Source organism: Balaenoptera borealis (genome assembly GCF_965194805.1).
Source record: "Balaenoptera borealis genome assembly, chromosome: 10".
Taxonomy (NCBI): Eukaryota; Metazoa; Chordata; class Mammalia; order Artiodactyla; family Balaenopteridae; genus Balaenoptera; species Balaenoptera borealis.
Genome location: NC_138874.1, coordinates 79,363,130 through 79,485,025, shown reverse-complemented (window position 1 = coordinate 79,485,025; position 121,896 = coordinate 79,363,130). Strand labels below are relative to the sequence as shown.

At 37.7% G+C, this 121,896-nt stretch overlaps 1 protein-coding gene across 5 annotated transcripts; it reads right to left on the bottom strand.

The window, feature by feature from the left end:
- Nucleotides 1-3,495: 3,495 nt before the first annotated feature.
- Nucleotides 3,496-104,142, bottom strand: A1CF (APOBEC1 complementation factor). 5 transcript variants are annotated; one of them, XM_082408716.1, is made up of 12 exons: nt 99,181-104,142; nt 73,534-73,677; nt 56,389-56,523; nt 54,454-54,584; nt 49,224-49,462; nt 42,714-42,878; nt 36,388-36,485; nt 31,663-31,936; nt 29,499-29,704; nt 26,320-26,456; nt 25,451-25,602; nt 3,496-22,415 (listed from the first exon to the last, which is right to left on the bottom strand). In XM_082408716.1, the coding sequence occupies exons 2-12, from the start codon at nt 73,630-73,632 to the stop codon at nt 22,264-22,266; spliced, it is 1,788 nt and encodes a 595-aa protein (XP_082264842.1). In that variant the 5' UTR covers nt 73,633-73,677; nt 99,181-104,142; the 3' UTR covers nt 3,496-22,263. The 5 variants fall into 5 exon arrangements, with proteins under 5 accessions (XP_082264842.1, XP_082264843.1, XP_082264845.1 ...); XM_082408717.1 differs by having other exon boundaries at nt 29,499-29,680; XM_082408719.1 differs by lacking the exon at nt 73,534-73,677 and adding an exon at nt 58,598-58,733.
- Nucleotides 104,143-121,896: the final 17,754 nt, after the last annotated feature.

Genomic DNA, 121,896 nt, shown 5'->3' with positions numbered 1-121,896 from the left:
CCTGGAGAGAAAGTGGGAGCATCTCCTTAGGGAGTGATCTGTTGCCTCATGAAGGAGAAGCTTCCGCAGTGTCTCCCCACACAGGAGAAATGCTAGTTCTTATTGTGAAGGCAACCTCTGGAAGCTCTTGGGGGAAGGTCTGCAGAGTAAAATCCCTGAGGGAATCCACCCAAATATCTCCATCCCATATTCTAGGGTCCCATGTTTTCCCAACCAGAGTCCAGGCTTCAGCTTAACTGACATATTTTGGCTGTGTATTTAAATGTGAGTAACTGTATAAATCCAAGGATAGCACTACAAGAGTCAGCAAAGTTATATACTGTGCATAGTAGACACAATATTAATGAAATAAAGAGATATAGAGTGAACAGCCTACAATACTTCCAAGTGTAATATGTAGACATGAAGAAAAGATGAGAACAGGTTCTAGAGCCACCAATGCTGTTTTGTTTATTAGTGAAATGTCTCTGGAATTCTGCAACTCTATTAACTTCTGAACGTGCTTCTCAGCTGTGTTTGCTTTTCCACACTGCAAGAGATAAGCTACCAAAGAGGCCCTCTGCTTCTCTCTCAGCCAGTAGCTGCCAAGCCTGTTTCACACTTTTCCTCTGTGGAGCATTAAAACAACTTGGTAATGACTAACTCTCTTGCCTTTGTAGGAATTTTTCCCCAATAGCTTTCAAATATCTGAGTCATTGTACCGTTAAGAGCATTTCCTTCCAACAGGGCATTTCCCAGGTCAGCACCAGTGAAATCTTCAGCAACTGGGCTGCCACCTGTGCCAGGGACTATCTATGCCCTGTGCAGGATGGAGTCATTCCTGCCTTTTGAGTAGTGAATGAGCCAGTCCTGAAACCTCATAATACTACCTGTTTTCTTGGACCACTTCTGGTAACACCTGTGTCATCCAAGAAGCAGATACCCAGATGAGATTAGACATGCAAGAGATTTTATTGGGGAATATACCTGTTTAGGATTTAGGGGAAGGGAACAGAAGCAGGTTAGAGAACCTTCAGACTGTGGTGCAGATCTGGCATTTGTGAAAAGAGGGAGGGAAGGAAGGAATGATTGCATTGGAAAATCCTCAGACCACGGTGCAGTCCTGAGAAGGTCTGGGTTAGGCTGACAGGGAATCTCTGAGGAAAGGTTGCTTGACAGAGGGGTCCTGTGCTGGGCAGTGGTGGCCCAGTTCTAATGCCTCTGCTTTGCTCATTGTCTGGGAGAACCCTGGGGGAAGTGTGGCCTTGTCACACCTCACGTGCTTGCTGTACTTAAAGGAGGTCTGAGTGGCAGCCCTCCGTGGCCATGACAGTGGTTAATAACCTCAGCTCTGGAGCCAGGGGGCCAGGGTTTGAAACCTGACTGTGCCACTTATTTGCTATACGGTTATTCATTTCTCTAAGGTAGTTCATTTCTCTAAGCCCTAGTTATCACATCTTAACTCATGAGGTTTAGAGTAACTATCTCACAGGCAAACTGTGAGGCTTAAAGTGGTTAATACATGTGAAATGCATAGAACACAAGACTGGCACACAGAATAATAAATGGTAGGTAAACAAACAAAACAGATCGGTGGCTCTAGAACCTGTGCTCATCTTTTCTTTGAGTCTATGTATTGCTCTTGCAAATATCATAGGGTGTCCACTCTATTCCTCTTTAGTTATTTTATAAATATTTACTAAGAGTCTCCTAGGCATGGCATATAAACTTGCTGACTCTTGTAGTGCTATTTTAGGATTCATGCAGCTCAGGAGTGAGTTCTCTGAAATCCTCATAAACTTGAACTGTGTGGCTACCACACAGGGTCACTTTCTAGTTCTTTCCTAGATTCTTTCCTTCTGTGGTCTTCATGAAGTAGAGAAAAATCTCATTTGTGCACATCGACATCTCAAGTAGTTCTTTCTAGGAGTCTGAAATTTAAAGCTATTCCTGTCTCCTGATGCTACGCAAAGCCAATTAATTCACATGTACTTTATTTCATTCCTCAAATGTTTATTGAGCGCCTAATTAGTCGTCAGGCAAATAAGGATAAAATATTAGCAAGATGATGGTTGAAACACTCAGAAGCTCTAGTCTCCGGGGGAAGATAGATAAGGGACCTACTCAGAATTTAATGTGAAAAGCACAATTAAAGGAACAGCCATGAACAAAGACAAAAGGATACAGTGAGAAGTTTCCCAGGCGACTTCAGGGAAAAGATGGCAGCAGGGACAACTCCAAAATCACATTTAGAGAATGTCAGGAGATTCTGCCCGACTGCAGTTCAAGCGTCTCGGAAGGCTTCATAGCAACAGCACGTTCCTCTTAATGTATTTCTTCCAAAGCCCCTTTGCAAATAGTTGTCTTGGGAACGGTGCTGGGCATGCTGTAGCTTACAAAGAGTATGAAAAGTGGCTCTGATAAGAGTTTGGGGTCGTATGTATACATGTGTGTAATGTGACTTAGCAATACAAGTAATACGTGCTTCCCATGTTTGTTGGTGATATCTATAGTGCTGCCTTGAGCACTGTTTGAGCTCTAAATGATTAACCAGTCAACCTGCTATCACTTTTGCAGAGGTGGAGTAAAGAATTCCTGGTTAGAATTAACAGGAAATGAATAAGAGCAGTCTTACATCCAAAGCCAGAATGGAGTAGCACTTGTGAAATTTATACTCCAATAGATTAATAATAAAATCCCTGGAAAGCACTAAGTTTTGTGCTAGAAATAGGCTTTTGACTTTTCCTAACTGGCCCAACACAGTGCAGTTCTCCAATTAAACAAGTTAAAGGGGCCTGGGTGGGACGTTTCTTCCCAGCAGAGGAAATTCTAGACAGAGTTGTTTTCTTTTCTTTTTTTTTTTCTTCCGTTTTTGGCCAAGCTGTGTGGCTTGTGGGATCCTAGTTCCCTGACCAGGGATTGAACCCGTGCCCTCGGCAGTGGAAGCATGGAGTCCTAACCACTGGACCGCCAGGGAATTCCCCAGGTAGACATTTCTTAGGAGAGAGGAACACATAAGGACAGGACCCTGAGCAAAACTACCGGATTTACATGGGGTTATTTTTATTCTTTTAGATGGCCAGGGTTTTCTTGACTTAAGTTAGAGGCGTGAAAAGCATATTGAAGCATATCAAAAATTGCTTGAAGCAATTTTAAAATTGAAGCATATTAAAAATGTTAAGAGTTTATTTGAGCTGAAATCAACTGGAATTGGGCAGCACCAGACTGGAAGTGGGCTCTCTGCACACAGGAACCAGAAGAAAGACTCATATAGAAAAAGTGTCAAAGCAAATTACCTGATTGACTACAGCTTAAGCTTAATGGGCTGTTTGTGATTGGTTTTCTGTAGCTTTCTACTTCAAATCTAGGCATTTACGGGCTTAGATTTTGGTTTACTTACATAGGCCACCACAGCATTAGAGCCACCTCTGTCCAATGGCCTCCTTGTTTAATTTTTTTTTTTAATTTTGAAAAAAATGACAGCCTTTATTCTTTTTTATGTTTTTGTTTTATTTATTTATTTATTTATTTATTTATTTATTTATTTATTTTTTAACATCTTTATTGGAGTATAATTGCTTTACAATGGTGTGTTAGTTTCTGCTTTATAACAAAGTGAATCAGTTATACATATACATATGTTCCCATATCTCTTCCCTCTTGCATCTCCCTCCCACCCTCCCTATCCCACCCCTCTAGGTGGTCACAAAGCACCGAGCTGATCTCCCTCTGCTATGCGGCTGCTTCCCACTAGCTATCTATTTTACATTTGGTAGTGTATATATATATGTCCATGCCACTCTTTCACATTGTCACATCTTACCCTTCCCCCTCCCCGTATCCTCAAGTCCATTCTCTAGTAGGTCTGTGTCTTTATTCCCATCTTGCCCCTAGGCTCCTCATGACCCTTTTTTTTTTTTTTTTTTTAGATTCCATATATATGTGTTAGTCCTTGTTTAATTTAACAGGGGAAAATTTTACTTCCAAAGATTTTCCTGTTGGCGGTTTTGAGTTTGAGAGGCAGCAGTCTTCAGGAAAGAATCACTTTTACGCTAATCATGGTCTGGGTCTCCTGTGGAACCTACCAGGTGTGTGTCTTTGAACAGTTTTCTTTTTTTTCTTAACATCTTTGTTGCAGTATAATTGCTTTACAATGGTGTGTTAGTTTCTGCTTTATAACAAAGTGAATCAGCTACACATATACATATATCCCCATATCGCCTCCCTCTTGCGTCTCCCTCCCACCCTCCCTATCCCACCCCTCCAGGGTCACAAAGCACGGAGCTGATCTCCCTGTGCTATGCGGCTGCTATCTATCTATCTGTCTATGCTATCTATCCACTAGCTATCTATTTTACATTTGGTAGTGTATATATGTCCATGCCACTCTCTCACTTCATCCCAGCTTATCCTTCCCTGCCCCTTGTCTTCAAGTCCATTCTCTACGTCTGGGTCTTTATTCCTGTCCTGCCCCTACGTTCTTCAGAACCTTTTTTTTTTTTTTTAGATTCCATATATATGTGTTAGCATACAGTATTTGTTTTTCTCTTTCTGACTTACTTCACTCTGTATGACAGACTCTAGGTCCACCCACCTCACCACAAATTACTCAATTTCGTTTCTTTCTATGGCTGAGTAATATTCCATTGTATATATGTGCCACATCTTCTTTATGCATTCATCTGTCAGTGGACACTTAGGTTGCTTCCATGTCCTGGCTATTGTAAATAGTGCTGCAATGAACCTTGTGGTACATGCCTCTTTTTGAATTATGCTTTTCTCAGGGTATATGCCCAGTAGTGGGATTGCTGGGTCGTATGGTAGTTCTATTTTTAGTTTTTTAAGGAAACGCCATACTTGAACTGTTTTCTTAACTTCAACTAAGATCAGCTTAATTATCTGCAAAATGGAAATAGCGAGTATCTCATAGAGTGGTTGTAATATATAAATGAAATAATTTAAAACAATTTAGCAAATAATCTAAGTAAAGGAGATGCTCCAGAAATGCTAGTTCCACTACATTTGATAACAAATGTGGCAAAATCTTGGCTAACTGAAATCTAACTTTCCAGAAATCTCCTTTAACCACATCCTTTCATCTGCATTTCATAGAAGAAAAGCTGGTATATGTTGTAAATATTAGTTTATAAACTTCAAGCCCAACTGTATACATTCTAAGCTTGTGTAATCATCAAGAGAAAGAGGAGAGAGAGAGAGAGAGAGAATTTTTGTTTACCATGGAATCTTTAGCACTTAGAACCTTCTGGCACATGGTAGGTACTCAATAAATGTTTGTTGAATGAATAAGGACCCAGAAATCCTCAAAGAGCATTATTTGTTAGGAGTTCAATGATGCCATAAGTCAGCAAAGCAGGCAAACTCATTTTACAGTCTTCAATGAAAATTGTTGCAAGTAAAACACTTACTGGAGATTTCTCTGAGTTTCTCTGAAATGCTTAGTTTAATTCAGCAACTTATAAGTATTCAAAAATTCATCAGTATTTCTTGTTTGATTACTACGTGCAAAACAGAGCAAGATATATAGTCCCTTTACTCAAGGAACTCCGATTCTAATGGGGAGATAGAGCATGGGAAGAACAATTGAAATGTCAGGCATAATTGAGAGAACGAACGAGTTTGAACTAAAATTGCAGCTGTGATGCAGTAGAAGAAGGAATTCATTCTCAATGAGAGGCACAGGGAGTTCTTTGAAGGGGAGATTTTATTGTATTTGAGTCAAACCCTAAAGTGGGAGTTAACTTGTGACAAGTGGGCATGACTAAAATGGTAAAGAAGACTAGAAGGGACATGAATATGGGGGAGAAATTCCAGGCAGAAGACAAGGCATGGCTGGTAAAGAAGCAGAGAAAACTTTTCCTGAGGATTTTGAAGAGGTAGGTCCCAGAGAAGATGCAGTGTGTGAGAAAAATAAATAGAGACGATAGGTGATACCTCTTACCAAGATTACTGTAGACTTTATATTTTAATGCCCTTGAAAGTTACTTGGGAAATATAAAGAATGAGATTCCTTATAACCTGCTTCTTGAATGTGACTCTGCTCTGAGACTGAACTGAAAGAGACTAGATTTTATCAGGGCAAAACAGGCAAAGGGTATTAAAAATAGTTCTTATCTGGGAATGGTGCCCCCATATTTGTAGCCTAAACCAAAGACTAATGGTAGAAGAATTTCTGGCCAGACGGAAGATGTCATCTAACTACTCCTGTAGACTGCTCTCAAGGGTTTAGAAAGTGGCAAACCAAAGCCAGTCTTCAAGATACGCTATTTAACTGCAGAGAAAATGTTCACTCTCATTATTTTGGATGTTAAATCTTTCTAAATTAGATTACATATTTTCTTACTTGATTAAACATAAGGCTCTAAGAATAATTTAATTGCTTTAATGACTCAGGGTCATCATTATGGACATCAATTATTATGCCAGTTTGTATAGAGTGAGACCTTGGGAGCTTAAAATGTGTCCGACTGTTTGCCCCTGTATTAATGGTAGTACCTACACATTCAAGTTTTAAAAAATTATTATTAGTGTTCTTTTCTCTCCTTTCTGCTGCCAACTCTTGGTATGAAGCAGTTTGTAAGTTCATTTCTAATCTTCCAGTGGTCAGAGTGGGGGCTTTTCTCTGAAGTAAAGCAAAGGGTCTTTGTATTTCAGAGGCCCTGGTGGAGGTAAAAGATGTTTCTGTTATGGGCAATTTATAATGGAAAAATTAATTGGTGGATCTTCTGCGAGACTTGGGTTTCAGCCTCAGCCCTTTCCCTAGTTGCTAGTTAACTTTTTGGCATCACTTAACCTTCCCCAGGCTAACTTCCACATTAAAAATAGAAATTTGGAAACATGTTCTCTACAGTCCCAGAATGATGGATGCAGCATGGATTCAGGAGTCAGACTGTATTTACAATTTCTTACTTGCAAGCTTGGCAAGTTGCTTGGGCAAGTTAGTTCTCTATGCCTCCTTCTGTTTTCCATTTTGGTGGATAATAATACTGGTGTCACTGTGGCGTGTGGGTAGGATAAACGGGGAAAGTTCCTCTCACAGTGCCTACAACCCAGGGGAGAATACTTGTTAGTTCTAGTTCCCTTTCTTCAATTGAAATCTTTTTCAGCAAGATTAAGTGCCTAAGAGGTCAGAATTCCCCAGGCTATTGGAAGTCTCTAAGTGTCATTAGCCAAATAAGCCACTGGATGTCACACTTGATCTAAGCTACCACATGTACCTTGTCCAGTGCACTTTGGCTTGGGCAGTCTTGTGCTTTTAGAGCTGGAGTGGACCTTAGGGATCGTTGAATCAGAGTTTGAGCCAGAGTTTGAAAACTGCAGGCCACAGCCAAATTTGTTTTGCACATGTTTTATTTTTTCAGTTTTAATGGAACTTGAACGCACTCAGGTAGACGGTACCCTGTCCTATCCTGTAGAGCCCGACCTGGGCCCTTCACTCATTGGGGTTACTCACCTGGTTCCTCAAGGCAATGGAGTGGGGAGCACCTGATCTCATTTTATAGAAGAGGAGACTGACCACCCAGACACCTTACATGGTTTGACCAACGACATAGTTTAAGTTGGTGGTAAATCTGGGACAAGAACTCAGGCCGCTTGACTCCCCCGTTGGTGCCTGGCATTGAGCCAGGTACCCTAGAGTTACATCAACATTATGTACCTTTAGGAAATTTCTACTATGCAGAAGCAAATGAGAGGGTTCATTATCTGACTCTAGCTCTCTCCTAAGCTCTGTTCAATCACAAGCCTCAGAATATTTTGACTTTCACAGTAGCACTAGATTGGGTGTTTTATCTCATGAATGTTTTATCTTGTGAACTTGGTTGGGGGGTGGGACTGTGTTTGGACATTGGAACGTGTTTCCCAAAGCACTTAGCAGAGACACATTAGGCTAACAATAAAGTCCACAACCTCTAACAGGAAATCAGTAAGACAAGCCAAGGGTCATGATTTATCCCAGCTCTTATCAGAAAAAACAAGCCAAGAGAGCTCACCCTGAGTACTAATAAGTTATAATGTAACCGTACACAACCACCTAGGAGTTTAAGTTTTCATAACTACCAGAAGGAGGATACAGGCTAATATTGCTCACACTCTACCCACCACCTTTGGAAAAACCGGGTCAGAGAGGGTAATTATCTCTCAAATTTAGATTTTCCAGGTTGTGTTCTCATTAGAACAGCAGAAAGTTATTTCTGGGTCTGTGTCAGCAGAATGGCAGGCCTGTAGGAGCTACCAAGATAAGAGTAAATCAGGTTTCCACTGAAAACATTTTATTGCCTAGGGCACTTGATCTGAGATCCTGCACAGTTTGGGGAGGGTGTGGTCCCTTCCCAGGGGACCGGAAGTGTGGAGAGTGAAGCATGCCTATCTCTTTAGTTGATAAGGATTTTGAAGCTTCTTAAGGAAGCTCGCTGCCGTCTCTTTAAAGTCTATTTTGAAGAACCCTGATGTCAATGGTCAAAAATGGTAGCACAGCCTGTTATAAATGGAACATATGTTAAAGAGCATCAAGTCCAACCATTTTCACATCACAAAATCAGAAATGGGGGCCCGGAAGTGATAGAGTACCTATTGACGGTTACACAGCCATTTAGCTGCGCCAATACTTTTGTCCTTTCTTTTTTCTTCTGTCAACACTTTCTTGTACCCAGATCCTCAGAATCCTCATCCCTTGATTTCTCTAATTACCCTGCTGCTTTTACTATTTCATACCCATTTTTCAATACTGAGGTTTTGTCGACATATAGTAAACTACACATAATAAAATTATACAATTTGATACATGTTGACATATATGTACTCACAAAGCCATCATTGCAGTCTAGGTGATAAACATATCCATCACACTCCCAAGTGTCCAACTGCTGCTTGGTAATCCATCCCTCCTTCTCCACTCCACGCCAGCATGCCCCACTCCATCCCCCAGGCAACCACTGATCTGCTTTCTCTCACTCTAGAAGAGTTTGCATATTCTGGAATTTTATATAAATGAATCTCTTTTGTCTGAGTTCTTTCACTTAGCATACTTACTTTGAGCTTCAATCATGTTGTAGCATGTCTCAATTGTTCATTCTGTTTATCGCTGAGCAAGATTCCTTATATGAGTGTACCACAATTTGTTTATCCATTCGTTCATCTGTTGATGGACGTTTGGGCTTTTTCCAGTTGTTGACTGTTACAAATAAAGCTTCTATGAACATTCATGAACAAGTCTTTGTGTACATATATACTTTTGTTTCTCTTGGATCAAGACTTAGGAAAAGAATGGCTAGATCATATAATAGGTATGTGTTTAACTTTTTAAAATGCAGCTTTACTGAGTTACATTTGATATATAATACACAGTACATATTTAAATTACACAATTTGATAAGTTTTGACACATTTATATGCCTGTGAAAACATCACCATATTCAAAATAGTAAACATATTCATCACCCAGAAATGTTTCCTCAGAATCATTTGCCATCACCCTGCCCTTCTCAGCCTCAAGCCCAGGCAACCACTGTTTTTTCTCACTATAGTTCGTGTTTTCTAGAATTTTAGAAAATGGAGTAATACAGTATGTGCTATTTGATGTTTGTTTTCTTTCACCCAGCATATTTTAAAATTCATCCATGTAGCAATGTATCAATACTTCATTCCCTTTTCTTAATGAGTAGTATTCCATTATGTGGATGGATTTTTGGTTATTACAGATAAAGCTGGTAGAAACAGTCATGTATAAGTTTCTGTATACAAATATGCTTTCATTTATCTTGGGCTAGATCATATAGTACCTGTACATTTAACTTTCTAAGGCACTACCAAACTGTTTTCCAGAGTGATTGTATCATTTTACCTTCCCAACAACAGTGTATAAGAGTTCTAGTTCTTCCACATCCTTGCCAACACTTGGTATGGTCTGTCTCTTGAAGTTTTGGCTACTCTAATACATGTATAGAGACATTTTCTAGGGTGTTAATTTTCATTTCCCTTAGGACTAATGATGTTGAACATCTTTTTATGTACTTATTTGCCACTTCACCAAAGTGTCCATTCATATCTTTTGCCCATTTTTTATTGGGTTGTTTTGTTTTCTTAGTGTTAAGTTTTGAGAGTTCTTTACATAGTCTGGATATGTGTCTTTATAAAATACATGCTTTGCAAAGATTTTCTCCTAGTCTGTGGCTTGTTTCATTCTCTATTGAATGCCAGAAGTTTAAAATTTTGATGAAGTTCAATTTATCAGTTTGTTCTCATACAAACTATGCTTTTGGTATTATATCTAAATAATCTTTGCCTATCTTACGGTCACAAAATTTTTCTCTTATTTTTTTCTTCTAGAAGTTTTATTGTTTTAGGTTTTACATTTTATTCTATGATCAATATAGAGTTAGTTGTTATGTAGAGTATCAGGTATGGATCAAAATTTATTGTTTTACATATAAATATCCAATTGTTCCATCACCATTTGCTGAAAAGATTGTCCTTTTTCACCGACTTTGAACTGCTGTCAAAAATCAGTTATATATATGTGTGTATACACACACCCCCACACATATATATGTATATATGGCTCTATTTTTGGACTCTATTTTGCTCCATTGATCTATTTCTCTATTCTGACACCAGTACCACAGTGTCTGGAGTACTTTAGCTTTATAATAAATCTAGAACTCAGGTAGTATAAAACCTCAAACTTTGTTCTTTTCAAAGTTGTGTTACCATATTCTATATGCATTTCTATATAGATTTTTGAATCATCTTGTCAGTGCCTAAATAAGTCTGCTAGTCTGCTGGGTTTGAGATTTTGATTGGGATTGCATTGAAACTATAGATCAATTTAGGGAGAATTGACATTTTTAACAGTATTGAATCTTCTGACCCATGAACATGGTGTATCTATCCGTTTATTTAGACTTTCTTTAATTTATCTTTAATTACTTTCTCTAATCTCAGAGGGGTTTTGTAGTTTTCATTGTGTAGGCGTCACATCTTTTGTCAAATATAAATCTGTGCATTTCACATATTTTGATGGTGTTGCAAATTGTATTGCTTTTTAAATTTCAGCTTTGGATTGTTTGTTGCTAGTGCATAGGAATATAATTGATTTTCGTATATTGATCTTATATCCTGCAAGCTTGCTAAACTCAATTATTAGTTCTAGTAGGTTTTTTGTAGAGCCCTTCACATTTTCTATATAGGCTACCATGTTGTCTCTGAATAAAGACAGTGTTACTTCTTTCTTTCCAATCTAGATTTTAAAAATTTCTTTCTCTTATTTTATTGTACTGGCAAGAACCTCCAGCACAGTGCTGAATAGAAGTGGTAGAATTGGACACCCAGGTCTTGTACATTATCTCAGGGAGAAAGCCTAGAGTTTTTCACCATTACTATAATTTTAGATATAGATTTTTTTGTAGATGCTCTTCATCAATTAAAGGAAGTTCCCTTTAATTCTTAGTGGGCTGAGAATTGTTTTGATTATAAGGTTTTCTTTTAAACTTTCTTTGCCTTATTTATTGGGGTAAAGCTGGCCTCATAGAATAAGCATGGAAATATCCCCTCCTTTTCAATTTTCTGGAATAATTTGTATAAATTATTGTAAATTAAAATATTGTAAATAGAACTGTTATTATTTCTTCCTTTATGTCTGGTAGAATTCTACAGTGAAGCCATCTGGACATGCAGTTTTCTTTGTGTGCAAGTTTTTATCTACAAGTTCAATTCTTTAAAGCTGTTGGACTATTCCAGTTATCTGTTTCTTCTTGATTAAGCTTTGGTAGATTTTTTGATTCTTACCATGTCAGGCATAATGATGAGTACTCCTATGTACATGATCTCAATTCTCATAGCAACAGAGATGTTACAATTTCTCCCTAATGAATGAGGAAACAGAATCAGGTAGGTTAAGTTATTTTCTCAAATTCCCAACCATAGGTAGTGGCAGGGCAGTCTTCGTTCTGACTGGTTACAAAGCTTGTGCTTTTAGCCACTCTGCAAGGCAGCATGGGGTTAAAACGAACAATTGGAACTATGCTGAGGTTGACCTTGAATGATGGAGTAGCAGGTCTCAGTCAACAAACACAGGCACTAAAGAAAAAAAAAAATCACTTTATTTCTCTATAACTCAACTTGATTTTTGACTGACTCCCATTTTGTAGGGTAGGTTAAAACAAAAACTTGCCAAGGCTCATCCTCCCATTCCTGAGATTGTGTTACAATCTTTGGTGTCCTTTGTAATAGTAGGAATGGAGGATCTAGTCCTCATTACTGGGGCACAGAGATAACTTCTGAGAAGGCCAATGTCTCTGTTGCTTTAGCCCCTTTGATTTCCTTTGAGAAGTCCCTGCTTTGTTTGGGGCATGCGTGTGTATTCAAGCCTGCCTGAACTTGTTCTGCAGCCATTCTTTTCTAAGATCTTATTACCTTCTGGTGGGTGCTGCCTGGATGCAGAATCCAAATTCCCTATATTCTTGGCTTTTCAGGTCTCACTATTCTCTCTCTCCCCATCCCCATTCTGTTTTGGAGATGAGGGCACACATCATTCCTCTTCCTTCTCTATGATACCCTCTCTATACTATGAATCACTATCTCCTACTCTTTCACTTCCTGTAAATTCTTTGAGTTGATAAATCTTTCGGAAAACCACAGTCAGAAAGCTTTGCATGGAATCTCTGGTTGATGTTTGGCCAGATACCTTTATTGAAGCAATGATGGACAGATGGATCTTCTGAGAAAGGGGGATAAAGTGAGAGTAGAATTAAGTTAATGTCTTCCTTTTCTTTCTCTTTCCCTTCCTCTCTTTCTCTACCCTTCCCTTCCCTTCTTCCTTTCTTCCTTCCTCCGTCCTTCACCCTCTCCCTTCATCCATCCCTCCCTCCCTTCTTTCCACTCAGCCAACATTTTTGAGCATTTCCAATCAGGTATCTCCAATCTCCTTAGCTTTAATCCTCCCTAGTATTGGACATATGCTCCACATACGGACAACGGCAAAGTTATTCATAAATTAAAAAATTGAGTTGATTTCTCTGATTTTGCATAACAGCTTCAATGACTCTCAAATAAGCACATTTGCATTCACTATAACTTTATAACTTTTCACTGTTTCATTAATTATCTACTGTTTCACAACAAATTATCCTAGAACTTAGCAACTTAACACATTTTACCTCCTGTGGAACAGGAATCGCGATGCAGTTTAGATGGGTTCTCTGCTTCGGAATCTCTCATAATCTGCCATTAACTCTGTTAGCCTGGACTGCAGTTCTGTCAAGGCTCTATTGAGGAGGAATCTGCTTCTGAGTCCAGTCATGTGGCTCTTGGCCCGACTCAGTTACTCACAGGCTGTTCCTTGCCATATGGCCCTCTCCATAGCACAGCTCACAACATGGCAGCTGGCTTCATGAGAGTGAGCAAGCAAGATGAGCTAGCAAGATCCCAGCAAGACGGAAATCCTAATCTTTTACAACCTTATCTCAGAAGTGATATCCCGTATTCTGTCCATTAGAAGTGAGCCACTTGGTCCACACTGAACTCAAGGAGAAGGGATTATTTAATGGTGGGAATACCAGAAGGTTTCAGTGGAACCATCCCTACCACAACTATACTTTCAATGGGTGACAACACTTTAAGAAATTCTGAGGTAAATTGACAGTTTCTTTTATTTGGTGAAGGGGAGAGAGCCAAGGGTCCTAGGCATCTAGCATGTGCCAAGCCCAGTGCTGAATGATCTCAAGTGCCTTGCTTATTTAACTCTCACATATTTCGTGTGATGTAGGTATTTGTGGCAGACTCCGCTAGCTTTCCCTCAATATTCATTCTTCCATTCTTTCACAGTAAAATAATTTTTGATGGTTGCCCAGGTGAAGACTACATTTCCCATTCTTTTTTTTGCAGCTAGGCCTAAGTTCTGGCCAATGGGATGGAAGCCATAGTGTTGTGTGGCAGCTTCCAGTAAATTCCCTTTAGGGAAAGCTAGTAGGTGTCTTTTCCTCTTCTTCTTTGTCATACCTCTATCCTCCTATGTAGAATGTAGGTGCCATCATTTTAGATCATGAGATTGAGGCCATGCAGGTAAAGCAGCAGAAGAGACTTTCTGTTCATGATATTGTGAAACACAATAGCAGCATTGTACTGCATTTTGGGACTTTGGGTGAGGAGCAATAAATTGCTATATTATTTAAACCACTGCCATTTTGGACTGTTCCTGGCAGCCAAACCTAATCCTAGCTGATTCAGAATTTGGTACCTAGAAGTGGGATGCTACCTGTAACAGAAGGTATTCTGTTAATACTATCAAAATGTGTGGTATTGGCTTAGTGCAGGGTTGGCAAACTTTTTGTAAAGGGCCAGATGGTAAAGTCTTTAGTCTTTATATGCCATCTATGGGCATTGTCACAAATTCTTCCTTTTTTTCAAAACAACTTTATAAAATGTAAAAAACATTTTAGCTCGGTCCTATAAAAATACTACCACCATCCTTAGTTCAAGGGCCAACAAAACACAGGCAGCTGGATTTGGTCCTCCAGGGATGGTTTACTGACCTCCGCTCCCGTCCATTAAGGGATCAGCAGATACCCCCAGGGTAAATGTTGACTTCAGAGCCCACTTACCTTTCTGGAGTCATGTTTTCTCATTGTTTTTTTGTTTCTTAGTATTCCTCTTGTTTTCTTTATTGATTGGAAAATAATGCACTCAATCATTAAAAGTTAGATTTATTCTTAGAAGATGCACCAGAGGGAAATTTTATAAAAGATGTGAATGTAAAGAAGTCACCAAAGGGACACTGCAATTAGGGATCATTAATATTTAGGTATTTACTCAAAAAGAGCAAAACTTTAGTTTTCAGGAAAGAAAAAATGAATCGGCAACACATGTTGATACTTTTAAAAACTTTATAATGGTGCTTGAAAATTCAATTAAAATCATTTTACCATCTTGGAATTACACTACTCATCACAATATTGCGTTATTTCTCATTTCATGTGATTTATGATTCTACAGTGCCCATTATCTTCCAAACCAATGATTATTTTCCCAATGAAAGAATGTTGTAATTTTACTCAGTATATAGAGATAGATCACAGAGTTTTATAAAACATTGTACTGAAAGTACAAAAATAAGTGCCTTATGCATACTCTTTAATACTGTTTTTGTTTCTTGGTACCTCAGCTAACTAACTTCACATAAATAATGTCAATAATAACAAAAAAGGAAAAGAAGAGATTGTTTAACATCTAGAAACTAGACATACATTTTGCTGACAGCATGCTTTTCATTAAGAGAAGAGATAATAATATCTGGCTATATTGCAGTCAGAAAAGTAGAAAAAAGAACTCATGAAGAAATAGGTATAAAAATGCCAATAATTACATTACATATTTGAACCAGTGATAATGACAGATTGATTTAATAGACTTATCTGCAGCCTGTGAACCCAAAGATCCCTTATAAATTATTGTAGAAAATGCCAAGTTTCAAAATAAAATTTACATTTGAAAATAGGTATACTTCACTGTAAATCATTTATTGCAAAAAATATAGGTATAGATAAGGCTTTTTACGCAGAGTTTTTAATTTTATAAACACAAGTATATTTAGAAAAAAAAGTTGTTAATAACCAAACTGTTTTCAAGTAAATAAAAAGCATGCGTCCCTGCTCATTAACATCATAAATCAGTATGTGAATTTGTCAACTCCATGTTTTAAAGCTCCTTCTGGGTCTCTAACTGAAATTTTTTCTTCTTTTTAAATTTTTGCATAGTCTGTTATATTTCTCCTGGGGAAAATATTTGAAAACTCATTTTACTTAAGTAGCAATAATGATAGATCAAGAGTTAAATTCGTCTTTAAAAAGGCTTACTATACGAACCTAGTGTTTGGCAGTGATAGTGGAAACAAGGTTTAGAACAGAGTCGATTTATTTTGGGGATTCTGACTAAGTGACAAAACCTACCAGACGACACACTTAAATACGTGCAATTATATTCAGTTTTAGAAACTGCAGAATGGATCACTAGACTGTGTACCCCACTGAGGGAAGAAATTTTTAAAAATAGATTTGTATTCACAGTTTCTGGCATAAGAGTAGGTGCATAGTAAACACAGACTGATCATACATTCTATGAAGAATAGTTTTGTGGGTTAATAGCAATAGAGACTGTAAAATTTGTTTAATTCTCAATATTAGTAAAGAGAATAAAGGAAGAGTGAAAAGGAATTCCTGTTAAAAAGGAAACTATCTGTTAACATTATTTTCCATTAAAAATAATAAATTCTTTATATGGGATTATATGATGATTTGGGGTGAAGGATAGTTGATGAGCAAACATAATGGTGAAGTTAAATAGAAGGGAGTCAGTGTTTGAGCAAATCTGGAAAACACAGAAGGAGGGAAAAAGACATCGTGCCTCTTAATATGAAGATTTACATAGGAAGTCCTTTCTGGTTTGAGGTGTAGGTAGCTTGGTTCAAGGAAGAAAGAACCCAGCAAATGCTCTAAGACCCTACTAATGCCCTCTTGACCTTGACAGGCTAAGCACATGCCCCCAAGAGCTATCTTTCATCTTTTCTTCTGCATCACGTGGCCAAGTGGCTGCTAGCTCTGTCAACAAAAGGCAGAACTCAGGACCCAGAGCCCAGGGGCAGTGGGAAGAAAATTAGGACCAGCAAGGGACAGTAGAGGGTCAGCTAGATGGGGAGTAGACTGAAGAGTGGAGAAGATGATGTCTTCCTCTGTGTTCACCATGATCCTACCCCAGTCAGAAAGAAGTGGCGAGGCCTTTTAGTTTAAGCTGTATGTGCTCTAGAGAGGATAAAGCCAATTCTACAACAATAAAAAAACAAAAAGAGCCATAAAGATGGGGTCACTGTATAATCTGTTGTCTAAACTGAGACAAATTTGAGAGTAAGGGGGACAATTGTTCATTTTAATTGTCGATTGTTAATATTTATAGTGGGACAACAGACATAAGCCTGCACTGTCCTGGCAAACCAGGATGTATTGTCACTCCAGAGAGATGGTGTTAAACCATGAGTGGGGTGGATACCCTTCTGTCTTCAAGAAATTCCTGCTGGCAGCTAACTTTCTTTAAAGACCTGTTTCTTGGTATCTCTCCTCCCCTTAGACAAAGTACCATATGTGAAGAGAGAATGGGGTATATTTTTTTTCTTGATTTCCCTCTCAAAATAGGAGAAAAGTCCACAAGGGAGAGGTGATGCAGAAGTGTTCTATATTTTATTCCAGGCACTTTTGAATGAATGAAGGCTTCTGGTTTTCTAATTACTTTTTACTTCTAGATTGGTTATGAACTTCTCTTCACTATTAGCTAAAGTATAAGGTGTTCTTTTCTCTTTCCTACAAAACTGAGGGTAGCTGGGGATGCATAAAGTCTGCCATTTCCCATAAATGAGTCTGTGTTCAAGGTATACATTGCTGTTCCTATTAAATTTGTTCATTCTATATTCTGTATCAACATTGTAAGAAAAAGCTGGCTTTTAAAATGTTGGACACTGGGGGGGCAATAGAATATTCTGTACCCATTTTTTATTGAGTAAAAAAAAATTTTTTTAATGTTTTACTCCATAAGTAAAGAGATAGGTATGGAGGTCAGAAAACAAATCTTATTTTCCTAATAGTTTCACTAATTATAGCAGGACTTGCTTTGCTTTGTTCTAATGTTGGCAAACACAAACATACAGTTTGTGAATACTTTACACTTTCTATGAATATGTTCTCATTAAACTGAGAGCATTTTCAAGATGTCACTAGAATGAAGTGAAATTTCAACATCAGATTTGACAATCAATTTAACAAAACCCAGTAGATAACCGTTGCCTGTCAGGTAGGAATGTCTGTTGCCTAGTTTCTCTTTCAGTAAGTATGTTAAAATTCCTAAATTATGCTATTAGTATTTTCTCTTAAAAGTGTTTATCATAAAGTTCACTTATGGTGTCATATTTGAAACTTAGTTTTGTCTTTAGCAGATGTCTCTACAATATATAAAAATATATCTACAACATATAAAAAGTACCAATTCTCTAGGTTAAGTTGTAGCTATGTTTTCACCCCCTGGAGACTTCTATATGAGTGCAAGGGGGGAATACATGATCGTGGCCTTGTGTGAATATTGGGCACATTGTTCCCTTTTAGTTTTAAGTTACTTTCAGGAAACCTGGGACAGGGCTGGAGCTGCACAACAATAATAAACTTTATCAAACTTTGTAGCTTTGAATACAAGACAGTTTACTGAAAATCCTAACTTTCTTTATTGACCCTTATTCTGCCAAGGCACCCTAGAAAGTTTCCCTATCCCCATGAATTCAAATTGTGACCCAGTTGCCCAAGAAAGAACGATAAAATAGTCATTTAAAAATATAGTGAAAATTAACATAAATTAAAAATTATATTGAAGCAGTATTTCTGAAAAGCTAATCTATGTGATTGGAAGAATGTTTTTTTAAAAAAACTTTTATGTAAGACTAAAATTTCCTGCATAGCTATTAGCAATACATAGCTATAATTTAATTTCCATCCATCATTAGAAAGTTAAACACCTGTGGTTTGGAAATACGTTCTCATTAGTTAGATATTTTTTGAAATACGTTCTCATTTGTTAGATATTTTTTGAAGTCAGTGTTTTCTTAACACGAGGTAGCTTTCTAGCAGCATTTTGGGTGCTGTCACCCGAATACCGTGTGGTTTGGCATGATATCAGGTTTGGGCGGGGGTGGATGGGTGTGAATAGTCATCTAGGAAAATTATATTTTGTGGCAGTTAAAGGCAGTTCTAGCTAAATTAATGGGGTGGGAGAGAAGTATAGCAATTTAAGAAGAGGAAGCATTTTTAGATAAGAAATTGATATCTAATCTCACTGCTGTTTCATTTCCTCCTAAGTAACAGAGGGCTGATTTTAATTCTCATTAAGCTATTAATTACTCACATTTAGAAACCCAATCCTAATTTACTAGATGTTTCTAAATTATTGGTTTGGGTATTTTGTTGTTGTCACTTAGTGGGTTGACTCATTTTAATTTTGTTTCTATGAAGATTTTTTTCTATTAAGCAATAAAGTAAGAAATAGAAAAAGAGATATTGATACACAAGGTATGGTAGGTATTAAATAAGTGCTAATTTCTGAAGTTCAAAGATATAAACATAATGCAAAATAAACCTTTGGTTCTATACTTGATTTTTAAAAAAATCCCAATTTTTAAAGTTTCAAACTCATCATAACAGGAGTTGCTCTACATTACTTAATTTGGGCAAAGGCAATGCAAACATATGGCATGGCGAACACGTTGATACTTTCTATGATTTATGTTCTAAATGGAATTCTCTAGATTTTACTAGAATAAAGTAAGATTTCAGCAAAAAATAAAACCACATCTACTCACTTGAATAAAACTAGTTCTCAGGAAGTAAATGTTATGAATACTTGTGACTTTTTTTTCCTTGAGCAAGTAATGAGATGATATTCCAGTGGTAATTTTCTTGATACTTTGCTATTATTGTATATTTATGTCTCTGCTCTTAACCTTTTAAAAAAATGATTATGATTTAATCTGGAATAATGATTTTTTTCTCATAAGATGATTCCTGTATTAACTAATTGTTCATTTTGATTAAATTTAAAACTCCTCTGTATCATAACTTCTTTTTTGCATATACTAGATATGCAGAGTGCCTGTTTATGTTTATTTTCAAAGATTTTAAACAACATTAAAACTTTTGTTCTTGGAATTTGGAATGCTTCTTTGGACTGATTAGCAATTTGCCTGCCTCCACTGTAATTATTCTCCTTGAGTATGAAAGCAGGTCTGTGGAGGAGTGTAAATTTGGACCTAAGAATTGCTTAAGGAGGAATGTTTCACTTTCTCATACTTAGAATTAGTTTGGCCCAAGAGTTAGTTTGAAGCCAGTATGAATTATATTCACATTCATACTTTTCATGAGATGAATATATGTAAAACTATGATCTGGCTATTTATTTTAACTTAGACAATTTTTTCTTGCATTTTTCTATTTAATAAAAGTGAAATAAAAAAGTATTAAAATACCAGCTTACCCTTCCCCCTCCCCGTATCCTCAAGTTCATTCTCTAGTAGGAGAGAGTGTCATGGACATATATACACTACCAAATGTAAAATAGATAGCTAGTGGGAAGCAGCCGCATAGCACAGGGAGATCAGCTCAGAGCTTTCTGACCACCTAGAGAGGTGGGAGGGAGGGAGACGCAAGAGGGAAGAGATATGGGGATATATGTATATGTATAACTGATTCACTTTGTTATAAAGCAGAAACTAACACACCATTGTAAATATACTCCAATAAAGATGTTAAAAAAAAAAGTATTAAAATAGAGTGGAAATACAAAGAGTACAGCAGTTCCCAAACTTAGTTGTACACTTGAATCAGCTAAGATCTTTAAAAACAAACAAACAAACAAACAAACAAACTGATGTCCGGCTCTCCGATCCCAAGACATTCTGATGTAGTTGGTATGAGGTGTGACCTTGGCATCGGCAGTTTGAAAAGCTCTCCAGGTATTTCTAATGTGCAGTCAAGTCTGGGAAACACTGTCCTCGGAAATATGAAAAGCAAAACAAAGCTGAAAGTATGAGGTCTTTCAGAGTTTCAGCTGTAACCTTGAGGCCTTTGATATCAGATTGGAGTTAATAGAACTGAAAGGTTACAAGGACTCTTAATTGTTGGAATTTACCTGATTTTCATTGGAATCTGGCCTGATTTGGGGTCACAGAATTCCATTCAAGAGTTGACAAAGTTTTCTATGCTTTGGTGTTTATGTCTTCCCTTTAGTCTTGCAGAATTTTACAAAAGCCAAGGGAAATGGAAATCTAGTACTGTATGTCTTAAACCACTAATGAGACTGGAGTGGTAGTAATGGGTATTTTGTGTTTGGACTTTGATTATTTCTGTTTTGAACAAAAAGCCATCATTTATAAGTATGGAAAGAAAGCAGTGCCTTCTACTCCCCAGTTTTTGTAGCCCCCTCACCTCAGATGTTCTAGAGGAGAGACCCAAAACTCTAGGAGATTTTGATAAATAACACCCTTGCTGAATATCTGAAAAATTGGCTTCTAATAATAATCAGTGATGGATATAAAGTTCTCCTGTGATAACTTCAAAACCAAAGGACTCAGATATGGTAAAGGTGTCTGATACTTATTGAAAGTAAAAGGAAGAGAAGGCAGTGGATTTCTTGGCAGATTTAGTATAAGTGGGTTAGATAGTCCAAGGCTGAACCCAGGTTAATAACTGTCTCTGAATGCTGGATGGTGGGCTGGGTGCTACAAAAACGTCATAGAAATGAGAGTAAATCTTCACTCCTCCCTCTGAAATGACTTTTCAGCCAATTTGCTGAATAGCAAAAAGTATCATAAATGATATGCTGTAGATTAGATTTATTTTTTATGATATCGGAGATGAGCAAAATGAGATTGAGATGAAAATAAATCAATATGGACAAGTCAAAATGTTTAAAATGAGAAAAAGTCATTTCAAGTTGGCATGACTATTATGTTGTGGGCATCTTTAGGAAGCATAGGAGTTCTAGGGAAAAAGAGGTGTGAGCTAATGAGTTTAATAAACGATGGGCCTGGATTTGTTTTAACAATAGCTGTAACATATCACATCAATTTCCTAGTCCCCAGGGGCTGCAGGGGATGAGAAGATCCTGACCTATGACAAATTGACTGGATGGAATTTTCAGACTGAAATGATGCTGACGCCATTAAACCTTGGATAGTCTCTCACGAGGTCCAGGCTGTGAACATGCCGCATGCAGTGGGCAACGAGAAACGTGCTTGGAAAAGCATCTCCTACTGTCCCTCTGCCTTTTGTGACTTTGTGTATTACAAAAGCAGCTGTGAGCCAGGGGTTAAGACTCTGGAATTCCTTGGCCCCCTTGGTTGTTACTGGTCTGCTTAGCCCCTGAACTCTTGCTGGCTAAAAGATCTCTCTCCACTCTGTCAGGGTTTGTAAACATACTCCCAAGACATTCAGGAACCTTGGAAGAACAACTTTTGGGGGCAATGGCTCTTTAGCTTCCTGTTAGATAAATGGCTCCTTAACATTGGATTTCATTAGAAATAAAGTTCTCATATCATGGTTCTGCCATTAGTATCAATGTAAGCTGTACAGTCTCAGGAAAGGCATCACTCTGGGACAAGTGTTACTTGTGATCATTAGGGGACTGAGTTAGAGGTGTATTTCTTCTAGATTGAGTTTTGTGTGTTTTATTCTTAAAAGCAAGATGTCTTCAGAAGGTTCCATATCCATCCCCTTGGGCAGTCACTGCAAAAGTGGGGTAGACCTCATACGTTGCATATGCTGCTAAGTCTTGTCCCAGGGTCACCGCTTGCTTGAGCTGCGCTGCAGACACAGATGCAGTTGCATTAGGGACAGCGTAGCCTGGAGGAGAAGGCAGAGGAAACTTCATGAAAGGGATTCGGATTTGCTTCCTTTTGGCTTATTGTCTTTATGAAAGATGAAAATTTAACGTATTGCTTAAAGCCAAAAGTTAACGTGTACGTTTTAAAAGGTGCCCTCAGGGGACGTAATATCTGGACTCATTGATTAGGGAAGAGTGTTCCTCCAAGTGGGGTCAACCATTTATAACAGAATCGTTTCACTCTTAGAAAACTGGCAACATGGGGGATAGAGCCCAAGAAACAGAAACTTGACAGGATGCCGAGCTGATTAAAGTTTGACGTTCAGAACTTTTTCAGAGGGTCTCAGAACTTGTAAAGGAGGGGAGGCAGTTGATGGTTGGCAAGGAGATCGGGGTGGGCCCTGTGGGTCTGGTTCTGCTGCATCCCCACCCTCACCTAAATAGAATATTAAAAACCATTGCCTTTACCCAGGGAGGGTTGTAGGGACTGGGTAGACCAATAGGAGAAATAGTTAAAGTTTTAGCATATTTCTATATAGCACCGTAAAAGCAAATACCTAGGGTGTCCACATTTTGGTCTAAATGGATAGGACAAAAAAATGCCTCACCCCACCATCAGGCTGTCTTTGGTGTATGCAGAGGTCTTAGTGCTTGTCCTCGCTGTCAGAGAACTAAGGGGTTTGAGTGATAAGGAAATACTCATGTGCTTTCATATTACTATCATGTCTAGCTGATTAATACTTTTGAAGAAAAGAGCGTAATAGCTATTATCTAAAAGTGGTATTTCCCTGTTAATGTTTTAGACCCAAACCTGGTTATTTCTGAGATGATCCCCAAATCGTGAAAGATGATGAGAAAAAGGGAAAAAGTATACTTAAGCAGCAAATGGGGACCTGATTTTAAAAAAAGAAAGAAAACAAGCCCATTTGGTTTATGTGTTGTGGAAGTCTGCCCAAACCCAGGCACATCGATTTCTTTCTGGTGGCTTCTCAGGAAGTGGTGATGGGAAGCTGGCTGGACTATTTGTGAAAAAATTGAATCCACTCCTTGGCTCGTGCACTTTGGGCAGTAATGCTGACTAATGTGCTAGTGAAGTTTGGTACATTTTCCAAGGATATGAGAAATATGTTAACAATTACTTTCATAATTTTGGAAGCAGTATTTCTAAAGTAAGTAAGTAAAATATACGTGTATGTGCGTGTGTAGCACAGGTTTTATCTTTAGGGATTTTGAAAAGAAAATTGAATTTTCTTTTTCAATTTGGCTAATTTCTAAAGTACAAGAGCATTTGTGTTTTCAATAGATTCTTCCCTTGGAGCCTATTATTCTTTGCTTGACTCCACAGCAAGTGATAAAAGATCTTCTCAAATTCTTAGGCATCCCCAAGGCAATTCTCATGCTCTAAATAATTTTTTATTTCTTGTAGGAGCAAATAAAACTGAGGATAAGATAAAACATTTTTGGGCAAAAAGCAAATCCTTTCCAGTGTGAAAGCAAACTTTAAAATTCTCCTGGCAGTGGCTCATTTATTTTTATAGTACATTAATTTGGTGTCTTTGGGGTACAGCTTTCTGCAAGACAGGGCCTTAACTTTCTGCAAGAACTGAGAAGCCTGGCACAAGTCCCCAGAATATGGATGTGTCAACACCCTGTTGTATGGGAAGCAAGCACGGCGCTGATGGCCGCAGCACAACCCAGGAGGGACCTGGCCCTCGGCAGTGGCAGCTGTTGCCTTGATAACCTCGAAGAGGTGCATCACACATCTTCTCCACGTTCTAAGAACAAAGCTGGAATTGAGGTCACATTTGTGCGGGAAGCATGATTAGTTTCGGCTTCACTTGCCAGAATGGAGGCCACATTTGCTAGTTTTGAGAAATAAAAGGAAATGAGAGCCAGCTCAGGTGTTATGGATGTGAGGTATATAGCAGTTCTCATACCTACACAGGACCAATATATGAATTAATCAATTGATAGGAATGTCTTATTTCTAAGTCTAGTCAGAACTCTCTGATTTGGGCTTATGGGAGGAGGTATGCCAACACAATGACAAGTCAGAATGACAGATTTCTTCGAAAGACCTAAACTTTTATTACTAAGAAAGAGCGGAGCTGCTCAAACTAACTACTGAGGGAAAATTTCCAAAAGAAATTTCTTGTCTGGTCCTCTTTAATCTCTAGAGGATTCATTTTTAACTATTAGCATTTGTTGTGGGTACATAATAAATGGGGGAAAGTCTTTTAATTGTGACCCTCAAGGCATGTTGATCTACAAATAGGCTTTACTTTAAGTAATCAGCATATGCCCCAGACCTAAATTATAGAACAGATAAAATGAGCCTCATTAGCCACTTAATTGAAATGGTCTCTCTCTTTTTCTTTTTCTCCATCTCTCTCTCTCTCTCTCACACACACACACACACACACACACACACACACACAGAGTTTTTGTCTTAAAATAATTTTAAAAAATCTGATCTACACATTTCTTTCAGAAAGCAAAGCAATACCAGTAGAACTGAAGATTAGAATTGGGGAGGGAGTCCATGGATTGCTTAAAAGCTGATTGGCCTCGGCCAAATGACTTAATCTTTCTGTTGGGGATACTTGGTTTCTTCATCTGTACAATGTGCATGATGATAGAACCTGTCTCTTGTGATGTCACGAGCGTTGCTGAGATAAGTCAGTGCCTGGCACATAGTAAGAGTTCAAATAAACATCATCCATGAATATAGTAGTAGTAGAATGTAGTAGTTCTAAACTCTCTTACTAAAAGTAAAAACCCAAACAAACCAGACGCAGAGGGATTGATTCATTCAAGGTCACACAGCTGCTTATAGCTGAGCTGAGACTAGACCCCCCCCTCGGCTGCCCAGCTCAATTCTCTTGCCTTGTACTTTAATGGCTCACTCATCGGGCAAATTCTTTTTGGTCACAGGTGGTGTAAATCAGATTGATTGTAGTTGGGGTTCACAGATAACTCTGTGAGTCCATGGTCCCAAAGAGGGTCTCCCAAACACTCTCTGCAGAGTGCCATTTCTGGCATTATTTTTCCATACCTGGAAATGCGGTAGCAGAAGCGGCAGCAGCAGCTGCGGTCTGGGCATCAGCTCCATCGGTGGGGATGCCCAGGGTCTGCAGGGTGTACTCGGCTGCATATGTCTTTGCTTCATCCACATAGGCACTTAGCTTCGGGGGTGTGAAAGGGTGGCTGGAAAGCAAAGTCAGTCAGGGTGTGCATTTTAAACTTATGTAGCTGAGACAGGTGAAAACCTAAGGCGCTGTTCACTTTTTTGATCGGATAATGGAATTTCGCGTGGGGACTTATCACTCTCTTTGCTTTTAAAGCTTCCAGATATACATGCATGTTGGAACATTTGTGAATGGACCTAGAACATCGGTGGGCGATGACATTCCTGGAGCGTACTTGCAACTCATTATAAGTTCTTTCTAATGTACGTGTGAAACACGATGGTTCCTAAAACGTGTAGAAATGCAGGCTCAAGGTAAAATTGAGAAGGTGATAACCACTAATAGAGAGGTTATAGCTTTGGTTCAAAACTTAAACGGCAGGGCATGGTGTTGTTAGGTATAAAAGGGCAGTTTCGTATGGTTCAACCCAAATACTACACGGATAAAAGGATGGGCTGTAGTTTTCACTTCTATTACACTTAACATCTGCAGTTTTCCATTGGTTGATGAGAGTACACAGTCTTCATTGTCTATATGAAATTTAGGGGCTTTGAGATGCTAGTCTCATAGCTGTCACATATATCCCAAATACACATCTCAACATTTGCACTGAATGAAAAATGAGTAGGTTGTAGACTTGAATATTTATCTTATTCAGATAGTGATAAAATACACTTAATTTACAAGACTCTTATTCTAAAATCGAAATGATTAGGAATTTGGAGAAGTTACACACATGACAGGATTCTGGCTGGACAGGGCAGGAATAGTTATTTTGTATAAGAAGAGCTGTCTTTGATCTTGTCCAATGGCAGAGTGCAGCTGATACACAGGTTGTCCCCAGTTATTTTTCTGACAAACTTCTTCTAATATCTACAAAAGCAAAAAAAAAAAAAAAAAAAAAGTGACTTCCCTTCCAAATATCACATTTGCATTATTTCTCTAACTTTCAAGTTTTTAAACTTGAATCTTCAGAGTTTAAGCAAATATAAGAAGATATAAAATGCCACATGGTTTAATGACTCATAAAATTTAAGATGAACTCAAGTTGAACTCCATTTAAAATGTTATGTCTATTAATTCATGAAAATCATTTTCACACCATTTATTCTAATACGCTTTTAGTTTAGTCCATTAGCTCTAACGTTTTACCAATAGTTTAATTTACGATTTGTTTGGTATATTTATTCCATTTTTTAAAAAATTGATATTCCAGCACTGTGTAGCTGGATTTACTCATTACTACCCTGAATCCTTCTGTTTATAATGGTTTAGAGAAAATAACCTAAGGATTTATTCCTATTTCATGTCATTTGTCATAGGGTTTTAACTTTACATTTTCATAAAAATAGAGTTAAAAAGTGTAATGGGTTAGTATTTATTGATGAACATGAATAGATGGGTGCTGATAGTTGCAATGTCTTTGTTTGGCAAAACACCACTTCTGGCTATTTTTATAATGATCTGATTTTTGGAACCTTCCTTCATGTTTTTCTCTTCTGTCATTACTCCAAACCAAATCTTGCCTAAAGGCACGTATTTTCTTCATGCCGAAGTCATTTTTGGTGGCCCACAAGCCCTGATGTTCCCATTGGTCAGCAGATTCAGTAAACTGTGCGAAACAGGGCGTAAGTCCTAAAAAATAACTCTTGGGACAGAACAATTCCCAGGTTGAGTCTGTGGAATTTCTTATCTCATTTGCTCTAACGCTTATCCAGCTGCAATAGCATGACATTTTCCAGTTCACTGAATTTATAGATTGCTCCTATCTCCTCTATTAACTGTTGCTTCTTAATACTCTTAGTTTTGTAGCATCTCTTGTCATCTACAAACTGTTCTCTATGGTTCCTGGGCAATAGTCAGTTACTTGAGCTGGCAGACATTCTGCCTGCTTGTTTACGCCCATTGTGCAAACACATGTAAAGGATTCCAGCTCTAACTCCTGACTCTGCAGGGCCGTCTGCTCTTCTTGTTGGAAGTTCATAACTCCACCGTGGAGCTGTGTAAGCTCCATCTATGCTGGTTGGGGGTCGCATGGCCCTTAATTTCTAAGCCGCAGTGGCAGAAATTCAGAGACAAATTAATTAAGAAAAACTTTCATTAGTTGATAGAGATAGTTACTCATATGTTACTATATAATTTTTTTTTTGTAAATTTATTTATTTAATTTATTTATTTTTGGCCACGTTGGGTCTTCGTTGCTGCGCGCGGGCTTTCTCTAGTTGCGGCGAGCGGGGGCTACTCTTTGAGGTGCGCAGGCTTCTCATCGCGGTGGCTTCTCTTGTTGTGGAGCACGGGCTCTAGGCACGTGGGCTTCAGTAGTTGTGGCACGCAGGCTCTAGGGCGCAGGCTCAGTAGTTGTGGCGCACGGGCTTAGTGGCTCCGCGGCATGTGGGATCTTCCCGGACCAGGGCTTGAACCCGTGTCCCCTGCATTGGCAGGCGGATTCTTAACCACTGTGCCACCAGGGAAGCCCCCATATATTACTATAGAGCATGACCAATTTCTAACCTGGATTTAATATAAAACCAGAGATCATTACTCATGCTATGGCAGTTCTTAGAACTATTACCCAGAATTTATGACAATGATTATTTTTTATTTTCTAAAAATACTTCTGGGTATCCTAGTACTTTAATTAGGTTGCTTATTTTAGGTTTTAACCCAAGATAGATTGGATTGATTAGCTTTTGTGTTTTCTGAGCAAAGCTCCATCATGGCACTAACTAGATTTTATTGTAATTATTATGTGTCAGGATCCTCTCACTAGATTGCCATATGATTTTTGATGGCAAGGGTTGTGTTATATTCACTTTTCCATCTCCAGCACCTAGCACAATACTTGGTGCATAATGCGTGCCCCCCAAATGGTTTTTGAACAGACACATGATTACTATTTACCACTCTGATAGGCATCCTTTAAAAAAAAATTGTATGGGGAGGGCTAGCAGAAACTGTAGATGAGCTAATTTATATGTATAAGAAAGCCATTAATACACCAAAAACAAACAAAAAACCCACTGAAGATGAGATTTTTAGAAAATCAAATTTTCTACTTGATTGCAATCATAAGGCTACTCCCATAAATTTGGGGCTAATACCTTTGGGGTGGGAGTTGGGAATTTTCCTTTAGGATATACAAACTGTCACTCTGAACAACTGGATATTGATTATTCAGCCAAAGTGTCTCTGCAGAGTCCAGCATGGACTGCACTTCCAGAGGGGACAGTGTAAGGTTAACACAGATCCTGTTTTGTTTTATTTTTAACCCTGTTGTTCAGTTTCCATACTGGAACAACTTTTATAACTTTTAATTTTCCGATAATAAAATCATAGCCTCATGCAGAAACGTGGAAAGTTAGAATTGTGAAATGGAAGCAAAAAATTTACCTTAATGTTACTGCCCAAATACAGTCATTGTAGATGACTTGATTTGATGCGGCTGATGGCATCTTATAGTTAATATGAGTAATGATACACCAGAGATAGCACAGTGTTTTCTCTTAGACACAGTGCTTCCAAGAAAAGATGTTCTAAATGATCTATTCATTCCCTGTCATGAGTGCTCTTCATTTGCCAACCAGCCTTGCTTCATTTTATTCTCATTTAAGGTATTGGTTGATAATTCTTGGTGGTGCTCAGGATCCTTGCATTTCAGTGGAAGATTACTTAAGATGTCAAATTTCATAATTTAAAATAAAAAGAGTCTAAAAATGAAACAATTGTACTCAACACCCACTTTTCTCTCACAGTACATTATGTTGATTGGCCACTATATCTATTTAATAAAACAAAACAAAACAAGACAACAGCTGAAGTAGGGATCAAGTCAAATCCTTTGATGAATGGTGAATGATGGTCTTTGGCCCAACGGATACAAACTATCCAAGCTATCTCTGGAATAACATTACCTACCTGTGGAGCAAGTTTAATTCCTTGGGGTTTTAAAGTGACAGGATTCATTGGGGTGAGCTCCATCCCAGGCAAAAGATCATAGAGTTTGTCTTCTCTCTTGTCTCCTTTGACCTGGTATCCTCGACCCAGGCCTGTGTAAGCCAAATAGCCGCGGCCGCCCAGTCCTCTCACTCCCGCAGCCCCTACAGGTACATTCATGTAAATTTCTAGGAATGTAAGAAGGCATTAAACCGAATCAAACCACCAGAAAATCACCCTGAATCTTACTGTAATGGAAAAGTTAGCCCAAGTCACATTGATTATTTCCCTGAAGACGGATAGAAAACTCCAGGATTCTAATGTAATGAAACTCAACATAAGATAGGGTTCACCACAGGTGTCTTTTTTTTTTTTTTTAACTGTCTGTGGAAGAAAGCAATACTATCAAAGCTATGGATAAGTACACGCGCAACTTTAAAACTTTGGTACAGAGAAATTTTGCAATTTCTCTCTTCAGTTAACCTTTCGTTGACGTTTTTCTGTAGACTAATAAATGTTGGGAAGGTATTTATTAAAACATCCCAGCATAATATGACCACATGTATTAAAATAAGTCTTGCCTTTTTGTCTTTGATCAGTAACTTAGAAATGAATTCTAGTTTCCCTAATATTCCATTTGTGATGGCCTGCTGGAAAACCAACATTTAGAAAATGTGTTTTAAAACTCACCATTTTCTCTCTTATATTCTATCAATGTGAGGCTTAAATTTCCATTGAGTTTCATTAATAGATTCCTTTTGATTTTTTGTTTTGCCACATTGCTACTTTGATTTCCTATTGGTGGCATAAAGAGATAAAAAATTAAATTGATTACCCTTCATCCATGAATATCATTCATTGATTCCTTTCTTGTTATAAGACAGGTATTTTTTCCCTTGGAGTGAAGTTTGTTTTTTTCCTACATCACAACTGGTTGACAACTTATACTTAATGTAGGGATTGTTTAATGATGTGATTTTAGGTTATAAATGTACAATGTTTTAATGACATAATTATCAAACCTATAGACAGATTATCCTGAAGGAGATCCTGAAGATTTCTTTTACATTACAATTTTGGGTGGAGTATTATGAGTATGGAAATTTTAAGGCTGTTGAAGACTAGAGTTCCTAGGATGGTCAATTCAGTTCTCCTGAAAAATAGTAAAACACAGTAAGATAACTGTTTCCACAGTAACCTGAACATGCCCCTTTGCTTCTAGTCAAACCCGAGAATAGAATTAAGTACACAGTTTGCTGTTGAATTGCTCAGACTGGTGTCATATTTGTCAGACAGATCTGAGATTCTGTAGGCATTGGTTCCTAGCAGAACCACTCTGAAGGATCCCATTAGGTAGAGAGAAAACAGTTTCTTGAAAATAAAACATGCTTTCCTTATCTTTTACATTTTTTGAAATAACTGAGCTCAGAAAACTGCTTGAACATTTGGAATTCTCACAGGATTCAGCAGGAAAGATGTGTTGTTTGGCAGTAAGATTGAGGTCGTGGTTTTTTTTTGTTTGTTTTTTATTTTTCTATTTGGACTTTACTATTTGTTTCTTGATATCCTGGAGAAACAAGTTGATTTCCTTAGTAATGTGGCTTTCTAGAAGGCATAGCGCATATTTCTTGGGGGAGGTCAGATGAGAGCATCTCATATATCTGTTAGAATATATTTATGATAAATTGTGATTTATATATGGATGTTATGGCACTGATTCACCATCCTATACACATGTGTCTTGATATTTGAGGTAACTGGTTTCCACTGAACCATACTGCTCTCAGTTGGAAGTTTTGTAATGAGTCACATATGACTTCAATATGGTAGTACAGTGGTAAGGAAGAAACTAATAATTGTGGACCCGAGTTTTAGTTTGTACACATTTTACGGGCCCATGCAAAGATCAAATGTGTACATTAGACTCATTTATACTGTGTTCCGACCAAGTTTTTTCAATAACCAGTTGTAATGTGAAAAAAGATTCATATGGAAGGAAAACTATTGATATAATATTTGATTTTCAATAAACAATTTTCCAGTTCTTGTCTCCCAGTGGACCCATCCAATTTGTCTAAGGCTATTGCAATACAAAGCATTTGAAATCGCAGCGTTTTTTCCTAAGGCAAGAGCTGATTAATGTTACCTCTAACAGAAGGGGCTCTGATAATGGCCCTGTTGCCAAGATGTCCTTTGGTGGCTGGGAAATGAAGGCTGGGAATCGTTGTGTAGGCCTGGGGGGCATAGAAGACAGGAGCTCCAAGGTAGGCTGTGGTGGGATCATAAACATGGCCCAAGGAGTAGGTGTACTCTCCCTGAAGCATGGTGCCCCTTCCACCTGTTCCTCGGGTGTACCTAACATAACTATCCTTGTCCACTGGTTTGGCTAGGGTCACTTCGATGGGGGACCCATCCAGCACCTGTTTTAGACAGCAAGGAAAAAGCAACGTGAAAAGATATGAAGACAACCAGGTGTGGCTGAGCCCTAGTAACACGTCTCCTTCTAAATGTTAGTCTAGTTGCTGCTGTGTTTACTGACTGTTTCACTTATATGTGTGAATGAAAAATATTGCCTCTCATATCAGTAAACAAAGGATGTTGCAGCCATCGAGCCATCACATTACATACTCCCCCAACGGTGATCCTGAGGAAACTCAGGATGAGAAAACACAAGATACTGGCCTCAGAGCGCTGAGGTGCATATCAAAGAAATGAATTCAATGAGCACAGAGTTCTGCATCTTCCTATACATAGAAAGTGCTAAATTCCTTAACTTGAGATATCTGGCTTTCTTTAACTGACAGTAATCTTTTGATGTTCCAACTACCTGGTCTTTGTTGCAAAAACTCCTACATATCCTGGCTCTTCTCTTCCCTCTTGGGAGCAATCCCTTAGAGCTATCTGAGAGGCTGTCTCCTGGGCTTGAAGTCCTCAGAATATCCACAGAATAAAACGTAATTCTCAACTTTTAGATTGTGCAATTTTTTTCCATCGGCATACGTATCTTATCTTTTCATAGGTTCTTGTTTTGTGTGCCAGCTGAGTTTTCCCAGAGTGGTTTGTTGGTAAATTGCATATAATCTATCAACAGGTTTGACAGTGAAAAGTTGGCCACTGTCTATCGACATATTAGTTACAAATTTATTAAGTGAATACCGTTACTGAGACAGAGAATTATGTAATATTTATATGTGATATATATTTTTAATTACCTATTTATATAATTATTCTAAGAAATTTTAGGTTAATTATGGATGGAATATAATCTCCAGTACCTAGCACAGTGTAATGAAGATGAAAGGAAACCAATAAAAGATCTTACCAATTGTTAACACCTTGGCATGGGCAGCATATCAGGCCTTTCCAGCTGCCAGCCAGGTACGTGTCTTACTCCTTGGTGCAGCTACGCAATAGGTGAATTTTTACTGGAAGAGAAGTGAGGCTTAAAAGTGGGGCCCTGCTTAAGGAAGAGTAATCATTGAGGGTACTGCATTGTCCCCTGTAGGTGCTTCCTTATGAAGCAACCTTTTGATCTGCTAAACAGCTGGGAAATAACAAACAGGTATGGCGGGGCAGTACTGAAGTTTCTCAAGTCAGGCACTACTTAAAACTTGTCCTCAAGAATTGTTGAAGTGGTTTTTTTCTGACACAAGTTTCTGACATTTTGTAACCAGATCCAGATATCGAAGATAATGGCTGTGTGTAGATCTACAAATGTGACTTGCTTTTATGTGCTGCTTGCATACACAAGAGCCAAAGATAGCTCTCAACAAATACTTGATAGATTGATGAATTTCTTATCAAAGGGACAAGGTGTTTTGAGGAAACAGTTGGTGGCTTCTTTCAAATAAGAATGTCATTTGTTATAAAGAAAAGAAATGATATAAAGTGTTCCTGCAAAAATTCCCTTTCACAGCAGCTCATGATTTCATGAGTGATTCAGTGGTTCCTGCATCACTGAAGTCTGCTGGACAAAATTTGTGCTTTATGCTCATCCTAATCATTTTGGTCAGCCTCTTGTTCCTAGTTACATGTATCTACCCTACTTTTTAGTAGCTGGAGTCAGCATCAAATATGTTAGGTGGACCACACTGAGAGATAGAATTCAGCTCATATTCAACTCCATTATATTGATGTTGATGTAATTAGAAGAAACAGACTTGGAATATTAAAGAAATGGGGTGACCTTGGATGTAATTCTTTGTCTTCGGTCCTGTCTTGAGGAAGATAAGATACTCAGATAGGTCTCTGCTTATAGGAACTTCCATATCAAGAGATGTTTTTAATATTTTAACTGCCAAGTCAAATTTCTTACTGTAACAGATTTTGTTCTGCATTACTCTGCCCCTCTAACCGTGTTTTAAACCCAGTACTGTATTTCACTTATTTGGTTTAGATGTTTCAAGATCTAGGACAATATCTTATTAACCTGTATAGCCACAAGCCCAGCAAAATTTCTTTCACGTCGTAGACATTCACAAGTATTTACAGAATAAGTGAATAATCACGTGCAAACTTCAATTCATCACCTTTCTTTCCAAATAGGTTTCTCTTCTTGACTTCCCTATCAGCCTTTTTCTGGTCTCCTATATTGAAAACCTATAATGACTCATCTTTCTTTCTCACTGCTATATCCAATCAGTTGCTTGATCCTTTGAATTCACCCCCCCATAGTCTTGTATAGAGTTCTCTCCTACATTCCATTCCCACCCTTATTCAAGCCCTTATTTCTTCACATTTGAGCGACTATAATAGTTTTTTAACTAGTTCCAATTACATCTCTCTCTCTACTCTATGAAACTTCAATTCTTAAGAGGTTAATTTCCCTAATTTGTTAACATGATCATTACTCCGCTGCACAAAAAAAAACTTCAAAGCCTCACCTTGTCTAATAAATTAAATATAAATATCCATATGTATACTTAAAAACCTTCATAGTTCCTAGGCAAACTTACTTTTGATTTTCCCATACCACATTATAGTTAAATATTATTATAATATTTAGTATATATATTTATAATTACACTGAATATGTATTTAACTACATAATACATGTATACATTGCTATAAAAATATCTAACTCTAAATATATTAGCTGCAAAAATTGGAAACAATTTGAATACTCTTCCACTGTGATTATTCCAATGTAATTATTTAGCATTTAATTTATGATGATCCCTTCTCAGTAGGCATCATATATCCCTCAAGAATGTTTTCAAATTGAGAAACTCATCTACAAACTGTTTTCAAAGTAATAACATTGTTATGATAATAAATATCATCATCAATGAAGAAGAAATAATGTTTTGTTTCATAGACATGCATTTAAATATACATTAATTTTTGTGCTGCCGTTTTCTTTTTGTGTTTTTGGAGTCAGTACTTTTCCCCCACTATCAGGATTCAAACTCTTCTGTAGGCTCATAAGCCCAGGCCCCACTGTGTCTGAAGGGCCTGTGCTGGGAGACCATTTATTTGCCCTCCAGATCCACTTCCCACTGGCCTCCAGCCTCCCAGCTCCGGCAGGGTGCTCTGCATAGCACCCTCTTCAGGGCTCCTGGGCTTTCTGGATTATGATTGGATTTGGCCAATGGAGAGGCCTGGCAGGAGGATGGAGGGAGAGAAAACAGTGAGTTCAAGCCATTTCTTCTCTTGGCTCCCTCTCTGAGAGGTCGCCTTGGCCTGGACGTGTCCACTGGCCAAAGGTCATTACTCTTCTCAGAGACCTGCCCTTTAGAATCCTGTCTCCTTTAGATTTCCTGTTCCTTCTGTAGCCCCTTGTCCCCTGGGGTGCAGGAGTGGGTGAGCCCCAGGTTCCTGCACTGTCTCTTTTAATTCCCCTACCCCACACTCACATGTTTGTAATTAGTCCCTTTGCCAACTGTCTCCTATTAGGACTGACTGATGCAAGGTCCGGCAGGTGAAACAGCCCTATGTGCATTAGGTTCGTAGCAAAGCAATCTACTTTTACTGTTCTCCAATCATATCTTGCTCTTTCCAAATTCTGTGCCTCTGTCTGAGACTCCCTCTCCTTTTCCATGTTTTTTCTTTTGGAATTCTGCCCAACTTTCATGGTTTCTCTTAAATATTATCTTCTCATATCCATGAAGATTTTCTGATTCTTTATGACCCACTCCTCTTTCCTTTGCACATTCTCACCACTTCTTTTTATTTTTTTTTTAAACAAAACTTATCTGGCTGGACTTTGCAAAAGTTCTGCATACTTGTCTTAATCTTCCAGCTGACTTTTAGCCCTTTGATAAACATCTTTGGTTTGATCCTTTTTGTATCCCAAACATTATTTAGCATGGTAAGTGGTCTACAAAAGCCTTTTAATGTTTATTGGCGTAATAAGTAGATATTATATTGGTTTCTATATACAAATCAGAAGTAAGGATATATTATTTGAGTTTTCCCCAGACCTTACTCTTGGCAAGGTGAAGAGATTCCAAGGCTTCCAGAGTTTGGAAGATCAAACTCTGAGGGCAAAATGATAACCTTGACATCTTTTTAGATTATCAGCCTCCAAAATCCTGCACTACAAAGGTGATAGTTTCTTTGAAATAGAGAAAACTGGAATTGGGGAAAAACACCTCGGGATAATCCACTCAGACTCTCTCTTTGTAAAGAAATTGAGGGCCAATGACATGCCCAAATCAGCCAAAATTAGAGATAGAATTGGACATATGAGCCACATCTCCATTGTATTTTCCATCACTTCTCTTTTGTTCATCTTAGGTGGATTGAGGCAGCCATGTCAGAGATGAAGGAAGGCTGAGAGAGAAGGACTTGCAGGACTGTTCCCTTGAATAAAACTTCCACACCAAACTTTGATGGAACCTGTACATATTTTTTCTTTGTCCTACATTACCTTCCCATTTAAAGCTTTCATAGCCTCCACCGCATCTTCTCTGTTAGTGAAGTGCACGAAAGCATAGTCTCGGATTTTCTTTACCCTCTCCACAGCACCTGGAAGCAGATTGAAAGTAGCCCCATTAGCAAACCTGAGATAGCATTGAACATGATATATTTAAGCATTTAGCTTCTAAGAATATTTTATCCTTTTTTTTTGGAGACTCTATTTAAGTAAGGAGGTCATTGAAAATATTTCCTGTGTCCAGGTTTAAAATTCTGTACATTCAACAGAAGATTTTTTCCTAATTTTTAAATAATACTCATATTCTGCCTTATTATAATTAGTTGTGGATTTGTGTTTCCACTTCCTAGATTATAAGAGCTTTGAGGGTAGGAACGGTATCTTGTTTTGTATATTATATAATATAAAAGATAGTAACTTATACATGGTAAAATATTATTGAGTTGAACTCAATTATTGGTCATATTATAAATATATATTTAGGTAATTACCTTTTTAAATTTTATGGCTTTTTCCCCAGAAAAATACCTTGTCTCTTTTGATTTATATAATAAAAAGTGTTAGAGTTAGGAGGGACTTTAGTAATAATTTAATTTTTAATTCATTTTACCTTAATTTATTTATTTTTAACTTAATGATTTGGAATGTAAGGTTCTGATAAGGTATGCGAGATTTATGAGTTCACATAGCTAGGAACTAGAACTCAGATCTCCCATCTGCTTATCTCATGCTCTCTTGATCAAAACAAACAAACAAAAAATAGTTTGTGAAAGAACATCTGAAAACCAAGATAGTTCCTTACAATGCTGTTCATAATATCTAAAGGTTGGAAACAATGTAGATATCTACTAATTCTACCTTGAGGTACCTCTTTTATAGAAGCATTCACACATATGCAAAAAGATCATGCATAGGGGTATTCATTACACCAGTCAGTTGAAATAGCAAAAATAAAACAATGTCCAATTTCATGAGAGTGATTAAATTTGGTATATTCTTATTAAATAACACTAAGGAGTCTTTAAAGAGAACAAATAGGCCTATATATACATGTAAAGATTCAGAGCCTGTTGTTAAATTTAAAAATTTACAAAATAATATGTATAATATCATAGCATTTATGTTTTTAAAAATCCCAACCGGCATACATGTGCACATAAATATGAATACACACACACACAGAAAGAGAACTGGAAGCATAAAGATCAGACCATTAGGAGGGGTTACTTCAGTAATGGGGAGAAAAGTTGGGGAGAAGAAAGGGGACTTTGATATTTTAATTTATATTCTCCAGTATTCTACAAATATTAGCAAGGCTTATTTATATTATTCGTGTAATAAAAAAAATAACAAATCAAACTATCCTATTTTTATGCAGAGGGATTGCTGAATATGTTGATGGTAATGTGTAAAAATAAAGTTCTACTGAGATGGTTGAGCTTTATATTTTACATTTTATTATGAAATGTTGCTTACTCAATTTTAAAAATAGAACTTTTGCCTAGAGTGAAGGTAAGATGGAAACTTGTTTAACATTAACCTGTTAGTTTAGCATGTAAATTACCCCCTTTTAGTTATAGTCTCTTGGGTGTATCTTGAGAGAATGGGTTTTCTTCTATCCTTAGTTTCCAGAGACAACCTAGGATGGGACCCCATGCCAGGGAGGATCAGAAGAGAGGAGGAGAGAAGTCCTCCTTTTCCCCTCTCCCTGTCAAAGTTCAGTTATCTACCCTCTTAGGTTCAAGGTCACAAAGGCAATTAGGTTTCTACTCTATCATGAGGTTCAATGGCTATAAACTGTCTTCCTTTGCAATAATGGTAGGGTTCTAATGTAAGGATAAATTTAAAATATTGCAGTACTTCTCTTCTCTCACCCCTCAGCATTCAACCCTTGACTTCTTATGATAGTGGTTGTACGGAGCAAAATGGTCTGGCTAAGCTGAAAATAAATAAAGGTATTTGAGACCATGAACCATGGGACATGTGATTAACCGAACTTCTAACCTGGTCCCTTTATTCCTTCAGTGTCAAGTGGGGTAATTATTGTGACTTAACCTTATGTCTTATCTTGGTAATTAAGAAGTAAAAAGTGGGCCAGTGAGGACCTCTACCTTTCCAGTGTTTGCCCCATTCATTCTCCAGTGCCATCCTCCACCCAGGCTCCACTGTTAGCTCCCAGAGGCATTTTGGTATTGTCTTTACCCTAGTTCCTACCTAGTGTTTTGTACACAGGGGCTGAAACCAAGTAGGGCCCTCTGGGGCCCCCAGGCACTGAAACCGAGTGGGACCTGGGCACAGAGGATGAGCAAATATTATCAGTCAATTCACACTCCAACTCCTATCATTCACATTAGTTAGGTGGCACTTCAGATGATAATGGATTTTGATGTTCTCAAATTCTGCTTGTAGATATTGAAATCAGCTTGCATTTTTGAACAGTAATGTCCAGCCACACATGCTTTTGGAAATCATTTTTTTTTCTTTAACTTTATTGTATTTATTTATTTATTTTTGGCTGTGTTGGGTCTTTGTTGCTGTGTGCGGGCTTTCTCTAGTTGCGGCGAGCAGGGGCTACTCTTCGTTGTGGCTCACGGGCTTCTCACTGAAGTGGCTTTTCTTGTTGCGGAGCATGGGATCTAGGCTCATGGGCTTCAGTAGTTGTGGCATGCGGGCTCAGTAGTTGTGGCTCGCGGGCTCTAGAGCACAGGCTCAGTAGTGGTGGCGTGTGGGCTCAGTTGTGGCGTGTGAGCTCAGTGGTTGTGGCACGCAAGCTCAGTAGTTGTGGTGCATGGGCTTAATTGCTCCGCGGCATGTGGGATAGTCTCAGACCAGAGATAGAACCCGTGTCCCCTGCATTGGCAGGCAGATTCTTAACCACTGCGCCACTAGAAATCTTAAGATGTAAAAATTTAACCTCATAAAGCAGGCAAATTAGAAAGTGAGAGTTTTTATCATAAAAGCTGGTATTTTCTACAATTGTATTCAACATATGGCTTATTTTAATATGTTCCTTCTTTGTGCATAGGCATTTGTTTATTGATTGATCCTCATTTGGCAGAGAGTGAGGCAATAAAATACCAACCGTGAGACTCATAATGCAGAGAACTGGAAAACAGTTACTCTGTTCATTACCAACTTGTCAGAGACACATGAATTACCTGAAGACAAACACATCTGCAATCCCAAGGGGAGACTTTCAGAGGGTCATTGTTCCCTGCGGTATCCGCTTCACCTAGAACTTAATGGAAATACAAGTGCTTGGGCCCCACCCCAGACATACTGACTGTGAAACTCAGGGGGCAGGGCCAGCAATCTGTTTTAACAAGCCCTCCAGGTGATTCTGAAAGTAAACCCCTTTAGGAAAATCAGATTTTATAGAATGACTATAACTGGAATTTCAGCAGATACCCTTAGGCTACACTGGGGAAGAACATACATTTTCAGGCCCCAGTTTTTGTTCTGATTGTCATTTATTTCTCTGAGTACCGACATAATATTTTCAGGTTAATCAGGGTTAAAATAATACATTGATAAATATTTGCAGGGAATATTCAGGATCCTCCGAGGGATCCAAACTTTCAATAGAATTTTTAAAGAGTTATTTTTCTGTTTCTCAAATTTTTCTAGGTAAGTATAAACACATCCTTTCCACTGGAAAAGAAACTGATTAGCTCTGACTTTTCTTTCCCCAATACAGCAGATGTCTGCTAGTAGCCCACCCTTTGCAGTTCATTTTCTTTCGCAGAGTGCCAAGAAGCAGCCACACATAGTTATGGAGCCCTGAGAGCCTCAGAGAGAGAGATAGAGAGAGAGAGAAACACACCTGGCATTTATTATTTTCATTATAATTAAAAGTGCCTGGACACTTGTCTCTCTTCAACACACAGACTGGGAAAGCTGACAGCCAGTGACTGTGACAGGAAACAGCCTTTTAGTAGTTTCTCATTCCAGCCTTTCCCCCCTAAAAAGAGTAATTTTTTTAAACATCTTTATTGTAGTATAATTGCTTTACAATGTTGTGTTAGTTTCTGCTGTATAACAAAGTGAATCACCTATATGTATACATATATCCCCATATCCCCTCCCTCTTGCATCTCCCTCCCACCCTCCTTATCCCACCCCTCTAGGTGGTCACAAAGCACAGAGCTGATCTCCCTGTGCTATGCAGCTGCTTCCCACTAGCTATCTGTTTTACATTTGGTAGTGTATATATGTCCATGCCACTCTCTCAGTTTGTCCCAGCTTACCCTTCCCCCATCCCCGGTGTCCTCAAGTCCATTCTCTACGTCCGTGTCTTTATTCCTGTCCTGTCCCTAGGTTCATCAGATCCATTTTTTTTAGATTCCATGTATATGTGTTAGCATACAGTATTTGTTTTTCTCTTTCTGACTTACTTCAAGAAGTAATGTTATTATTCACTATGGGAAGGAAGAAAATCAACTTAAAGTCATGGTGGAGCAATGCTTATACATTCACAGATCAGTTCTTATGCTCATAACTGCATCAACTTTCAGATCTCCAATTATACGTCACTTCTCCTAAACATGAGTCTTCTCTGAACCTCGGAGGTTAGGCTGCCATTGCTGTTATTCTTCTGGAGCATCTTAAACTCCTTCCACACACACATCATACCTGTTAGCTCCTCCCACTGTGCCTGGCACCCATGAGCTACTGAAGCAATGACAGGTGAATGAATGAGTGAGTGAATGGAATAAGCACAGAGCACAGGGTCCTAGAGTTGTTAAGAACATGCTGTTAACCAGACCTGGATTCAAGTCCAGAATCTGCCACTTGCTGGTTGTATGCTGGTTGTATGACCCTGGACAAGCTACTTATCTGCTCGGGTCCTGGTTTTCTTATCTTTAAAATAATGGAAGTAGTAAGGTACCCTACATCATAGGGTTGTTGAGCCACACCATTATACTAAAGTAGCAGGGAAGGCAGAGTTCCTGAAGGCTGGAAAAAGACAAATCTCTGATGAATCTTTAAAAAGGGAGAAATGATAACCTTACTAATTACCATTAGAATGAATTATCAATTTATCCTATTATAACTGACAGAGCAACCAGAGTTGGAAACAGGCAACATGACTATGTGAAGTGAATATCCTCAGGTAGTTTTAAGATGATGGCATCATGGCCCATGCTTATCAACAATCTAGAGAGTTACTGCCTGAGAAATTCTCATTTATGGAAAGATGTCACCACGGTGATAAACTTAGACTAATACGCTCCAAAGCATGCTAATACCACAAGATGATCTGCCAAAAAATGGGATCCATGCCCTCCAAATTGAGGAGTGAGTTATCCTACAACTCTTCATTTGGAGACTTTCAAAGCAAATTAGAAGGTGAAGGACTCTGATAAGTCCCACAAGCAAACAAACCTTTAATTTTGCTGAATCTGGTGTTAACAAACTTATTTGACCATGGACCCCTTTTATCAGTAACATCTACTAACAGTTTATAGAATTAATGTTATGCAGAACTGGCTTTGGGAAATGCTTGTTTGGACATTGTTTCTTAAAATGCTTTACTTGTCTCAGTGTTGCAGTTTCTATATGAGAAAAAAAGAGATAGGGAGTCGATCTCATGACTTAAAATTGATAATGAAAAGTATTGACAAAATGAACAGTAATTATTCTTCTCCACCTTCCTTTTTGCTTTCTCTTCACCCAAATTAGTTTCCTAGAACAAATTGTCACCTCCTTACTTATGTACCTAAAGTCACAATCATATTCCATTAGACCAGCGGTTCTCAACTGGGGGCAATTTGCCTTCCCAGGCACAAAAATGTCTTGAGACATTTTTGGTTACAAAAATTACAAAATTATAAAAATGTCTAGAGACATTTTTTGTTATTACACCATGGACTGCACAGGACAGACCCCCACAGCCAAGAATTATCTGGCCAAAAATGTCAAGAATACTGAGGTTGAGAAACCTGCATTAGATCTATAGTTATGGCCATGCATTCATTAACACAGTTAATATTTATTGAGCATCTACTAAGTCCCAGGCACACAGACAGGAGCTGAGGAGACAATAGAAACAAAAAGAACTCATGGAATTTATAGTTTAATGAAGGAAATATGTATTCATTAAGTAATCATACAGAAACATGTACAATTATAATATCGATAAATGTTACAGGACCTTAGGTCCCTATTTTCTAATCCAAAGTTAGGAATATAGTTTTAATAGTCTATGCAATTATGAGAATAAGTGAAAGCTATCTTATTTAAAGATACAGGAAGTCATCACAAGCATAAGTGTTTTTAAAGTATGTTTTGAAAAAGTAATCTTGTCTGGTATGTCCTACCTGGTTTAATATTGTTGAATTCTTTCTCAATCATCTCTTCAGAGGTAGACAGCATTAGGTTTCTTACATACAGGATTTTCACGGAAGACATTGTGTCTTCATCAACTTCTACTTCTGGTTCTGCCCAGTCTACTGCAATAGGATGTCCCCATAACTGAATTCTTCCTGTTGAGAAGGATCACAAGTACAATTATATAGAAATTAGGACATCATCTCAGTTCATACTAATGGACTTTTAAATTGAACTTTGAGGTCTTGATTGAGCAAGAAGACTAATATTAAAAGAGGTGATTATTGATTTTAAGAGACATTTCAAATAAGACCTGGCTAGAAGGGAGTTCTGTATGACAAGTGGCTTATTATAATGATAGGGTATAAACAGAACTAGAACTTGGTTTGAAATGGAACAGAAATGAGGCAGCAGTGGTCACGTTTGGGTCCTAGTTCTCACAGGGTGAAGGTAGTCATTGGAGATGGCAAAAACGGAAGAAAGGAGAAGAATGGATTTAGAGCTCAGACATAGAGTCTGGCTTCCTGAAGCATTAGAAAGGTCATTAGGAAGTATATCTGCTGCGGTTGGAATCTGTGTGACTAGGTGCCACCACTGAGCTGTCCAAAAATGGTGCATGTGAAGGGTGGGTAGGGCTCAGGTACCCCTAGTTTGTTTTCGGTCACTTACACTCGGTCAGAGCTCTGATCAACTATATTCCCTCCTAATTCTCGCTTTGTCAGAACATAGACAACTCAGAAATCTGGAGAAAAAGTTATTATTATTTTCTAAATTAAGACAAAGAGCAATGAAGAGTCTATGATGGGAAATTGAACTCATCTTGAAAGGGTAGCTGTTATCCATGACTACATATATATTTGTATTCCTATATAACTGCAATTTATTGAATGTCTTGCACTCTACTGTGTGTTTCCCATATTCTCTCAGTTCCTTCTCACAGTAACTCTGTGGGGAGGGGAATGACTTTCCCAATTTTACAGAAGAGGAAATGAGCTTTTGAGAGGATATCTCACCCAGATCTACTTCACTTCTCCACTGCTCCCTTTTATTTCTGTTACTCAACCCCTGTACCCCTACACAGTACAGATCCATGTTGAAGTGATGAGAGGAGGGTGAGGGTCAACTCAATTTCTAAATTTGATTGGAAATGTTTATTTTTATTGGTTTTGGAACAAGTTATATCCTGGAAGCAATAAAAAATGTGAGAGAACAAAATCAGAAATTCTCAGTATTGGTAAGGGTTTACTTGTTTAATTATTACACAAGAGGCAAATATTTTTAATCAAAATGCATCTTTTTATTCCTTGAAAAACAGTCAGTGAAAGCATCTGTGGCATTGACATTCTAAAACTCAAACAAAGGATAGACGCATCCTAATGAGTTAGCGAATCCCAGTGAGTTAGCGGGAGGCTGGCTCCTGCTATCCCAGTTGGCTGGCTACCTTGTTCTGCCTTGCGGCCCAGAGGATAGTTTTCTCCATCACTCTCTTTTCCCCCTCCCTTCCACTCCCCTTCTACATCTCCTTTCCTTTTTCTTCCATTCCCTTCCTTTCTATGCTTTACACAGACTTTGCTAAGGGTCTTATCCCCAAAACCCTAAGGCTCCCAGGTGACTCTGGTTTCTGTAGCTCAGTGGTTCTCAATCTTGGCCCCATAGTAGAAGAGCTTACAAAAATATGGGTTCCACTGGGTGTGCTGGACTCAGGTCCTTTCTACCTGCAAGAATAGACTGTTAAATTTTCAGAATTTTGTGAGTCAATTGATGTCACCTTGGTGGTTTGAAGTGAGCCACAGTGGGAGTGTCAACAGTATGGAAATCCAAAAATATTACAAATCAGTGCTTTTGATTTTCCCCTGGGAATCGGCTCATCGCTGACCTCTGGACCCTCTTTTCCATTTCTGATTTAAGTGGTCTAGGCCTCAGGATTTTGAAAAGCACCTCAGTTAATTCAGCCAAAATTGAGAACACGGTTCTAGCCCATTGGCTTTTGCCTTCCCAGACTGGGACCACGGTAAGTCATTCACAGGCTTGAAGATGTGGAAAAGGTTAAAGTGGATAGAAGTGAGAGGAGGTGCAGGGAGCAGCGATTTCCATAAACATCCCTGTGAAAGGCAGTGTTGGAAAGTGATTTGTGAACTTGAGCTTTGAAGTCAGACAAGTTCAAATATCAGATTAATGATCCTGGCTAGGAAACAACCTTTCTAAGCATCAGTTTCCTCATCTGTAAAATTGGGATAATAAAAGTACTTGCTTCTCAGGGTTGTTGTGAAGACAAAAGAAGGTGATGCATTAACGCATATATGAGGAATCTAGGAAAATGCTACAGATGAACCTATATGCAAAGCAGAAATAGAGACATAGACGTAGAGCACAAATGTATGGACACAAAGGGGGGAAAGGGTGGGTGGATGAATTGGGAGATTGGGATTGACATATATACACTACTATGTATAAAACAGATAACTAATGAGAACCTACTGTACAGCACAGGGAACTCTACTCAGTGCTCAGTGGTGATCTAAATGGGAAGGAAATCCAAAAAGGAGGGGATATATGTGTACATATAGCTAATTCACTTTGCTGTACAGCAGAAACTAACACAACATTGTAAAGCAACTATACGGCAATAAAAATTTAAAAAAACCCACCTATTTAAAACTTAAAAAAAAAAGAAGGGACTTAATTTATTGCTTTTAAATGATAATTCAATAACGTACATTCCTCTTGAGTATTTTTTATCTATTTTTGGGGATGTATAGTTTCCTCAGAATATACATTCTTTGTGTCCATTGTGAATAGTGTCACTCACTCAAATTAGGTATGATTTTTTTTAGAACCTTGTCATTTAGAAGAAAGCAAAGTACATTGTAGACGCTTAATAAATGTTTCCCAGGTGTTCCTATTTATTTCCCATGCAGGTGAGTGGCTAGTGTCATTAGTTGATAGATTTAGCAGTGGATCACAAAATTTGGCTACACAGAATTATCTGGAAAACTTAAAATATCAGTGCTCCAACGCCGCCCCCCAGAGAAGCAGATTCAATTAGTTAGAGGTTGATTTGGGCACTGGTATTGTTTAAAAATCTCCTCAGATAATTCAAATTTGTAGCCCACCATGGACCACCCTTGATTTAGATGATCAGATCTCAACCTTGTGGTCTCAGGGGCAGTTGCATCCTGGGAACTTGTTATAAATGCAAATGATCAGACTCCATACCACACCTACTGAATCAGGAACTCTGGGGTTGGGGGCCCCAGCAATCTGTGCCTTAACGAGCCCTCCAGGTGATTCTGATGGAGGCTAAAATTGCAAACCACTGTTGGAACTTTTCTTCAGAGTATCCTTAGAATGCTTTGATAATGCCTGAACTGGATGCATCAACTTTGTTCTACCTACACCTCAGTAAAGATGCAATGTCAAGAGGGAGCTTCCACTGTTTGAGGAGGTAGGTGGTGGGAGGCAATATACCACTTTAGACCACAATTTTCTCTCTGTTTTCAAGTCTGGATCAATTAAGAAGGAAAAGCTTCTTGTGGTCCTTGCTTATCACGTTTCTTAAAGCTCTCCTTCTTCTTTCAAACTGGGGTCTCCAGAGGATTGCCCATTACTGAAATCCTGTGTTGTTGTTTAATCTATGGTGAGGTCATAAGTAGATGTCCAAATGGGTAATAGATTTTACTCTCAGGCTTCAGTAGAAAGGAAGCAGTTTGCTCTGGCTGGCTTATTCACCGCCTCTTGTTATTCTGCTGATGAGGCAGTCTGAGTAAACTCCAGTGGACTGAAACTCAACCAGCTGAGGCCAACTTAAAGGGCAACAAGCAAAGGGGGGGAGAGGGCTGCCTCCAATCATCATGAGGATGAGAAAATGCCTGGGGAGAGTGAGGCAGCCTATATATTGCTGCGTCCTGGCCAGAGACTCCATAGGGAAAACTCAGGATCTTGGGTGGAAGCATAACACAGTGCTTGAGAATTCTTGCCGCCTAGCTGCTCAGCCTTGCCCGGCCTAGTCAGTTCAACTCAGGTAAAGACAAGCTCTTTCTGTGGGTCAATGTGCTGTTTTCTTTGAAGAAGGGAAGCTGACGGGAAGTTTTATTTCCCTAGGAACACTGATTGTCTGGCTGCTGAAAACTCTTTCTCCCATTTTGGACCCTCTTTCACTGTCATCCTCCCCCGTCCCCCAAATGATTGTACATATCTGTTTTCACAGGTAATGAAGGAGGAAAATGATTAATGTGGGATGGAATAGTGGAAGCTGGTTTCTCAATGAAGTGGTGGTTAACCTGGGGCTTTGAATGCCATGAGTCAGTAGAGACGGGGAGGGGCAGGTCATTCTAGTAGGGGATACAGCATTCAAAATAAAGGATACAAAAAACGAGCATGGTGTTGTCTAGGACACTGAGTTTGTCCTGATAGAAAGGAGGGTGTTTATTGTGAAAAAGAAGGTCCAAATTATGTTTGAAAAGAACTGGGGCCCCGAGTCAAAGGCCTTAAATGACAAGCTCAGAGGTTTATGCTTTATCTCATATGCAGCAGCAAGTTGGTGAATATTTTTGAACTAATGAGTGAGTGACATCATTCAGCCTCTTAACAAGGAGAGATTGAATTCCTACTATTTGGAAGAACTTGTAGAAATGATGATATGTTATTTTAGGAACACTACTCTGGTGGTAATGTTTAGGATGGAGTAGGTGGGGGAGGTGGGGGGCTGGGGGCATCAAAGAGAAAGCAGAGCTGGGAGAATACTTAGGAGACCTTGGGAAAAAAAGAATCCAAGTTTGGGAATATATGTGTTTAGCCTACAGTGATGGCCTGAGAACAAGATGGATATGAGGCACTTTTCGAAAGCAGAATTGTTGATGTTGAAGAGGACAGCAAAATATTAAGTTCAGGTCACTGAGAGGCTAGGTAAGCAGCATGAAGAGTTTTAGTGATTCTATGCACCTGTGAGTCAGGTGACTTGACCACTGGGTAGTGAAGAAGTGGTGAATGGAAGCTTCCCCATTAAAAATATCCACCTCAGATCAAAACATTTTTACTGTTAAAATTTTAAATATTGATTTCATCTTCTTTAGTCTTTGCAAAATTTCTCTTTCCTATGTTTTATAACAATACTATTACACATGTATAAAATATATTAATAATATTATATTGAATATAAAAAATGTCCACCTCTCAATAGATTTAGCAATTTTGGGGGATATCTCATATTTTTTCACTTTAAGCTGCCTTCATGAAAATATTATTAAAACATATTCCCCAGGGCTTCCCTGGTGGCGCAGTGGTTGAGAGTCTGCCTGCCAGTGCAGGGGACGCGGGTTCGAGCCCTGGTCTGGGAGGATCCCACATGCCGCAGAGCAACTAGGCCCGTGAGCCACAATTACTGAGCCTGTGCGTCTGGAGCCTGTGCTCCGCAGTAAGAGAGGCCGTGATAGTGAGAGGCCCGCGCACTGCGATGAAGAGTGGCCCCCACTTGCTGCAACTAGAGAAAGCCCTCGCACAGAAACGAAGACCCAGCACAGCCATAAATAAATAAATAAAAATAAATTAATAATTTAAAAAAAAAACATATTCCCCAAGCTCAGAAGCCATCTTTCAATTTTGAAAATTTCTGGAGGGCTAATCCTATTGGTTTTATTTTTAAAAATAAAAATAAATGTAGGTGTTTTTGTTGCTGTTTTGCTTTGTTTTAGATTCTGGTAACTTCCACAGTACTTAAGAGAATCCTTGATTCCAACGTGTTCAATATGCCATTCTTGAAATACTTATCATTTTAATATTAATTCATTTTAATACCTTTGTGTAAGTTTGGCAAATATTTTATAACAAGCACAGGACTTTCAACAATTTTTCCTAAGTTGATCTTAGTGGGGCAGTGTCTTGGTGGCGTCTTCTAAACCCAGGAATTTATGGTTGTTGACCAAATAGGACCTACCTCGTGGCTGTAGCATCTAACTAAGGTGTCTTTCTATGGAAAGTTATTATTTCTATTCCCTAAAATTAGACAGAAATTATTAGACACTAGGGAGTCATATAAAATTATGTCATTTTAATTGTCATTGGGATAATGTATCACTTGCATATTTATTATTTCTACATTATAATGGATAACATATACCCTATTTCTAATAAGCCTGATAACAAAAACTATATACAAAGATAACTGTTGACTGATAAATTTACTTTTAAGGAGATTCTTCAGTTTAAAGATTCAGTATAGGGTTGCTATAACTTCAAGTTCTGGACTTCTCCTGTGCAATGTACATTGGATTTAATGCACAAAGTGAATAGTTTTCAGAACCCAATCTGTGAAAACTTCAGGGAACTGAATCAACTGTGAGATAAATAAGAAAGACCAAGAGTTTAAAAAATGTAACATAACCAGAGATAAAGAGCAAAAAAAAAACGAACAACAGGCGTTTGTTTCCTTTGCTAAGGAGGACAACAGCCTGAGGCAGGCAGGATGGAGTGGAGAAGTCTCCTCTTTGAGGAGGGGTCCTAACCTGGCAGAAGCTTCCTCCGGGCCATGGCAGCTGCCCGATGATTCTCATATTCCACGAAGGCAAAGCCCCGGTTTTTGGTTTTATCTGCAGCACTTGGGTAGACAATGACATCCACAACTCCTTCGGTGACCTTTTTCATCTCTGATAAGATTTCTTCTCTCTTTTTGGTTTTTGGGATTCCCCCAACAAATAATCGACAGTTGTCCACGCTGGCACAGACCCCTAACAGACGCCCATTTCTGCAAAAACAGCAGGCATTTTGATTGGTGAGAGTCTTTGCTCGATTAAGGTTTAAGATGGAAAATGAAAATATATATTGAAATTGAAATGGAAAATATCAGGCCCGGGACCTGATATGGCCTGTGGATATGGAACGTTTGGTCGTCTTAGTGTTTAAACTGGTTTTGGAAAGTTGTAGCTGCTTTTGAGAAACTGGAAGTTCTGTCAACCTTGGCTCTGCATTTTTAAAGAAAAAAAAATATTTGAAACTGAGTTGCGTCTGCTGTCTTTAGAGTATATGTAGATTCACTAGTTATTGTGACTCCTCGGCACTCCCTAATACATCATCAATCCTGAGGTCTTTACACCTGGCTCAGTGTACTCTTGTATCCTGCCCTGGAGGTATCTGAGGTTGCAACCCCTGGTGCTCCCTTTTTTTCCAACCAAATAGAGAAGCTATTCTGACATGATCACTATGAAAGTCCCCTATACAGAACAGAGTTTCACATATTATTTGGCCGACACAAGGAGCCCGTGAGATGGGCAGAATAGGTATTGTTTCCATTTTACAGTTGAAGAGCTTGAGACTCCAAGATATATAAGTGACTTGCTTAAGATTTTGTAGATTTTGAGAGTTAAAATTGGCCTCTGGATTCAGTTTAATCCCTGTTTCTTCCACTGTGCAGTGTTGCTTATCAGCCAGTTGGTGGATACCTTCATTGGCAAGGTGTAGGTTGGTTCAACTTTTCTGGGGGACATGTGGGAAAATGTATCAAAAGTCTTAAGTGTGTGTAACCTTTGGCCAAATAATGCCCCTCTAGGGGAGTGTCCTTAGAAATAAAGACGAGCATCAGCATTTTTGTATAAGGTTATTCACCGCTACTATTTAAAATAGCTCCCAAATTGGAAATGAGCAAAACAGTCCATCATGCAGGACTGGTTTAATGTATCTCAGCTGAGATGACTGACTCTGGGGCTGGACATTTCCTCATTGTATACCGTGGTATGTTTGTCATCCCTGGTTCTTGACCACTAAATGCCAAAATCCACCTGTTAGGTCATCCAAAAATGCCTCTTCATCTTTCTCCATGTCCCTTAGGGGGACAGTATTTCTCCTGGCTGGGGTGCACTGGTATAGAAAAGATGAGCATTCATAACCTAGAATGCTCTGTGGTCAATAAACATAGTAACATAGGAGAGTAAACATAGTAACATAGAGTATTTGATGGTTGAAAATACCAGTTCACACTATGCTGCTGGGTTAAAAAAAAAAAGAAAAAGACTGTAAAATGAGTATATGAGAAAGCCATTTTGATTAAAACTATAGAAAATCTAGAAAGACTATAAAAATTCAACAGTGATTCTCTTTAGGCAATAGGGTAATGAAGGAACGGTTTGAACTTGTATTACTGTTTTTTGGCTGTTTTTGTGTGTTGTGTGTTAGGCCATGTGACTTTTGTAATAACTCAAAGTTATTAAAAATGGGTAAAGTTCCCTTAACGGAAACCACTCATTCCTCCTGAGTAAAAAGTGCTCAGCCAGGTGAGTGGGAGATTGCTCTGATTCCTTGGAAGTAGTGGCTCTCAGCTGTGTGGCAGGTGTCCTCGCCCAGGCTGAGCTCTGTCCTAGCTGTCCTCTATGCTTTGTTGAAGAACCAGGGACCACATATCAGACATGTAACAGGTCCATCTCCATTTGTTGAACATTGTCCTAACAATGTGTTTTTTTCTGGGGGGAGGGAAGGGTCGATAAAGTGATCTTTCAGGGTTTTTTCTTTTTTTTTCTTTTTTTAACTTAAACCTTTTGTTCCAAGATGTTATTTATTTAGAAATTATATTTTTGATCATTCGGGGGCCCGTCAGTTACCAGTAGGGGGAGGCTGGAGTCTCCATATCCTGTTTTTAAATCTGTGTGATTTGTCAGGCACCTTTCCCAGAATTGCTTGGAGACGGAAAACTCTCTCTCCAAAGCTGAGGGCACGACTTTAACGTCGCCAGAAGCCAGGCATTTAGAGGATGCTCAGTGGATATTTGATGACGAGGAGGACGATATGACACCTGTGGGTCTTTTCCGGATAAGAACCTTATCTATCCCCTCAGAGACAGTGGCTAAAAACAAACCAAAGATTTGTAACAAGGAGAGGTAACAAACCAACCTCTTCTCTACAAGAAAGGTTCTCTCTCTGACAACATCCAAGGCAGAGTGGAAGTAGGTGAGGTTGGCCCTGGGGTGTCTATTCTGCTATTTCACATTCCATTTATCCTACTCATGAAAATTCAAAGTCACTCTGTGCCATCACCTTGCTTCTGGCATCCAACCTGAACTTTAACTGGAGTTTTGGCCACCAACTTTCTCTTTCCAAATGCTTTGTCATATTTTTCCTCTTCCTTTTCTGCACCCTCCTGCCATCATCGTAACCATCCACAAACATTTATAGAGCATCTAATATGTGTCAGGCACTGAGCTTTACATGCATTATCTCCTTTATTTTTCATAATCCCCCCCATGAGGTAGGTATATTTTTGTCTCTATTTTATAGATGAAGACATTGAAATTCACAGAAGATACTGTTATTTTTTAATGGATTGTGTTCATTGTTCATACCCCGTCTATTTTCAAAAAGTATTGACAGGCTCCAGTGTGTAACAATATATTAAGTAGATACAGCAAACTTTGTTGATTCCCTACCAGAGCCAATTCTACATCCATCTCAACTTAAAAGCTATTTTGAGAATAACCTTTGCTATTAAGATGTTTAGTTTCTATGAAAGACCAAGGAATGGAGAATCTTCTAATTCCTGAAAACATCACTAATATATCTTAATATAGCTTTTTATAGCCCTTTCTAAAATAATTTAGTATATATTATTTCATATGATGGATGCTTGGAATAACTCTGCGTGATCAGGTGATAATATAAAATGGATGCTGAAAGAGGTCAAAGGATTTGTCCAAAGGAACCTGGGCTAGACCTCTGATCTCCTGATTCTCATACCAAAACATTTTCCATATATCAGAGCTCTTTTGGATCCATGGTGGCATACGTGGAAGGGGAGCCTCCTTTATGTTTTTTCCAAGAATCTGTTCCAGAATCCAATCCTGGTACTGAATGACTAGGTTACTAGTAGTTGCCAAGTCCAATCAATCTTTTCATGGCTAAGGAGTTTAAGAAAAATGACCCAGTAGTTGACTGACTACAGAATTACAAGGATAATGCAGGACTTATTTTGAGCCTATAGGAAGTGAGAGAAAACTAATGATAGGAAATCTACTCTCTCTGTATTCATTAAATTTAAGATTCCCTCAGTTTTAAAGTGCATCTCTGTTACAGGAAGAAAATATAGGTGAAAGACTGCATCTCAGAATTAATGAATGTGCTAATATGTAAGAGTTCTATCACTTATTGACCTATTACTATGTTCCAAACACTAAGCTAAACATATTGAAATCTTGATAACAACCCCATAATAAACCTATGAAATAAGTATTATTATTCCTACTTTATAGATGAGGAAATTGAGGCTCAGAGAGGTCAAGTCACTTTTTGGCACTCAGCTGAGGCCCATCTGACCCCAAGCTATTGCTTTTTCATCTAACACACTAATCTATCTTCCACGTGGCCCTGGGCTTCCTTAAGAAAGGATTTATGGCAGTTCTCTCTGGTTTAGATTTTAGATCGTAGATAATTTCATGTATTGTCAATTTATTAAATTGTATAGGGTTATGTCCTGGAACATAAATACAATTTATAAATACAAAATATAAATTGTATAAATACAATTTATAAAATTGTATAGGGTTATGTCCTGGAACCCTCTGCTAATCCCATGGTTTCAAATATTGCCTATATTTGGTTGACCCCCAAATTTACGTTCCAATCGTGACCATTCTCCTGACTCCAATATCATACAATCAGCAACTCCCCTGGGACGTCTAATGTGCATCTCAAATGTAAATTGTCCCAAACAGAGCTCTTCATGTTTTCCTGTTATTCTCCCAGCCTTTTTCATCTCTATGACACTATCACATCCACACATACTTGGACCAAAATCCTAATTTTCTTCCCTGAATTATAAATCCACTCACACTCTAAATCCAATATTTAGCCAGTCTTGTCTATTCAACCTCCAAAATATATCACACATCTGACTTTTTACCACCTTTACCACTAACCCCTTATGCAAGCACCACCATCTCCCGTCTAGTTCTAGACACAGCAGCAGCCTTTGAACTGTCTTCCCTCTTTCAGTCCTTACCCTGCTACAGTCCATTCTTCACTTAGTCAGAGGAATGTTGTAAAAAAGCATGAATCTAATTAAAACCTCCTGTGATTTCCCCTTTTTATTAGAATAAAATCCAAATTCTTAATGATGAAATATAAGACTCTCCAACTGTATTGCCTTCAACCCTCCTCTCTTTACTCTTCCGAATGTTGGCTTTCTTTCTGTTCCTTTAACACATCATGCTTATTCTCATCTTGAGACCTTTGCACTTGCTGTTCTTTCTTTCTCTGAAATGATTTTCCTCCAGGTCTGACTGTCATGGCGGATTCTTTTCATTCAAGTCTCAGATCAAATTTTACTTTCCGGAAGCATATTTTCTTAAATACATCAAGTTAAAGTAGCAACCTCCTCACACAACTTTACCCCATTTCCTGGTTTTTATTTTTTCAAACTCTTTTAAATAATCTTATACATCCAATTGCTCACTATGAGTGTAGGAAAGTGTACCTTGATACTTCTAATGTTTTCAACAGTGTCCAGCACATATTTATGAAATGGATAAATGAATGAATTTTGCTTCTTTGAACATTTCACAGAACTTAGTCTGGCACCTTATATAGTGTTGGTTAAATAAACATTTCATTAAATTGATTTCCAAGAAAAAGAACTAACCTGTTATTTCTGATTTTGGCTATATTTTGCATATACTGTATTAGATAAACTTGATGGAAGAACAGATAAAGGTACATTGTCTGATTCACTTTTAATCTAGAAGAGATGGATCTTACCTAATTTCATAATTATTAAGTTGCTTGATTGCATTCTTGGCTTCTTGTTTATTTGAGAATGTTACAAATGCATATCCTCTATTGTTGCCATTAAAATCCATCATCATTCTCATTTCATAAATTTTACCAATCTACAAGTAATAAGAGAGAATTCATATTTATACATTTGTACTTCCAAATGAAAACACACACACACACGCATACACAATGTTTTCTGAAGTCTCTGCCGTGTTTGGCATTTGCATCCCATGTGTAATAGTTTGCATGTTTTCATGCTGGGTTCAGATCTGTTATCTGACTCATGGGCAAAGTCAGGATAAATAAAGAAAACATGTACAAGTAGCATTTCAGCCTGAGTTGCCAGAATGTATATTTTTGGCAGAGCAAGTGACCTTTCATCACACAATTATCTGGGGATTTATACAACATCTTAGGGACCAGAAAACACACTTGTCATCAGAAGTACAATTTCTTGATAGATTTGTCCTTGCCCTTTACGTTGGCCTCTGAGGCCTCCATAGTTTTTATCTTTACTTGATCATAATCTACCAGTGATGTTTAAAACCAAAACCAAGAACACTCATTTGGAGCCTTGTGAAACTGACTTCTTAGCTATCTTTTCCACCTACCATGATATAAAGGTGAACACAGAAGGTGTGTTTCAGAGGATGGTCCTGGGAGCCCTGTTTTCTCCATCTGTAGGCTGAAGGTAAATGCTAGTCTTAACACAACTGATCTAGGGCCAGCACCTCCATGGTAGCAGTGAACTCACTCTATCCCTCTCACTGTAACTCTGCTGCTTTGCTTATATACTATTCCCTCCTGCTACCCCAACTCTTCTCTATAATCCAGACACAGTAATTCATTATTGCTGGCTGCTGTAAGACGGGTGGCCCACACAGATGTGAGGGACACGCGTGGGGAGAAGAGGCATCATTAAGCTACTTCTATTATGTCAGTGGTGTCTGACCCACAGGTCAGCCCCACGCCACCCCACGGTACTCAGTGATGGACACCTATTTTTTTCTGGGCTCATTAGGAAAGAGTTCAAGCATGTTTCATCTCTGCATTTCGAGTGTTTCTTGGTGCTCATTTTCATGTTCAGTATATAAGATTCTTACAGGATTAAGTCCTTGTAATTTATGCACGTGCCAAGTGACGTTGTTTATATAAAATTAAGAGTAGTTCTGAAACTGAGCTGAATTACACACACACACACACACACACACATACACACACACACAGCTGATTTTGGCATTTAGGAAAAGAAATAGCTAAACTCTCATTAAATTTTCTAGGAATTTTAAACACTACTTGGTAAATTATCGAAAATGTTAATTTTGTATTTTTGCTTTAACTTTGGGTTTACTAGCAAAATATCATTTGGAATTAAAACTGAGGAAATTTATTCCTTTATTATATAGTGACTGAAAAACCATGTTATTAATCTTGTTGATTGCATTCAAATTTGTAGAAGGAAATTTCATTCTGGATCAATATGTATGGGGACACGGTTGAGCCATGACATGCACATTTTTTAATGTGAAAATCTTACACTTTATAAAACCATATTAACATTTCAAAGTTGAAGCAATATCTTATTTTAGACAGGCTGTTGTAGTGTTATTCTAGATTGATAGACCTGTTGAGTTTGCAGTAAGATGGCTATGCTAGTGGAGATGGGGGATTGAAATATAGATTAAAACGTCATCAGCAATGGTAGTTTCAGCTGTCAGTAACAGGACAGAGATGATTCAAGGCAGTGATAATTAGGGGCCAATCACTAACAGCTGGGAAGTTTTTAACTTTGTCCATGATTGAGGAATGGTAATTGGAAGAGAAACCATCACTGACCAAGAAGAATGAGAGTGAAAGCAAGGTGAAGAGAGTAGTATTTTTTCCTTGAAAGATGAAAAAAAAAATCTTTAGACTCACTTTTTCACATAATGGTATAAGTTCATCTTCAAAAAGGTCTCGGGGAAGTTTTCCAATAAAAATTTCACAGCCCCTTTCTGGGGGTGCAGCATCCCAACCAGGTGGGGGACCACCATATTTTCTTTGTCCATTTTCCTGCAAATCCCATGTGGATTGTAGGAGGGAGAGAAGAAAACAATAGAATCTTTAGTTTGAGTTCCTCAACTATTTTCAAAATCATTTCTCAATAAGGAAGATACTTAATGACAAGTAATAGTAGTGGACTGGTCAGAGGATAAAAATGGACATCTCTTTTGTATGAATTTTTAAAAAAATATTTATTTGGCTGCACCAGGGCTTAGTTGTGGCACGTGGGATCTTTAGTTGCAGTATGCGAACTCTTAGTTGTGGCATGCATGTGAGGTCTAGTTCCTTGACCAGGGATTGAACCCAGGCCCCCTGCATTAGGATCGCAGAGTCTTATCCCCTGGACTACCAGGGAAGTCCCTCTTTTGTGTGAATTTCAACACCATGCTCTTGTTTTAGCGACTTGCTCCAGATAAGCACTGTGAAAACTTATAAAGTGCTGGACAAATATAAAGGGTTGCTATTTTTTTGGTTTGTTATTATTTTGCCATTCAAACTCACCAATGCCTGATCATCAAAGGATCTGATTATAATTTGAATCTGGGGTTCTGATTTAATATTGAAGTCTATGAGGTTCTGGACCTGAACTAGTTGGCTCCATGACCCAGTAGCTGTGGGGCGCTGGGCAAAATGCTTGACTTCCCCAAACCTCAGTGTTTTTCATATATTAAGTGGAGATACTATCAGCTTTTGATTAAAGGAGATAATGTATCAAATTTGCATGGCACAGGTCTTGGCATGTGATATATATTCAATAGTTATTAATTCTCTTCTTGCCTCCCTGGATTGAGGCTGTTTCATGCACTGAGCAAGGCAATGTGGGCCCCTAAATAGAAACATCATGAAGGTTAACATTTGAAACAGTGGACTGGCTAATTTTGGGGGTAACCAGTGAGGGACTTAAATCTGTCTTCAAAGCTGACAAGATGGTGAAAGGTGTTTACTAATGTTGCATCTCTTTGTGGAGAGTAATGCTGTTCTCAGTCCAAATGCTGTAGCATTAGCTTCTTTTTTTTTTTTTTTTTTCCTTTGTTCTAAAAAAAATCCTTGGTAAATTCAATGTCCTTTTGGGGGAGGAGCAGCACCGATGCTTGTCTGCCCTGCTGTCTTTATTTTTCTGAAGGTTAATGACCTAAAAATAACTTCAGGGGCCCAAAGTGAAAGATAGGCCTAATCCACCACTATTGAGCTGAAATAATTCATTTGCTGGAGAAGAATAAATTTACTTTCCACTTAGGCATAGCCAAAGCTCTTTGTCGTACTTTAAGTGATTTTTGGAGAAAGGAAAACATAAAAGACCAAATATCAGTATTCATTGCTAACTTCTACAATTTCTACTTTAAAAAACTTTTATACCATAAAATGATACATGATGTTGGATAAAACCTAGTCATGTATAAAGTAAAAAGAAAAATTCCCCAACGCATCATACCCATCTGTAGAAATAGTTACTGTTAAGTTTGTCTGCCTTTCCAAATATTTTTCTATGTATATTTTCAAAAGACATGTTAGTTATTTAAAGACATTGTTTTTCGCGATAGTTGTTTGTCAAAAAAATCAAAGTAAAGCAGCTTCTAGTTTCACTGTTAAATCTCTACATATACTAACTTGAGACTTTCTCAATTATTATTATTTTTTAAAATTTATTTATTTATTTATTTATGTATTTATGGCTGTGTTGGGTCTTTGTTTCTGTGCTAGGACTTTCTCTAGTTGCGGCAAGTGGGGGCCACTCTTCATCGCGGTGCGCGGGCCTCTCACTATCGCAGCCTCTCTTGTTGCGGAGCACAGACTCCAGACGCGCAGGCTCAGTAGTTGTGGTGCACGGGCCTAGTTGCTCCGCGGCATGTGGGATCTTCCCAGACCAGGGCTCGAACCTGTGTCCCCTGAATTGGCAGGCAGATTCTCAACCACTGCGCCACCAGGGAAGCCCCTCAATTATTTTATAAGTGGTAGTACAAAGGCTTTTTGGATCACAGTATTTAAGTATTTAAATGATGTCTGTGATTGCAGTCATTTAAAAAATTCCTACTAATTTAATCATGTTGCCTTAAATTAAAAAGATGTCATATGGGTGTTCTACCTTGCCTTGATTACTTTTTGCTTCAAGCAAGTAGGTGCTTTTCATTTTACTAAACATTGAAATATTTGCCTCAAGAGTTCTTGTATTTTTTTCTTCCCCTATATTCTTGCAGGATTACCCAGTAGAAAAACTGTCACTGAAAAATATGAGAAATAAAATGTTTTATACTTACAGGAAAAAAAACAAAAACAAAAACATAAGAATTCAATGAGCATATCTCAACCAAGAATTTCCTAAAAAAATGAATTTGATATTTTCAGAGACATATTTAAAGTTTTCTTACTTAACAAATACTTATATAACACTTAGTATATGACAGCACTGTTCTAATTCTCAGTATCATGGGTTAAGGGCTATTACTATCCGGACCTTACAGAAGACAGTTAAGCCCACAGAGATTAAGTAATTTGCCAAGATCATGTGGTTGTGGAGTGGAAAAGTCAGGATTTGAAGCCAGGCAGTCTGGTTTCAAAGGCTATCAGCTTAATTCCTACTACATTTTGCTTTGTTATGTGGTAGCCTAATCACTTATAACAGATTCACACATTTAAGTACTTATTTATGAAAATATTATCATGCCACTGAATTGAAAACTCTCTGCTGCATTTAAAATCCTTTCCAATTTCCAATCGTTTTACTATACAGATTTTGGGGAAGAACATATCTCATACTTATTGCTGACAGAGAGGTGTATTTCTATTGCCATGCTACAATCCACTTCTTTGGGTCGACTGTCATCATTTGGTTGATGCTGTTCCCTCTGAGGCCATTTCTGTATTTTTTTTTAAATTAATTAATTAATTAATTTATTTTTGGTTGTGTTGGGTCTTCGTTTCTGTGCGAGGGCTTTCTCCAGTTGCGGCAAGCGGGGGCCACTCTTCATCGCGGTGCGCGGGCCTCTCACTATCGCGGCCTCTCTTGTTGCGGAGCACAGGCTCCAGACGCGCAGGCTCAGTAGTTGTGGCTCACGGGCCCAGTTGCTCCGCGGCATGTGGGATCTTCCCAGACCAGGGCTCGAACCCGTGTCCCCTGAATTGGCAGGCAGATTCTCAACCACTGCGCCACCAGGGAAGCCTGCCATTTCTGTATTTCTTAAATGTCTGGAGATATACTATTCAATGGATTATTGGAATAAATTTAGTATAAACTTGGCAGTATTTTTCCTATTCATGCTGAGGAAACCAAACTTTCATCGCATCATAGTGAAATGGTTATTCCAGAATTTCTCATTTGACAAGCTTTGTGTGATAGCTTGAAAATAAATAGGCAACCAGCAGATTGACCTTTAGAATTTCCCCCTCAACTTTCTTGCTATAATTGTTAAAAAATGTCACCAAACTATTTTGTGCATGTCACGTATATAGGAGAATTCATCTGCTTATAAGCCAAAATGATTGGGTAGGAGAGATGATTAATTCTGTTGTTTCTGTAAACAATTGAAATAAATTCACCAAGAGTATTTTGGGGGATCACCAAGAGTCTGACTGGTGAAGTTCAAGCACTGGGGGAGATTTGCCCTATGAGCCACACACGGGGCTGGGAATGCACCAGTGGTGGAAGTCCAGGCCACTTTAAGACAGGCGCTGGGCATTAGTCATGGGGTTGAAATAGCTGTCCGTTACTCGGAAAGGATAGTTGGGAGCTGGATTGCTGGTATTTTAGGCAGTATTTTTATAGTTGAGGAGTTTAAAATAGATAAAGCCGAGTTATAGCTGCTCTTTCCTCTCCCGGCTGACGTCCTTCTTGTGAGATGAATTCCTCCAGCAGCACAAATGTATTAGTCATTCAGAGAGAGAAAATATAGGTTTTTGTTTGCCATGAATGTTTGTTCATTGAACTCTGGGATCTTTTATTTTTCCAATCAAAGACTTGGAAACCATTTATTCTCTCAAGTCACACATAAATAGGTGAAGACCTTCAACTGTGTAAATTTAAAAATTAAAGACCTCATTCTAACTATAAATCCAGTGGCTTTAATTTAAATACTGGATACTGAGCCTACCCAGTAAGTATTTGGAAGTCCCTTCTGTTGCAGATATTTTAAGCCTTTCATGAAGGAACCATAGAGCCTTTAAGAAATTTTATATACCATCTTCTTGACCTTGGATAAAACCACCCAACCTTTAGTAAATGATTCTAAGCAATAAATCTTAGCATGAAGGACAAGTGGACTGAGTTAATTTGGGCCACCTGGCATCTGATCTTTTAATACATCTGGGAAATCTGGGCAAAACTGCCCTTTTCCTATAGGAGTTTAAAATAGCAGATACTTGCTTTTCTAGTGTCCCTTGCAACTAGGACAGTAATGGTTATAATAAAGTTAAATTGAGTTCTGGTGCAGAAATTTTCAACGTGCTAACATTAGTGTTGAATCCTCCTTGGATACATTTTCTTATCATTCCAGGTTTGTGGTGTGGTTTTGCGTTTCATTCCTAAAAGCTTACTCTTTAAAAAATTTTTAAATTTTAATTTAATTTATTATTATTTATTAAAGTATAGTTAATTTACAATGTTGCATTAGTTTCAGGCTTACAGCAAAGTGATTCAGTTATACATATACATATCTATTTTTTTTCCTAAAAGCTTACTCTTGAATCTAGTTCTCTAAATTCAAAATTTCTGTAAACCAGCATCCTTTTAATAAACTCCTTTTCTGCTTAATCAGCCAGAATTTACCTCTAATACTTGCACATAATAGTAACAGCAGCAAAAAACAATGGCTAAAACAGCGGCTAACTCTGAGTCAAGCAGTGTGCCAAGTGCTTCCCAGGTATTAATTCATTTAATCTTCTCAACAAACCTATGAGGATGATACTACTGTTACTTTCATTTCGTAGGTGAGAAATCCAAAGACATACAAGCAGTAAGTGACAAAGACAAAATCTGAATCCTGAGTCCATGCTTGTAGTTATAACATTTTTCTCTGTTTTTTTATATTAACCCAATATGCTCATTTTACAGATGAGGAAACTGAGTCCAGAGATATTATGTGACTTCCTTAAAGTTACACTGGTTTAATTTATTGCAGAAAACATGAGACTAAATGTCCTCTGATTCTCAATCTGGTGAACTTGGCAAATATACTGTTCAAAAGTCGTGATGACTTTTCTTCTCAGGCTTACCAGCCTCACAATTTTGTATGTTGTGTGTCACACTTACTTTCTTGTTCAACTTCATCAAACATGGACACCAGATGGTTGGTTGTCTCACATAAATGAACCGATTCATAAACTAGAAGAATATTAATTAATGAACTCTCATTCAGTCTATTTTTCTGAGTAGTAATTTCAATTCCTTTAACGGTTCTTTGGAAATTTTATATTCCAAATCTGTAATCATCTTTGTGGTTCCCTTTGGTCCTTTGTTTTTTCTTGCCAAGAGGGAAGAAATGGTGTATGTTTCCTTATAAATTGCTTTCAGATGTTCTCCTACCCATTTTCCAATTGACTATGTTTGTATCTATTTCTCCTCCTGATCGCTCAGGTGCTGGACAATCTCCCCATGCTTGGTGACATTTCTAACCTTCACAAGCATGCCAGTCACCACCACCATACCAAGAACAATGGTTCCATAGCTAAACTCCTGTGGTCTCTTCTCATAGCTGATGCCAATGCATTGAGAACAGCTCTCTGGACTGTCTATTGCAGTTCATAAATTAATACCATATTTTCCTGGTTGTTGATTTGAAAGATTGAATAAAGGTCTTTACAAGGCATTATTTCTATTACCTTTCACCGGTGTACGAACTACATATCTCAATATGTGATAGGGTTCAAGGCATATCTAAGGGGCCTTATATAAGATGTACCAAAAGAATCCTCTTAGATGTGATTTTAACTTCGGTCTGCTAATGCTGTTATTGTTAAGGACAACAGACGGTGCTATAGGGAATGTTTACTTTGTTAATTCTGTATGAAAGATAATGATCTGTTTTGTGTATTGTTTGTTTACCTGCACATCTTAAGACCAGTGACTTCATATTGGTAAAATCTATTTTAGGCTAAGAATTTTTCGAAGGCAGAATTTATTTAACTTATATACTGTGGAAGTTGGCATTACCATTATTAGCTATTTTTCACAATCTTTGCATTCATACACAATATGAATGCCAGATATTTTCTTTAAAATAGAAAGAGCCAATAACAATTGTGGTGTAAAGACTGAATAAATGGGATGTTGGAATTTGTAGAAATGTGGTACTATAGTTAGTAACAAAGAGGCAAAGTTTGGGCAGGAACATAATACATGAATATAAATTTAACTTTATCATCATACAGCCCAGAGTTTCTCAAAATATTTTATGTGAGGTAATATTAGGTGGTTTATAGATCAATGATTTATTTTAATAGTTATGCATTTATTTTATTGTACATCAGGAAAATATATTTATCACATAAAACCTTTTCCACTTACATAAGAGAAAAGGTCTACTTTTAACACTAAACTCCGTATTTCTATTCAAGTTATTTAATGAATTCTAAATAAATATTATTTTTGGCTATATGTGTTTATGGCAAAAATCACAAAGATGCAAATAGATTTTGGCTTTTGAAAATTTATCTTTGTTTCAGTCTTCAAAAAGCTCTCACATTTGATTTTTAAAAAATATATGGTATGGTTTGTTCATAAAAACAACTATCAGCAAATTATGAATCATGTTCCTGTATCACTTTGGAAGACTGACTGTTGAAAGCCTATTGCCTAGGAAAATAGTCCTAATTTCATTGCAAGTTATTAGTTGTCTTATGGAGACAGAACTAACTTGTTATCAGATGATGCCTTTAATAATATCATCTTCTAATATTTTCCCTTTATGGATTATGTGTGACAACCACCCTTGAGGAATTCAGTATCTCAGTTGTTGAAGTATTTAAGAGCAAACAGGCTTCTAAAAATAACTTGCATTTTGTAAAGCTTATTATATGTTTTTGGCCAATTCATGGGTATATTAAATTCAAGAATATCCTTACACAAAATTAGAAATCAGAAAATATATATTTTTGGAGTGTGTATGTGTGTTTCTACATAAGAGAACAAGTAAAATGCAAATTAACTTCTAAGACCCTCTGTCCACATTTGCCATGAGTTTCACTAATGATGGACTGCACAGCCTATATTATCTTGAGACCAGGATTTGCTGTGTTTATGCTCACTTCTGGCTCTGGGCAGTTGCCTTGTCTTACTGCTGCAATCTCCAGGAACCTGTAAATTCCATCTATAAAATAACTAGGTGAAATCTCTGGTGATTCCTTTATCCATTTTGGGCTTTTATCTTTTTGCAATGTATAATTTATTCAATAGGCCCATCCAACTTTTTATTATAGATATAATTTGCCTTTCTGAATTGACTAATAGTAGTTGGAGATCTGATTAAATGCCATAAAGATATCCACATGCAAATAAGGACATTTGGCCATATGCACATAATGAACATTTGGTTTCTTCTATCCTTTCCTAGTTCAACATATGCCAAGGAGAATTCCATCAAATGCACTTGTCTTTTAGCATGTGAGATATTTTATACAGTAATTATTCTCCTTATCACACCCCCATGAATTTTTACAAGCTGAGGGTCTCGGCAAGACACTAAATTTTTCCTGACTTGAAATTCTTCATTTAAAAGGGAGAATAGGGTTAACTAGGTGATTGCAGAGGTCTTGGGAGGGTATTAGGATGCTTGTGAAAGGGAGGCTGACTTTCACCATATTAAAATGTGGAAAAATGTTCATAGGATGTTTTCTGAGTTAGTCAATAGGACCCTTAAAGGAAATGCAGGGATTTTTAAAACCAATGTGTCTCCATTGCATATCCCCTTGGTACCTGGTCCATTAATTACTTAATGACTTTCTTTGCATTGATTCACTTTCTTAAACTTACACAAAAAAGAAAATATCGTTCTCATAAGTGGAGTATCATTTCCCACAGATGGAAGGTCATTATAAAAGAAACTGCAAAAGAAGGAAACCATGATCAAGTTCTAGCTGGACATCGTTGTCTAGTAAAAGTTCTGAGCCCTAGTTCTGCTGTTTAAAAAGATTAGCAGGGGGAGGGGATATGGGGATATATGTATACATATAACTGATTCACTTTGTTATACAGCAGAAACTAACACAACATTGTAAAGCAATTATACTCCAATAAAGATGTTAAAAAATAACAACAACAACAAAAAAGATTAGCAGGGGCTGGAGAGGTGTTTAAGATGTACCTTCAATGACTGCCCTCATCAGAAAGCTTAAAATAGAATTGAAAGTGGAATAATTCTCTCATGATGAAATTCAAGGTTATTGAATCCTCTGTCAAGGTACCGTTTAACATCAGTTCAGCTCTCTACCCTGCATCTCTGAAACAATGTTAAAAAAAGGATCACAGCTACTGAAGTCCTACCCAAATTCATGATTGTATGGTTCTGTGAGCTCATTTTTGTCTCCTTAGCCTATGTTAGAGAGCTCTCTTTGCATGTCATAATAAGATTTTAGTTTCTGAAGATGAAGAGCCACTTACTTTGGGTTGCTGATTGGTATTAACAGGTAACAATTTAAAAAATCCTGAAGTTGTCTGCAAACAAAGTCTAAAGTTCAAAACAGCCATCGATGCTTCTGTGTATTTGAGTCATGAAATTTACACCAATTTTTAAGCTGATAAAATGGAAACCCTTATGTGCTTCTAGTTTAAGGGAAAACACTATAATCCATATTTTGCAAAGATTTTGAACCTTATATTGAAGACCTCATATATAACCAACTCTCTATTAGGCTATTGGAGGAGAAATTCATTGCTGTTTGCAAATAGCTCCTGGAATGCCTTTCTATTCCGTGGGATACTGAAGTTCCCATCCCATGTCAGGTACACACTCTCCACAAAAGGACTCACAGAGCTGCTCCTTCATTTGGAGTCTTCCACACCAGCCTATGGCATCGCTGGCTGGTAGAAGCAAGGCTTCTAAGGAGCTTGATAATGAAGTTAGCCTGTGGGTGGCTGGAGTGATAAGCTTAGGGAAACACGTGCCTGTGATGATCTACTGGTCCCACCCTGTTCTCATGCTTAGTGACACCTATTTAAGGAATTAGGTCATTCACCAAGTGCATGAACGATAAGTCCTTGGATAGTGGGGACAGGAGCAGTTGGTGAGAACAGGCAATAGAAGAAAAAGTAGGACCCAAGAACTATATTTTACCATGAAGTCAAATTCCTTTTTCTGTCCCTAGGATTTTTGTGTGGTGGTTGGAAAAGAATGTCCATGCCACAGTGTTCCTCCGTCTGTTTCTCACTGAGCTAGTCTAGTCGAAGCCATTTGTAAACTCTGGGATCCTAAGTTACTTATTTTTTATTGCATTATTTGTAGGAAAAATTGTAATTTGAAAAATACCCAAGGAAATTTCCTAAAGTACATTATACCAAACCAGAGAGATAGGGGAGTTAACTTAGTTTGAGGCACACTTAGCAGAGGGATGGTCTCCTAATCAGATCTAGTGCCATCCTTTGTACCTTATGGCTGGTACATATTTATTGAGGGACTGAATAAATTAGAATTAAAATATGCAGTTGCTGTGAAACTCCAAATAAGAGAACACGCCTAGAAAGCAAAGTTTGAGAAATGGGAATTAAAGTCTGTATTTTATTCTAGTTTGAGGAAATTGTTCCCAGGAACAGACTGATGACTGATCAAAAAAGGAAGAGAAGGATGAAGCCCACTGATTTCTCATTTACCTGCTGTAATCTTACTGGATCTTTGAAATTAAGACACACTAATGTCTTCACCGCTGAAAAGTGTTGTGCATTTTACAAATATTTTGGTTAATCAGTATCACCGAAGTGGTCCCCTCTGCCAGGGATGCTGTTTTGTCCTTGGCTCCTTGCAATGTTTGTTTGCTCTCATCCTCTAAGTCTCAGCTTCAATGTCATCTTGTCTGAAGAAGGCCTCCTGCCATTGTCATTTAACCTGATTTATGACATTCATAGCACTCAACATGATATGTCATTATTTTATTTCTTGTTTATTTTCTGTCTTCCCATGAGTAATTTTCATGAAGGCAGGCACCGTGTCTCTCTTTGTGGAATCAATAAATAAATCAATAAGTGAATGAATGAGGATTTAGACTTCATTTGGTGGGTAGGACAAGGAGGGGCTCCTACTTCCTTTAAGGAATCTTAAATGCTCATCTATGTTATAGGAAGTTTTCTTTAAAGACTGTGAATTAGGCATAGAGAACAGACTTGTGGTTTCCAAGGGGGAGAGGGAGCGGGTGGGGGGTGGATTGGGAGTTTGGAATTAGCAGATGCAAACTATTATATACAGAATGGATAAACAACAAGGTCCTACTGTATAGCGCAGGGAACTATATTCAATATCCAGTGATAAACCATAACCATAATGGAAAAGAATATAAAAAAAGAATATATGTGTGTGTATATATATGTATAACTGAATCACTGCTGTACACCGGAAATTAGCACAACATGGTAAATCAAATGTACTTCAATTTTTTACAAAACCTGTGAATTAACTTATAGCATAGAGTACTAGATTAAGGATAGGAGTTGGGAGTCAGCAAACTTTCTGTATAAAATGCCAGATAGTTGATACTTTAGGATTAAAAAAAAACCCGACCTTTTGAAATTGTGAAAATCACTCATAGCCTTCAATCACTACAAAAACAGGCTGTGGTCACGTTTGAGTCATGGGTCAGTTTGCTGACCTCTGGCTTATGTCTCTACTGAATTGTATAACTCTGGGGCTTGTTTTCCAACTGTAAAATGGAAGGGTTGAATTATATCAGTATTAAATATTCATGTAGTAAACATATAAAGAATTAGAAATAATAGCCTAATGAACACAAGCACCTATCATCCAGCTTCAGTAATGTTTTCTTCATGAAAATTTCCCAACTTTTCTATTCCTAACCAAATGCTTCTTACAAATTTTTTCTACTTCATGAGATTATTTTCCTTGACATAAAAACAATCCATATTCATTATAGAAAGTTTGGAAAATAAAGAGCACAAGGAAGAAAAAACTACTCTCATCAGAGATTACACTTCATTGTCTTCCAATATTTGTGTGTGTGAATAATTTCTTAAAATATCTGTAAACTGATACATACAGTTTTGCATTCTGATTTTTAACTAAACATTAAAATTTGGACATTTCTCCATGTCTTTGAAATCACAGGTTTACATGACTATATAATTTGGAAATATAACGGTGACATATTTTATATGACCAGTAATTTTTTATTGGACACTTAGGATATGTCCAATATTTTTAAACATAAATTCCACTATGATGAGCATCCTTATGTCTAAATGTTTGTCCTCATTCCTTAGGTCAAAGACTACAGTCAGTTTTAAGGCTCTAAACAGAAAGGTAACACCCACAGCTGTATTGTTCATTTAATGCAGTCTTACGGTGTCCTTTTAAATTCTGGATAAATTCATTTTTATTGCAACTACTTGCTATGCATTTTAGGTCGGCTGCTACACCTTATACTTCTATAATGCCAAGGACCAACACTAATACATTGTGTTCAATAATAGGGACTAAGGAAACAAAACAGAAAAACAAGAACAAAAAAACTGTTTAAGGACAACCACTGGATTAAGCGAGAAATGGGACTGACATACCACATAAATATTTGTCGTAATAATTTTTAGAAAATAGATTATCAATAGGGTAATTGGACAAAGTGTTAATACACACCATATTTTAAATCACTTAAAAATAGTATATAAGTATCCTGAGTCTTCTTTAAAAAAATATTCAGACTACTTGAGGGTGATCTTTATTAGCTATATATTTAGCTTTCCTTGTAGTAGAATTAAAACTGATGTAAACTGACTCCACATTGGGTGGAAAGTTTTCTGAAAATGTTCATCTATGAAAATGTATTTTTCTAGATTTTAGGAGAAAATTCCAGCTGAAAGAAGCATCGCATGTCACAGAGTTGATGACCCACGCTAGTAATGCATTCTGGAGGAAGGGTTCATCATAATGTGTTTTTTTTTTTCCTTTGACTCTCAAAGAAATATATAGTAGTTTTAGAAAATCTGGGAAGTACAGTTAAGAGTGAAAAAGTGTGAAAAAAAAGCCCCACTCATAATTTCATTGCCTGGAGACAAAGTCTGTTTACAAGCTAACATTGTGGCACACTTCCAAAATCTTTCTGTGTGGCATAATGCAACTAAGTTGAAAGTTTAACTTGTCAGTATTACACAATTTTTATCAATAATATTTATTGAACCTATATATGCAGAGTATTGCATTAAGGTTCTTTTATTCTTTAAAGAACTTTGATAAAAAATTTAGCTATCAATTCTAAAGATATCCAATTATTATTAAGAAAAAGGATATCACAAAGCATACTTTCAAGCCCTCACAAGCACGTTTTATTGCATCAGTTTGTATATAAAGGACTGGCTCACGTTATTAAGTAACCTGCAAAATTCTATTTTTGACCGCTGTATTTGTCCTGCTAGTGATAAGAGAGCACAAATTGTCACCCTCTCTTTTTCAACTTCTTGTTTTGCAAGTATTCAGCATTCAATATCAGAGACTGCAAAGAAGAGCAGAAGCAAATCCTTCAAACCCTAACTTAGCAAATACCATAACATTTAAAAATATCATTTTATGGGTAGGCTCCCTGAATTGTATTAACATATTTACCTTCATTTGTGTACAGAGATTTTTAAAAAAGTAAACCTGATGTTCTTTTTTTTTTTTGATGGCGATACTAATGTTTTCTGTAATCCAGAGTAGGAAGACTGATGTATTGAGAAGGCTGAAGGATTTTCCCTAAATTGTAGAGTTTGAAGCTATGTCTCAATACATGCTGGTTTCCTCTTCCAATTAGACAAGTTTGCTGACCAGAAACTAGATTGAGCAGATGCTAGAATCACAAAATCTTGACTAAGAGTGGGGTAGGTCCTAGCCAACCTTCTGGGAAATTAAGGCTGAGAGCAGTTAAGGGACTTGAGTTTGGGATTAACATATACACACTACTATATATAAAATAAGTAAACAAGGACCTACTGTATAACACAGGGAACTATACTTAATATATTGTAATAACCTACAATGGAAAAGAATATGAAAAATAATATATATATATCACTGAATCACTTTGCTGTACATCTGAAACTAACACAACATTGTAAATCAACTATACATCAATTTTAAAAAAAGAATTAAAATATAGATCAATCTTGTGTGTGGTAGATACTGGGTTGAATAGCAGGTCTCTGATTTGAAGTCTTGGGTGATTTTCTACACTTCGAAGCCAAAATCAGAAGGTATTTTCCAAATCATTCAAAGTGATTGACCCAAGTCATGTATATATTTACATCTTGATTAGAGGCTTTAGATCTAGATAGCTAGGTTTCAGAATTTTAGGTTTCTACATTACCAGAAAATTTCTGTTCCAGTAGTCATTCTGCTAACAAATAATTACTTAAAGTGAATCATGTTACAAAGTTTAAGCTCAACAAAATATTTTTAGCATGCTCTGCCATGCTAATCTCTCAAACTGCAATCTTAAAGATAACATTATAACAGCTCTTAGCTCTGTAAATCTTGCCAGAAATTTTGGCCAATTGCAGTGGAATTAAGATGGCCTATAAATCTTGGACAAGCTACCTAACTCCTGGAGCCTTGTTTTCCTTATCTGGAAATTGGAGATGATCATAGTAACTACCTAATAGTGTTGTTGTTAGTATTAAATGAATTAATAGACACAAAGCAGTTAGAATATAAATGTCCAGTAAATGTTTACTATTTTGTAATTGTTATTAACTTGTGATCTAAAACCTCTATTAATATTTTCTGAATGTCATTGAATATATAAGATCAAAGTAATAGGCAGTTTGGCCATATATTTTTAGGGATATTATATTTGAAAACATTTTAAATGATAAAAGTAAAATAACCCTATTGTTTTTTTCCTTTTTAATGCAAATGTTCTTAAATTATTAGGTTTATGAAAAGATCTCCATTGCTGTTTGAGTCTCTTTTAAAAATATATTGTTATTTGCAAGCCTTTTACATTGTTCTAATATGTTAAAGTTTTCTGTTCTGCAGAATTTTCTGAATGATCACTTAATGACTGTTTACGTTTCATTTGTAACAGGATTTTAAGATGGCATGGGATTATTTTGGCCTCTGGTTTGGATACGAAACTGTCACTGGAGCACAAGCAGGACAGGAGGTAGGGAGAAAGTGTTTAACTGTTTGACATTCTTAACTGAACATCCCCTACCCCTCCTCATCCCTGAATTTAGAAAAAAATATTGAAGAGTTTGAAAGGAATTTTTGGAGTTGATTCAAAGATAGTTGGAGCCCACTGCTGGTGTGTTGTGAATCCTAGTTGCCCCTAAGTGGGAGGAATTTTGAGGTGCTTCTCAGCTAACCTAAAGCAGGGGAGAGGAGTAGGAAACCACTCAGAGCTTGCTATGAATTCCCTGCTGTTGGGAACACACGAAACTGGTGGGTCTAACTCAGTCCTAAAGTATCTAATGGTGAACGATGGGCTGGCCTCCTGCTTTGATGGTGGTGAGGAGGAGAGCTGGTTGCTTTGTGTCACGTGCACTTGCAGGTTTTACTGGGTCAGAATGTGTGTTTCCAGGGGACTAGAGTTTGGCCACATGTAGGAATCGGGGGTCATTTTCCATCTTCTCCAAGAGGGATGCTTAGGGTGTCGAAAAGAGCTCTGTCAAAGGAGACTGAGGCCCAGGGAAGGAGCCTCTAGCTAGAGCAGAGTGTAGCCAAGTGAGAGACCCCTGGCAATGGAATTAAGGTGGTCTTTGATGACCCTACAAAGTATCCCAGGAGGTTTACACACCTGCTGGGCCCAGAGCCCAATGCCAAAATCAGTCAAGTAAAAACTTTCCTGTCCCCTCTCCTTTGCTTTCACCCCTTTCTTCTGCTTCAGCTGAGTCAGGAATTCTAGTTAGGAAACTGGTGTCGGAAACTATGCTTCTGAAAGCATAAAGGAGAAAAAATAGAAATTGCCCTCCACCCTGACATGCTTGGGAAAGGGAAATGGCTTTCACTTTGAATGAAGTTAAGTTTTTATTCTACTGGACTAGACATATTCATTATTTAGTGGAGGATCTTTTATTAGCTGAAAGTTACCAGAAAAGTCATGAGAATTTCCCTGAATTTCGTCTGGGGGGAGTCAAAGAACCAGTGCCCAGAATAAAATTAAATGGACAGTTTATATTGTTTTAGGATTATTTCTCATAAAGCTCTGCTTGTTGAGTATACTTATATATTCATAGTTAATAATTTCCTTTTATACATTAGGTTTATGATATTGAGATATTAGAAATAGCGTCACACTAGAAAGGTTTATATATGTTTTCATCATTATATTTCAGATCATTAGAGGTTTGTTTCCAGAAGGGGAATACACTTATGTATGAATATTGACAAATTGGTTTTCAAAAGGGTTTAAGTGCTTTCCACTACCACTGTCTTTGCATGAGTGTTTCAGAAACAAAGCAGTTAAAAAGATAAACTGATATAAAACATTTTTGATTTTATAACATTTATGAAACTGCTGATTACAAAAGAAAAAAACATTTTTTCAACTAACTGTACCTGAGCAAATGTAAAAAATTATTATTCTAAGTGTATCTGTTTTACAGACTGTAAACTCTATAGAATTTTCTCTATGGATTATGAAATACCCCTTTATGTGGGAAAAGACTGCATAAAAATTTTCAATCAGGCATTAATTTTGAAGCACATTAAATTTGGAGATGAAGACATTTAAAAGTTTAGTAATGATCCTAAAATAGACTTTTATTAAGTATTAAAAACTAATAATACATTAGTATCTCCCTTGACTTAAACTTTTAGAAGCCTTCTGTGAAATAATACTCTGTGAAATCTTAAAAAAGTCTAAATAAATACTCTTCATTAGGATGAAAAATTAGAAATAACTTTGAACATTATATTATCTCTAACAAAGTGTGCCATGACTTATAAGATTATTGCAAAATGTACTACATTTAGTTTTCAACTGATCTGACAAAGGAACATGTAATAAAGGACACTATTGTATATTTTATTATTATCCACTTATGACTTTCGTATTCATAATAGCACAAAGATTCGGTTTAAGTTGGGAAAGTATGTGGATAAAATATAATAGCTGAGAAGTAAAATACTTTGTCTTACTGTAAAAAGAACAACATTAAAAAAAAAGCAACATTATTTCTTCAAGTAAGATAATTAACTTATATGTCTAATACTAGTTTGTTTTTCAATATATCATAAGCTCTCTAACAGAGGTTATCATAAAGACAATAATAATGTACAGACAATTCATAACAACCAATGACAATGAATAGATAGTTTTAGGATAGTTTTTCTTCTTTCTTTTTCAAAAATGCTGAACATGGAGAGAAATTATTATATATCCTAAACAGATCGGATAGGTATTATGAGAAAACATCCAAGAATAGCTAGACTGACCAGATGGTCAGTTCTTGGATCCTTCCTCTAGAAGTTGTTTAACATCTGCAGTCAAAAATCTCTCTAGAAACTAAGGCAAGTTCCTGGATAGTTTGTTTTCTTCTGGTTCTTGAAGCACCAGCTGGGTTCTCCTTCACTGACAAGCTCTGGGTGGTGAATTCCAGCTGCCTTTTCTTATACTGAACTGGCCTTTCAAAACTGTGATAGTCTTTATGACTGTGAACAGTAGTTCTGCTTCCAAATGACAAGGCAAAATTGAGTTGATAACCCAGAGTAGAAAGAACGTCACCTGGAAGATCACCTACAAAACTGAAATGATCCAACTTCCTTCCCCCCTGGAAAGGAATGTCCAACTAAAGAGTTATACAACTGACCGATCACATTTTGCATGTTAGGATCGCTAATATTCCCACCACTCTGAATTCAGTGGTGGGTTTCAGCAGATGGCACAAGAAGTTCCTACCTGGACCAAGCTATATCCTGTGCGCTGGACCAGTGCGCGGAGGGCTGCTTCCTTCTGGGTGCCGCTCAATCCATCCCCGGATTTGTGATTTGATTCCATTGAGAGTGATTATCAGCAAAAAATCAGGTTAATTAGGGTTGCTCACTGAAACCAAATTTAAGATAAATTAAGTAAATTACTATTACCAAGTCCAAACTTGTCCTTTTCATGAAGGACATCTTTAGGAAACATTCTCTATAAATTACTCATTAAGGTTAGAGCAACTAACAGACACCCACAAACCAGGCCAGTTAAATATCCTCATTAAAAAAAGAGTTTTAAAAAAATGTTCAATTTTAGTTGAAATTTAGAAGTCAACACTGAATAATATCCTTTTTCCACTTAGAATGCAGACCAGTAGTTCTCAGTCCAATTATCTCAGAATGTCACCAAATGCTCAAAAACAAATTCATGCTTGCTAATTAAAAGTATATGAGGAATGGTCCTTGCAGATGTGGGAAGAAAGCACTGTTACGAAATCAAATTGACGAGGATATTGTTTGAAGATCCTGAAAGCTTTAGCTTCATTTATCTATTCTGTCTGTTCCCTGAGACATTTATCTACTTATTCTTCAAAGATAAATTTCTAGATCAGAGTGTGCTGGTATCAGATATACAGAAGTCATCATGCAAACTACTCTGTAATAAAAATGTCACATGGGTTTTAACAAAACAAGAACAATGGATCCTTTTGAATGGTGTTGGAAGGGCCTACTGACACTTGGATCATATACCACATAGACCACTCAGAAAAGGACATGAAGCCCTTTGTAAAATCTAAGAAATTAGGAAAATTTACATATGTCCATGTTGATCTATGTAGATGTGAATATGAAACTTCAGCATTTCATTATCTATACTTTCTATCAGGGAACGTGATTTGAACCCCATTCCAAATATGATGGTTGTTCAAATTCACAGGTTCCCAGCACAAGGACTTGTCCATGGTGAAGGTCCCAGGCTATGATGGTGCGAGCCCCTGGAGGCTCCCATGTACAGAGGGGAGTGCATTGACCCACTGGATTAGGGTGGGAGTGACTCAGTGAGGGTTCTGTGCTGGGATTTCACTCTGCTTGATGTACTCTGCCAACCAAGACAAAGGAAGCTTTTTTTACACTGAATTGAACCACATGCAAATATAATGTATTTCACTATAGGCCCTTTAAGAACTTTTCTGTTCTATGCATTGGGATTTCCTATACTGCTTTGGTTTTCATTTAAAGATTCAGAGTAAAGGTACCATTAATAATACAGGGAATGGGTAAAAAATTGGGTGACAAAAGTGAAGCCGAGATAATAATTTGAGTAAAATGCAGCTTCAAAGTATTCTATTATGAAAGTAATAGAATAATATAGCAGAAACTAACACAACATTGTAAAGCAATTATACTCAATTAAAAATAAAGTTCCCAAACAATAGATAAGCATCATCTAGAAAGTAATATTTTCAATATAATTCAGAAAACCAAAGAAAAAAAAAACAACTAGATTCCAGTGAGAATATTCATTAGCTGTTACAGGGATAAAACAATTTCATGTTCTGTATATAAGCATGGCCATTCTTGCCCTAGAATTTTCGCATAATTCTTGCTTGCTTCTGACCCAGATCAATTCAGTTTTCAATCATTCATTCTCTCAAGAAGTATTTAGTTAGTGCTATCTATATGGCAGCTTCACTCCCTGCCCAGCTTTAGGGCATTGTGTTTTATGGACAGTTGGCTAACTCAGTTACTACACCAGTTTCTGTGTCTGTTACTTTGCAAAAGGCAGCGTTTTGTTTGTTTGTTTGTTTTCATCTTAACTTTTTATCTTGGCTAAGACGAATTGGAAAGTATTTTCTGATAGTGGTCGTTTGATATATATATGTAGCAATTCAGATTGGACGTGTAGCTTTAGTGACACATTTATAGTGTAAATACTCTTTCTATGGATACTACAAGGTAGGCATAAAATGAGACCTATATTCAGTTTTTAATCCTAAACTGCTGGTGAGTGCAGTCATAGAAATCTCTATGAAACAATACAATCCTCTTAAAAGATAAACCTACAAAAGGCATTTTGTGCCACTTGCAGCAACATGGATGGACCTAGAGATTATCATACTAAGTGAAGTAAGCCAGACAGAGAAAGACGAATATGATATTGCTTATATGTAGAATCTAAAAAAAAAAAAGATGCAAATGAACTTATATACAAAACAGCAATAGACTCACAGACATAGGAAACAAACTTATGGTTACCAAAGGATAAAGAAGAGGGAGGGATAAATTAGGAGTTTGGGATTAACATATACACATTATTACATGTAAAATAGATAACCAACAAGGACCTACTGTATAGCACAGGGAACTATACTATTTTGTAATAACCTATAAGGGAAAAGAATCTGCAAAAGAATATATATATATCTGAATCACTTCACTGTGATGTACACCTGAAACTAACACTAAGTTGTAAATCAACTATACTTCAATAAAAAATATAAATTAAAAAAAGGCACTTTGAAGATTTACAAAGAAAAACTAGCCTTTAAGACTAATTCTAACTCATGCACTTTTCCCAAATGTTACTAAAATTGCCTTTTCATCAGGATACTCTCAAATGCTCCCACAGTGCTGGATTTAACCTGTAAGAGCAGTGAGGCCATGGACGGACTGGGGTCTGATGAGGTTAGTCTTGCATGTCTTAACAGATGTTGGAAGGCAAAGTCTGTTGTCTTCTAGCCAAGTTGTAGGTTTGCTCTTTGCTGAACTTCATCTTCTCCATCAAGAGATAGCAATTCATGGTGAGCCAAGTTTTATTTGTAAAACCTGCCTTTAGTTTTGGTTAATTATTAATAAAGGTGATTAAAAATACTTTGACATCAGAATGGTCTTTTGATCACACATAGGTTCATTCTGACATTATTGAGAAAATCTGTATAATATCTCAACATAGAATCAAGTCATTGGAAATCAGGACATAGAAACAAAATTCAGAATTTGCCTTAAGAGACACTTGATCTTCAATGTTTATTTCTCAAAAACAACCCCCTCTTTCAACATTGACTTAATCTAAGGAGTGAACTCGAATCCAAGATAAATATTTTCTTAAGCAAGTCTAACTTTTGTTTAAAAATTTGGTCAAATTTGAAAGAAACGTTTTGCAATACATTTTCTAATTTAACACCTTGCAGATTCTTCAGATCTGAGCTACTGCATTTTGAAGAGTAGTTCCCAGTGTAATTTATTGAGGCAATAGAATTCAAAACCTATATATAGCAGGCGTTAAGACCATTGGATCTAAAGGAAAGCACTCATAAACATGTATTACTTATTCATTCAAAAGTTGTTTACTGGGTACCTACCATCATCCAAGAATTTTTGAGACACTGGGAATAAAACAGAGAGCAAAACAAACCCCTCTCCCCCCAAAATCTCATGGAGTTTTATAGTGGTTGTGAGAGACAGTAAACAAGATAAATAAGCAAAATATACACTGTGCTTATTTTAATTTCTGAGGAGAAAAAATTAAAGAATGGAAGAGCAATATGAAGTATATGTGTTGGGAGGAGGATGGAATTTTAGATAGTGTGGTCCTGATACAGTGAATTTGGAAAGGGACCTGGGTGAAATGAGGGATGTTATTTGGGGGAGAGAATTCCAAGAAGTTGGAGGGCCCTGAGGTGGGAGCTTGTCAATGAAACAGTGGCCTGTGTGGAGAGGATGGAGCTGAGTGAATGAGGAGAGAAGTGGGAGCTGGGGTCAGAGAGATAATGGCGGACCAGGTCATGAAGGATCTTGTAGGTCACGGTAAGGACCTTGGCTTTTGCCCTGAGATGTGAAGATTTTACTTATGTTTAACAGACTCACTCTAACCATCGAGAAAACATTGAAGGGAGTCAGGCAGGGCTGGGGCTAAGGTGAGATAAGGAAGGTAAGGCAATCACTCTGATCCTGTTTTTATTTAAGTTTTGCTATTTTGTTCATCATGGATTTTTTTTTCATTGATTTTGCTATTTTTTTTTTAAATTGCATTAAAATATCATTGGTCTTAATTACTGAGTTTTTTTGATGGCTCTTACATTTTGCATTTGAGGCAGTGCCTCACTTGCCTTGCTCTGGTTAGAGGGGTCGAGGGGAGAAGCAGGGAGACCGGTTAGAAACACTGCGACATCTGGGTACGAGAGAATAGTGGCTTGGATTAGAGTGGTGATAGTGAGGGTGCTGAAGAGTGATCAAATCTTGGAATACATTTTACAGATGAGTTGGATGCATCGTGAGAGAGAAAAACGAGGAGCTGAGGATGACACCGTTTTTTGGCCTGGGCAACTAGAGGAACGGAGTTGCCAGTTTACTGAGATGAGGAGTAACGAGTTTGTGGAAGAAGAGCAGGAGCTCAGTTGGAGGCACATTGATTTCGAGATGCCCGTTAGGTAGCCATGTGAAGAGGTTCAGTGCACAGTTAGATATCTGAGTCAGAATGTTGTGGGAGATTTACAGAGAGATTCACAGGAGATAGCGATTTGGTAGCTATCTGTGTAGAGATGATGATTAAGCTGTGAAATTGGATGAAATCAGTAGGGATGGAGTATAGAAAATAGGTCCTACTTTGGGGTACTCTAACTTTTGGAAGTCGGAGAGACAAGGACGAATCAGCAAAGGGGAATGAGATGAAGCAGCCAGGTAGGTAGGAGGTAAACCGAATGAGAGAGGTGGATTGGAAGCCAAGGAAAAAAAAAAAAGGATTTTGAGATCAAGTGCGTGGTCAGGTGTGCCAAGTCCTGCTAAGTCAAGGAAGATAAAGCCTGAATAGGGATGCAGACCCTGGAGCTAGACCTCCTGAGTTCAAATTCTCATTCTACCTCTTACTCTGTGCCCTGGAAAAGTTCCTTAACCTCTTGGTAACTCAATATCTTTAACTGAGGAAGCAATAGCATTTCTCTGGGGGTCTTGTATTACATGAGTAAATGTGTTGGAAGGGCTTTGGAAGAAGTCCTGGAATGTAGTAAGTGCTACACTATTGTTAGGCATAGATAAGTAAAATATAAAAGCAGAAAGGGAGAGGCAATCACTCCAACTTCTCAGAGATTGTGCAGTAAGAAATTCCAGAGGTTCATGGAACGGCACGGTTATCTAGATGAGAATGGATGAGGGAAGAAAGGGGCAAAGAAATGGAAGTTGGATGGAGAAAGAGTACAGGCAATATTATAGGAAAGAATCATGGACTCCTCTCCCCCCAGCATCAGTTTGCTCATTTGTCAACTGGGGTAACAGGCAGGCTGTGACATTGCTGTTGTGAAGATGAAATGAGAAAATACCTGTCAAGTATTTAGTTAGGTCCAGCATACAGCAAGTACTCCCACCTGACTTACTGAGAATCACTCATGTTGGAGGGGAGGAATAGCAAAGAGATTGCAGAAAGGGCCTGCTGGACATGACAGCACTTCCTTGTATAATTTCCTTCCCTTCTCCTCCTTCCTTATTCATTCTGAAAATGAGGTGAGGGAGGAGCTAATAATACAAAAAACGAGAGGTCTCTTCCAGCTCTGCCAACTTTCGCTAATCTGCCCTCAGTGTCTCCCATCCTCTTTTTTCTTAGCAAAGTAATACTTTGTTCAAATGTGTACTTGCCACCAAACCTGCTGTATAAGAATGTTCCCCTCTTTTGTTCCTCTGCTTCCATTCAGTGGAAACTGAGTCTCAGTTTCCTAACATTTAAAATTTAGGATAATATTAGTTCCTATTTCATAGGGTTGTTTTTAAGGATTAAGTATTTAAAATGTATTCTTATTTAAAGTGGATCCTGACGATTACTAACTGCCCAGGAAGTGTTAGCTATTTTATTATTTAATTATTATTATTATAATTAATCTCTAATTCCAAGGGGTAGAATTGCAAAACCACTTGCTGGGAAGATAAAGTCCCAAGTCCTTAGCATGATACCTCATGTCTTCAGAACTAGCTCCCAGACTCCCCTTCCAGTGTCATTCACATACCCTGCCACTGGGAAGTCCCGTGTTGTCTTATACTTCTGGGCTCTCTGCTTCAAATGCCCTTTCCTTCTCTTCTCTTGCCTTCTCTTATCTACCATTCTCTTCTCACCTTGGTCTCACTGCATTGGCCCTGTTGATCCTTCCAGACTTGAATGAAATATTATCTGCTCTGTGATGCTTCCTTTGATCCTGTCTATGGGTAATGTTAGGTGCCACTTCCTTAATGCTCTCAAGAAAGCTTGTACATCCCTCGGTTGTTGCAGATGGTACTATAATTATAATAACTATAGTTTAGTTATTACCTAACTAAACCGTGAATGTCCTGAATGTGTGCACTGTGTTGTACTCATCTTTACCCAAGAGTTTTAGCCTGACATTATGCTAAGTGCTCAGTAAATACTTGTGGAGCAAACTAAAGATTTTGGATCAGCATTTTATAAATGATAGTGACTTGCACTGGATCAGAAGTAAAATGAGTCTGCAGCTAATTTCCTAACACTTATTATTATGCTTGTTCCAGTCGCTTCCTGAAAGTTCTATCCTAGAATGAATTTGCTTTATGTGAGAAATTGATTTGCATGGTTTCTCTGCATTTTTGAATGTGTCATTGTATTTGGGAGGGTAAAATTTTGTAAGAGTAAAATTTTGAGTGCAAAGTGATTCAAAAATAGAGTTGATGTTTGGATTCACTTTTCTTCTCAATGCCTTTCTGGTTTTATATTTGCAATGTTAGTGCCTATTTGATGAAGATAAAAAGAACTTAGACATTATTGGGGGTTCGAGGTTTCTGCTTTCCTTAAAGTCACAGGTGGATTGGAGTGAACAGCTCGCCTCATCACTTGGCTGATACTGACCAGTAGCAGTTTCCAGAGTTCACTGTTGGGCAAGATCAGAGCTGCTGTTCCTGACCCTTGACCCTGATGTCCTCCAGTGCCAGTGTGTCCTGGCTCAGGGAAGGTGGCAGGGAACAAAATAAGAAGGAAGCTGGAGGAGAGAAGCAGGTAGGGCGGTAGATTATGACTTTTCCAAATCTAGAGCTGTCAGGAAGATACTGTATGCTGCTCTTAAGTTATAACCCTAATCTATAAAGAAGAAAAGCATACATAAAAATTGGGCTCACATAGAGAAGCAAGTTGTGGAAGGAAAAATATGAGAATATGAGAGAATTTTGGGTGATATCTGTTATCTAGGTTTGCCTAAAGTTATGGCAAAGTGGGACGATCTTAATGCCCTGGTGGAACATAAGTTGGCAGCTAGGGAAACAGAGAAGGTGGGAAAACAAGTTTTTTGTTTGTTTGCTTTTAAAGTCTCTCAAAATAGTAAATTGGGCAAGACATGAGACAAAGGTAAGAGAAGTACACGATGGAAAAGCACACTTAAAGAGTGAAGAAAGGATGACTTAGAAAAGCAAAAGCTGAAATGGTACCTGTGAATGATAGGCAGAGAAGAACAAAAAGGAGATGAAGGATAAAGGCAGAGAACTAAAGTTAGAAGGTTTCTTGGTAAAAAACTAAATGAAGTAATTATCCTCAACTTTAACAAAAAGGTCAATAAATGTTTAATATCTGTTACAGGCATACAATGCCAGCCATTGTACTAACAATTTAGAGTTAGGAAATGGGGTAGTTTTGTTAATATTATCATTTCTATCTTATTTGGTTTTTTTCCAAAGAGGACAGATAAGGAAACTGAATGGGAAATAAACCTATTTCTGACTTGGTAAACAGAGGTGAGGTGTTCTTTGTGATTGCCGGGGGACCTGTACTAGCAATGTGCCGTGTGCATTTCAAATTGATGGTAGGTTCACTTGCCTTCAGACCTCTCCAAACCCAATCCAGTCTTTCCCCAATGTCTTATTGTATACTGATGTTGCATGATGTAGGCTGGACATAACTCTTAATGAAACATGCAAGTTGTACAAGTGATTTTATCATGAATTTCAGCCTTCTAGTATCTCCTGGGAATTTTACACAGAAGGAGTTCCAAATTGTATGGAAATGGTTTGTGAAGGATTTATGACCAAAGTTTACACATTTGCCTAATGAGGCTAAGTAAAAATTACTTTGTGTTACTTGATAAAAAAATATAAATTAGCTCTAATATTCTCTTTGGAAGAATGTTTATAATCAGTCTTAAGCTCCTTTTGGGAGTGAATTAATGTTATAGCTCTTTATTTGGCCGTGCATCATGAACCACAGCAAAATTAATAGAGAATATGCATACATAAAATTCCAAAGCATAACCATAAAAACATCTCACACAGTCTTAATATGTGGCATCTTATTTTTTAAAAAGCAATATATATCAGCAAAAAAATCAAATTAACCAGAATCCCTTCTATGTTATTCAGGCATTAGTAATGAATCAGTTCTGCCACCATGATTTTCACTATTCTGAGACACTGTTTCCTATTTTAAGAAAAGAATAGGAACACAGATACTTAAATGTTTTTCTTTCCTTTTTTTTTTTTCTAAACAAAGGATTAAATAAATCAGATAATGGATATGAGAGCTTCTAACAAAGTGCTTGACATACAGAAGATACTCAGTAAACATTATTTCTTTGTTCCTTATCTACTGCTTTGGTTGACTTTTTAACCACCATCTATGGCTCTCTGAATGGTTATTCTCCTTTCTAGAAACTGTCTGAGGTGAAGAAAAGTGCAGTTTTGAATGTATTATCTTGATTTCTTTCATATTGTTTTAATAATCCAGTTATTTCATTTGTTTTCATTTCTCAGTAGGAAAAATCTTTAAGGTCCTCAGTGTGTGTGTGTGTGTGTGTGTGTGGTGTATCATAGAGCATGTTAATTTTGTAATAAAAATTAGATACAATCTAAATATCCAATGATAAAGAAATATGTTAATAAGCAGTGGTACTGTACAGCTAATAAAACTGATGTTCTAGTAGAACATGTTATTTAAGCAGATATTTGTAAAATATAATCAAGTAAAAGGCAGGTTACAAAACAATATATAGTCTGATTTCATTTGTGTTAATTTTTATATTCATCAGACTGATTATAACTGGTTCTATCTTCTTGGTGCATTAAAAAATTATTTTTATCATTCTTGCTATTTTTTAGCTGTCTATAATATGCAGCTCTTACTCTAATTTTAAAAAGTTAAATTATATTAACAAATGAATGTCAGTGTAAGCAAGTCATCAAAAACCATGAGATGTGGTCAAGATTACGTCCTGAGGAAACTGTTTCTCTTCAGCATTTTTCTAATAAGCGATAATCATTTGACTAAGAAGTCTAGGAAAAAGCAAAAGAGACTAAAAGAAATCAGAAGGAATTAAAGATAAAAGTAAATTAATAAAACACAAAGATCTGTAGACTTGATAAATACATGTAAGAGCTGATTGAAGAGATGGGTAAATTAGCACACCTCTGGCAATCTTGACAAGGTAAAAAGAAGAAAACCTATTTTAAAAGCAAAGGGAAAATGAATATAACCACAGATCAAGAGACTTTTAAAGAATACGTTTTTATCAATAAATTGAAAAATTAGATGCAGTAACCAATTACCTAGAAAACTGTGAATTTTCAAAATTGCTTCAAGGGTAAGTCAAAAATTTGCATATACCAATAACTGTAAACTGTATTGAAAAAATTCATTGTATTCCTCCCAAATAACACATGGTCCAAATGGCTTTATTAGGCAAGTTTTATAAACCTTAAGTTTTCTTAAATGAGTTTTACAGACTCATTTAAGAAATATATTTTTTATTATAGAAAGCTTTTGAAGCATAGAATAATAACAGAAAACTTATGAAATTATTGACAAAGTTAGCATATCTCTGATACAAAGCCAGACAAATATATCACAAAACAGAAGACTATAGATCAGTATCACAAATATAGATATGAACTGCATACAGCAAAATATCAAAAGACTAATATACGATAAACACGATGGGTTTACTACAAGACTACAAAGATTATTCAACATCAGGGATTCTATTAGTTTAATTCACTTCATTGATGAAGAAGAAAAAAGCATGATCATCCCAGTAAATGTAAATTCAACACCCACTAGTGGTTTAAAAAAAGAAACTCTTAGTAAGTTAGTAACAGAATAGTAATTCTTAAATTGATAGAGTATCAGAGACATGTAACAAACATCACACTAAATAGTGAAACACTGCAATCATTCATTCTCAGTCAAAAGAAGTAAATTAACTATATAAAACTATTAGAACTAATAAAAGAATACTCCGAGCACAGTTATAAAAATGTTCCATATTTAAGCAGAAAAAAAAATGAAATGAGAATCTGAACAATATAAACAAAATATATAAAATAACAAACAATGTGAAATATCCAAAATCTATATGAAGAAAATGATAAAATTCTACTGGAGGATCTAAAAGTCTAGGTAAATAGAGGTCTTATTATTATAAAGATCAATTCTTCCAAAATTATTAATCTAGTGCAATACCAATTAAATTTCCAATTAAATTATTTTGAAATTTGACAAACTAATTCTAAAGTTCATCTGGCAGGAAAAATGGCAATACATATCACAACATGCATTGAAAGTATAGAGTTATTTGGAACTAGCCTAATCAAAAGTTAAAATTAAAACAGGCAATGGTGATCATTTGGTAATATATAGAAATATTGAATTACTATGTTGTGTACATGGAATTAACATAGTGTTGTAGATGAATTATACTTCAATAAAAATAAATAAAATAGGCACAGGAATAGACAGATAGATTAATGGAATGGAAAAAAGTATAGACCCATAGTTGTGTTTATATTGGAACTGCTAATAGGTGCAATCATATAGGGAGATCATAGACAATTTGAGAAGAAAGATAAAGTTGGCATACCATCTCACAACACATACCAAAATTCTAAGTGAATTAAAGAAATAACCTTTCAGAAACATTGTATAGCTGCTAGAAGAAAATATGGGAGGAGATTTTTATAATCTTGTAATGCAGAAAGTCTTCCTAACCAAGCATACCAAAAGCCAGAATTGAAAAGACTAACAGATGTGACTACATAAAAATTACAAACATCTGTAATGACAACATAAAGTTAAAAGGAAGCCACAGACTAGAAGAAAATGATTGCTACTTACATAATATACAGAGAATTAATATCTGCAATATACAAAGAGTACTTTAAAATCAATAGTAAAGGGGCTCAGAGGTCAGTGGACAAAGAGCAAAGGACATGAGCAGTAAATTCACAGAAAAAAAGAGTTTATAAACTTATTTAAATATGGTCATTTAGTGGTCAGAAAAGACAAAATAAAACCAAGATACTTGGTTTTGCCTATTATGGGGCAATATTAGAACAGATTTCAAATAATACAAACAATAAACGTAGCTGACATCAACTGAACGATTACTATTGGCTATGTTCTAAAAACTTAAAATGTAATTCATTTAATCCTTATAAAAACTTAATGGGGTAGGTATTATCATTCCTCTGATATAGGTAATAAACCAAGTTAGAGAAGTTAATGAGCCCAAGGTTACTTAGGTAATAAGTGGCACAACTGTGATTTGAATCTAAGTAGCCTGGGGCCAGAGTTTGTGCTCTTAATTACTAAATTTGACTTCTCCTCCTCTTAAAAATAATAGGCAAATGGTGACAGGGAGAGGAGGGAGATTGCATCTACCCAGCTTCCCTTAAAGTGTGAGGAGCACATGGTACCATGACGAAACTGATGAAGGTGATACTGTGGGTCTATGTTCTCTTCCATAAGGACAGATGTTCTTGGTCATTTAAAGCGCTGTGGTAATTTAGCCTCTTTGCTTGAATGAAAATGATCTATTGTTATAACTCTTTTAAATAGTGCTGTGGGTGGGCAATCTGATGGTTCAGTTGGACGCATCCAGGATCTGACCCCCTTTGGACATAGTCCAAAATGGACATTGCCAGCCCTCTGTTACATGCTTGGTCATACCTCACTAAGACATCACTCCTTGGCAGAGTGTAGAGTCGTCACAGGTGACCAAGTGATATATCATTTGACAGGATCTGACTGGAGTTTCATGTTAATTTCTATTCCTATATTTAAATTAAAGTGCTAGTTCCTTCTTCCCATTGATCTTTAGCTCTTCTGGATTGTAGATAGCCGGAGAGGAGACAGTCAGCTATGGACCAAATATCTGATGGAGTAGTGCAGTGGTGGGTAACCAAAGCCACAAGCAGTTCTCATGGGCACCAAACACAACTATTTTGGTAGCAGGGTCTTCTCTCTCTCTCTCTCTTCCTCCCTCCTCCTTCAAATGTCCATTTAATTACTTTTCTTCTTCTCCTGTCTCTTACTCCCTTCCATTCTTTAATCCTGTACTTTGTTCTCTCTCCTGCTCCTTTGGTGACACCCCTGGCTAAAGAAGTTGCTGATTCTATCTGGAAGGTACACTATATTTTTAAGACAAATTATTAACAGTTGTAGAGGAGCAATGCTGACAGACAAACTTGCTAAATAAATGGCTATTTTTTCAAAGATGTAAAAAGCTGATATTTTGATTACTGTTTGTTGATGTTTAAATCCATATACAATCTTACTTGTTGTCATTCCAAGTCCTAAATAGAGTAACTTAAAATAGCACATCCTAAGATACTGGGGAAATTGCACCACAGTAAAAATATCTATAGACAAAAATAAAACTATACCAGAGAAAAAAATACTATTGGGGCTACCAACTTAGAATTTATCAGAGAAAAAGAACAAGCAGAGGTATAATAGACAAATAATTGGATTGCAATTTTTATACATTTCTTTGTGTATATACATGTGTATATACTTACACCTGGACTAAATCAGGGCATTATGAACGTGCAGGGGATGAGAAGAAGACATGTCTTCCTAACATTTTTTTTTAAATAATTAAAAATCAGGAGTCACACACAATCTCTTTTGAAAAGAAAAAGTTACCCAAACTCTTGGGACAGTTAAGCACATTCATCTGGCCCACAGATCATCATTACTGCAAAACAATCCTGACATCTGGAATCCTTCTTGTTTTGTTTGAGAAAAAAGTGATTTCAAATGGTCAGAAGTTTTTATTTTCATTTAAAAAATCTGTTTAAAATTGCATAATTTATGGTCCAGTGGAAACACCTCCTGCTCTTTAGCATATTCTCACTAAGTAGATATTACAGAGGTATATTTTATTGGCTTCAAAAGACATTTCACCATTTATTTGCTTCAAATGCCCTTTAAATATCAACAAAGAGCCTTTAAATCCCTGGAATTTAGCTTGAAACTATAAATTACACAAGGAAAGACAGGAGAGAAAGTGTTAACCTATGCATGTCTTGTCAAAATAAGACTTCAAGATTTAACTGCAAGTGTTTCTAAATTTTAGCAGAAACTATGGAGAAAGAACAGACTCCCTACCTGGCCTCATGTTATAATCACCTGTACTTGGGCATCACCCTTACCACCCCTAGAGGGATTCGCATTCAACTGGTCTGGAGTGGAGCCCAGGAAATTGGATGGTTTAAAACCTCCTCAGGTGATACACAACTGAGGTTGGAACTTCTGAAATAAGATCTAGTCTATACATGTTAAATGTCAAACAAAATGAAATATGGAGAGTAATTTATTCCACCTGCCAAATAGTTGGGACAGACACATCTTAAAAAATTACTAAAAAGAAGAAAAAGTCTATACAAGAAAGACAGAGACTAGATTAGAGGAGAAAGAGAATAATTCAAAATTGTCTCTAATAATTGTCCTGTCTACTTTTCATCACTTTTAATGAATACATGTTTTCATAATTGCCAGTATTTACAAATAATGCCCTTGAAATACCAAAAAAATCACATTCTTCCTAGATTCTGGCATAAGTGATTCATATTCAACTCCATTTCCATGAGGACCAACCAATAAGGTATTCATATTACCACTGTAGGCGTAAAATTCTATGTCATGGCTCTATATGTGGAGAGGAAGCAAAAGCTGTGAGGTAGAGAAAGGATAGAGAGTAGAAAGTAAGGATGGCTTTTAGAAGAGAGAGGAGCAGATGCAAGAAGTAGTTGAGTCAAGTTAACAGTGAAGCACCTTAGCAGGTCCATGAATCCCTACAGCTGAGGTCCTTACAGCCTCTTTATCCAGAACAACCTCCAGCGTAGGCTCCGCATGAAGTCTGGGTCTTGACTTTTTCCTGCTCCTGTACATATGTATCCTTACTTGTTGCTCTTCTTACTCCTACCCTCCTCCTCCACCCTCTCTTCCATTACTAGACTTAACTCAGCCCAAGTAGAATGAAACTTCACTGCTTACTACCCCTAGTTACTGCCTACCTCTGCTAGATCAATCTCCCTAAAATGTCCCTTCTAATATTCTTCATTGGTCTCACAATTAACTATAAAGAAACAGTCCAACCCCTTAGCCTGACATCCGGTATCCACCGTGATCTGGTCCTAACTCTACTTTTCTGACTATCTCTCAATCCAAGTCTAGAGCTATTCTGCGCTCAAGCCCATCAGGTCTCCCAGATACACCAGTTACTTCTTACTTCTTAGGTTCCTTTGTTCTTGTTTCCCATTTGCCATGTGTCTAGAGTCCCCATCCTTATTTTCACACTCTCCCTGAGATGAATTTATGCCTGCACCATCAGGTTGTGTGTGGTTGTACATATGTAGGCATGCACAAGCACACATGTGTGGCTATGAATGTGTATATATACATAAGGGTGAATAAACTCCTGGTGGCCAGTGCTGACAGCACAACATCACACAAGAAGTTTCCTTGTGTAGCTGGTTCTGACACCACCACTCCCTTACAAATCCTCCAGCTTCGGCTCAACTTGGATAAGAATATCAGAAACTCTGAACCAGAGATCCTCATAAGTGACTTGTACTTGACAACATTGAATGTTGAGAGATAAATAGCAGTTTTTTTAATCCAAAAAAGATTTTGGAAAATTTTAACAGCAGATGGAAACTGTGCATGTGTTGGATGAAGGAGTGGGTAATGGAGAGAGAATGGAGATCCTTAAGACCAGACAACGTGAGGTGCTTTCTATTCCCTTAAGGTTATACTGTGTTGGTTAATTTTATGTATCAACTTGACTGGGTCACAGAGTGCCCAGACATTTGGCCAAGCATTATTCTGGGTGTGTCTTTGAGGGTATTTCTGGATGAGATGAATGTTTGAATTGATAGACTGAGTAAAGCAGATTGCTCTTCCTAATGTGGGTGGGTCTCACCTAATCAACTGAAGGTCTGAATAGAATAAAAAGGCTAAATAAGAGAGAATGCCCAATTTATTACAAAAAACAAAAAAGAGAGGGAGAGCTCTGCCCTGCCTGAGTGCTTGAGCTGGGACATCAGTCTCTTCCTGCATTCAGAGTTGAACTGAAACATTGGCTTTTCTTGGGAAGCCTTCTGGCTTTCAGACAGGAACTACATGTTGGCTCTCCCGGGTCTCCAGATTGCCAACTGCAGATCTTGGGACTTCTCAGCCTCCATAATCAGGTGAGCCAATTCCTTGTAATAAACCTCTTTATCTATTGATAGATAAATAGATTTATATGTATCTTACAGATACTAGAACAATGACAACACTAAAACCATGTAGGTATATGTATTAGCCAGTTAGGATTCCAACTGGAATATTGGTTCTGTTTCTCTGGAGAACCCTGGCTAATACATATACCTACATGGTTTTGGTGTTGGCATTGTTCTAGTACATGTAAAATCAGGGTACAGATGGCTATGGTGTTATCTTCACTCAATAACAATGCCCAACTCTGACCCCATGCCTGACTTTCTTAAAGATCCCTGGGAAAGAGAACTGGCAGAGTTTAGAAATTCTAGAATCACATAACCTAGCAAGAAGAGTAGAATTTCTTTGCATGTATGTTTCATTTCTAAGTTGACTTACAAATTGGTATGGTGGTAATCACAGCATACAATGTAGATATCCTTCAGCTTAAAAGCAGATGTTTATCCAATAGTCCTGGGACCAATTATTTGTGTGGCTGATTACAGAGACCTGATGAGCTGGTGAGGTCTGGTGTTATCATGTCTCTTTTTATTCTCGTTGAGATTGTCCTTTTGAACTTAGTTCCTGCATCTGGTTTCCTCAGACCAATTTGGAAAATTTCAGTTGAAAACTCAATGTTCACCAAGGCTGCCAATCACTGACTAATGGAATACATTCAATCCTGGAGTGAAGCTTACAAATTCCAACGATCTAAAGCTCTGTAGTACAATGGCCCTGAGGCAATCTGACTCTTTCAATAAAGGACAGCCTTATGTTTCCCTTAAAAAAAAAGATTATATGGATATTCTATAACTAGGTCACTGAGTAAGGGTGACTTGCCATCTGATATACCTTGATAAGAGATGTAGCAAATGGCTCTGCTCGGTGTTTTCTTTTTTTTTTAAATGTACTTTTTTTTTTTTTTTTTTTTTGGCTGTGTTGGGTCTTTGTTGCTACACACAGGCTTTCTCTAGATGCGACGAGCAGGGACTACTCTTCGTTGCGGTGCACGTGCTTCTCATTGCGGTGGCTTCTCTTGTTGTGCAACATGGGCTCTAGGCAAGCAGGCTTCAGTGGCTGTGGCACGGGAGCTCAGTAGTTGGTGCTCGCGGGCTCTGGAGTGCAGGCTCAGTAGTTGTGGTGCACGGGCTTCGTTGCTCCGTGGCATGTGGGATCTTCCCGGACCAGGTACGAACCCGTGTCCCCTGCACTGGCAGGCGGCTTCTTGACCACTGCATCACCAGGGAAGTCCCTCGGTGTTTTATGAATTGCCTGCAATTGTAATTCTCACAGAGAGGCAGGTGACAGTTTCCTGTAGTAAGAATTTCAGGGCGCTGACTTGCCCACAGTTGCATCTCACCGGGATGAGTAGCACAGGGCTCTGGCCATGTGTTCTTCATGTCCTCTACTTAGCTAGTCAAACCCAAGCTGACCAATTACAGCATCCATCTCTCATCCCCGATTGTAGACTGCCCTCTAAAGATTCAGGCTTCTGAAAGAAATCCAGATCCTCTTCTCCCTGCTCTTTGTCAACAGCCCCAAATTCTGCTCTGGTCTCACATCTAGTCTTCCCCAGCCCTCCCAGCATTACAACCATATGGCTTCTCCCAACCTGATGTGCTTAGAAAAAGTGAAAGATTAAAGACCAGATTGTGCGAAGCTTGATGAATGAATAATTTGAAGTGTTTGTTTCCACGATTCAGTTTTTTTTCCCACTGAAAAGCCAGAAACTTCCAAGACTCAGTGTCAGAAAATAAAGGGAGGGGGCAAGAAAAAACAGTCTGTACCTCCTGAAACATCTATGAAATTTACTCATACAAATTCCTGGCAGTCTGACCACACATACAACTACTTAGATTTATAGTTCTACCTCTCAAAATTGGACAATTTGCTTCAAGGACAAAAGTCAGCTAGACAGAACATTTGAAGATGAAAGTAAAGATCCTAGTGTATGTCAATGATTAAATTGTGTCAATGCAGTATTTTTCAGTTGCAAAAATAAAATCAGCTCAAATGTATATATAAACAAAATAATACATTTCAATCGCAGTGAAAAAAAAGATTATATAAATTCTGATTTTATGCTAACTTACATGCGTTGGTATAAACTGCCCTTATTAAATTCTTGCCTCCTTATTTCTAGTCAGCCACTGAGTTCTGATACTTTGCTTTCTTTTGAATTCCCACTGCCATTAATTATCATCTCTGCAGCCATCATTTAATACCTAGATCATCGCTATAATTCAGCCTCTAGTCTTTTCTGACTCTAATGTCATTGGTACAACACTGGTTGATTTTCTTAAATATCCATTTTATATTACTCTTCAACTAAAATAATTCCAATGGCCTCATATAACTTTATGAACTAATGTCAATTTTTCTATCTTATTACCAAACTTCTCCAATGTGGTACTTCATATTAATTTCCAGTGTATACCTTCCCTCTACTCAGGCCAGTTTGAAGGATGGCTAGGAGTTAGGAGAAGGGAGAAGAAAGGGACTCTAGGGGACAGAGGTGTAAGTGAAAATAATATGGATGGTTGAGAAGCTGAGTATGATTAGAATGTTGAATTCAAGTTGGGAGGGGGTTGCTCGAGGCGGGGAGCGAGAGTGACAGAAGATAAAGCTGGTAAGGTAGGCAAGAATTAGATCAATATTGGCATGATAGAGTGTTCGTATTGTATTATGAAGTCACGGGGAACAACATGGAAGAATTCTAGGACCCTGCGTACTTTAGAAAGATAATTCGTGAGTTTTGTTGAGAACAGCTTAAAGGCAGAAAGACTAGTTTAGAGACAGATGGAAAAGAAAAAGAAGGACAGAACATCCTACATTCATTCCTCATTCATTCATTGAGGAATGAAGGTAGGATAAAGAGAGGGAGGGCCATAAACTCACCAAGGATATACACTCATCTTCTTAGCCCTTAGCACTTAGCCTCATGTTAGTTGGCATTTCATACATATTTGCTAAACAGAATGGACATTTTATATAGCCCCTCTGACTACTCCAGACTTTGTCCTCTTTTTCCTAATTTTCTAGTTTCACCACAGGATATTAGAATACACAATATTTTTCACTGTGTTGTTCATTATTGGTTCACAAGTCTAAGGGTGTCATAGTCAATAACGAACAAAAAACCATGGGATCACGAAGTCATACTGAGTTAGGTTCAAGTGTTGAGTTCCATCCCTTAAGAACTTTGCAAACTTGGGTTAAGTTATTTATAACTGGGTCCCAGTTTCTTCATTTCAAAATTGGAGATAATGATGCCTGCCTTATAGGGCTGTTATAGTGATTCAAAGTGATTCGATAAGTGCACAGCACAGAGCTTGGTACATGACACTCACTAATGTTTTTCTTTATCTCTTCTTCTACCTCTTTGCCTTCTGTCCCCAGTTAGGTGGCTATTTTATTCAATAGAGAGTACTGTGCCTTTGAATACTTTGATGGTTGTTTTTTTTTTTTTTCTTTTGTCATAACAGTGAAAATAACAGAGCCTGAGAGGTTTGTACTCTGGGGTGATTTCAGACCAGATTTCTAGTCTGCTTCTCTTGCTAATTACACAGGTTCCTTTAAATCACTCTATACTGACTTAATTAGAAGGCCCTGCCTATGATAGGGAACATCTCTGCCTTGGGAAAACTGCAACAGAGTCAGGGAGAAATTGTTCCCAATTTGCACAGCAAGCCAGTCGTGGGGATAGTTAATTTCTAAGCCACTGACTTCCAGGCTAAAATACACTTTCTGCATGTTGACCTCATAGCCTCTCTCTCTTCTAACCATTTTCCTCTAGTAAAGCATTGTGTAATCAACACAGAAATGAGATGAGAATTATAGCTGCAATAGCTGAGGTTTATGCACACTTACTTGGTATTGTTCTAAGATCTTCATATGTAATTTCTGATCTAATCTCAAAGCAACCTTGATTTTACAGCAGAGGAAACAGGCACAGAGAAGTTACCTTACTGAAGGTCACATGGCTAGTAAGTGGTGAAACTAGGGTTTGAGCCCAGGCATTCTGGGTCCAGAGCCTTCTGCTTTAACATTGCAATCATCTCCCTCTTGGCCATTCCAGCACCATGAATCAGCTTTGTTTCATTGGAATTTGGGGAATACTTTGAAATATTGAATTATTATTATTGGAAGTAGTAAGCTGAATTATTATTATTATAGTAAATATTTGATCTTATGGCTTATTTTGAAAGGCAAATAAGAATAAGAGTTTCTAGACATTGTAATTTTTTCTCTTATCTTTATTACCCTCTGGGACCACATATTGGCATTCCCTGATTGATTCCAATTTAAGTAATGCAGTTGTATTAAGTAACTGTTATGAAATGAGAGAGACACATGGAGGAATTAGTACCTGGTAAGTGTGATGCTCAAATGACTTTAATAATAAATCAAAATTATTTAATAAGTAAATTATTTCTCAAAAATCAGACAAACACCTGCCATTCAAATACCTTCTATTATCCTCTGGTTACCCATGACACTTTCACCCTGGGCCATGTCTCCTCTACGTCTTCTCTTCCCCAGCATCAAAACTTGTCCTAAGTACCATTTCCATAAGGCTTTATGAGACCAGTGAATATGCTAGGTGATTTTAGGCTACAGTGTTCCTGAATGTCAACACCTCAAAGTGCCCTGATCACTCCCCACTCTGTATTCCAACTAATTTGTATTTTAAAAAGGAACTTCTGGAAACATACTCTTCTTATCCTAAATGAAGAACTCTATTGAGGCTGGTGGAGCTGCTATTTGGGTGCATCTGGGTTTCAATTTAAAGCTCCAAATTAGGTCAGTTTAAATATGGGATTCCCTTAGCATTCAGAGACCTAGCAACCCAATTATCCTTTCCCTGGGGAGAAGGGTGTGTCCTCCAGGTGGGAGGTGCTATGTCCTTTTCAGACACTAACAGAATTCCAGTGTAAGACAGCCAAGTCATTCAGGACAATTACTTTGTATTTTCAGAGGTGACTCCACTGTGTTTCCTGGCCTGTGTCTGTGCATATTTCCTCTGTGACCTGCGCCTGGCAGTCTCTTTGTTCACAAGAGAGGTCTCCTTTAACTGTGTCTCCAGCTGTGTCAGTCCCTGAATCTGAACATAACAGGGAGAGTGGCACTCAGAGTGAAGGGGATATTTCCTCATAATCGTGGAGGTCCTATTAATCTCTCTCTCAGAGTTTGCATAGAAAATCAGGATGAATTAGAAATGCTGTCCTGTGGGAGGTGGTATAATGGAAAGGGCCTGCCTGAGGGGTGGAGTACTGCACATGGGTTCTTACCCTAATAAAAAGTGTCTTTTATCTTGGGACACTCATTCAGCTTTTTCTCTGTCAAAGGACCTCAACGTTTCCTTTTAACTCCAAGACTCAGTGCTTCTCAGTGTTCCATTTTTACTCTGTTTGCAGGGTCTATGTGCCAGACTCCTGGAGTTCACTCTTGTTTCTAACCACTGATTAACTGTGTGATCTTGGGCAATATTTTTCATGTCTCTGAGACGTCACCTCTTTACTGGAAAAATGGAATTGCACCAGTACCGATTCCAGGAGATTCCAGAGGATTAAATGAGTTAATCTATGTGTCTGGCATATGGCAGGAGCTATATAAAGATATAAGAGCTATTATTAATATCATTGTTATCATCATCATAGAGTGTCAATTGGCTGGTAGTAAATGCCTGAATTGTGAGGCAGTGTTAGGGCTCTTCAGGAAAGAGGATTGGAAAGAGGTTTCCTGAAGTGGGCATTTGTATGTGCCAACAGAGTTTTCTCCGCCATGGTATCAGATTCTGATTTTTGACTTCCACTGCAAGTAAGCACAGGTTTTAGGCTAAGCCAATTCATGCAGAAGGCCCCAGCTGAGCCCCAGCTGAGCATGAAATATAAACCTAATAGACAAGCTGGATAGAAGGATACTACAGATGGGTTAATAGAAGTGAAAATCAATTACGTTTATACCTAATACCCTGTCAGTGCTCTGTCAGTTTTTTAGGAGATGTTATAGAATCTTCCCTTCTTTGCTTCCTTCACTGTCTTAGTTACAACATCTGCACTGGTTTAAATCTTTTTAGGGTTGTTTTCTTCTGGGACCTGCATGGGACTTGTTCTCCTCTCACCTTCCATCTGGATCCTTATGTCCTTTCTTCACAGTTTCATCAAACCTCTTAATTCATCAACAAATCAGTTAATGCCCAGGACAGTAGTTGAAGGCTCCCTACGTAGTCTGCACTATTGCTACATAAATGGAGCTAAGCTTATAAACTCTAGGTGAGAGCATCGTTCAGTGATGAATAATGACAATTACCTTGAAGAAACTAGGATTACTAAGTTGACTATGAAGAAATTTGGCATTAAAAAAATCTAAATTCTTCTGTATAAAATGCTTTGTAAACTAGAATATTCTATAGAAATGAGGTATCATGGTAGTTAATTTTGCTATGTAAACTGGAATATTTTATAGAAATAAGGTATCATGGTAGTTAATTTTGTTATGTAAATCTAGTGTTAAGTCCACTGGGCATCCCAAAACAATGGTCATTTTTTAACTGCTAGAAGAAGAGGAGACATTGCTATGTCCTTGAAGGAGGGATTTTGATAGAATTGCAAACCAGTTTGCTCGCTTAGTCATTCTGTCTGGCCAAATTGTCATATGCTAATTCTCTTTAGCCATATTACTGACTGGGGCAGAACCCTGTACATAACCTTGCAAACTAGAGAGAGTTATCCTAATCCTTATTATTACTTTCCTCTTAATTTTAGCAGGAACTGAGTCCTATTGGAATAAGCAAATCTGGAAAATGTTTTCTGTATTATCAGTAATACCTACATATATAAAATTCCACATATATATCCGAATAAGGAAAAAACAAGCTTAGTGTATATCCTTAAAAGAAAATCAAATCTGAGAGCTTAAGATACCAGTATATTTTAGTCAAGACAACTATTTTTATGAAGAGAAATATTTTAATGTTTCATTTGGATCCATCAAAAATATTCATCACAAAATTCTAATTTATTAAAATAAAAATTTGAAATAGTTTTTAATGCTAATAACCTAGTTGGGTTAGGTCTGATGGAATAAAGTGATAAACCAGCTTTTCTGATCGAATCAGCAGTAAATATTTGTTAATTACTGCCTGGATTTTACTTGATCAGGCCAAGGAGCAGATGGGATTTAGATTTCTAATACAGAATGTCACTGTAGACGTGCTGCTCCTTTTTCCAGATGCTTTCCCTGGGGGAGTTTGGACTGTTACGACTGCACTTTAGAAGAGCCTGGTTACTGTTTCCATGAATAAGATAAAATGGTGTTTATCCTCCGTGGATCAATACCATCTTGTTTGAACTTATTGAGTCATTTAGAGACACATAAGGTAATGAAAACCATTGTGCAATGGTACCCAGCGTACTACCCATACTGCCCAGGTTTCTGTAGGATGACAGTATTTTAAAAGATAGTTATTGAAACAGATTTTTTAATATCAACTGGTTGTGTGATGAAATGAACACACACTGTGACAGGGTGTCCTGTGGGTTTCAGTGAAAAAATTCTTTTTTTAGAATAAAAGAGAATGATAAGTTCTCTTATTTTCTGAATAAATGGAATGGGGTTTCACTTTGTGACTCATCAGAAAACTTCATTGTTTACATACAGTTTTTCATTTAAATGATAGTAGCATTGTTTTGACAAAGAGGAGCTAATAGGTAAGTTTAGAAAGTTTTAGGAAATTTTTCTGGAGGTTTTTACCAACAGGGAAACGGAAAGGGAAGAGAGTTTTGCTGAATTCCTCCTGTGTACCAGGGACTGTGCTTAACTATTTTGCTTTATCATCTCATTTAATCTTTACTAAATTCTGCAGGACAGATTTTGCCCCCATTTAACCTTTGAGGAATCCGAGATTTAGAGAAGCTGAATATCATGCCCAGGGTCACAAACCTAGGGAGTTTGTGAACAAGCAGTCCAACCCAGCTCTGTCAGGAGAAAAGTCCAGTGTTCTGTCTATAATTAATTTGGAAAGTCTCTAAGATAGGCATGGTTCTGTTTGACGAAAGATGTTTAGACTCTAAGGTACCTAAGAGGTTTGCAATCGTGATGATTTCAGTAGTGATGGTTTCAGTCAATTCTGGTTGTTATGAAGGCTGGACACGGGCTATAAAAATGATTTGTTCTGTCTTAATCTGTAGTCTGAGGGGTACCATTTCTGAGAGATGTTAATAAATGTTACTGAAAGAAGATGTTCTGTTGTAAATTAAGCTTAGGAAACAGAACATTGCCTACTCTCCTAGATATTCAAGATGAATGAATGCATTTACACACAGAGTAAATCTCCAGTCATTGTGAGGACGGTCTCACGGTTCTATGTTTGGGCTCTGGAGTCAGACCACTTGGCTGGGGAACTTGGCTCTGCCACCTCCTAACTGGGTGATGTTCAGCCCATTAGGTAACTTACTTGTGCCTCAGTTTTCTCGTTTTGAAAAGTGTTATAATAGTATCTACCTTATATGACTCTTCTAAGAATAACTTGAGATAAATGCATGGAAAGCGCTTAGAAGTGCACTTGGCAATATGCTTAATAAATGTCTGTTATTATTATTATTCAAAATACTCATGTAGTAACAAGACCTGCTTTAACTTGTCCAACCACCATTTCCTCAACTTACTTGACAATAGAATCCCTCTTTTTGAGCCACATATATTAACGTCCACTGAATACAGTGTAGGAAATGCTATATTTGAAAAGACACAAAAGCAACTTGGTATTAGCCCAATTGGAAATAATAACCAAATATTCAGTGTTTTCATATCTACTATGCCATTTTACGTTTGCCCATAACAACTAATTTCTTTTTTCTTGACAACTATCTTTCTCCTTCCCTTACACTTGATAAATAATAAATTGAAACAGTAAAATATGAGAACTGTCTCAAATGGGCAGTATCAATACTATTCCAGAAAATATTGCCCTTAAAAATGAACCTGTAAGTCATTTGTCTATTACCTGTATTTAACAGGGGAAGCCCTCAGTGCTTTGACAAGTTAGTGGTTTCACTTTTATTTCCAGACCTATGCTCCTACTGTATGCATCTCAGCACATATTAATAAAAAAGAATGTTTCAGACCAGACCACCACATCTTTGATGATCTTAAATTGTATACAACTAGAGTTAAATTTGCCAATGCACGTTTTGCAGAACACTAATCCTGCACAATGCACAAATGATGGTGTGTTAGTCATCTTCTTGGAGATACACAATACACATCTAAGAAGTCCCATGGTAAAGAAACTTGTTTGGGAACCCATTCTCCTTGGAACTTACTTTGGTAATCATAGAACAAAACTATTTCAATCAGAGTATTTAAGAGATTTCTGGGAGGAATGGGATATTCCTGGTAAGTGCCTTGATTGATTTCTTTTTTTAGGTAAAATACCATCATAGTCTGATTGTGAATCATCTTGTTGGAGTGAACAAAATGATCATGTGAAATATATCCACTGCGGCACAGTTGCCCAAACCATCCTGAAAGGAAAAGATCTAATAATTAGCCATCTCAAGGTTGAGATTTAATATACTCAAACCAATCATTTTCCGTGTGTGTGTGTGTGTGTGTGTGTGTGCGTTTATGTGTGCTTTTGGTGGTGGTGCAGGATAAAGGAGGAGAGGAAAGAAGATAATTGAATATATGAAGTATAAAGTATGGTAGAAATTATGACCTATACAGAGAACTCAGACTCTGTCAGTGATGTTAATACTATTTCTCTTGTTAATTATACTTTTACGTTTCCTGGGATCTGAGGACCAGGACAGGCAGTCAACCACAACTCTCCCAGCTGTCTGGCTATTGCTAAATACATTTCTCAGAAACATTAGCCTTACTCTTATACCCAAAGTGATAAATCTACATTTTTTTTTTTAACCCTCAGAAATTGATTAAATCAAGGAGCAAAAAGAGCTGCCATCTCATTTTGAGATTATATGATCGTTCTAATTTTCTTTTGTTTTCAGGTGGCTTCATTAGTATAAAAACAAACTAGAAACATCTCTGAATTCAGCTCTATAGTGGAAGAGGGTAAAAACTGTTTTTCACTGCATTCCCACTGATCCACACCGCACAGTTTCACAGAGTTGAAATAGAAAAAGCAAAACACATGGACAATACCTGAGTGATTTCAGAGATCCCCACCCGGAAAAGGTTTCCTTGATTATGGCGAATTCAACGTGTCACTCTGGGTATGCTCTAATCATCATATCAAACTCCAAAGGTTCAGTGGCTTTAGGTTTGGTTTACAATTCCTGGGAGTTAAACTTTAACTCACCCTGTCTCTTGCATCCATGCAGCCCTTTGACCAGATAATTGGGTCACTACAACCCAAGCAGAATCTACAAAATTACTGTTGTCATTTGTTTACCATATTAAAATGAATTTTGCATTAAGAATCATTAATGTGAATATTATTTTGATGCTGTTTTAAGTGATATATATTTTAAAAAGTAGAACTCACTGCAATTTGGGTAACTAAGCTTTTCTTTATATTAGCTCCCTTGTTTTCTGCTATGCCAAAATGATATTAACCCTATGGTAATTTAGGAGAATGTTTCCTTTTTTTTCCCTCCACGCTTCCTATGTCACTGTATTACATGGAATAAAGTGTGGAGTTTTAGGTCAAGTATGTAGATAAATGCAGGCTTACCAAAATAAAACACAAAAAGCATTTATATAACCAAATAAATAGGGTCAGATCAGGTTGGGGAAAGCACGCTTCTTTTTATACAAGCTGCTCATTCAGATTTTAAGAGGGAGCTATAATAATCAGCCATGTACTGAGGTTATATGAGAGCCAAAGCTATTGTTCATTACTTCTTCATTTCTTGAAGAATAGGAAAATGTTATTTCCAAAGATATAAACTCTACGTTCTCAGTTCTCTGAGAAGAGCTCCAGTCTATAGAAGAAATTTCTAAGGGTCATAAAGCCCACTTAAAAAAAAAAAAGAACTAAAACTCTCCTAATTTTGAGCAAATTGTAAGGGTTTATAAACTACAGGCCCCCGCGCTAAAACTAGAGGGCACACTTGGCTTCAGTTCTAATAAGAGGAGTCTGATTTTCTAGGAACCAACTATTAACAGAAGTACTGGTTCATTCTGTGCTTTTGTTTGTTTGTTTGTTTGTTTGTTTTTTTACAAACAATCGTTCCATAATATGGACCTAGAGGAAGATAAGTCGACTGTGCACATCTGGGAAAATAAAGCATACTGTCAGAATGCTAGTTCTGCCCACAGTTTTCAGTTCTCAAACACAAGGAAGCCTTGATTTACCTAAGCTTTTTCCAAAGCAATGCCTGACAAGGTTTAACAAAAACACTCCCGGAGCAATTGTTTTGCCCTGGAATTTTGCCCCTGGAGTGAGACCTGAGGGAAGCATCATGCCCCTCCCAGCTAGACAGCTCTCTGAGGGACACATCCCTCTACAACCTCCTTGGGAGTGGACCCCCCTCATCAAGCAGTTTTATTGGTTTTCCTAGTGAAAGCTCAGTCTGGGCTCCTTTGGTTCCCCAATGTGTGGGGAATTCTTTCCTTGAGTTCACCTGGCCCTGCAGAGAACTGTTGATATTGTAAGATTGTCAGTCTTGGGAGGATTTTGTTGGTTGTTTGGTATGGTAGATGCCTGGATGGCGAGAAGTAGAGATGAAGCAAAAAAAGCCAGGGTTTTGAGGGTATCTAGTGGAACAGCAAAATACGATGGTAAAAGAAGGCATTATGTTAACTGGTTATTTAAAAATATATCGGTTTCCTATTTGAGCGGTCCTGGCATTTAACAGGGCAGGATTATAATCAGGTTAAACCACAATGTTTGGAAATAAGTTAAAATAGCCCTTAGATCTGACAGTTCAGGTAAGACAATTCATATATTACTCATAAGAGCCAAAGGCAGTAATGAATTTGGTGGTATTGTTAAGATATTGCTGGAAAGTTTTTTCCTTTTTATTTTCTAAGCCATATTTGTTGCAATAATAGGGATGTGCTGATCAGCAATAAAAAGAAAAATAGTGGATCAGCCTCTCTCTTTCCTAAGGTTACTTACTTAGGGAGGCAATCTGTGGCCTTGGGACAAAGAGAAACCAAATGATCAGAATGAGATCAAGTTCATGACCTTGATCTCATCAGTCTAATCAAGGGAAATAATTGTACCTAGAATGGCAAGGCTTGCTTTTACTTCGTAAAAATAGACCTAGGTTAGTCCTCCTGGGGCCTCATTATCCTAGGAGAGACAAAGCAATAATCAAATAAACTGTTATACAGTGTAAACAAGGAAACAAATTCGGTTTAAATAGTGGTCGGTAAATATTTTTTCATTTGTTTATTCTTCAGTTACCTGAGGACTTACTATCTGCTAAGTGTAGATGGGTAATTATTTAAAATGAGAGTTGAATTTATAAGTAGGGTGTAAAATCAATATACTGGGTCATATCCAACATACTAAAACCAGAATAGAATAGAAAATATCAAGCGAATTGCTTCTAGAAAGGGTATATAGTGTTCCTGAAACTTTTGTTTCAGTTACATGTATGTGTGTGTGTGTACTGGTTATGATGTAAATTTTATTTCATTGTGGAGCACAATTTTAAACGCTCACAAAATATTGTCAGTCTTTAGTTATTCCATGATTAACCAACCAGATACAGGGTATATGCGTTAAGCAAGTTCTCCCCCCAGTGACTAACTTAGTTATAAGTATTATGAGGGACAAGTACAGGTTTCTAAGCAGAGCATAAAACACAGTGACCTACAATTACACTTCAAAAACAAACTCATAGAAAGAGAGAACAGAGTTGTGTTGTTAGTGGTAGGGGTGGGTAAATTGGAGGAAGGCAATCAAAAGGTACAGACTTCCAGTTACATACAAGTACTAGGGATGGAATGTACAGCATGATAAATATAATTAACACTGCTGTATGTTATATATGAAAGTCGTTAAGCGAGTGAACCCTGAGTTGTCATCGCAAGAAAATTTTCTATTTAGTTTTGTATCTATATGAGATGATGAATATTCATTGATATCACTTATTGTGATAATCATTTTAAAAAAAGAAACAACAGCACCACAGGAACCTAACCTAGTGTGGAACTGGGTGGGAGTAAGGCAAGGCTTCCAGAACACCAGATATTTAAACTGAGACCCGAGGGATGTGTGAGTGGGAGGATGGGCATTCGGGTAGGTGGAAATAGCACATGTGGACGCCCTGAGTTTGAATGAGTTTGAACTGGTAGAAAGCCAGTTGTGAGCGGCAAGAGGCAGAAAGTGGCGGAAAGTGACCCCTAGATCTGTAGATTTCCAACATTATCCTGGGGCACCATGGGTAGTCACTGAAGGGTTCCAAGAAGGTGAGTCACATGATCTATTTGTGTATATTTTGGGTGTAGAGTTGAGAATAAATTATCGTGAGATGACATTGTCTGTCCCTCTCCTTATTTTAAAAATTGAGGTATAATTGATATATGATATATTAGTTTATCTTTTTTTAAGATCAAAATATGCTTGTTTTAGAATTATTTTATTCACGTATAGGTTCAAATAAGAGTTAGTGGTTTGGATTTGAGGGAGGCAAAGCATCTAACAGACTAGATGGTGGTGAAGATTAGGGTGGTGGCATTGGAGCGAGAAAGAATGGAATGGAGGAAGAGGTTTGCAAAGTGGGTCATAGTAACTGCTCATTAAATGGTAGCTCTCATCAGTCATGTTCTCTTTGGCTTGTGGATTTTAACTAATCTTGCTTTTAATATTGGGCTGACTTTGCCACCTAGCAGAGCTGGCATACTTAGGCAAAATTCATTGATAGTTGCTGGCTTAGGTAAAATGAAAGCTTTAAAAAACTTAAACTATAATTCAAAGCCAAAGGTTACCAAGTGTAAGAAGCTTCCTTCCCAGCCATGATCCTCCCTCTCCTATCTCAATAAAAGATTTCTTCAGTTTTTTCAGTTTCTTAGGAATTCAAAATTCATTTTGGATGTTTGATGGGTGGGTGGGTGTTACTTACTTCCCTAGAAGGGAGCATTCTAGATAATGAAAGGGCCGTGTTGGACACGTTACCTAGGGCACAAGCCTAATTCTCTTTCCTTCTCTATTATGTAGAAAGAGCTTTGAGCCTGGAGCTGGTACCTGAGGAATCCAGGGCTAATGCTATCACTCAAGAGCTGCTTGACCCTGAGCAAATTTCTGCCCCTTGTCTGAGTCTGTGTCCCTGCCTTTAATGAGACAGATCTCTACCTGCCTTATCTACTTCACTGATTATTGAGACGGTCAAAGTATATGCGAAAATGATTTGAAAATAGTAGAGTACCATAGAGTACAGAGTAGAATGATTGCAGAGCAAATGAAATCTACATCCTCAAGGCTATGTCAGTGCAACTTCTTGTTTTAATTTAACTGTGAAATAAGGTCTTCTAGGATTTTAAGCCTGCTCTTTTAGAGATTCATAACATTTCAACCTTAAAGCCTGATGCTATTCTTAATGCCTGCTAGACTTTGGAAGAAAGCAGAGTTTAATTCAGTGGTTTAGAATCCATCTGTTCTTTAATGCCACATCCCAGGATTTTAGACTTTTGACAAGTTATTGGTTTTGTAACTAGAGCCATCTAGTGTTGAACTGATTAAAACACACACACACATACACACACCCACACACACACACCTACCCACCCCTCTCTTTGTTTTGTGCTTTAGGAAATTGCATTTGGTTCTCCTGACATACTTGAACAGTATTTTCCATATCACATAATTGTAGGATTAAATGAGTACTTGAGAATTTATCTAAAGTGTAGGCTAAATCTAAAAATCATAGCAGCAAGTGGGAGGCTACCCTGGCCCTGTCCTTTAAACGTGAATTGAGTATCTCCCACTTTTTAATCCTTGCTCCTTTCCATAGTCATTCCTGTGTTGAAATGAATGTTCTTGAAATTATAGTTTACAAAGATCATATTGCTTTTTTAAAGCAATATTATTTAGTTCAACCCCGAAGCAAAAGCAAATATGGATTTTTTGGTAAAAGAACAGTTTTAGAACAAGAAATCCAGTTGGTAATCTGGTGTTTTCCTTTATTGATATTAGAAAATACTGATCATTGGGTTTTTTGGGGTGTTTTTTGATCATTGGGTTTTTAATCTGCCTAATGTGCTGTGCTCTATTTTCTTTGCTATAAAGAAAATCCCACAGAAAAATTGCTTCTAAGCTCTTAGATAACCTCTTGAGAGGAATTTATTATATAATCTCTCTCCTAATGATCATGACATTACCTATTTCCTTGAGTTAATTTTACTAAGTTTTGACAAAAAAGATCTTCTTTTCAAAAGGTAGGAGACATCCTGGGGGATGCAAAGTTAAAACGCATATACACGTGTGTATTGTGCACACAACACATACACACAAACACACACACGTCCCAGACAAGACAATTATGGCATAATCATACTATTTTTTCCTTCTTTCATCAAATGTACCACTCCTTATGACCAACTGATACACTAAATTCTTCAGGTTCACAAAGCATCTGAGAAGTAATATATGGCAACTTGGGCAACATCTTGAAGTTTTTTCCAGTAAAACTAGATCTGGCTAATTTAGCAAATCTAGGTTTTCCACATCCAAGTAGAAAAACATTTATCAATGAACCAAAAAGGAGATTTTTTTCCTGATTTTCTTAAATACTAGAATAACATTGGGGTTAAGAATAACAGAAATGGAATAATAAAATGCTAATTATTTGCATTAATACATTTTCAAATGGTAAAAGAAAGCTGAAATTAATGGCGAGCTGGTTAGGAAGAGACCATCAACTTTTCAAACATAACTGAAGCTGCTGCTCAATGGGCCTAATTCCTAATTTGTGTTCATTGTGGTTTATACAAAATGGAAACTTACATTTCAAATGCACTTTGTAGTTTCCAAAACACTTCTAATGTGTCTTCTCAAGAACCATATCAGATTAGGAGGCGGTAGAGTAAAATGTTTAATAACATGGGTTTTGCATTCCAGTTGCTTGGGTTATCTCAATTAACCACAGTAGCTACCTACCCTCAGGCAAGTGTTCTAACCTCTCAGAGCCTCTATTTTCACATCTGGTAATAGGGATCATGGTAAAACCTACCTCAGCGTTCCTATGAGACTCAAAGGAGAGAAGGCATGGAAAGAGCTTAGTCCAAAGCCAAATTCATAGCATATGTTTACCTATTAATTTTATATTAATTTTAAAAGGAGGCTTAAGGGTTAACCGTCCTCCTTCCATTATACCAGTGAACAGACATCTGTGATTCCGTGTGGTCTCAAATGTACTGCTCTGAAAACTGGTGTTTCCTGTCAGATGGTCCGGGGTCATCCGCATGGTCTGGTGAACACCATGCATTTACAATGTGGAGTAAACAGTGTACGTGTGCTTTGAGAATCATAGATCACTGTAGGAATTAAGATATTATATGTGGGCTTCCCTGGTGGTGCAGTGGTTGAGAATCCGCCTGCCAATACAGGGGACACGGGTTCGAGCCCTGGTCTGGGAAGATCCTACATGCCGCAGAGCAACTGGGCCCGTGAGCCACAATTACTGAGCCTGCGCGTCTGGAGCCTATGCTCCGCAACAAGAGAGGCCGCGATAGTGAGAGGTCCGCACACCGCGATGAGGAGTGGCCCCCGCTCGCCGCAACTAGAGAAAGCCCTGGCACAGAAACGAAGACACAACACAGCCAAAAAAAAAAAAAAAAAAAAAAAAAAAAAGATATTATATGTATGTGTGTTTTATCTTCATAGCAACTCCGGGGAACGATTAAGGCAGGAGGGCAATTTCCTCTGTTTTGAAGAAGAAAAGATGAGATAATAAGAGGTTTAATGTTTTGTGCAAAGTGGTGTTATACCAGGAAACAGTGCAGGGGTGGAGCAAAGCATACAGGCTTTTGCCGTTTACTCACTGAGTGGCCTTAGAAAGTTTCCTAATGTCTTTGAACATTAATTTTTTCTCATCTGTAAAATAGGCTTGGTAATCTCTAATTTATAATATTTTGTTAGAATTAAATGAGCTTTGTGCTTGTACCACGGCTGGCACATGGTAAGTTCCTGTCTCAGCTCCGGGTCTCGCTCTACCACACCGTAATCCACCCAGATTAGGGTTCTTATCCTGGTTCTCCCACTAACAAATCGGTATTTTTATTTAGACTGCTTGAGAAGCCTTCTGCTTCCTGAATCTAAAGATCTAAGTCTTTCATCACTTCTATAAAATTCTTGATCATCATTTCTTCAAATGTTGCCCCTGAACCCATTCTCTCTAATCTTTCTCTTTGTAACTATGATTAGATATATTTTGGAAATTTCTTCAAATACACCTTTCAGTTCATTAATTTCCTTCTCAACACTGTGTAATCTTATGTTTAATTCATCTTAATGTATCCACTGAGTTTTTAAACTTCGCCAAACACATATATACATTTGTACGTGTGTGTATGTATATATATATGTGCACATATACACATGTATATGTGCACATATATATATCTTAGAAGTTCTATTTGTTTTTTTTAACAGAGCTGTGAATTATTATTTTTCTTTGTTTTCAGTTCCATCTTTTGTGAATCATGATAAACATATTCATTTATAGTCTGTATATGATTACAGTTCTATCTATGAAGCAATTCATGTCCAGTTCTTTTTATTGTTTTTGTTAACTCTCTTTTAAGATGTCTTATGTCCTTGTAGTTTTGTCATTTTTAGATTGTTATATTTAATATATAAGTTATTTAATAGAGAGGTTATATTTCATATCTGCTTTTTTTTTGTTTTGTTTTTTTTTTGTTTTTGTTTTTCATATGTGCTTTTATATGTAGGAATTCTGGACCGCCTGAGTTTGCCAACGGGGTTGTATCCCTCCAGAGAGGTTTTGTATTTGCTTCCTCTGGGGGACACTTTTCTAAATTAATTTTTTAGCTTGGTATTTATGATACTATGCAATACATATATACACATGCATATACAGACACAAATCATCTGTGTGTGTCTGTGTGTGTAACTTAAAACCTGCGTAAGGATATATTAGGTTATAAACATTAGAGAAATTTTATCTCATTTAGATCTAAATTGAGACAGACAAATTCCATTTTAATTTTCCTTTGCCAGTGGGCAAATATCTTCCAGTCTACATTTCATTTTGGATGGCGTGGTTACATTCAAGAGTCCTGGCTTTATGAAGGGGCTCAATACCAATGCTGATACTATGCTTCTTTCAGGTCCAAGGTCCCCACCTGGTTACAAGGATCCACTCCACTTGGTTACTAATAATCAGGTTCTGCCAATTTTTGGTTTTCTTATTGTTTTTATGCATTTATATGAGTGTGTTATATTCTATCCACATTTCTAGCTCTTTTAGTGGAAATTACATATATTTGAATTAAGTTTGGATTCATATAATAGAAAACCCAAAATAGCAGTGATTTAAAGAAGATAGAAGTTTATATCTTATGTAAAATAAGTCCAAAGGAGGCAGTGAAAGCTGGCAGGGTAGCTATAAGATTTTCTCAGGGACCTGGGCTCCTTCCTGCCCTCAGCTATGTCGTGACCCTCATCTTCACACACCTGGATCCTGATGAAGCTGGTCATCACTTTTTTTTTTTTCCAAAGGAACATTATTTATTTATTTATTGGCTGTGTTGGGTCTTCGTTGCTGCGTGCGGGCTTTCTCTAGTTGCAGCGAGCGAGGGCTACTCTTCGTTGCGGTGCACGGGCTTCTCATTGCGGTGGCTTCTCTTGTTGCGGAGCACAGGCTCTAGGCACACGGGCTTCAGTAGTTGTGGCATGCAGGCTCAGTAGTTGTGGCGCATGGGCTTAGTTGCTCCACGGCATGTGGGATCTTCCCGGACCAGGGCTCAAACCCGTGTCCCCTGCATTGGCAGGCGGATTATTAACCACTGCGCTACCAGGGAAGTCCCAAGCTGGTCATCACTTCTAAAATCCAGAATGCAGGGTACAGAAAGGGGTTTAGAAGTCGTACCTCCTCTCTTTAGGTAAATTCTCCCCAAAATCCCACTCAACACTTCCACTTACATCTTACTGGCCAAAATTTGGTCAAATGGCCTCATCTAGATCCTAGTTGGAGGAATCATTCTTTCAAGGCCATCCCAAATAAGAACAGAATTGAGGTGAGCAACTAGTCTTTTCTGTCACAAAAAGTTTTTCAGGAAGTCTAGTCTACAGGATTGCACCTAAAGGAACAATGTTCATTGAACTTTTGGATCATGCTTGGTATGGGGGTTATTGGAGCCAGCAGGCATGGTATCTGTTCTCATGGGGCTTTTGTCTAGAGGGATATATTGTCATATACATAACTTAATAACTATGGAGACAATTTCATGTCTCTGAATCTGTTTCCTCACTTGAAAATTTACATCCAATTAGGAGTTTTGTGGTGATTAATTTTATGTGTCAACGTGGCTAGGGTATAGTACCCAGATATTTGGTGAAACATTATTTTAGATGTTTCTGTGGAGATATTTTTTAGATGAGATTAACAGTCAAATCAGTAGACTTTTAATAAAGCAGTTTACCCTCCATAATGTGGGTAAGCCTAATTCAGTCAGTTGGAGCTTTAAGAGAAAAGACCTTCCCCAAGGTAGATGGAATTCTGTCAGCAGACTGCCTTTGGGCTTGAAATGCAACTGTTCCCTGGGTCTCCAGCCTACTAGCCTACCCTGCAGATTTTGGACTTGCCAAACTTCCAGGACTGCATTACATAAGCCAATACCTTAAATTCTGTGTATCTGTCTCTCTGTGGATACACACACACACACACACACACAGACACACAGACACACAGACACACAGACACACACAGAGACACAGCCACTTGCCAGAGGCAGGCTACTATAAAACCTACGTTAGAAGTTTGATAATTATCAAAAAGGGATGATAAAATTAGAAATGAACAATCAAGGTCAATAAGCATTTGAGGAAAGGCAGATCTGTGATACATAAGCAACAAATTCAGAACATAATATGTCCAAGAATTATTATCTTCAGATATTTGATAGGAATTAGCATTTATTAAAAAAAAAAAGAATAGGCTACTATAAAAAAGAAATCTTGGGCAACTAAGAATGCTCACTTCAGTATTATTGGAATTTCAGCAATAAGAGTATATTTAGGTATTATTTTTAATACTAATTATTTTAAAAGTGAAATCTGTATACTACTGTTGTAAAGAGTATGCTAAATTGGTTGGTAAGGAGATGCTTAGTAAAACTGAATTTGACATGTTGGAATGTAGTTGGGTCAAGAAAAGAGAAGGCTGAGAGGGTTCACTTTAAATTTTGTTCCCGTCTTAGGAATGACAGTTACTCTGTAAAGAAGGCTTTGAAGAGGGGTGTTGCCTTCACCGGCTGATTTATCATCCACACCCTTTAAGCACTGACTTCCCTTCTTTTTCTGTCATTGAGGAAATTGAGACCCAGAAAGAAGTGACCTCTGCAAGGCTGGCAGAAGGTTTAGTTTAGTGGAGAACATCAAGACCTAGGATAAGCAACTCCCAAACTTGAAATCCGACTTTAAAACTTGGTTCTAAGTTAGAGTTAGGAGGTCAGTACTGGAATTCACTGGCTGGCATGGCTGAGTAGTAGTGCCTGGTGAGATGGTGCGGTGATGAAGCATTCAGGCTCTCAAGCTTGATGTCCTGCTTATTTACATTGTAGCTCCCCCACTCACTACCTGTGAAATCTTGGTAAAATTATTTAAATTCTTGGTGCTTAGTTTCCTTCCATTTAAAATGAGGTATTTGGGGGATTAATCACTATAATTATGTAAAGTGCTTAACCCATTGTCAGGCAAACTCTAAGGATTCAGTGGATGTTAGCTATAGGTTATTGAAGTAAAACATGAGTTCCAATGATATCATGAGTTCACCATCCAGAAAGATTTCCTAATAAAGGAGAAAGGTAAGAGTTCCTTTATATAGTTATTTGACAGAAATATGAGAGACAGTAGAAGGGCCCAGAGTATATTCAGTTTGTGTCAAAGCATCAATTAAAATGCATGCTTGGTGTTGAGGGTAGCACTGTTTATGCCTGAATCCTGGGGTGAGAGAATTGGAGAGGAAGGTATAAAACGCATCCCAGGTTGTGTTTGCTTTGGCCAACTCAAATATTTCTGGATTTTGTTGCTGACAATATTTTGACCGGGCCACACAAATTACTTCTACCCCATTAACTTCACACAGCGGAGAACCGCTGAAAAGAGAACAACCAAACTTTACAACCTCAGCTAGTTCTGTTTACTCAGTTGGAAAACAAGTTCCATGTTAATGGCATTTATTGTGATCCCTTTGCTGCAAAAGGGACATTCAACCAAAACACCAATTAAAGGCACATTTAATTCAGCAAGACCTACTTTGCTGAGGTCCTTTGAGTTCAAACATCTGACTGCTGACTTTATGCCAAGGAGTTTTGTTTTTTGTTTTTTTTTTTAATTTTTAGTATGGAAGTAGATTGACATTTTCACCATTCTGTGAAATTTGTACATTCCCATATAACTGTGACTAGGACAGGCCTTTAAAAATGTTTCATCTCATTAGGGTAGTTATTTTGGGTTGTACAGAAAAAGCAGGAAGCCAGAAAGATTTCAGTTTAATGAGTATGAGCTCTGGCAGATCTGGCCATATACTTTCTGAGCCTTAGTTTCCTCATGTGTAAAATGGGAGTTGTCACACTTCAGAAGTGCTGTGAAGAGTGAGATTGGTTCTGTTTAAAAAGCTTGTTACGTGCTGAGCACACAAGCATCTGATACATGTTAGTTTCCTTCTTAGACTGATGGAATAATGGCAGCATCTTGGCTTCTTGGGTGAAACAATCACACTTAGGGATCTTAACCCCTCTCCCAGGCAAAGGCCGTTGGGTAGCCTAACTCAAATCAGTGACTCCAATAGAGTAGATTTCTCATAGGAGGCAGAAATCTATTTTTTTTTCTTTAATTAAACCAGAAAAGTTTATCAGAATAAAAAAAATAGCTACTGTTTAATGAGTCCAAACCCAGCTCTTCCAATACTGCCTCAAGGAAACTGTTATATACACACATATAAATCCAGAAGTTGGAAATCAAATCTAGCAATTGCCTGCTCTATTAGTTGCATATGCTTCTATTTAGGGGCACTTTTTAAAGTTTTTGAAAACATGTTTATTAAAGTTTAGAACCGTACATTCTAGATTTTTAAAATAACTATTTTTTAAATAAACTTTATTTTTAGAACAGTTTTTTTTTAAACATCTTTATTGGAGTATAATTGCTTTACATTTAGAACATTGCTTTACATTTATAATTGCTTTACATTTATACATTTGTATAATTGCTTTACATTGCTTTACATTTACATATAATTGCTTTACATTTAACTATTTTTAAAATAAACTATTTTTAGAACAGTTTTTTTTTTAAACATCTTTATTGGAGTATAATTGCTTTACATTTAGAACAGTTTTAAATTTACAGAAAAATAGTGAAGACAGTGCTTACTTCCCATATACCCAGCACCCAGTTTTCCCTATTATTAACATCATATAATAGTATAGTACATGTGTTACAACTAATAAACCAATATTGACCCAGTATTTCTAACTAAAATACATGCTTTATTCAGATTTCCTTAAATTTGACCTAATATCCTCTCCCTGTCACAGGTTCTCATCCAAGATATATTGCATTGAGCAATCATGCCTCTTTAAGTTCTTCTTGGCAGTGACAGTTTCACAGACTTTCCTTGTTTTTGGTGACCTTGACAGTCTTGAGGCATACTGATCAAGTGAGTTGTAGTACGTCCCTTAATTGGGTTTTATTTGTGTTTTTGTCATGATGAGACTGGAGTTATAGATTTGGGGGAAGAGCACAGAGGTAAAGTGCTATTTTAATCATATCATATCAAGGGTACATACTATCAACATGACTTATGACTGTTGATGTTGACCTTGAACCCCTGGCTGAAGCACTGTTTGTCAGCTTTCTCTGCTGCAAAGTTACTCTTTATTTTCCCCTTTCCATACTGTACTCTTTGGCAGAGAGACACTATGCACAGGCCACACTGAAGGAGTAGGGAGCTACGTTCCCCCTCCTTTAGAGTATAGGACCTACATAATCTCTTTGGAATTCTTCTGCATGGGAGATTTGGCTCTTCTCCCCTGTTTGCTTGCTTTATTGCTTGCTTGTTTGCTTGCTTATTTATCAGTGTGGAACCATGGATATTTATTTTACCCTTTGGGTTGTAATCTAATAGTACTTTCTTCTCTTGCTCAAACTGTTCCAACTTTGGCCATTGGGATATCTTTCAGTTAGCTGCTGTGTCCAGGTACACTTTTTACAGTTGTAACTTTACACATACTTTTATGATTCGTTGATTTAATGCAGTTTCCTCACAAAATTATAAACTTTATGAGGGCAAGGTATATATCTTATTAAGTTTGTTTGCCACTGTGTCCTTGATATTTAGAAGTTGACTGGAATGTAGTTAAGTGCTCAATGAATATTGAATGGCTAAATACAGGAATGAATGACTAAATGAATGTGTCAGACACTGTGTCTGAGGCACATTACATACACCATTTGTAAACTTCAAAATAATTCTGAAAAGGAGGCCTTACTATTCCCTATATTATGGATGGAGGAACTAAACTCAGAGAAGTAACTTGACCAAAGTCACACAGCAGTAGGCAAGAACTTGAACCCAAGATTGCCTGACTTGATGCACATGGGCAGCCCTGAATATTGCAATTGAGACATATGTTAAAGATCTTCAAAAGTCTAATTATAAGGTTATATGTGTATATAATCACCGCTCTCACTATTTCTCTCCTTCTCTCTCTTTATCCGTACTTACATACAACCAGGTATCATCTATTGTTGTAAATGGAACCAAAAAAAGTGAGTATAAGTTTCAAAAAATTTTAAATTTTACTAGTCCTTTACTCAGTGCGTAAATTATGCATCTTCCAACCTTTTCTCACATATCCTGGTTTGTAGGAGGAGTTCCAATTTGAGTAAGCTGTATATTTAAATCAACGTAGGTTACTCCAATATACTGGTGAGAATTAAATAAAGCATCTTTCTGCTCTTCATGGAAAGGCTCAGAAGGGACCCCTGGTTTTATTTTACCACCTTATAAATTAGTGACAATGGGCAGTCAGTGGAAAGCAAATAGTCTTAGGAGATGGAAAGACCAGGTTTGACTCATGGCTCTGCCATTTCCCAGCGGGAGACCGCAGGCAAGTTCCCTAAAACTTTCAAGCCTCAGTTTTCTTCTCTATAAAACGGTGGTATTCAAAGTGCCCACTTCATAAGTGAAGATGAAATGGGGCATTGCGTATTAAGTGCGTAACACAGTGCCTGTAATATACAAAGAATTCAATACATGGTAGCTGTTGTTTTTTATTTTTGTTATCATTGTTATTCCCTTCTCTGGAGTTTAAAACATATAGGAGTTTTTTTTTAAGTGTTTTGTTTTAGTGGAGGACTGATACGGAGTATAGGGAGACTCAAGCTGAGAACCCATAAACGACACGTGACCGATTTTGGAAAATGCTTAGTTTCAAGATGAGACTCTATTTTTCTGGCAAAAATATTAACTTGAATACATTTACTCTTAAATTATAATCTAGTTTATAAAGATAGCTCCCTGGGGCTTCCCTGGTGGCGCAGTGGTTAAGAATCCGCCTGCCAGTGCAGGGGACTTGGGTTCGAGCCCCGGTCTGGGAAGATCCCACATGCCGCGGAGCAACTAGGCCCGTGAGCCACAACTACTGAGCCTGCGCGTCTGGAGCCTGTGCTCCGCAACAAGAGAGGCCGCGATAGTGAGGGGCCCGCGCACCGCGATGAAGAGTGGCCCCCGCTTGCCACAACTAGAGAAAGCCCTCACACAGAAACAAAGACACAACACAGCCATAAATAAATAAAAAAAAAAAAAAAAAAAAAGATAGCTCCCTGGCTCTGTTCAACTGCCTCATACTCTTTGATAAACATGCTCCACACTTTTTTTTTAATGACCCACAGACTATCACTTACTCCACTTATTTAGGAACACTGTCATCCTCTAAACCAATGGTAGCAAATCCCCCTCTGTATTATGACAAATAATGTTTAATTCCATTTGGTCATATTGGGTGTGCTGGACAATGAATTATAATGTAGATATTAATACCTATTGCCCTCCAGTTTCCATGCCCTTTAAGAATTGCTTTTAATACTGTGTAAAGTTTCACCAGTGACTCACCAGTCAACCCATAAATCACTGTTGCCTTACAGAATCCTTCAGCACAGACCCTGTTGTTGGCCCACCTCTCCAGTTGTTTGTCATGATTCTAAAGGAGCAGTTCACAGTCAGTGATAGTGGGAGGTCTGGTGGCCTCTCAGCTAGCATGGTCTCATGTCAATGGTTAGAGGATACTGCAGCAATAAGGACATTTGCTGGCATGTATACTGGTATTTAGTGATTCTAAGATGCACATTTTCCATATTTTAAATCTCAATGTGTCTTACAGTCTCAGTTGGCCAGACAGTGGATATAATGTTGTCATCACCTCCATGTGCGTATCAATATTAGAAGAATAGGTGTTACTGGGTTGAAAGGCGGTCCTGAAGATAGTAGTGGACCATTCTTGTGGGGGTAAAAAAGCGTTGTTGGTATCCTTAATGGCATAGAAAAGGTTAGTATATGGGATCCAAGGAGAGCCAGATTGAGTGTGAAGAAGTTTTGAGATGACCTTAAATTTGTTTTGTATGCATCCCTTATTGTTATGTATGAAAAGGAGGTATAATTCCAATCTACGCCTGAATAAGTCTAAAAGAGCTATTTCAGTAACAAAGTAAAAAAAAAAAAAACAAAAAAAACCTTAAGTGTAAGAAAGCATTATGTCTCAGGGACAGAGCTTTTTCTTAGTGGTGCATATAATAATGGCATGTCTTACAATGGATGGCATACTAAATTCGATAAAATATGGCAGCTGGATGCCCTCAGGTAGCACAGGCTTTAGGTTTGTTCTAGAGCTTCTGGCTCCATATTTCAGCCAACACTCTTGGTTTAATGTGTCAGCCCCTCATGGTTAATTCGGTTCAGGCCTTACATGCTCACATAGCAAAATCTAGAGGAAGAGAAAGATCTTCATGAGTTCCTTCTTCAGTTAACCTCTGTAGGGAAAAGCTATCCATTTCATGGCTTAAGTCTTGTTTTCTAAGCCAATTATTGGCAAAGGGGAATTTCATTCTCATGATTAAGATTAGCCAGGGTTAAATTTGAAAACCACATGGGCTGGTGCACTAAGGGGAAAGGGGAAGGGAATGTTGAGAGGCAGCCATACAGGGTCGCCTACAGAGCTTTTCTTTCTCTTTGTTTTACGCTGCATCAAGGCGGTTTTTTTTTTCAAGGCGTACTTTTAAAGTTTAATGCTATTGTTGAAACCAAAATCTTTTCCCGTTACCTGATTCAATAAGCATCAAGTTTTTGTAAGTGCTTGTACAAAATAAAATCTATTTGCAGTTTTCATATTTAAATATGGGCAAAGTTGTAAAATACTTTCTTGGAACAAACGTGTACAATGTTTCAGAGTTATCTGTTAGAATATTCTAGTACTTGAATATTTCTATTATATCACAAATGTTATCAACATTTCAGAGAATCGAAGTTGGATGAGGGTATTTTAGCATAGTACTATGAAAACTGAACGCTGCTCTTTGGGAGGTTATTTGCCTAAAGTTGACTAGAATCACCCAAGTGTCTTTATAACCTGGGCAAGAGAACTGTTGTCATTTTCTGGATCTGAGAGAAGAGATGGGATCTCTTCTATATTCCCTAGGTGTGTGTTTTAATTTACTAGCTGCTCTACCTCTAGGAAAGGATTTAAGGGCACACTACTGGTGATTTGTAGTTACAGAGAAGCAGGTTTCTTTCCTTCTTTTCCTTTTACTTTTTTTAGATAAGATGACGGATAAGATGGTCAATTTCTTTATCCAGTGGAGAGGCAGTTGGACCTTCTGGGTTTGAGGTAAAAGATTAGATTGTTTTTCTCCCCACTGTGGTATGAGAAGCAGAGGGTGGGTAAATACATTGGCGGTGGAGCCAGGATCAGAGCTTGAGAAATGCATCCAAACTTATCAGGGCAAGAAAACATGCAACTGGGAACAGAACGGTCAGAAATCCTGGAAAAATAAATGCAAAGTTCTCATAGGCGACCAAAAATGGGGTATGAATGAATCCCACCTGGGCTTTCAATGAATCTATGTTAGTGGAGTAGTTAAGACAGTAGGCTCTAGTTTAGGTTAAATTCAGCTCTGCCATTTACTAGCTACGTTGACTCTCAACTAATTGTGTAACTGTCAAAATCAATTTCCTTGTCTGTAAAATAAGAATAATAATAGTACCTACCTCATTCTCATTATACTGTGTTTATTTCTTTCTTAACCTATCCTGGTCGTTACCTGTTTCATTTCATTTGTTGGTTATATTTATTATCTTTCTTTCCGAAGATAAACTCCGTGGTTGTAGGAACTTTGTTTGACTCATTCACTGCTGAATTTCAATTACCTTGCACAGTGACAATATAAGAAAATAAGGAGGTGATTTAAGCAATAATGTCTTTGAATAGACAAGAGGGGATAGAATCAAGGAGACAAACTGAAAAGGCTGGAAGGAAGAGGAGGATAGCTCAGTGCTTCTCCAACTTTGAAGTGCATACAAATCTCTTAGGGATCTTGGTAAAAGTGCAGATTCTAATTCAGTAGGGCTAGGGTGAGACCTGAGATTCTGAATATACAACAGGCTCCCAGGTGATGTCAAGGTGATGTTGCTGGGACCATACTTTAAGTAGCAAGGTCTAGAGAGATTATTGAGTCAGACGCTGTACGAATGGGAATAGGGAACTGTGTTTTTAATAACTCTCCAGGTGATTATGATGCATATCAAAGTTGATAAACTACTGGGCTTAATGAAAGAGGAAAAGAGATTTTAGAAAGCATGGAGGGACAGCTGAGTTGGAATCAAGTGACTATCCAATGACAGAGGAGAGGATTAATGTATGATAATGATTAAGTGGACTTCTGGGATCCTCTAATATAAGTTTTTATTATATTAAAAAATGGTGCCTTCAGCACTGATTTCAACATTGCTAAACTTCATATTGCTTAAAATGAGAAATTACATATCCCATCCAATTTAATGCCTACATATTCTGGTTACCTTAACTTGAATGCCTCTGAACTTATTGGCAAACACTTCAGACAAATTGAAGAGTTTTCTAATACCTCGTGCTGTTTTGTAAAGAACCAAATATATCTAACAAATGAAATTTGCCTCTTAGGCAAAGCAATGGACCTCTTACTGAAAATAATGAGAAAGAAGTAGCCAGCTTGTGTTTCAGCTTCAATAAGCTTTTGATTCTTTTTCATATTTACAAATTAAATTTGTTTGCAAGGCTATATTTAGACTGCAATATCAGTGGCTTAATAGCAGTATTAAAAAAGGGAAGAGAACTTATTAGGTGATATTTTATAGGTCTTTGGCCTTAGGCCACTGCTATGTACTATTTTACATGACTTTAATGATGGAAAGGAAAGCATAGTCTTTAAATCTGCAAAGTTGGCACAGCTGGTATCTCATGGATAGAATCTAAAATCAAATTGTATTGAAGATGATGCAGAAGTGGTTTATTATTCACTCAATAAGTATTTTATTGTCTGATTATATGTCCCTCATGTCTGAAAAGGACTTCCAGCAGAGTTAACAAATGTTTGAATGCCTGCTGTGTGGAGCAGCTATGCCAGGCTCTGAGCAGAATAGAGATAGAGGACTTGAGTGCCGACTTCAAGGTACTTACAGCCCGAAGAAGAAGATAAGACAAGTACCTGAATAACTAAAGCAAGATACCAAAGGATGCATCTTACCAGAGGTGTCAGTAGAATCCCCCTGGGAATTGAAGGAGGTAGTGTGAGTGTCTATCAACGTGGATTATAGACTTGATTTTAGAATTCACAACATTATTCAAAATGTAAAATACACATGCACTTTGACTCTGCTGCCATAGAAAATTTATACTACATCCAGGTGCTGATCCAGGTTTTGTGGATCTTGAAGCAGATATATTATAATTTTGTGGTTCTCTTGTTAAGAGGAAAAATACACCAAATGACCCATGAAAGTGAGGGACTCTGAAGCTTGAGCTTCAGTAGCTTCACTGTGAATCTGTCTCTGTGTAATTTAGCATCATTTTTAGTAGCAAAAGCCTGGGCTAATCAAATTGTTCATTAGCAGAGTACTGGTTAAATAAATTATGATATATTTTTAATGAAATATTATACAGCTGCTAAAAAGCATGTGGGAGGTCTATCCGTATGTACCGATATAGAACAATCTCTAAGACATTATTAGATGACAAAAGCCAAGTGTAGAACAGTGTGTATAGTGTGCTACTATTTATTTTAAAAGGCGGGGGCATGTATACATAGGGATATGCTTATAGATGCATTGAATAGCTCTGACACTGGCAGCGTTGTTGCCTCTGGGAAAGGGTACAGGGTGGGAGTCAATGATGAAAGGAAATGTAATTTATTTCCTCATACCCTTTTGCACTGTTTGAATATTTACTATGTGCATTTACAACATTACAAAAATAATGTTAAAAAGCAGCCACAACAACCAAAGCGAAGAGAGAATTTGAGACGGTCCTTGGAAGAAAACAGCATGAAGATATGTTTGGCTGTTGCACAGGGTGAAGTTGGCTCCCAGTGTTGAAGAAGGTCTTCCACGGAGGCGTTGGGGAGCCACTGAGCAGAGGACTTACCTGACAGCAGCTGTGCTTTGCAAATACTCATCTGGCCACACTGGCCTGATGAGTCAGTGTGATGCATTGAAGTCAGTAGGCTGGTTCGGAGCCTGTTATGGTGGACCTCCAGGAAGGATACAACAAGGATCAGGGTGGTGTTTTGCAAGCAAGAGCAGAGGCAAAAAGATGGGAGTGGAAGAGAGATTGGAAGATGGACACAGAGCCAGGGAATGCTTTAGTTATGGAAGGAAGTGATATAGAAAAGGGCCGCAGGAGACCCTGAAGAAAAAGGCTTCATCTGATTAGGAAAAGTGCCCAGTAGTGTGTTCTAAGTTGTTTTTCCTTTGGTGTTTGGTGATGTATGTAAACTGTCTTAGAAAACTATTTGTTTGGGAAAGTTCCTGTTGCCATCAGCCTTACTTCCTCTTCTCCTCGGTGCCTTGGGGAAGGACAGGCCTTCCCAAGGACCCTGGCTTTGGTGGTTTTTCAGAGGTTATTTTCAGTCCTTATCTTCTGAAAATATGGAGAGGAGCATAAAACTCATTGGACCACAAAGAAATGAAGACCCGTTCATTGTGCATCTTGTGTAAGAGATAGCAAGTGTGGATAGAGTGAGCGGTCCACAGAGCAGGTGTGTCCCAGAGCTCTGGGGTACCTTTTCTCACAAACTAAATAAATGGTCACCTTCAAGGTCTGATTTTTCTGGTCAATAGGAAAGGTTCCCTGGTAATCTGCAGGTAATCCTGCCTCCCTGAGGATGTTCACATTCCTTTAATTGAAGAAAAGATTTTTGTTCTTCAGAGATCAGGATAAAAAGCAGATTCATCCTGGTCATGGTAACTCAAGACCCTCACTTCACGCTGGGATGTGAAGGGTGCACTTTCCAGAGAACATGTTTCCATAGAGGAGGCCATGAGTGACTGGGTGAAGAGGGGTGTAATTTGAGTGGATTGCAGCTGAAAGAGTGCAGAAAATATAGACAAAGTCATTAATGATGACTCTTTTGACTTTGTAATGCTGCCTACCTCAGGTCAGGAATAGCACACACGAGAGTGGGGTGATCTTGGCTTAGCTTTGGGTAAAGCATTTCCCAAAATGGGGTATAGGACCACTTGAAATAGAATCACCTCGGAATGCTTGTGAAAAATCAGATTCCTGGGATCCACCCAAGTCCCAGTTAATAATAAACTCAGGAAGGGGTTAAGGAGGAGTGGCTTGGGAATCTGCATTTTGAGAGCTCCCTGGTGATTCTTTTGCCCACAAAAGTTTGGGAATCATTGCCCTAGTAGTTTAGGATTTCTCTCCTCTTCTCTACCTCCAAGTGTCTTTCCATCCCTAACCTTTCTTTCTGCTCTTAAACCATGTCATTCTGGGTTGGCTGCCCATCTTCTCTGCTCCTACAACACGAGGGTTTACCTCCATCATAACACTTATCACACGCTCGTAAATAAGTTTACTTGCATTAGAATGTGCATTCTTAGGGTCCAGGAGCTGTGTATTTTATTTTTACATATCCTGTTCTAGAATTCTAGGCTAGGAACACCTCACCAAAGAGCTTCTCAATCACGGGGGGGCGGGGATGGTGAGATTTGTTCTCAATATCAGTGCAGAGCTATGGCTTTCAAAAGTGTTGAATGAAGTCAGGTCAGTTCAATGATTTTCTGATTTCCCCGTAGCCTTTTGTGTCCTCAGCAGGAATCTGGTAGTCGCATGTGTATGAGCTCGTTCATGGAGATGCATTTTGTCTTCTTTGTTTGGATCTCTCCCCAGGTTCCTTTACTCCCACACTATTAGGCTCTTACCCACCTCTAACACTAACTACAGGCACAGGCTACTATTTGCAGAATTCAGATATGAAACACAGAACTGACTAAACCCAAGTTTCATACATAAATAACACCAGAGCGCTGGGCTTACATTACCTGCCTATACCAGAGATGTGAAAACAGGTCAGTGACAAATTTAGGTCCTGATCTAATCAAGTAGTCTGGAAGGCAGCCAGCAAGTCAGGACAGCTCAGGGAGCAGGCAGCAACCTTCTCCCTTCCTAACATTCTGCTTGGAGGCTGTTAACCTCCATGCCTCAGCAAGAGCTGCTAAGTTCTTGAGTAGTTTACAAAGCACTTTAAAATTAATTCAAATCAGGCCGTAGGTGGTTATGATGCAAGTTGTTGAAACAGTGTCAAACAGTGCCCTGGCATCATTTCTAGGATTCATTTCCCTCATGTGTAAAGAAATTATACTCCAATAAAGATGTTTATAAAAAAAATCAATTGGTTTTCTTCATAGCCAGAGATTTTATGGGATGGAAAAACAAGGATCTGAAATAAGCAAGCCTTTGAAGTGTCCTTAGCATTTGGAAGTGCTTAGAACCCGTGAAAGGCCAGCTTCCCACACAATACACATCTCTGGAGCTTGGAAAAAGAGGATGGCCTGGCACTGAGGCCCACATGGTGGGTTTAGGCTCTCCCTCTGAGCGCCCCCTAGGCTTAGGTGAAGCTGATTTTCTTCTTCCCCCAAACCTCCCTCAGGGCTTCAAGCCCACTCCCATCCTGCTCTATTGCTCACTCAGAGTTCTGTCTTCGCCTGTGGTTAGGACGGGGGTCCAACTTATTAGTAAACATCATTCAATCTGCTGGACGAGCACACCCAAGTCCATGAAACCATAATTCAGGTTCGATTTGTGTCTTTTATCTCATGTGGAATCCACTGGTGGAGGGGAGTGCGTGAGTAACTCTGTTACTCTCATCCACTTGTCCTCCAACCTCGGTGATTGTGGGCCACTTATGACTCCCACTCCACAGTTAATTACTCTTCTCAAGGTCCTGGGGGAAGGTTCTTCCTTCCTTCACATGTTTTTAAATTTCGGCCTTCCGGCTCCCTCTCTTGGGGCCTTCCTCTTGGGGCTTCTTTTCTGTTGTTGGCTATCAATCATGCAGTTCCATCTCTTCCATCAGGGTGGACCACGGTGGAGAGCAGTACTGGGGAAGATACACAGAACATGCAGTTGTAACACTGCCATTATGGTCAGACTTGCACTCTGCTGTGATGCTCAACCTCTTAGAGT

Bases quoted from the DNA above. Each gene is read 5' to 3' on its own strand.
- A1CF (XM_082408716.1), bottom strand. From the start codon at position 73,632: ATGGAATCAAATCACAAATCCGGGGATGGATTGAGCGGCACCCAGAAG. The intron at 56,524-73,533 runs GTAGGAACTTCT...TGGGATTTGCAG, and splicing joins CAGGATATAGCTTGGTCCAG to GAAAATGGACAAAGAAAATA. The intron at 31,937-36,387 runs GTAATGTAGGAC...TGTCTAAAACAG, and splicing joins TGAAAGCTTTAAATGGGAAG to GTGCTGGATGGGTCCCCCAT.